The 144,179-nt window shown below is 40.0% G+C and overlaps 2 protein-coding genes across 4 annotated transcripts in view; one reads left to right on the top strand and one right to left on the bottom strand.

Moving 5' to 3' along the window:
- SNAPC3 (small nuclear RNA activating complex polypeptide 3) overlaps positions 1-7,918 on the bottom strand; it is a 17,104-nt gene extending 9,186 nt beyond the window's left edge. The window contains exons 1-3 of the mRNA XM_071581106.1: positions 7,678-7,918; positions 1,511-1,588; positions 203-287 (exon numbers count right to left, since the gene is read on the bottom strand). Of these exons, the coding sequence (XP_071437207.1) occupies positions 203-287; positions 1,511-1,588; positions 7,678-7,898 (384 nt within the window). The 5' untranslated portion in view covers positions 7,899-7,918. The remainder of the gene's footprint in view (positions 1-202; positions 288-1,510; positions 1,589-7,677) is intronic.
- A 21,803-nt stretch (positions 7,919-29,721) lies between these two features.
- On the top strand, positions 29,722-107,433 carry TTC39B (tetratricopeptide repeat domain 39B). 3 transcript variants are annotated; one of them, XM_071579847.1, is made up of 20 exons: positions 29,733-29,867; positions 57,239-57,319; positions 59,377-59,411; positions 80,928-81,032; positions 83,239-83,370; positions 86,817-86,893; positions 88,017-88,084; positions 90,061-90,125; positions 90,292-90,397; positions 91,767-91,832; positions 93,416-93,524; positions 94,384-94,451; positions 94,540-94,599; positions 94,912-95,073; positions 96,140-96,231; positions 96,524-96,644; positions 98,496-98,607; positions 101,820-101,937; positions 102,512-102,628; positions 103,796-107,433. In XM_071579847.1, exons 2-20 carry the CDS (start codon positions 57,299-57,301, stop codon positions 103,890-103,892), a joined length of 1,731 nt encoding a protein of 576 aa, XP_071435948.1. In that variant the 5' UTR covers positions 29,733-29,867; positions 57,239-57,298; the 3' UTR covers positions 103,893-107,433. The 3 variants fall into 3 exon arrangements, with proteins under 3 accessions (XP_071435947.1, XP_071435948.1, XP_071435949.1); XM_071579848.1 differs by lacking the exon at positions 57,239-57,319 and adding an exon at positions 39,356-39,433 and having other exon boundaries at positions 29,817-29,867; XM_071579846.1 differs by lacking the exon at positions 57,239-57,319 and having other exon boundaries at positions 29,722-29,867.
- Positions 107,434-144,179: the final 36,746 nt, after the last annotated feature.

Genomic DNA, 144,179 nt, shown 5'->3' with positions numbered 1-144,179 from the left:
TTCTTAACTACATTCAGTACTAATTGACTCTAAGAGCCGACTTCCTATCTTTCTATAAAATGTCTTTAACCTTAATCATTACCTGCAAACTTGTATCTGCAAACACTTTCAGTGTACAATTCACAACTCATAGCGATGAAAAAAGCAACCAGAAATTGAATTTTGGCTCTCTTGAGAGCTTATGAGATGACAGGAAACTTACCATCTCATAGGCAAGAGTTTCTTGTCTGCAAGCTCGATCCACAATAATTGTTTCTTCTCTCCTCTCTAAGGCCTTCTTTCTAATCCTGAGGGGCAGAAACACAAGACAAAATTTCATTCAACAACTCTCATGCAGAATCTCTATGTATATTTTTAAATGATGCAATTTACTACAGAACAGCTTTCAAAGAGCAGGATTCCTGTCTGTCTTAGTATGACAGACTAACTTCAAATATTCATCTCTTGACTGTCATAAAACCTGACAGTGCATAGTCCAGCTTGCAGATTTCAGCTTTCGTTTTCCTTTCCCCTTAGGGGCAAGTTATAGCTTGTTTGTGGGCAGTTTTACATTTACAAGAAAAAACAGCAAAATGTTGTTTAAAGAGGCTGCCCTAGAAAAGAACACTTTGCTACCTTTGAGGAAGCTGTTTCTGCAATCCCTTCCACTTAAAAAAAGAAATGGATTCATACTCAAGCAAAACACAAGAAGAACAACAATGCACAAATGTTCTCAGCCCTCATATATTTAACAAAAACCCAAAACAACAACCTTAAGTACCATTTATAGAAGAAAGAGTATCATACGTAGAATACTTTTTAGCCACTGCATGAACATCAAACTCTTAACTCCCAGAACAAGTCTACTCACCCTCCAGATCTTCCTAAAGGTTTTCAGTAACAATCAGACTTAACACTGATCACAATCTTACCAAAATCTTAATAGGACTACGTAAAGTACAGCAAAGGCCTAAAGTGGCCACGTGTGAGCACAAAGTTCTCTGACTGATAGAAACTTAACATATATTGCTCAATCTCTGAAACGCACTGATAGTATCAATGAATTCTATACGGAACGGGTTAAGATAAAAAGGTTATCTGGCCACAGCATTAGTACTTAACACTCTGGCTGTTACAATGTGACTTTGGGTTACCAGCAGTAAAACCTACAGAATTCTTTAACAAAGTTTTGGAGGAACGTCAAACACATGATTATGAGAAGTCCCCTGCACACTCCAAACTCAGGTGTTAGTTCAGAATTATTTAGGTCCAGGAATCCTAAGCTTTTCCAGCAAGAAATATGGAACATTCTGTATATCTTCGTAAAAAATTCTTAGGCAACATTCAAGCAGAAGGCTCATACCAATTATCCTATCGTAATCTGATGCTTCTGCCCTTCTAGTGTTTCTGTACACCCACTTCAGAAAATACACCATTGCATGGAAAGAGAACAAGCAGCCAGCCATACTTTTGTCCTTGTTTTCCACCTCACCCCAAATAAGAGTTGTGTGAGTGTACCATAACAACATACCGAAGAGTTAGCAGACTGCTGTCTTCAGAAATAACATCTGGGTCCTTCTCTGTATCAGAAGACATTAACATATCAATGCTAGAACAAAAAAAGAAAATAACTATTACTCATTTTTTCATACTTATGACAAAAATCAGTTATTCTCTTTTAAAAAGGAAAAAAAGACAGCAAAATGTGAATAAACAAGATATAGCTTGTAAAGCCTAAAACAAGGGGTCCTAGTTCAGCAACCCAGACCACTGTGTGGGTGTGACCAAAGCTGTGTATTCTTCACCTTCTAGCACATTTCTCATGAACTGTTAACAATGGACCATTTGCAGCAACTGCCCAGAGCACACCTAACCCCTACAGGAGCTAAGATGAGTGTTAAAAACCCCTGTGAGACAGGAGCTGTGATAACCCCCCTCCACGGAGTGGTTAGCACCTTCGCACCCAGTCTGAGGGGTCATGTCTACTAATGGGCCATCAACGAGTCCAAAAATACCCCCTGACTCACAGAGTCAGATCACCCAGTGTGGAACTCCCCGCCCTGGGGGAGGTACTGGGTGCTCCCAACCTGAACCTGAGCATGGAGTGAAGTGGCAAGACGGATGTTCCCAGATTCCAAGAGAAGTGATTAACAAAATAGGAGTTATGTCCTCACCGACCAGCAAGAAGGAAACTCAGGCTTTCCTAGGGCTGTGGGCTTTTGGAGAATGCATATCCCTGAGTACAGTCAGACTAATCCTCTCTACCTTGTGACACAGAAGAAAAATTATTTCCAGTGCGGCCCTGAACAACAACAAGCCTTTGAGCAGATTAAACAGGAGATTGCCCATGCAGTAGCCCTGGGTCCAGTCAGGACAGGACAGGATGTGAAGAGCATGCTCTACACTGCAGCTGGGGAGAATGGCCCTTCCTGGAGCCTCTGGCAGAAAGTACCTGGGGAGACCCAAGGATGACTGCTGGGATTCTGGAGCTGGGGATACAAAGGATCTGAAGCCACCTATACCCCAACTGAGAAAGAGATCCTGGCAGCTTATGAAGGAGTTTGAGCTGCCTCAGAAGTGATTGGCACTGAGGCACAGCTCATCCTGGCACCCCGACTACCAGTGTTGGGATGGATGTTCAAAGGAAAAGCTCCTTCTACCCATCATGCCACTGATGCCACATGGAGTAAGTGGATCGCTCTGATCACGCAGTGAAGCCGGATAGGGAATCCTAATCACCCTGGGATTTTGGAAACCATCACCAACTGGCCAGAAGGTGAGAGTTTCAGATTGTCCTCTGAAGAAGAGGAGCAGGTGACATGAGCTGAGGAGGCCCCACCATATAACCAGGTAGCAGAAGATGAAAAGCGATATGCTCTCTTCACGGATGGTTCCTGTTGCATTGTAGGGACAAGCCAGGAATGGAAAGCAGCTGTATGGAGTCCCATATGTTGAGTTGCAGAAGCGACCCAAGAACAAGGTGGATCAAGTCAGGTTGCAGAGCTGAAAGCTGTTCAGCTGGCTTTGGATATTGCTGAACGAGAGAAGTGGCCAAGACTCTACCTTTACACTGACTCATGGATGGTGGCCAAAGTTCTGTGGGGATGGCTGGAGCGTTGGAGAAAGGCCGGCTGGCAGTGCAAAGGGAAACCCATCGGGGCGGCTGAGATGTGGCAGGACATCGCTGCCCGGGTAGAGAAGCTGAGTGTGAAGGTCCGTCATGTAGATGCTCATGTACCCAAGAGCCGGGCTAATGAGGAGCATCGTAACAACGAGCAGGTGGATCGAGCTGCCAGGATTGAAGTCTCTCAGGTAGATCTGGATTGGCAGCATAAAGGAGAATTGTTTCTAGCTCGATGGGCCCATGATGCCTCTGGTCATCAGGGCAGAGATGCGACATACAGATGGGCTCGTGACCGAGGGATGGATCTAACCATGGACAGTGTCTCACAGGCTATCCATGACTGTGACACATGTGCTGCCATCAAGCAGGCCAAGGTGAAGCCTCTGTGGTATGGCGGACGGTGGTTGAAATACAGGTATGGGGAGGCCTGGCAAGTTGACTACATCACACTTCCCCAAACACGCCAAGGCAAGCGCTACGTGCTGACCATGGTAGAGGCAACCACTGGATGGCTGGAGACATACCCCGTATCTCACGCCACTGCCCGGAATACCATCCTGGGCCTTGAAAAGCAAGTCCTGTGGCAACACGGCACCCCAGAGAGAACTGAGTCTGACAATAGCACACACTTCAAGAATGGCCTCATAGACACCTGGGCCAGAAAGCACAGCATGGAGTGGGTGTATCATATCCCCTACCGTGCACCAGCTGCCGGGAAAGTTGAGAGGTGTAATGGACTGCTGAAAACCACCTTGAAGGCATTGGGTGGGGGAACTTACGTCTAAAGAAAAAGCCAGTACTAAAGATCACTCTAATAATTCATTAATATGAATTGTAATGACGTGTGCCTACGCCTTCAAAGGCTATGTTCCATTATGACCTTACACACAGGTCACGCTGGAGCTCCTCCTGGGTAACTCCACTGCTGCCAGTGGAATCACGTAAGCAATATTTGGTCCACGGTCCTTAGAAAACCAGGCTTTAAAAACAGAGAGTATATGCTGATCCCTCCTTGAGGCTAAGTAATCAATGTAATATCACTCAGAGTTGAAAGTGCAGGCAATACGAAGTTTGCACTGGGCACACATCACTCCTGACTGCCACACACACGGCATATTACAGTGTCCCCACAGAGACAAGTACACTCAGGGCACTCAGTTACAACAGAGGGGAAAACATTTGTCACACTGTTTAATGGAAACTAAGGTGTAGTACAACAATGAGGAACAACAGCTGGAACTCTCTGTTGAAAAAAGTATGCAAAGCATGCTGTCAATTTATGTCTCCTTGCAAGATACTTTGAGGTAGCTAGGAATAAAAAGGCCAAAAGCAACTCTGTGGAAATGTGGACCTAGAAACAGACTACCAGTGAAGCCTTTAATCACTGTAACTTTTGTTTTCTCAGAATATTCTAGCAGCACAATAAGTTTTTTTAGTTTTAGAAACTCAAAGATATTTTAGTACTTGGCCTGATATTTTTGTAAGGAGTGTTCATCTTACTTTTTGTATTGCACATATTTTAAAGGGAGTGCTTTCATCACCTTTGAGGCACTAATACCACAAGACACTAAAGACTAATATGTTAAGAGGTTAATGCTAGCTTAATGAAGCTTTATAACACGTCCCTGGAGATATTTACAACTACCCCTTCTATTAAGAGAAGAAGGTGAATTAGGGCTGTAGTGGAATAAGGTACCTGCAAGCCTCACCTCACCTAAAATCCTCATTGATGTGAGGCTTAGCCTGCCCTATACATGCACACCAGAAATTACACAGAAGACAAAACTGAGTAACATAACTGAGCATCCTCAACATTCAAGGATGTCAATCATTCAAACACCAATAATGAATATCAAGGTAAACTTCTTTGCTCACAGACTGCTGAGGCATTTGAACAAAACCTAGAACCTTACTCTCCTGACACTTTGGTTATTTAAGAGACTTACTGATGGAATCTCCTAGCTAAGGACACCATTTTACAGCTGTTTATAATCTGGTGAAAATGACACCAATCTCTGTAACAATTATCTGCACACAACTTGAGCAATATGCGAAGCATTTTTACTGAGTCAAATGCGAGTTGAAGAAGGAAATTTTTTTCTGCATTCTGTTTACAGGAAGCAAGTAGAAAAAAATAAAATAAATAAATAAAAAACACCCCCAGCAACAACCACAAAACACTGAGATGCTCAAAGAGCTAAATAGCATTCAAATATTATACCATTTCTCCTCACCAGAAGACTCTGACCTGTCAAGAATACTTAAACGTGCACTATGTCACTATATTCTAAAAAAGATTTAACTATGGATAATGAAAATCTTCATTCTGAGTCCATGAAAGAGTCTCTTAATCTAACACAATTTTAAAAATATAGGACTATCCACATCTTTCTCTCTCCCTTCTACCCAAAAAAACCTCCTTAATTTGTCAAAATTTCCCTTAGAAATAATTTGCAGCCAGAACAATCTGTGTTTATATCCATCGTGTGTTCATTTCAGCACCTATAAAGCTATATTTATGCCACTAATAAATGTGATCCCAGAATACCACAGAATAGACCTTGGTGTAGACCAGTGTTCTCATCTCTCCTCCATGAAAGAATATGAATAGCCCATAGCTGTGGGTGAAGGTGATCAGAGGCAGCAATTTGAGGTTAGCCAATGTTAAGGAGAGACTCAGGAGGAATCAGCTATTTAATTTAAAAGCAAAAGTACATGAAGATTAGGGATTGGGATTTCAAGCCTGCACAAGGGAAAGGTCACACCAAGATGTGCAGGTTTATCTTCATTCTCTTGAAAAACCAACAAACAGCTGCCAGTTCTCTCCCCCTCCTAGACTGCCAGTTCTTTTCCTCTTTCCCATAAGACCGCTCTTCACTCTCAGCATCAGACCGCATTGCTCTGTAACACCAGCAAGGGCAAACAGCAGGGAAATGCAGCAGTTGTAAATTGAAGCAAGCAGAACAAAATTAAAAAGCAAAATGAATGCAGAGAAAATAGAGAAAGCTCAGAAAACACACTTGGAATTCAAATGAAAACAGCAACAGACAGGCTCAGGCAACACAGTCGCTGCAGAAAACACACCACAGCACAGGAGCAATCAGAGACCAACCCATCTACATGTGGAGAGCTTAGACAACAATTCTCAAAGTTCCAGCAGAATATATTCCTTTAAAACAAATATCAAACTCTATTTTTACTAGGCCTAGTAAGGGTAAAAAATTATGCTAGTCAACAGAATTAGCACAGCTGAAGCACAAAGGTGTACAAACAGGAACAGAACCCTAGCATGTCTTCCTTACTGATGACCTGCAGATAAATTAAGTGTGACACTTTCTACAGAACTGCTGCCTGAAATGAAGCCATTTCTGCAAGTGTGAGACGATTCTAACTATCCGTGTGACTTGAAAGCCTTCCAGCTATAGCATGTTAGATGCTGCGGCTTCAACCCACACAAAGCACTTGCAGCGCTGACTTCTCACCAGACCTGAATAAAACAGGTCAGTGGGAGCTGAGGACCCAGAGAAAGTCAACACGCAACTCATGTAAATGATGTTTTTAAGAGATTCAAACTAAAAGAATAGGTTTAGAATAGATATTAGGAGGACGTTCTTTGCTTTGAAGGTGGTCAGGCACTCGAATAGGTTGCTCAGAGACATTGTTGATGCCCCATCCCTGGAAGTGTTCAAGGCCATGCTGGATGGAGCTCTGAGTAACCTGTTCTAGTGAAAGGTGTCCCTGCCCACGCCAGGGAGGTTGGAATGAGAACTTTAAGGTCCTTTCCAACCCAAGCCATCCTGTAACTTTACAATTCCATGTTAATATGAACTATAACTAGCTTATCTCTTCATATAAGGTATTTCTTTCATTTTGCAACTGTGGTCTCCTAAAACCATGTAGATATTCACATACCTTAAGTTTTACCCAACCAGGACTATATTGCTAAGTGTTTATCTATGTAACTTAAGTGCAGAACTGTTTGTTCGTGAATTCAAGGCCCTAACATAAAATTTCCACCAGTGGAGCACCACCCTCCAGAAAAGTCGTTTTCCTTCTCCACTGCATATTTGGCTACAGGAACATCGGTGAGAGCCTCTTTTGTCAGGACCCGTAGTAACAGGACAAAGAATAACGAGTACAAATTGAAGAGGGAAAATTTAGGTATGATATTAGGAAGAAATTCTTTATGGTGAGCGTGGTGAGACACTGCAAGCAGTTGCCCAGAGAGGCTGTGAATGCCGGAACTCTGGCAGAGTTCAAGCCAGGCTGGATGGGCCTCTGAGCAATGTGGTCTAATGGGAAGTGTCTCTGCACATGGCAGAGTGGTTGGGACTATACGCTCTTCAGGGCTCATTCTATGATCTGTGAAGTACCTGACAGAAAAAGACGTGGCACAGGCCCAGAAAAGGCTGCTCTGAAGAGGGTTTGCTCATGAGTGGTGCCCTTGAGGAACCATTCGGGCATCCAAGGGCAGCACGGACCACCTCCACTGCCTCAGCACCCAGAGAGGCCACAGCCCACCCGCTCGGACCGGAGCCGCAAATCCCGGCCTGCAGACAGCCGGGCCCTCCCACCTGCAGACGGCGCGCAGCTCGGCCGCAGTGTCCGGCCCGCAGCCCAGCTCCGCCGCCACGGCCGTGTCCGTGTCCGCCTCCGCCTCCTCCTCCTTCTCCGCCAGCGAGAGGTCGAGCGGCCCGAGCTGCCGGAGCCACCCGCGGCCCACGGCGCCCACGCGGAAGGCCCGCGAGCACAGCTCCGCTGACTCGTACTCGGGCACCGCCGCCGCCTCCGCCATGGCCGCCGAGCGCCCGCGCGTCACGGGCTGCGGGCGGGGCCGCCGGGAGGGCCGAGGGGGAGGGCTGAGAGGGAGCACCGCCCCGGGACCGAGGGGAGGGACGAGGGGGAGAGCTGAGAGGGAGTACCGAGGGGGAGTACCGAGAGAGCACCGAGAGGGAGCACCGAGAGGGAGCACCGAGAGGGAGCACCGAGAGGGAGCACCGAGAGGGAGCACCGCCCCGGGACCGAGGGGAGGGCCGAGGGGGGGGCTGAGCGGGAGCACCGACGGGGAGCACCGCCCCGGGAGGGAGGGCCGAGGAGGAGGGCTGAGAGGGAATCACCGAGAGGGAGCACCGCCACGGGACCGAGGGGAGGGCCGAGGGGAAGTACTGCCCCAGGAGGGCTGAGGGGGAGCACCACTGCGGGACCGCCGGGCAGAGCTGAGGGGAAGTACTGCCCTGGTCCGGGGTGGGAAAGCGGAGGCGTGGATCGCTAAGGACGAAAACAAAAACCAACCAAACAGAAACAACTCCCAACCCCCCGCAAAACAGCCACGGGAAAAAAATTCTCAGGTTGTAAAGGCCGCTCCGTGACCGTAGTTTTACAGCGGTACAAACACTTTCACACAAAATCACACAGAATCACAGAATGAACTCGGTTGTAAAAGACCTCTGAGATCATCAAGTCCAACCTCTGACTGAACATCACCGCTTCAACCAGACCAGGGCACTGAGTGCCACGTTCAGTCTAACCACCTCCAGCGACAGTGGCTCAAGCACCTCTCTGTGCAGCCTTCCAACATCTGATCACCCTTTCTGTGAAGAAATTCTGCCCCATGTCTAACTTAAACCTTCCCTGGTGCAGCTTAATACTATGACCTTTCATCCTACTGCTGGTTGCCTACTGCTGGTTGCCAACTCCCACCTGGCTACAACCCTCTTTCGTTGTACTTTATTGAAAAATCAATTTTTTTCTCCCAAAGTGAAAACTTAATGCCCTGGAAACCCTTTCTTTATAGCACTAGGTTGTTGTATAATATGATAAATAAGGTTGATGAAATACATAACCTTCTACCTTATTAGTACTGCTCATGGCACCACTTAAAAAGGTGTCAAAGCATGTGCCAACCACCTGGGAATGCCCCACTGAAACAGCGTGACACAGCTGCCATGAGCACCACCTGTTAAGAGTGAGACAGAAGCAATTCTCTGTTGAGCTAACCTGATATACCTGTTGCACATACCAGTTGAACCACAGCCTTCGCACTTGCTTCAGGCCAAAATATTCATGGAATCAGAGTGGTTTGGGTTGGAAGGGACCTTAAAAATCAGCTAGTTACAACCCCCCTTGCCATTTTCAGGGCTATCTTCCTTTAGACCAATTTGCTGAAAGCCCTATCCAGACTGGCCTTTAACACCTGTAGGGATTGGGGCTTCTCCATCATCTCACTACCCTCACAGTAAAGAATTTCTTAACATCTAAACCTGCCCTGTTTCAATTTAAAATGATTGCCTCTTGTCCTGTCACTATCTTCCTGTACAAAACCTTCTCTTTCCTTTTTAAAGTCTCCTTCATGTACTGAAAGGCCATAATGAAAGGTCCCTGAAGCCTTCTCTTCTCTACGCTGAACAACCCCAGCTTGTTCAGCTATTCCTATTACTTCTCTAAAAAGGAAAATGATACTCAAAAAGAAGGCCTGTTGCAGGAGGCTTGTTGCAGCAGGGGGTGAAGACAAGACCAAGAAGTTCATTAAAAGTAATTGGGTCTTTGCATGCTGTGTGGAAGACACAGGATGCTGAGAGAGGAGAAGGTCATGACTTTTGCCTGCCAGTTTCACAAAGCAAAGTAATAAAGAGGGAAGTAAGAATGTAATAGTAAAACTAGGTGATATAAGAGCATGTTTTGTTTTGTTTAGCAATAATGATATGGTCTAAAACCTTTATACCTCTCCCAGTTATATTTATACTTGGGCTGCATTTCAATGCTGAATCCTTTTATTAGCTCTCACTCACCTCTGCTTCTTAATTGCAGTTATTATTCCTCATTGTGAAAATTCTGCTAAACTCCAGCTCATTCTTCCTGTAAGTATTGACAGGATCTATTTCCTTCTTCAGCTACACCCTCTGCTTTCTTCATCCATCACCTTTGTGCTTAATGACACTCCCCAGCTTTGGAAGAAGCTCTTGATTAAGGGCTGTTGCCTTCACTTCCTTTTGTATCCTCCCTGAAACCTATTAGTTGTTCCATGAGGAATTCTCATGCCAATTTCCAAGACCAAGCCTGCCTTTATATGTGTTTGTTTTTATCTCCTATGCTTTATTTATATTATGAACATACCTTTCCCCTTTGTGTACTTGAAACATTACCTGAAATTGGAAAACTGTCCATCACTTATCTGATGTAGCCACATCTAGGGTGGAAGTGACAGGGCCGTATTGATCTAAGTGCAGTGTTGACATAACCATGTAGGAGCAATTTTGGCCAAGAGCAGCAGGATTAAACCCTACTCTTCCAGAAAGCTATCAGGGATTTTTAGTGTTCATAGAAAGGAAATAAGATATTGGTTTCAAAAACCTTATTTGAAAAACCAAACACACTGTGTGGAAATCAGTCACCTGGATTTTTTGTAAGATCACTTGAAAACGACATCACAGAATTCCCCAGCAGAAGGGTGGTCACTGCCAACCATGGTGCCATCACAGAGGTGAGTACGCTTTGGAAGAGGCTAGAGGCTGCTGTGCTGTAGTTGTCCATGCTTTTTGGAATCATCCCCTTGGGCTTTTCAGTTAGATTTATGAATTTCTCTCACTGCCTCTCTTTGTCATGGCAGGTTTGATTTTGAAGTTCTTCTGTATTAGTTAAAAAGAAAAAAACTTGTAAAGAACATAAACCTCAGGCATGAAGTCTGGATAAGTAGAAGCTCAACGAGCAGTTAAGTTGAAAATACTAAAGCTGATAATTTTTAAACACGAATGGATAATATGTTTCCTGTTTGCTTTCCAAACTTCAATACTAAGAAATCATATACTTACAAAGCCACTCCACTCAATCCAAATCCTCTTAAGAACAAAGAGTGCTATTTATTTTTATGGCTTGGAATTAATCTGCCCTTTATACAATAGGCATAAGGCACATGGGCATTTCAACATTTCCAAGAGGTACTTACTTTTCTCTGCTGGACTGACTTTAACAATTCAACAATAAAGCAATGAAGGACATATGGAGAACTCAAGCAGTGTAAACTTGGCAGGTATTAAGCTGAATTCTTTTAGAAGTGCTGTAATCCAAAAAGCATTCAAAGAAGGCTGGAATTAGAGGAGAAGTGGAGATAGTACAAAAGACAGCCAGAAGACAAACTCATAAAAACACTGTACATGCAAGAGCAATCCAGAAAAATTGTAACTAACGTTTGACTGAAGTAATCAGGTAGCCTCTATTTTGTAGTACTGTGGTATCCTGCAAGTTTAAAAGACTGATTTCAGAGCTTCCATGTGCACAACTGCAGTCAGTAAATGCTGTGGATATATAACCATTCTGGAAAGGCAGTCCAGTGAGTCCAAGGTAAAGACTAAGCCTCTCAGTCTTTTACCACAAGGAACACCCTTCACTCCTTTCTCAATTCACACAGCCCTGGAAATGCATAAATATTTGTGAAGCTAACCACATTCCCTGGCAGTATTAAATAGTACTTGTTCTAACAGATAGTTTTAATATAATGGCATGGTAATGCTTATCATAGGGTGATTTTATGGCTTAATAGTAAGTCTGATTTTATGCTATTCTCAGTCCTTGCTCACATTACTGAATTTACAAAAGTAATTTGAAGTACCCTGGGCTTCCACTCCAACCCAGAAAAATCACCATGATCATCATTTAAGCTTCAACAAGAGTGTCATGACTAACAAACTTAATGTTTGCAGGTAGTTTGAATAAAGGTTTGTGAAACTGGTGTTCAGCATAATTTTTATTCAATATTTTAGAATTGTCACTGACCTTCTTCATTACACCAGCCTCTATAGTGTGAGGTCTATGGTATCTGTGTACCTTAGCAGACAAGGAACACTGTCACTCTTTAGGCACTGACTGTCTCAGCAGAGCAATTGTAGAGATACAGAAAGGTTCTAGATCTGTAATATTAGAAGATGGATCTTCAACAGCTGTTAGATTTCTCTTTGTCATGCCCTCTCCTTCTGGCCTTTGTTCTGAGGATGACATCTGGACAGCAGCACACAAAACACTGGCCAAACCCAGTTGAAAGCACTACCCCAGCCCTTCTGTGAAAGAATTTTTTAACTTGACCTAAGCTAAGCTGTAGTGTTATAGTATGATCTCACACAGGACTGCATCAGAACAACCAGCCTGGTGTTCTCCAGGAGTGGGAGCAAAAGGGAAGGCCTAGTGAAGTCTGGCCTGCCACTGCTTCCAAAATTCACATGGCAATGAACAGTGGTCTGGATGTGTAACAATATTTGTATTAAAGACTCCCAAAATTAACCACTAGCATCTTTTGCTATTACACTTGCAGAGGAATGATCCATTCCTAAAATGTAGATATTGGTGGGACAAACATAGTTTATGTTACTTTTACAATAAATACAATAAAATATTAATAAACAATAAAGTGTCATAAAGGCTGTGCACAGATCTTTGTTTAAACTGGTCATATGAAAAACCACAAGCAATTTAAAAGTTGTGAAACTAAAACAGAATTCCGTCCAAAGACAAGGTATACTTAGTCTACACAGAAACAATTAAAAAAAAAAAGGAAGAAAACATTTGTGACCGGCAATTTCTGAACTACTCTTTGTCTGAATATTGCTTTTACAAAACCAGTTGAGAGTCAAATGGATGTTGACCAGTCAGAGTGATTTCCCTGAAGGGCTTTAATCTATCTCTAATGCTTGTTCTTGCCTGCCATTAAAACAGATGAAAGTTGAAGAAGGCAAACTTAAGAGAAGGATGATGACAGGGCTGTATACAATCCAAACCACACCAAAGAGAGGACTAGTCTTTAGGCCTTAAATGCCGCTGAATCACATCATTCTGACAGCTGAGTTTGGGCATATAATTCGAATAAGGAACAAAGTCAGATATACAGCAGCAGAAGCAACAGAGGGTAGGCATCACCTATGGTTGTGGAGTATGTTACATGTTATTTCCAGCCATAAAGAAAATTTTGGTCAAAAGCTCAATCTGCTGCAGTTGTATCAAACTTTAATCTCCTGGCATTCTCATTTCAAAGATGGTTTGTGCAGTGAAAACAGTTCATCATTACTAAAATGCAAACCACGTATGCTGCTTTCATTTGCAGCATGATTGGAAACTCATCATAAATATTGTTCTTGGATTTGGGCAGGCACTAGCTCATAATTGGGTTTTGTTACAAGTTGGAAAGGAACGGTTCAGAAAATCACATTTGGACATGAAACTCCATTGGTGAAATTTCCAGTTGGAAAACATGATCCATCTGTGATATATGTAGAAGCAATTTCAGTAATTGAAGATGCTTTTGCATATTAACTATACACCAGAGAACCTCTGTTTTTATTCCCTAGTGCCTGAAAGTTGAACCCTCTTCATATACACTATTCATTTTGTGAACAGTGAGTTTTTGTGAAACTAAATGAGTTTTCAGATTTACTTGTAGAGGAATGTTGTCTGGGCAATGCCTGAAAAGCATTTTAGACAACAGAGTAGGAAGTGACATAAATTGCTTCTTGCATCAGGGGAACAATATGTCTTATGGGGAAAACTAAAATGTAAGAATTGTAAGAAAGTGGTAAGATATATGAAGTTCTTGATCCACCTTGATGGGATCTCTTTTCAAGGTTCACATTAGTCTTTGTCACATACATTCTTCTACCTGGAAATTTTTGCCGAAATTTTTGCCAAAATTTTTCCATTGACAAAATTTTAAGTCTTCTTTCCAGAAAGTCTGATTGAATCTCAATGACAGTCAACAAGACTTCACTTTCTAAAGCCAGACTACAGGTTTCTTATGGCATAGTTACCTTTTGCAAGTCTAGCTATTTCACATATTTAACAAAAGACTATAAAAATGTTTACTGACACAGTTTGGCCATACTAGTTTACCTAAGAAGGTGAAATAGTACAGAAAAGGTTCAGACTTTCACGGGTAGGTTGCATTACAACAGAATTACTTAGGTCTTTGCCAGTGTAAATGGCCAGTATGTTTGTGCTAAGGCATAAAGAACTATAAACTTCTTCCAGGCACTTTTTCTAGTAGACCTATATCCCAGTTAAAAGACACAAAGGTTTTATGAGACACTGTGGTAGTTTCTCTTGGCAAAATGCCAAGTATAAACCACAGCAATGAAGCTCCCTCCCCCTGCTGAGAAAAGGGAGATAAAATCTAAAACTTAAACTTGAAATAGAACTGGTTCATATATTTACATGAAAGAGGGAAAATTAAAAGCAAACTACAATCTAACACACACACACACAAAATTTAGATATAACAAATAATTCCTCTACCTCCCCACCCAACAGAAAGCTGAACCTCTCCAAACACAAATCTCACCATTCCAGCTACAAATTACCCAAGAGAGCTCAGCCTCCCGAGGGACAGGCCCAAGCAGGGAGAAAACTAAGAACAAACATTTTACTTCCCTAAGTTAACATGGTGGCAAGCAGCAGTGGGGCCTGAGCCTTGTAGGACAGCACAGCAGATCCAGTCAGTACCACAGCCACGGTCAGAAGTTCTCTCCTTGCTCTCTTTTTATATTCAAACTGATGTCAGATGATATGGAATATCTCTTTGGTTGCTTAAATCAGGTCATAACTTGTCCCTTCATACCTACGTAGCCCTATCAGGGCCTACTAAACTGAGGCCTATTAAAACTAAGGCTTCACTAAAACTAAGGGCTACTAGGGCAAAACTATCACAGACACCAAGCAGGTCTATAGCTGAGCTTCTCCAAGGCATCTTACCTGATGCATCATCTCCCTTTGCCTGAAGACCCAGTAAAAATGTTTCATTTGCATAATGTGCAACTGTTCCCTCCAATTTTGAACTTTCCTTTACAGATTATGGGGGGAATCTTGCCACACAACTTTATACTTGTGTTTCGCAGGTTTGGAGGTCTGGTCACAGAAACGCTCTGCTTCTCTGGGAAAAAGAAGTTTGTTCTGTTGGGGTTTTTTAACATCCTTCAAAGAAAAGCAAGATACACTTGATATCAGTGTAAATTTCATTGGCTTGAATATACAGAAGGCTGGGTCTATCTAAAAATAACCCTGTTTTGAATTGCTACAATTTAGATGTGAAACTTAAATGAAGGAGCTGGTTTCAACTAACTTGCCTTGAAATATGAAAAGGAAATAGCATCCTTTTATCTTTAACTTATGAAGGTTATTTCAGTGTGCCAGTTAGGTAATTCCTGTTGTTATTTTATTCTATAGTCTCCAGGTATTAATTTGTACAGTTTGGGATGATTAAAAAAACAAAAAAGAAAGAAGGAAGAAAAGGAAAGAAATGGTCCTGAGCTTGAAAACAGACATAAGTGTTTGTTGCCTTTTTAAGTGAGAAAAGGATGAACTGAAGGACACATTCTTGCCACTCTGGAGGGATTGTAACACCATAAATTTTGTTATTCTTTTGTGGTCGATATGTCCTCTCAAAGAGATAGATGTAGCCTATAGACTGTATTGTGGTTATTGTTTTTCTGACTTTCAAATCTACATATTCCTGTTGGTCTTTAAAGTATGTTCTTCACCTGCCAGAAAACAAACTATGATTTCTTCCTTTTTTAAAAGATTTTTTTCTCCCCCAAGAGCCTTAGTCATGAGCAAGGAACCCATTTTGTCCTTTACATAGAACAAATAGAGGAAAGAGGACAGGATTATTATGGATGCAGTTGTTTTATTGAATAGACTACTGTGGCACAATGTTCTGCCCAGGGTGCTAGCAGTCATGTCCTACTGAGGAGTTCCTTCCTATTCCAACCCTACTCAAACCTGATGATGATTGTTCTTGATGGCATCTGAGGGTCTTGTCCCCACCCTACCCTTGGCACCATCTCCGTGGATTACCCCTAGCAACAATTTTTGTGCAATTTAAAGAGATTCCTATTACATCAAGTGATGATACAACCTTCTTGTTGAAAGCAGGCTGTTGCCACTTCTTGAGAAAACAAGTAATAATGTATGTTCAGTTTCGCCAGGATGAGTGCCAGAGATTGACCATGTACATTCATTCTCCTCCCACCAATGGTCAGTGAACATAGTACCTTCTGGACAGCCCTTTGGCCACAAGTGTCTGCATCTGACATAAATGCAGAGTGTGAAAATTTTTCAGTTTGCTTTGCAGAGGACCAATTTTGATTCTTGCTTTGTGCCTGGTGGTCTCTTGCAGCAAACTTGTTTCTGAAGTGGATGAATGCTTTGTTTTCTTCTCTTATGTGCCATTCATTGAGGTGTCCTGAGTGAGGAGACGATGAAGTAACATAGCAGTGTTTAGATAAAGAAACTGACTGAAAGAATTCTGCTACAGGCAGGTTGAGGTAAGAACACCTATTGTATATAGTTAAATTTTAAATTAGTAAACTCCACTAAGGCTGTCAGGCTCTCATGTTGGTGACAGGCTTCCTAGATATCAATATGATAAGACAGTCTGCCTGATACATAGATGTATTGCCCTGAGTCCTGAAGAGACATCCAGTAAAAGGTATTTCAGGTCTCTTAGGCTGTTTTCTGTGCTTCACTATGCATGGTCTTCATCCTTATATCCAGACCAGCAACACTGGTTTGTCTTGAGTGGCTGAATGAATAGTTTGTGAGAGCTGAGTCTGAAGGGCTAAAGCACATGTCCTGCTTTGGAAGAACCTCCTTCGGTTATGCTGCACAAAATGTTGTGGATGCTGAAGGATTACACTGATTAAAGAGAAGACCAGCCAAATCAATAGGAAACTAAACTAGTGAGAATTCTTATATGCATGCTAAAGAAATTCTGTTATTCGGTGTACATGAAAAGATTTGGTAGTGGAAAGGCTGTAGGATAGTTTCTCTAGAACTGGGGAAAGAATTACATACTACCCCTGTTCTTATGTTCTTTGCAAGCCTGTGGTTTTTGTCAGTGACAGAGCCAGGATACAAGGCCCAGATAGACATGTGGGCATTTTTGTGTTCTTTCTGCACTTGCACTCATCTCACCCTCTTCTCCCCAGCAACTAGCAACAACAGGATGAGCGAAAATGGCCTCAGTCTGGGCCTGGGGAGGTTTGGGATGGACATTAGGAGGAATTTCTTCATGGAAAGGGTTGTTAAACATTGTAATGGACAGCCCAGGGATGTGGTGGACTTCACATTCCTGTAAGTGTTCAAGAAATAACTGGGTATGTCACTTATTGCCATGGTTTAATTGACAAGGTCGTGACCAGTCAAAGATTCGACTTGTTCTCAGAGGTGTTTTCCAGCCTAACTGGTTCTATGATTCTGGGTGAATTTATACCTTAATAGATGTGATAGTCTTTCATCCTATATAGCATCCAAATCTCTAGCATAGAAACAAGCTATCTTTAAGCAGTGCTGTCCACAAGCCAACTACTTTCTATCTCACTAGTGAACAGTGGATAAAATCAGAGGGCTTGGGAAAAAATAATTTTTCTAATGAAAACATGGATAGTAATAGGTAAATAACATTCTGCAATGCACTGTCACTTCATCTTGCTTAAGGAGTAACACTAACATTTTCAGGTTTTTGTAAAGATATTTTTGTTAAAGTTGACTGCTGCAAAGAGTGGAATGATGTTGTTGGGGCATCTCCTGTTCTTCTGAGAGTTCTGACCTCTGATCCTGATTATTGATAAATGCCCTGTCAGTGGTGCTTTTCAATATTTGTAGTATCCAGACTATCACAGACAGAAAATTACTCAGATGTCTGTGATGATCTGTATTCCTGTAAGTTTCAGCATTCATTGCATGAAACCAAGAGCATATGTTTTTCCATGATGATTATTCTTTCTTCCCTCCTCCTCCCTCTGCACTGCAATTTTGTTCTGCTTGCAATAGCTTTTGCTTCATCTCTGGCTTTCTCTAATTCTATGTTAATTCCATAATTCTAATCATTGTCTTTGTATCTTGCTGTGGTCCAAGTTACTAGAGAAATTACGTCACTTCACCTCCTTACGGTATGGTATGGTATGAAAGCTACATCCCACTTCATTAGTAAAAATATCAGCTGTGTGAGGCAGATAGACTGCAAATTAATTTGCCTCACCAGAGTTGCATAAATGCAAATCTTTATGCCTTCTGTACAAAAGACGTGGTAACCTCCTTCAGCATAGGCTTCCCATGGCCAAAAAAATAATTTCCCATCTACTAAATGAAGCCCAGCTGCTAATGACATGACTGACAGTAATCACCCACATTTTTTATTGTGTGGGCATAATTCAGGGAGGTACACTGCAATCAGAAACTGGAAGCTATTCCTCTAAACAAATCTATTGAATGCCAGCAATGATAATTATTAGTGATTATTCACTGATTGCTAATGTGTTCTGGATTTAGGTATTCCAAAATAGAGATAGTGTGGCAGTTTTTCACATGGATATGAAAGCTAAATTTTTATTTTAACTTCTAACAATAACTCTTAGTAAGGAAAAAAGCTAGTATTCAGTAGCTAAAATCTGTACTGCCTAAGTTTAATACAGTTTTATACTTATTTTTCAGGTATGTTTTAAGTTGGAAATAAACTGAACTCTAAGAGGTAGAGGAGGAAGTGTTGCCTAAAGCCTGTTAAAACAAAGGATGTCAGATGAAAGATGAAATCATCTTTCTGGTAGAAGAGATGTAGACTAGGTCAAAGGAAAAAAGGATGTTCTTATAATTCATTTACACTGGAAGCAATGCTGCACGAGGTTTTTGGAAAAAAATCAGGTCTTTTGTGAGACCAAGTGGTACAGCTGGAAAAAGATGACAAACTTACAAGCACACAGAGCATCCATTAACTAACACAGAGTAGCAAACTCACAGCTAACCAGAACAATACCACATGTGTGAGTAAATCGATCTCTCAAACCTATTTGTAAAATACTGCTTAATCCTCACCTCTATACCTGTCTTTTCAGGGGGGTTGATCCCTCATCCAAATCTTACAAATTGAGTTTCTAGTACTGAAAGAAATAAGCCTTTACTTGGAACCTGAAATGGCAGTTCATGTGAGCCATCTGAAAACTAGTTTTAATCCCTGTGTGTTTTGTTGCTTTTTTGATGCATTCTTTTCATCTGGAACATGATCTTACTGTGTGACTGGAGCAGCACTAGTGTCAATGAGAGACAGAATGAGAAATGCATGAGAAGAAGCACCACAGTTAGGCACTATTAGGTCTCAAGAGAGGCCTAATTAGGCATACAATTTAAGGATAGCATTGTCTGTGCCCCTTTTTTCATGCAGGTAAACTTTGTAGATGTGAGAGAAAATTTTGAAAGTTTAAGTGGTGTGTTGAAAAATTGTTTAAATTTCTGACAAATGGAAATTTGCAAACTTAGGTGATGCTTCAATTAGTAAGATTTTCAAAACTAATAATATGTAATGAATACATCTTGTTGTGCTACTAAATCTGTATTCTATTAAATGGACAGTTTCAACTGATTAGATTCTTTGAGAGCTACTGTATATAACTGGACACTCTGAGATAAGAAGAACAGTATGAAGAAGAGTATGGTTGCAGATAGTTTGTGCCCTCAGAGAATGACTCTAATTTGGTCCTCAAAATACTGTTCTCCCTGGATGAATTTGTATTGTCACTTCTGTGGCTCATGGGATGTTTGCTGTCCACATTCCCAGTGTCAAAGATGCCACCTGCACAGCAGCTGGCTGAGCCAGGCTCTGTGTTATATGGGACTCCTTAATTGATGATACTATTCAGATCCTCTTCTGAGCCACAGACCAATCCAGCAGTACAAGGGGAAGGATCAAATAAACCCCCACCAGTTGGTCAACTTCTTCCCTGTACTCTCCTGTGTTTTCCATTACGTAAAAGAATAACTTTGCATTGTAGAAACTTCAGATGATGGCATCTTATTTGTGTAGCCATTGCATGGGGTGACTTTTACAAAGTAAGTGAACTGATGCCATTTCAGCTGTTCTGGGAGTTAAGGTATGGGGACACAGGTTTAAGTACTACTGCTGCTCTCTAGAAGACATTTGGTTATTATTGGCTACTAAGGCTGCTGCTGTGTTTTGACTGACTGACCCAGGGAGAGACTGGGGATAAAAGAAGACAGTCTCTGTCGTTATCACCTCATACACCACAGCTGCCAGGGAGAGTAATACGTAGTTATAAACCAAGACTAATCTGGGGATAGGCCCACTGACCTTTGTAGGTTGTGCTACCTGTACACAGACCTATTATAGGCAGGTAGTGCCTAGGTAATTACATGGTGTTGTGTGGTTATGTAAATACCCGTGAGAGTATCAAACCTAATGACACCCTGCCTATGCAAGCTAGACTTGTTATCTCATAATTATAGGATTGTGTCATGGAAAGACTAGGTAGCCAGCACAGTCAGTGTGTACCAGGGCAGGCAGTAGAACTAGTGGCTCAAGCTTCATGCTAGTTTTCTGTGTTCTGCCTTGTCTTTTCTATCATCTATCTATCTATCTATCTATCTATCTATCTATCTATCTATCTATCTATCTATCTATCTATCTACATCCCAGTGCTCTACCTTACTTTCCATGATTGATTACCTTGCATACTGGTTCAAGCAGGCATAAAATCTTGCGATCACATGTGCCAAGGCATTAAATTTCTTATTGCATCTTTATAAGACAATTTTGAAACCTAAATCTGCAGCCTTTATTTGCACTCAGTAAAGAAAGTGTGATCAGACATACCATTCCTAAGCTTCAACTTGCTGCATCTAAAATGTATTTTAATTTAAAACCATCTAATAAAAAAAGATTTTATTTTAAGTACTACAAATATATGCCCTTCTGCTGAATAATCATTGCTTCAGTGGGAAATAGTAAGCCCACAAATATATGCTTGGCTTCTCAGAATGACCTAGTGTGGCTCACAGCCATCTGTGTTTATAGTAAGAGATCGCCCACATGCATTAGACTGTAAACAGTATCAAAGCCCAAAGCTTTTCTTTTTTCTCTTTCACTCTCCATATATTGCAGGGTGCCTACATGTAGGTATATCAGGGTGCCTACATGTAGGTATAAGTGACTGCAAGGATAATTTTTCCCCCCGCAGTCTAGCAGTTCTCTGAGCTAGTACTTTGAAGATGCCTTTGCATTATTGGTAGAACATAGTAATATCTTTTTTTTTTTGTTAAATCAGAACACATCTGTGCCCCACCCCATCTATTTCTCAGAAGAAAGCTTCTCCTCATACCTTTCTGTAAATCAAACTTGGGGTACTCGGCAAACATTTTCTTTATAACTTGTATTCAGCCTTTTAATCCCTGACTATATATTCTGGGACATTTGATATTTTGCTTGTGTATTAACAGAATTTTTCTTTTGGTTATATGTGGCTAGTAAAGGAAATGATCACTCAGGAAATATCTACCCTTTATTTGATGTTTTGAGATGTCCAGGACTTGTCCCACATGGTGCTAACAATATTAATCAAGCCACAATTGCTTGAGAGAATTTATCTTCATTGCAAATAGAAGCATACATATAAATTCCATCCATCCATGAAAATTTGTAATGGTTTTATGGTTTTTCAAATCAGGGCCTGCCTGTGGCCTACAGTAAGCGTATGGGTAAAACAAATACTTTCTCAAAGAGCATAGCTGCAGAACCGCTTGCTACAAGATATACTAGCTCATTTCTTTCCAAGCCCAAAATTAGCTACAAAAAGACTGTAAATTAACCAGATGCTTTTTCTGCATAGTCCTCCATAAATCTACTTATCCTCGTATCTTTTTGTGAAGTATTTATCTCTGTTACTCAGTTCTTTCAGTTGTTCTGCCAAATCATAGGACAAGTGAACTGCCACAAAGTGCTATGCGAGTGTTTTAATACAGAATATGTATTTACACCTCTTCTGGAGGAACACTGGAAAACTGCTGCACACCATTGTGGGATGGAAGCATATTAGTTTAGACATGGTATCATACTACCATGCCTACTGGGCTTTTGATTAGAGCTAGATCAGATATAACCAGCACAAAATGTAGAGATGGCAAGACTGGGTTTATCTGTAACTGTCCATGAAATATGTTTATTAAATTTAACTAATAAAATAAAAAAATATTTTAAATATATTTTTTGTCTGTCTTGCATTTTTAGACCTTCTTAAGTAACAGGTGGCTTGAATGAACTAATTAAATAATGGATGCAGTTAAAATTCAAAGTAAACTCAAGAAACAGAATTTGAAACCTAGAGTTCTTGCACTTCAGTTATTAACCAATACTGCCCACTCTACTAAATATTAGTAGGAGATACAACATCTCACATTATTCGTAACATGTGTCACTCTCTCCACTGGCTAATGTGGAATTTTGAAGACAGAAGTTATATCCAAATTACTAATATACTGGCCAAATACCATGATGTACTGGACAAGCTTTATGTTCTCAGATAAGACACCTTAGACTTTTCTCGGCTAAGTCTATGGATTTAGCTGCAAGGCACAGAGACAGTTCCTAGCCAATTTGCAGCAAAATCTCGTCACTAAACAGAGGGACACACGCCTGCCATTACAGTAGGAGCTTCTGAACATGGCAGCCTGCATGACAAGAAGAAGGAATTGCATGTTTGTTTTGTAGGTCTTTGTTTTTTAGAAAAAGTATCTTCAACATGGATAACACATTAATTAAGATGAGTTGAAAAACAAGTAAGTAAACAAACAAATAAATAAATAATTTTTCCAACAGTGTGAAGGGAAGGCCTTTGGGTACAATTTAGCAATTATAAAATGCTGTCTTGTCTCCGAATGAGGATCTTTTTTCTTTTTGGGAACAAGAACACTGATATGTGACATTTTGGGTTTGCTTTCAGGGATTTTTTTTTTTTTTTGTGGAAAAGAAAGGAGTTGCATTCAGTCAGTTTCATTCCCTGATGACTTGGACACATAGCAACCATCTGTTCAGTTGGTTCAATCTCGAACATATTGTTTTCAGAGCAATGAAAGAATAACAAAATGAATAGACAAAAGATGCAACATATTTTCTGCCAAACATATCTTTGAAAACTTTTGGTATTAAGGCAAAACACATTTCTATAAGGTGAAGTTACAGCTTTTTTTGCCTTTAATTTTCTGGTATAGATAGTACAGTTGGTGATGAAAAAGCACATGGAAAGGATTCAGCTACATAAATAATATCAGAAGTGCATTTGCTCTAGTTGTTACAAGATTTACAGGAAAACGGCTTCATTTCTTGAAGCTAATAGAAGTATAAAATGACAAAACCCAGTTTAGACTGTTAATAGGAGCAAAGGTTTCAAAAAGAAAAAAGAGCCAATTAAAAATTAACCCAGTGCAGCAGTGCAATAAAAACCTTATGTGTTTATTTAACAGGACTGGTTCTGCAGGAAGAGGTATTCAGTCATTTACAATATAACATGCAAACATCAAGCATCCTGTTAGCATCAGGAGTAGTGATGGCACATTAATATATTTTGTTTCTAAATAAATACCATAACTTAGTGTGGGGTTTTATATCTGAAAAAAATTGAGAACTGAATGAGAACAGTTGCAGGAGTCATTTCTGACTTTTATTGCTCTATAATTCTCTGAAATATGCACTCTGACAAGAGGCTGAGAAGAAGAACATCAAAATACTTCCAATGAGATGAAATGTGATGATAAACAGGAAGAAGCTTAGATATAAGACTGGGAGAAGCACAGAGAATATCTTGCTGAAATAGCAGGGAACTCCTTAGCTGTAAAGGTGAGGAGAGAAGGAAAGAAAACTACAAAGAGATGAGACATCATATACCAAGATAAGTAACTGTTCCACCTGCTGTAGGACAGGAAAGGGTTAATCATCTGACTTAATGAAAGAAGTTATAGGAGACACCTCTTAAGCATCTGCTAGGACACTCTTAGTTGGATAAATGAGCAGAGGCAGAGATAAACAGAAAAGAAAACAAACATACAAAAACAAAGGGAACTTTTTCTTGGAGGTGAGAAAAGGGAATGGAATGGAATGGAATGGAATGGAATGGAATGGAATGTCAGAGACTGGGAGTGGGGTGGAAGGGGATATGAATGTTGAAAAGAGAGAATGATGACCAGTAAAGACAGGAGGAGGAGTGTAAGTGATAGGAAGCCTACCTATCAGTATGAATGAAATATCAGTAACACTTTGGCTTAGTTGTCAGAAACTCACAGAAAACAGGGTGACTTTTAAGCCTTCTAAAAGATAATAGATTCTGTGGTGTTTTTGTTTGAGTTGGGTTTTGTTTGTTTGTTTTAGTTTTTGTTTATTGGTTTTCTTTACTCTTATGGCTTACTGATTTCCTCACTTATCACCCTACTGAGTCTGACTCAATACTCTGATGTTTTGTTTGGAGGTCTGTACTTATATAGTGTATTAGGTGTCCTTAAGACGTGTGTGTAAGCAAACTGCTCTAAACTTGAGCCTGGTTCTGTGTTCAGCAGTGGGTGGATCAGGTTCTGTGACCTACACTGTTGTGAAAAGTTGTGCATTGGCTGTGGATAAATCCAGTTTAAACAGTGTGAGCCTAAGAATAGCTTGACTCCACCTGGAGCAGGAAAGATATAGTATGTAAGTATTGGGGGGTATGCTGGTTTCCAGGATTAAAAAAATTTAACTAGTCATTCTGAGGGTTCTTCCTTAAGGAAGTTATAAGGGGATACACAAAATAATTTAAATGTAGCCCATAAGTTAGAGGTGGTACCTGTAGAAGTGTTACCAGGAACTATTATGCAAGTAATGCCTGAGTAGATACATTGGTGAAAGAACTGGAGGCTGCCTGGAAGCTAGGTGAGTTAATTGCATTATGCTTTCATCAAGGATCACTTATACAACCTGGCTTAGGTATTCAGAAACAAGTCACAAGGTAACTGAGGTAAACCTCTGTACAGTGTCCAAAGCTGTCATTTCGCAGGCTTTATGAAAGAGGTAGAGCTTCCCTGAGTAGAGGAGGCTTTCTTATGTATCTTATTCAAGATTCTGTTTATTCTGAAATGTCTAGTAACTGCCTCATCACCCTCTCCTAATCTTGGGCTTTTGTATGTCTTTCCACCACTGCAATATTTGCTTCATGGTATGGTGACTGAAGGGAAATGTGTCTGACTGGAAGAAGTGGCTCTGCTTCAAGATGGTCACCACTTTTAAATATGGCAATGTGATCTAGGAGTTTGAAACTACTGTGGCTCTCTAAAAGAGTGCCTCGCAGAATGTGAGAGTCTAAGTATTTAAATACAATTACTGTATAGATATATTTGTCAAAGAAGTAACACCTATGTTCTTTACTTCCAAATAAAATTCTTGAGAGGTCTAACACACAGGATTTACATGAAGCAGCTTATTAAGAGTAGAAAATTTTCACTCTTAACTGTAACAATCCAGTACTGTAAGCATTACTTGTTGTATATATCTGTAGTCTCTGCAGAACATGAATATTCTAGGCTGTAGTACTACTACCTTCATGCATTCCAAGAGGTATCTTGAAGAGCCTGCTTTCTTTTAGGTCTTTCAAAAAACTGTATGTTGGTGTGCTTGATTCAGTTCCTTGGTTCAGCACTTTTGCTCTTTTTGTTGGGGCCCAAGGCCAGAGCATGTATTTTGAGGACACTGACTTTCCTTATTTTGGTGGCTTTAATTATTGTATTTACTCAATTAGGTGAGCTGCTTTGTGGCTTGCTATAGTGTCCTTTCAGTTGGATGTGGGAAAATGGGCACTGGGACTGAGAGTGAATAGTCCTTCTAGAGTCTAAGGTTGAACCTGAGACTTGTTGCAGGACTGGACAGTGGCAAATGTCCATGTGTCTGTGGTCTGTGTCTGTATCTGTGTCTGTGTGAGCAGGGATTGAAATAATCTTAGAATCTATCTTAGCCTCCTCATGTAACTACATGTATGCAATAATGTAGTCTCATGTTTTTTAAAGGATTACTGCTGTTGCTACAGTAATGTCTGAAATACTGTTTGCAAGCCACAGATTAGCTCAGCTTGTAGGAAGAAACAATTTTTTGATACTGTCAAAAAGAGATGTTGCTTCATGTCAATTGGCAAAGTAAGTGCTGGCTAAAAAACCCAGTTGCCTAGAGGTTATGGCATAGCACATATAATCCAAAAGGAAATACACCCTGAGCAATTTTTCTGTCTTGGCTGAGACATCTTGCTTTTGTTATAGGATTTTTAGGAATTAGTACCTCTGACAAGTTACTGCAAATATGTAATTTTTTTTGTTGTGCTTTACTGGCTTCAAAGTCAGTAAAAAATTTCGTTCTCTTGACCTTGAAAGGTATTCCTCAAATATGGTGATTTTGAGTCTCTCAACAAATATTTCACAGGGTATTTTTGTGGTTAGAGTCACACAGAATTTGTACTGCTCAGAGTACTCATTGTTCTAATAGAAAGTTTATGGAACAGTACTTCTGGATATAGGTGGGACTTGGTTTCTGCCCTGCTCATGTGTTCTACCTCCATCAGGGAATCTGCTAATTGTTTGATGAGTGTTATCTACAGTTCTGTTTTGTGAGTCTGAGACAGAGTAACCCTATTGGAAAGTAGCTGTAGGTCTGCTAAGGCAATTCCTAGGCTTCTCTTACAGAGGGCCTATTCTCAAGGACAATTTTCTAGTTCTCAAGAAAACTGTATCAGTACCAAGTATTTATACTGAGGTTGATCTTATTCTTCTATATTATTTGATCATGAATAGGACTTTTAATTCTTATGTGTGTTGCATTACAGAAGCTAAAAAACATCTTTTTTCTGAATCATCCCATGAATTCTTGTAAGGCAAATTCACAGTGAATAGCTATACTGCAGAAGGATATACTAGAATAGTTATCAAATATCCAAGTAGTGTTAACACAGCAGCAAGCAATGGCTCTGAAGATGGGAGGAAATGTAGGCAGGCTTTTCCTGTGTGCAAATTCTATACAACTATTCCAGACAGAGGAGAACAGACCGTCAAGGTTTTGCTGCCCCTGTCATATCTCAGCAAAATCCTTTCAACACATCCACTGGAATGTTCCCTGAATGCTCTTTGAAAGGTTAGTAATCAGCTCATAATCTTCCTAATTCCTGATGGAAAGACATCTGCAGTCAAATGAATAGAAACTAGAGTTGGCTGAGAACTGCTGCAGGCTTTTCTTCTCAGAGGATTAAGACCTATTAGTTCTTGTTCATATTCCTTCAGACGTGCTCTGTTTGGTTTTGTTTAGTTTTTTACCAATGGAAATCAGTAAGAGGAATTTGCAAGGGTTTTTTCTTTAATGCTTACATTTCAAGAAAGAAGGGAGAGAATGATTCCGCTTGATCAAAGCCAACTGGGGTGTGGCTTTGAGATGTCTTTTTTGACTATTATTACAATTCCTGCAATGGAAGCATGCACTGTGGCAGCTTGTAAAAGACAAAGCAAAACTCCATAATGGCTCTGCCATTCACAGGGCTTGTATTCAGACTTCAGTAGCAATTATCATGCCTTAGCTACCTTCAGCAGTGATTTGATGTAGTTATCTCCTCCATGATTATTTTAGTATGCATCTTTGTACTGACTTGAGAAGGGTCATTGACAGAAGTTGCCTTAAATCTGCCCAAAAGACTGTAAATGAGCCTAAAAGCCTTCCTGGGAAGGAAAGAATACAATAATGAAACCTACCAGGAGCTAATTTTGACAAAGTGTCGATGAACTAGACCTTAATCTTGAACTTGCTGAGTATGTTAACTGAACCTCTGACACATGCATCTGTGTCTCCTACACTTATAATGACTACTCATGGCCACAAACTGCACATTAGTGTGATTTCCCCAACCCAACTCTAAAAGTGCTGGTGCTCCAGTCCATTTTATTTCTACAAGAACATCAGGGATTGTGCTAAGTTTTGATTCTCTGTAGCTGGAACTGGCAGTGCATAACTGCTTAGACGTGTGGCTTCTACAGAGCGGCATAACCCGTTCCCACCTTTAAGGGACATCTTTCTAGAATTTGGAGACCTTAAGTGTTAGCTATCCTACTCATATACTATATATCTCACAGTATTCTGTTAAATAATAATACTGGTTAAAAGCTAGTTTTGAAATGGAGGTAATATGCTGCTCTAAGTTGAAGTGTTTCTCAAAGGGATTGCCTTTGGAGTTGAAAAATAGAAAGGGAATCATGTCTTCAACAGAGAATGATAACTTATGCAAGTTATCAGTTCTTGTGAACAGCATAAAAAGAGGTTTCAGGTGGAGCTGTGTGGGCAGACATGACTGTACCATGAGTCAAATACAAAGCAAGTATGAGCCTGTCTACTGCTTTTGCACTACTGATATATTTCATGTGCTTCAGATCAGTCCTGGAAGAATACTAGTATCACTAGAGTATCTTTTAACAAGTTGCCAATGAAGAAACTTACTCAAGTGCAATAGGAGTATGGGAGAACAGTGTGTCTGTGGTACCTTAACTGAAAAGGCTGAATTTTGCAGGACAGATGAACATATTCATGTTAAGTTCCTCTTTCATTTTTACTTAGCTCAGCTGGGTAAAAATAGCAGATAGAGCAGCACAGGCTATGTAAGATAAATAGGGACATGTCAGTTGTTAGCCTACACTGAAAGCCTGTACTTTGCTTCTTTTTAGACTGAAGGACCTGGTTTATCTCTCTAGACTGTATTCCTAAGTTGCAAAAAGCTCTTAGACAGTATCTACCTCCCAGTTAGCTGAACCTGCTCAATGCTCTTTCTCTCTTAATCTCTCTTGGGTTCTAATGAAAGCCAGTGTATGAAAACTGCATGTATTTCGTAACAGAGGCAGTAACAGGGATGTAATCAGTAGTAAGTGGACATGGGTGTCATGCTACCTGCCTTTTAGTAGACCTTGATCCCAGCAGGCAGAATAGGGAAAAGTGTAAATTGGTAGATTTTCAGCAGAGAGCATTATGATACTATGAACTAACTACAAGACAAGGTGAGGGGTAGTCTAGCAGTCCTCAGAGAGCTGGCTGCTTTGTGGACTTTCTTTGCAAGCACTACCTAGCTCTTCCTCAGAGCCTGGCCACACGGAGCTTAAGGACTGTCCAGGTTTCTCTTGGACATCAGGTGCTGAATACTTGGAGCTGACTGACGACACAGGAGCGGCCGGGTCTGCAGGCAGCAGTGCTATCCGAGGCGCCTGCAGACATGAGCACAGCCTGCGCTGCCCTTGCCCAGAGCAGCGCGCTGGGCGGCGCGGCGGATCCCGGTGGAGGCTGATGGCGCCAGCATAAAACACTAGTCCGCCAGGACTGGAGGGACACCACGGAAACAGCTGGGGGAAGACTGTCGGCACCTCTGCCAGTGCAGCGCTCCAGTGGCGCGGAGCTGCAGCGCGGCTGGAGGTGGAGCGGCAGGACGGAGAAGGAACGGGGCCTCAGCACGAGCTTGAAACGACGCTCCACTTGCCCCGACCCAGCCAGACGCGCCCTCCGGCCGCCCCCAGGCTGCTGCGAGACCGGGACTCCCTCAGTGCCCCGTCCGGGTGACACGGGCGGCGGCGCAGCGGGACGACGACCAGCGGCCGGCGGGGCGGGCCCTGCCATGCTAACGAGGGGGCGCGGCCGGCGGAGCCGCGGGGCGGCCGGGGCGGGAGCAGGCGGCGAGCGCGGCTCTTGCACGGACAGCGCGGGAGCAGCCGGGCTGGGCCGGGCCGAGGCGGGCTGGGTTGGGCTGGGCTGGGCTGGGCCGGCCGAGCGTGGGCGGCCGAGAAGGGGGCGGGGGGCGGCACCGCCGCTGGGCTGTGAGCAGTGGACGGGGCGAGGCGGCCGCAAAGATCCCGGCGAGGCGGACAGAGGAGCGGGAACATGGCGAGCGTAGGAAACGGCACGGAGGAGAGCGGCGGCGGCGAGGAGGTGAGCGGAGGGCAGCGGCGGGAGGGCTCCGGCGGGGAGGCGCGGGCGGGCCCCGCTGCGCCGGCAGCCCCGGGCGCCCACCTGCCCTGCGCCGCGGCCGGCGGGCGGCTGCCGGGCAGGGTCGGGGCAGGCCCGGCCGCCGCCGGGGCGAGTCGCCGCCGGGAGTTGGGGAAAGTTGTCCCGGCAGCGGGGCTGCGGGCAGCCCGTTCCCGCATCCCGCGGCGCCAGCCTTTGCTTTTTCAATTTTTTTTCCTAAGTTTCCCTCTTTTTTAGGAAAAAATTGCTTTAGCCCCAGCTCCTGCGCTGCTCGTGTGATCGTGCCGCGCCATGGCTCTGGTGCGCGGGGCAGGTGTGCGGCCGGGGGCAGGTGTGCGGCGGGCAGCGCCGGTCCGAGAGCGGCCCCGTGTGCGTGGGGTCACGAGCAGTTTCCGTGTCTGCGGGATGCGGTCCCAACTGTACAACTGCAGTTGTACAAAATGTGTTTATAGTTTCGCCCGTAGGTCTTCAAACAACCCAAACACGGGTCCCTCAAAACGATCACTTGAAGATTTTGTGCCCAAACTGAGGCAGTTTTAACTGGAGAGTGCTTTTAAACACAATAAATTGCAGTCCTGGCATGCATATGTGGGAATATTGACTTGTTTTCTGACTGCGCAGTCTAGAATGTATTATTTTAATGTTGTGTACATCCAGCAGCTTCTTCAGAAAGGTTTGTTAGGAATGCTTCTGCCCAAATTCTGCTGAAGACACTTTATGAATCATATGAGTGAGCACTTAATAGGTAGGGTTTCTTTCAGTGCCGCATTTCTGAGTGAGGCAGTGTTTCATACAATCGGAGAACTGACATAGGACTGGGTGTGCTGTGTAGTTCAGTGGAGCTACTTTGTTCTCGTTTGTCGTTATGAGGTGGAAATATATTCTAGCCTGTATTTAAGAGCATACTATAAAAGTTTCTACTTCCTAAGGTTATTTGTGGTGGCATAACATGAAGAGGATATGAAATGCTTGAATCTCATTGTGTACTAGAGTGAATCACTGCAAAATCATAGTGATATCTGTGGAGCCAAGATTTGTTTCCATTATAAGGAGTAGTAGGGAGGAAAAAGTTAACAAACTCTTACTGCTTTTAGTAAGCAAGTAATTGGAATTCCCAATTACTAAAAGAAGTATTCAGCAACTTTGTTGTAGCCCAGCTGTCCTCTGTGAACAGTAGGGAAGAATGTACTCATAGTTTGATGTTAAGTGTCAATGCTTTGTTAGAGGAAAAGCAGCTGCCATGCAAGAGAATGGAAAAGTAGGCATAAAAGCACATGAAAGAGAGGCTATTTGAGCAATACTGTGCATAAAAACTGTAAATCTTTCTCCAGATGAGCTTGAAAGACCTCATGTTTTTTGCAGGTACTTGTGCTTGATTCTCTGGAGTCTGAAACAGACCTGTACGGCCAATGAAAAGAGTACTTCGATTTTTCCTGGTGAGATCCCAGGTTCAGGAGAGGAGGGCAGACAATATCTTGATCTTAGAGAAAGTCACTGCTTTTGTAGCAGGTTATCTAGACCACTGTAGACTGCCTTTGCCTATAGGTTCACCATAGTGTCTTAATAAGCTCAATGTGATTTGAGCATTTTATGCAATGATAATTGTTTTTAAGTCTTAGCTTTTTTTTTTTAGTGTTTGCATTGGTTATGATGCTGAGAAACCAAAGTAGGAGAACATTACTGTTAGCTTTGTTTTTAAGGCCTGCATGCATCTAAATAATGTTGTTACATGAAACATGGTGGATGGAGGCTCTGCTTCCTGATTTAAGTGTTCATGCTTAGTACTTTATGAATGTAGCTTTTAGCATAGAATTTTGCTTTGCTGGGACTTGTGAATACTTCTTCACCCCTGAAGCTTTGAAGAAGGGTATCTTAAGCTAAACCTTGAAGTTGTTTCCTACTTAACCTGAAATAGACAAGCAAAAACCCTGTTTCTAAAGTCCAAGGATAAGATACCAGGTAGCTGTACCCTGCTGTAGTCAGTCCTTGAATAAAATTTGTGGTTTTCCTTATGCTTCTTGCAGCTAAAGGACGTGCCAGATACCATGTTTGTCTGTATTTGATTTTTTTTTTTGCTTATTTATGTCTCATAGTCCTGCAGCTGTGGCTTTCTGGTGGGAATGATGAGTAAGTGGTAGGAAGTGTAAATAAATCTTTGGATTTTTTTTTAACCAAACAAATGCAAGTGTAGTAGTCTGTTGTTTTTTATTTAAAGGAAAGGAAGCCCACTATGAGGAACTGGAGACCTAAGACTAAAGAGACTGTGTTAATGAGATAGTGCTATGAATGTGCCCCCATCAGAAAACGAATGTTGGTTAAACTCTGGATTTTGCTGTGCAATGTTGCTTTCCTAGTATTGGAGTGTGTGTGGTCATTCTCTACTAGGAAGCAGTTTCCTGGTTGCTGTGTGGTCAGTGTCCAGCTGGGGTGTGCCCAATTGTGAACTCAGAACGTGATACGGTATTGATACTTAAATGACTATATGACACTGAATTCACACCCTGAAATAACCCATACTGGTATTCTTTTGGAACGGATTGTAAATCTAGGACAGACATACTTAAGGGTGAAGTAGAACTCCTAGCCACTGCAGTCTTCAAGCAAAACTTTGTATTCTCCCCATCCATCCCCACCCCCACTGCCCCCCCACTGTCTAAAGATTACTTAAAATAGCGGTCCAGATCTGCTTCCCATTAAGTTCACTCTTTGCTGCCCTGGTTTTTCAAAGTCTTAAAGCCAGCTTAATTGGTTACTTGGGGATTCCCTATCAATTAAAAAAATCAAAACCACAAATTCAACCTAGGCCTTTTTCCATGTCAAGGTGGTGGCTAGACAGAAAGGTTTATGATCAAGAAGCATCTAAGATGCTAAAAAAATTCCTTGTTTGGCCAAAGGGGGCCAGACTAAGGAATATACACAGATTTCAAAGTGATCTGGTGCCCTTGGTGTGGTTAACTCTAAGGCTTTGTCCTGTCTTTGGCTGGGATATAGTTAATTTTTTTCATAGCAGTGTTGTGTTTTGGATTCAGTATGAAAATCTTTGGAATAACACATTGATTTCTAAGTAGGGCTATGTAGTGGTTACCCTAAACCAAGGACTTTCTCAGTGACTCAGTGAGACAGGCGCGCAAGAACTCGGGAGGAGGCATGGTCAGAACAAGTATCACAAACTAGCCAAAGGACTATTCAATACTCTAGAACGTATATAAACTGGGGCTAGTTGACCTGGAGGGGCTGATTGCTGCTCAGAGAAAGGCTTGTATCAGTCAGTGGGTGATGAGCAATTTTAATGTGCATCATGTGTTTTTCTTGGATTTTATTCCTCTCCCTTTCCTCCTTTCTATACTCTTGTTATTATTTGTTTTTGTCTCAACCCATAGGTTTTACCTTTTTCCCATCCCACTGGGGACAGGGGAAGTGAGTGAGTGTGTGGTACTTAGTTGCTGGCTGGCATTAAGCCACAACAGTATTTTTTGATGCCCAGTGTGTGGCATGATGAATTGAGGTAATCACAAATCTGACTAGAACATGTTAGAACAAATTCGTTAAAAGCATTCCTTATATTAATGACATGGGAGGAATACACAGATGCTGCTTCCCACTGTAGGGAGAAAACTTGTGCAGTCAAAGCTCAACTAGAGTTGAAGCTGGCCAGAAATGTGGGGCGATAATAAAAGAAAAAGAGTAGGTTTTTTGGTATGTCAATAGCGAAAGGCAGTGCAGAAAAGACTTCAGTCCATTACAGGATGAGGATGGTCACTTCAAAGTCAAGGCAGAGATGTGCAGTGCTTTCTTTGCCTCCATCTTCAACACTGAGGATGGGCAAGGGATGACCCAGTGCCCTGAGCTGGAGGACCATGATAAACTCCCAGCTGGACACTGTAGTCTATGAGGCCTGGTGGGATTCATCCAAGACCACTCAAAAGAGCTGGCTGATATCATTGTGAGGCCTCTCTCAATGATTTTTGAATGGTCTTGGGAATCTGCAGAGGTTCCAGTTGACTGGAATCTGGCTAATGTCCCAGTTTTCAAGACGGGCCACAAGGGTGGCCCTGGAAACTACAGGCCTGTCAGTTTCACTTCAGTGCTGGGTAAAAGTATGGAGAAGATTATTCTGGGAGTTATTGAAAAACACCTGAAAGACAATGCAGGCATTGGTCAGAGCCAACATGAAGCTTCATGAGGGGAAAGTCCTATTCAGTACCTTCAAAGGGAAAAGAAGGTTTCTGGATCTGACAATAAGGTGACAGGCAGTGTAGGTACTCCAACCCCAGTGGCAGGCACTGCAGCTGAACCAACCTCTAGTGGTATCAGTCGCTCCTATACCCCAGAAGGTGTGGACACAGAAGTTAGTTCATAGCAAAAGAAGATGAAGCAGGACCATTCCAAGAGCAGGAGGAAGAGGCAGAACAAAAGATAATAATTTGATCCCTCTCCCTGAGTAAGTTGTGAGGTTGTTACAGGAGAATTTATCTAAGCAAGCAAGGAGATAAAACCAAAACATAAATCTGTAGTAGAACAAAGGGGTTTAGAACAAGTTAAGTCTAACTATAGAATACACAGCTATAAAGTGCAGGTTGTACCTAGGTGTGGTGATAGAAAGCAAGATGTTCTGATAGAAAACTTAAAATAGATTGGCTCAACAGGTTGGAAGATTACATGTACTTGTTATAACTGCATTGTATAGATGAAATAACGGGTTTTCTCTGACAGTACACATGACAGGTGGAACAATCCCCCATGCTTCTGGCACTGTCAATTACGAAAGCTTGCCTTCTGAATAACCACATTGGTATCAGAGAGTTCTCTACATTTTCTGAGATTTTGGTAACAGCATGTGTGAAGAGATTTCAGCTATCACCCAGGTGTGCACTGTGTTAACTACCTGCTCTGATGCTGGGATAACAGGGCTAGTAGCCTGGAATTACAGGGTAGGGAAGCTAAGCAATTTGGATCGCCTTCTGGAAAAAGGGACATTTAACAAGACGATTAGAGAAGGGGCACAAGTCCTCAGCCTCTGGAGATGACTCATGTCAAGTATGAAGTAAACATATCGCTTCAAGAGGGAAGTGGACCACCATGTTCAATACCTAGAGGTGATTTATTATGACCAGAACAATGTGCAGTTACCCAGAGATCCAGATGAAGTCCAGTGCAGTCATAAATTGTGCAGAGTGCACCACTGTTGTATTGGTACTAATGAGATGGGGAGACAAAGAGGCACTGATGGTGGGTGAAGTGGCTTAGCAGCTCTGGCAATGTGGAGTCCCTATGGAGCTGGCTGAAAAACTGCCTGAAAAATGGGAAAAAGTGTTCCCCAGAGTGGAAGGGCTGATTTTACTCCGGCTCCTAAGGGAAGAAATTTTAATCTTTTTTTAAAATATGTAATAGGTAGATAGTCCAATGTTCAGTATTGAAGGGGCCCTGCTGAAGCCTGGGAGGCAACCAGGTTTACTGGTCTCTGGGATCCAGTGGCATGGTATGTCAGACCCAGAGGAATATAAGGCTCTAACAGACACCAGTGCACAGTGTACCCTAATGCCATCAAGATATAAAGAGGCAGAACCTACTTGTATTTTTGTAGTGATAGGGCCATCCCAATAGCTGACTCTGTTGGAGGGTAAGTAAGCCTTACTGGGAATGAGTGGCAAGAGTACCTTGCTGTGATGGTCCCAGAGGCTCCTGTGCCCATCACACAGGCAACCTTGGGAGAAAGTATTTCAAGAGCCCAAAAGGGTACCAGTGGGCTTTTGATTGATCTAGTTGCCTTGGAGGCGGAGAAGACTAAGCATCTGTCTACTTTGCCTAGTTTCTTGGAGGACCCTTCTGTTGTGGAGCTTCTAACGGTCAAAGAGGAATAGATGATGATTGCTGTCTCAAGAGTACACTGGCATCAGTAGCACACTAGCATCATATACTCTGTGATTCTCATCCAGAAGCTGATCTGTTGACTCTAGAGCCAAGGAGGGGTCAGCAGGACCCACTTACCCTCTGATAGCCTGACATGGGCAGTTAAAGAAGTGTAACGGAGAGTGTAGACTAACAGTAGACTAGCATGGCCTGAATGAAGTCATGCCACCACTGAGTGCTGCTGTAGTGAACATGTTGAAACTTCAGTAAGAGCTGGAGTCAAAGGCAGCCAAGTGGTATGCTGCAGTTGATATTGCTAATGCGTTTTCCCCAAGCCCTTTGACAGCACAAAGTAGGCCACAGTTCACTTTCAGTTGGAGAGGTGTCAGGTACACCTGGAACAGACTGCTCCAGGGTGGAAACACAGCCCAGCTGAGGGGATGGGGGTACGGTGTGTGGGGGGTGATGAGCATCTGTGTAGAACTTATTTGCTGGCTTAGTTGTGGGTACAGGCCATGGCAGGCTTGTATTAAGGGCAGCTTGGTCAATTCAGTTAATCTGTGCCTTATCTCTAAACTAAGCTATTAAGGAAAATTTAGGTAATGAAGGTCTTATGATGCGTGTTGTACTCCCTTGAACTGCCCAAGCAGGGATAAACGCTGTGCAGGCTGGCTTTATCAGCCTGGACAGTTTATCTTCAGGGCTAATTTCAAATGAAACCAGCATCGCCTTTAACTCAAAAGCCGGTTAGTACTTGGTTTAAATGCTCAAGCGTTTCATCCACTGCTGTAGCAGCTGCTGCACTTTAGATCAAAGAACTTGTTGGGAGTGTGCTTCTTTACATCAGAAACTTAATAAAATAATGCACTTTAGAATAAATTATACAGCCATGCAGCACTGGCTGTTGTCTCTTATGTGCTTCTGCTGAGAACTCTTCACAAGTTTTGCTTGGTAATTTGAGCCTGGAAGAAGAGTCTCAGTGGTGAGAAACAGTGGTAGCTGCAGTCCCACAGAGACTTTGAGAAGCTGGAAACAAGATACTGTGAAATCTTTACTTTAAAAAGTGAAGAATGTGTTGGAAATACGGAGCTGGGAAGGGATAGTGGGAGTGCTTCCTCTCAAGAAGGCTGTTTTTTGTTTTTTTGAAATCTTAATCTGACTTGTATGGTTTTGTTTCTTTGAGAAGTAGTCCTTGGTCAACGAAAAAAGGCAAAATATGTACTGCTTTTGTCTGCCTTTTCCAAAGTCTTGCTCATCTGTTTTTCCTGATTCTCTGTTGGTCTTGCCTACTGTAAGAGCACACCTATATCTAAGATGAGGGATAAGCTATTTCAGCAGCACAGATGAGACCATGGGAAAACTAAACATGACTAGTAATTTCTTCTTTATTAAATGAAATTAAGTTGCTGTCTCTCCTTCCAAGGTTCTGAGGTTCTTAATTTCAAATGAACTTTGTTTTCCCTGTAGATATACCTGCTAAGAGGTACTATTTTTCCTTGTGACTACCTATTCAAAGTAAGGACTTGTACTCCAATTTTATATTACCTGTGTTGTTCTGAGATGGCTTGTTTTTACTGTTCATGTTTTTCCATTTCATGTTTGGCTTCCTAGAGTCATGCATTTGAGCCCCTTGGTTGACTGTAACCATATCTTGAAAGCTGAGTAGATAAAAAAACAAGTCTCTATTTATTTCCTGGAGGGTAAAAGGAAGACTGTATAGTGTTCCAATTAGATTTTCTTATTTAAAGTTCACTTTGGTTAACCTATGGACTCTTTTTCCTCAGAGTAAAAGATAAAAGGTACAGCAGTTACAGGAAAAGGTGAGGTTACTGTGAAAAGCATTGGGTGCCTCTTAGGGAGGCAGAACTGGCATAAAGTGTAAGAGCTAAGTACCTATGACATGAATTTGAGAAGACAAATTTGCTTCTCTTTTCTGAGGCTTATGTTTTTGGTTTTTTTTTTTTTTGAGAGGGACTTATGTGAGGTGGTATTTATTTGCATATGTATAGAAAATAGCAAAACCTAAAGGAAGAGTCAGCTTTTTTTGGTAAGGTTTTGGGGTTTCTTTGTATATTGAACTTTTGCTATTCTTTTGTGGGAAGTAGCATCTGATATCTTTTAATGTAGCCATGACTTCTAGAAGTGAAAGTTACTACCTTTACAGGTACAATTATCTTGATAGTTCTAGCTAAAATCTTGCTATTCACTGTAGAATCATACAATCAAAGAATGCCAAGGGGTTGGAAGAGACATATAGTCCCAAGGCCACTTGCCAAGGGCAGGGACACCTACCACTAGATGACATTGATCAAGGCCTTATCCAAATTTGCCTTTAATTCTGCCAAGGTTGGGACATTCTCAACCTTGAAAAGACAGTTCTGTTTTAGCCACATCCTATATGGAAAGACAGTTCTGTTTCATACATAAACCTACAGGGGGATGGATTGGTTCTTGTACTTCCAGTCAATCTGTGTGAGAATTAGGATGTTTTGAAAGCATGTTTGGTTCTGCAAATGTTTGTTCTTATGTTGACATGCTGGTGCCAGTATGCTTGGAAAATAATCTAGACCTGGGGCTTGTTGGAACTGCTAGAGGTTGATGCCATGGCTTGGATGAATGTTCTTGTTGGGCCACTCACTTGGCAAAGAGGTTGCGTGTTGAAAGAGAACTGTACTTAGTTACTTCTTGGCAGACCACATGTTACTTAGTAGCACAGAACGGGATGACTCAATATACAAGTAGATGATAAGCATGTCTGATCTTATGCCTCCTGTCCTGTTAAGTAAGTCTCCTATAGCTTACCTAACCATAAGTATGTATTTGAAACTTTTCTTGCTATTACAAGTGGTATGGCTTTCTCTTCCTGTGTTACACCAGCACAGAAGGTGGAGATAACAGTTGCTGGTGGACAGGCTGGCAGAAATACAACCTGGCACACCATGTCCGTGTGGTTGGCAGTAATTTTAATACATGCTGTTTCTTCTGGATTAGTAGAAACAATATTATGTTAGGGGGAGCAGAAATGGTGGATCATTGGACTCATTTTGGAAAGGGAGAAAAATAGTACAGCTAAAGACCTGATAATCATCTTTCAGATATGGATTTGTGCTGCTTTTGATTGTGTGTTCTGATTAGAACCTGGACATGGCCACTCTTGTGCCATAGCTGATCAGGTGTCTGTGTAGTCAGAAATGTGAGAATTTGTGTGTGACTGCTAGAAATGCCTTCTGCTTTTCTAAGCCCTCTGAGGTTCAAAGAGCATTTCAGCTAGGTCCATAGTAAGTAAATATCACAGACCTGTGGACTCACGCCCAAATATGAGGTGCTAAAAGTAAAGTTTTCTTAGCGAGTGAGTAAAGACTTGCCTGTTACCTTATTCCTTCGTGAGGAAGAAATGTTGCTACCACACAGTAAGGAAAGATAATCTAAATAAAATGATATTTTATTGTTCTGAATCAGTAAGTGTATCATGGGGTTTTTTTTCTTCTCTTATGTGCATAAATGGTATATAAACTTTTGCAAGCCAGTGTTTGGGTGCATAGCGCTGCTTTGATTTCTTCTTGTCCCCAGAAGTCAACATCACACACTTTCTTGCTCTCCAGAAATCCTCTTACTGAAGGGTGTATGAGGACAGCTATCATCCATCAGAGAGGAGGTTTGCAGAAAACCTATTTCAGAAGGTAGGAATTTTGTGTCTGGCAACTGTTGGCAGTAGTAGTTGTTCTGAAAACTAGTAGTGTTTGGTAGGTGAATAGGAATACTTGGTTGTAACTAGTAGTAGGTGGGCAGAGAAAAGAACAAATATTCCTATTAGTTTTAGTTGAGGGAAGTGTGATTATAGTGATTCTAGAGGTACAATATGTCACTCTGGCTTTTATTTTCACCAAGAAATAAGGGACTAGGAAGAAAATATTTTATATGGATTCTCTTCCTTAGGACTGTTGTTACCAATTCCGATGAAGCAGCTAGCTGAACTTCTTGTCTGTGTCAGGTTGGGTTTTTTGTTCCCTTAGGCAAATTTAGGAAGTTTCCAGGGCTGGAAAAAATTTTTTTTTGTTTAGTAGTATGAATACTAATTCACTGTTAAATGGCTACTCTCAGATACTGTGGCAAAACCAGAGCTTTCCACTGGAAGTACTATGGACATGTAGAATTAGCAGTTGTGGGTTTGGTAAAGGGTCTTGTCTTTTTAGGTGAGTGTTGTGGTTTAACTCCAGCCAGCAATGAAGCACCGCCCAGCTGCTCACTTGCTCCTCCAGCGTGGGAGTCAGAATTGGAAGGGTAAAAGGCAGAGAAGTGGTAGGTTGAGATAAAGACAGTTTAACAGTGAAAGCATGAGCCATGTATACAAGCAAAGCAAAACAAGGAATTAGTTCACTGCTTCCCGTGGACAAGTAGATATTCAGCCATCTCCATGAGAGCAGGGCCCCATTACACATAATAGTGAGTTGGAAAGACAAACACGATCACTCCAAATGTTCCCCCTCTTCCTTCTTCTTCTCACTTCACACAATGTCATATAATATGGAATATCCCTTTGGTCAGTTTGGGTCACCTATCCTGGCTGTGTCTCCTCCCAGCCTCCCATTCACCCCCAACCCCCTTGCCAGTGTGGCAGTATGGAAAGAGAAGAAGCCTTGGCTCTGTGCAAGCCCTGCTCAGCAATAGCAAAAACATCTCTATGTTGTCATCCTTGTTTTCAGCGTAAGTCCAGAACATAGTCCCTAACCAGCCACCATGAAGAAAATTAGCTCTACCCCTGCCAAAACCAGCACAGTGAAGCATTTTACACAGATCTTTAGAGTTTTTCTAACTCACTTAGCTAGAAGCTGCTGAAGAAACTGAAGTAACATTCTCTACAAAACTTTCCAATATCGCTTTGGGGAGACAGTAATTTATCACAAAATTTATCACAAAAACATTTGCAAATAATGACTGAAAAGAGTCATAGGTAATATGGGATGTGAAGCACTTGCTTTTTGACTTTTTTAATAAACTGTAGCACAATTGAATACTTGATGAAGTACAAGTTTTTAGGCTCTTCCCATGAAGAAAAATATTTTGAAACATAATTCTCTGTCCTAGTTGAGCAGGAGGGACCAGCTGACACTGTGTGGGGGTGATCAAAGCTGTGTATTCTACCCCCTCTATTCATTCCCCAAGGACAATGGGCCATTAGCAGCAGCTGCCCAGGGAGTCATTATCACCTTTACACTCAGCCTGAGGGTGCGGAGCTGCTAATGGGCCATCAACAGTTCAATACCCCCTGGCTCCCAGAGTTAATCACCCATTGTGTGAGTCCCCGCCCAGGAGGAGGGACTGGGGGCTCCCTGAGGGTACATAAGTGGTGGGTAAGAAGACTTTGGTAACTTCTCGTCAGATTCAGAGGCGCAGCAGGACCTTGACAGGAGGAGATCCCCGCTCTTGCCCAGACCACAGCCCTCGCCTGCACCAACAGGTTTTTCATTTCCTTTTGCTCTGGACTTGGGGGAGCCACAAGGGTCTCAGCACAAGGGCAAACAAACCCCCTTGGGTTTGCACCCCAGGACACTGGGTTATACTGCTGGGGTTTTGTGAGTTGAAAGCAATTTCCCTTTTGTGTCAGTGTTTTTATTTTAATATTATTAAATTTTAGGTCTGACTTATAATCCCTCTCTTGTGGTGAGTTCATTTCCCCTGCTGGTTCACCTTTAAACCAGCACATTCTCTTAACTGCACTAGAGCAGAATGGGGGTGTTTGAGCCATTTTAATCTAAATTTTGTATTAATAGATGATAAACTTATAATGTTAACTACTGTGTTCTTTGTCAAGGGAAATGTGAAAAGCTGAGGAACTAAACTTTGGAGACAAAGCAGTGCACCTAAATTTGAGTGTGTTATTTGAACCAGTGGGAAGAACTTTAAGCTAAGACTTCATGACTTAAATGTAGTACTAAAGAATATTTAAATCTGTGCAGTGTCCAGGTGGAGAATCTTGGCAGCAAAACCATGCAACTCTGGAAAATCCAGTTAAACGTATCTGCCTATGTACTGCTGCTTGACACCACTGTAGTAACTGGCTCTGTTAAGGTGTGTGTTCTACTAAGCTTAAGCAAAGTCTCCTTAAAACCTTGGGAAAGAGACATTGAGCAGCAGCTAGGTGTCTGTGTCTTTTAATGCAATTTGGATTAAAGGGCTGTATACATTTACAGCTCTGGAAAATACAGGGTGGCTTATGGGCATTCAGTTCTAGAAGGTGGCATGCTTGGTTTGATGCTTTGTCAAAATGCCATGTCTTCTGCTAAATGTGAACCATAAAAATTCAGGTCGTGCTGAGTTGAAGGGATGGCCAAAGTTGTATAGTTGCGCTTCACACTGAGGATATTTCTCAGCAAGTGACATTAAGTAAGTCTTAAGTTCTAATTAAAAAAAAAAAGATATCATAAGCTGCTTAAAAGTCCATTTCACTTATTTGGGATTTTTAGTTGCTGTTTGAGTAGATCAAGTTATATGCTTGGAGTGGAAGTGCAACCCAAATGAAGGTTTCCCAACTTTGTTCTTTTTTTGTGAACTAGAAACAGAAGTATAGAGTCATGCTAATGTCACAAGTCAGGTCTCAGGTAGGAAGGTCTTCCTAAAAATCATGCTGTCTTTATTCTCTTCTGCAGTTCAGAGTTCCACTATGGAAGACTCTTGCTTTCTGAGTAACTGCTTGTTGTGAGTTTGTACACTGGAGCAGTCAAAAAGTGAGCTTTTAGCGTTAAATAGTAATGGGCATCAGTGAAGGGGAGTTTGTTCCTGTCTCTACGGAAAAGTAGGCAAGTAATTACTGAATTGACTGTGCAGCTCTATGCCCATGGTGCCTTGCTTTGGGGATTTTGTGCTGAATCAGCCAAGATACTCAGCTTACATGTATGTCATCACAGAGACCTGTGTATGGGCACAATTGAAGAAGAAGTGAAAAAAAAAAAGGTCGTGGGGAGAAGGACTAGGGGTTGGGTACTAGGAAAGGGCTTTTGTGCTTTCGCTGAATAGTTTTAAGAGTTGCCGCTCCTCAATGTTTCTGTATATGTGTTACTCCAGTGGCCCAGAGAAGGGAACTCACCTGACATCCCTGAAAGAACTGATGAGTATTTTGTCTTAGTTTTGATTTTCTTCTTGTTGTTGTTGCTGCTGCTAAATCCATGTAACTTTCAGGTGTGTGTTGCTTTACATTTGTGAAAGTTGTCTAGTGTTAAAAGGAGAGGTGGAGTGCAAGAAGGGGAAACTGAGGTTATGTCTCTTGATAGCAACACAGGATACAGAGCTTGCTTCTGCAATCATCTCTGAAACACGCTTCTCTTATCCTTGGCTGAAACTTTTGTCTCTGGTCTTTGGTGTTTGTTTTAGCTCTGGTCTGTGTTGTATTGAAAATAAAGCAGCTTTATGCTAGAAAGGTTATCTCTGTGTGAGTTTTGTGGTTTGTATCTGTACTGATCATACCTTAGTGTAGCACTTAGTCTTTTTATGTGTAGTGAGATCTGGAAGCTACCTAACTGATCATTAGGCCAATTTCTTCAACTATTAAAATGTATCTTTCTTACATTGAAAAATACTCAGCCTTTGATAAATGTTTGCATTGTCTGAAGAATTAGTAAAAAGGTCTGTGTGAGATTTCAGAACATTTTACAACAGCTTCCACAAATTGATAAAAACTTTCTAATATATAATGACTGCAAGCTATAGTGAAAATAGATAAGGATGCCAACAACAGGCAAAGATGAGTTATGACATAGTTTCCCGGTAGCCTGGAATAATTGCCTGACTGATACTTCTCTTTGTGTAATTAGAAGAAGTTCTCTATGCCTCATGCAACATCTTTGGCTTTTCTTCTGTTTTGTGTCTCTGGGTGCTTGTGGAAGGAAGAGACACGTAGAGGGAGGTTCAATGCTTTAGATTGGACCATTGTGTGTGATGTGGGATTTCCATTACTGTAAAAGAACCAGTGGTGTGATTGTCCATGAGTACGTAATGCCAAGTGTCAGAGGCTGAGAAGGAGAGAGTGTGTGTCTACAAGCAGTTGCCTCCAGGCACTGACATACTGTATCCTTAGGTTTGTGGTACCCTTTGGGCAGAAGAAGTGACAAATCAGGTAACAACTGTGTGTTTACTCTGTCCTTGTTACTACATTTCATCTAGAACTTTCAAAGGCTATAAATTCCCCATGACATCAGTAAGCTATATGGGGAGTGTGCATGTTGAAGGGTGGAACTGCATCTTTCTGACAAGGTTCAATGTGTAAGTAAATGTTACGACGTCTATATGCTGCTTTCAGTGCACCTGTGTAGGCTATTTGGTGTGTCTCTTCTGGATCCTGCAGCTGTCCTTCAATGCCTGAATAGGTACCATGCTCTGCTTGGGGATAGACTGGATGAAGAATTGAAGATGCAGAGTCTTGACTGAAGAAGAAAAGCCATAGACTCCTATGGACACTTGACACATTAGCAAAATTTAAGGAGGATGTTAAGACGTTAATTCTTACTGTAATGAAACTTTTGTGTCACCTGGGGGGAGGGTTTCTGTCTTGGTAAGAGTTATCCTCATAGCCTCAAATGAGGATGTTTGCCTGTAAGTAGCCTAGGAAGAACTAACGCTTTAGCTTACTGGCTGGTTAAGTCAAGATTGGATTCTGCTTAGTGTAATTTAATGTGACACTTAGTCTGAATGTGATACTGTATTTCTGTGTTAGGTCTTCATCTCTGTGGCTGACTTTTTTCTGGTGGAAAGAACAAACTCTTCAGAACACATTTATAAATAAGTTAAGAATTAATTAATTTTATACTAGTAATGAAGTTGAGTTGCTATGCCCGTAAGACAATGCTTTTCTGTTAACAAGAAAAGAAATTGTTTCTAGAAGAGTTGGAACTGAGTGAACATGCTATAGTTTGGACAAAAGTCATGGCTTTAACCCTATGTTGCAGACACACTTAACTCTTGCTAATGTTGACTTTTAATGGTCTCTTCTGTTACTGTAGTTAGTACTGCTGATAGATCAGAAGATATCTGTAGACTTTGAGTTCCAAAGTGACAACCACGTTACCACAAATAGGGTTGTTAGAATTACTGTTACTGCAGCAAGACCTTCTTATAGAGGAAATGAACTAGTTAAGAAAAATCACTTAAATTGCCTTTCACTCTAAATAGAATTTTGTGGTACTAACTATGCGGCAGCTGCCATTGCATTCTGTATGAATGAGTAACCAGCTGTGTAGTCAAGAGATTTTTTAACTTCAGGAAGACAGGGTAAGGTTAAAACCCAAGATGCTCATATTAATGCCCCTTTCATCTTTTTTTTTTTTTATTTATTAGTTATAGTCAAAACTGGCACTGAATAATTTTTAGTATGAGGTAAACATGTTCTGTTCCCCCGTTTGAGGTCATCTCTGGGAAGTATTGATATCAGCAGTTGCACAGTGGTGTGTCTGTAATGAGACTTACTGAGGATTGTTGATTACACTGTAATAGGTAAGCATTGTGGTAGCTGCTGGACAGAGAGAGTGAGCTGAATAGCCCTCCTGTATTCCAGAAGGATATAGTTAGTGACTTACTGAGTCAACTGGATCCTCACAAGTCTATGGGACCAGACAGGATCCATCCCAGGGTGATGAGGGAGCTGGCAGAAGAGCTTGCCAAACCGCTCTCCATCATCTTCCAACAGTCCTGGCTTTCTGGGGAGGTCCCAGATGATTGGAGGTTGGCCAATGTCACCCCAGTCCACAAAAAGGGCTGCAAGCAGGACCCTGGCAACTACAGGCCTGTCAGCCTGACCTTGGTGCCTGGCAGAGTTATGGAGCAGATCATCCTGAGTGCAATCACACAGCACCTTCAGGGTGGACAAGGGATTAGACCCAGCCAGCATGGGTTTAGGAGGGGCAGGTCCTGTCTGACCAACCTGATCTCCTTTTATGATCAGGTGACCCACCTGGTGGATGAGGGGAAGGCTGTGAATGTGGTCTATCTGGACTTCAGCAAGTCCTTTGATACTGTCTCCCATAATAAACTCCTGGAAAAGCTGGTAGCCCATGGCCTGGACAAGTGTACCCTCTCCTGGATTAAGAGCTGGCTGGAGGGTCGGGCCCAGAGAGTGCTGGTGAACGGAGCTGCATCCAGCTGGCGACCGGTCACCAGTGGTGTTCCCCAGGGGTCTGTCTTGGGTCCAGTCCAGTTTAACATCTTTCTTGATGATTTAGATGAGGGGATTGAGTCCATCATCAGCAAATTTGCTGATGACACCAAGTTGGGAGGGAGTGTTGACCTGCTGGAAGGCAAGAGGGCTCTGCAGAGGGATCTGGATAGACTGGAGAGATGGGCTGATTCCAATGGGATGAAGTTCAATAAGGCCAAGTGCCGGGTCCTGCACTTTGGCCACAACAACCCCCTGCAGCGCTACAGGCTGGACACAGAGTGGCTGGAGAGCAGCCAGGCAGAAAGGGACGTGGGGGTACTAATTGACAGGAAGCTCAACATGAGCCAAGAGTGTGCCCAGGTGGCCAAGAAGGCCAATGGGATCCTGTCCTGTATCAAAACTAGCGTGGCCAGCAGGACCAGGGAAGTGATCCTTCCCCTGTACTCTGCATTGGTGAGGCCACACCTTGAGTATTGTGTTCAATTCTGGGCCCCTCAGTTCAGAAAGGATATTGAGGTGCTGGAGCGAGTCCAGAGAAGAACAACAAGGCTGGTGAAGGGACTGGAGCACAAGCCCTATGGGGAGAGGCTGAGGGAGCTGGGGTTGTTTAGCCTGGAGAAGAGGAGGCTCAGAGGTGACCTCATCGCTGTCTGTAACTACCTGAAGGAAGTTATAGCCAGGTGGGGGTTGGTCCCTTCTGCCAGGCACTCAGCAGTAGGACAAGGGGGCACAGGCTTAAGCTCTGCCAGGGGAAATTTAAGTTGGATATCAGAAAAAAATTCTTTGCAGAGAGAGTAGTCAGGCATTGGAATGGGCTGCCCAGAGAGGTGGTGGATTCCCCATCCCTGGAGATTTTTAAACTGAGATTGGACGTGGCAGTGAGTGCCATGATCTAGTAAATGGACTGGAGTTGGACCAAGGGTTGGAGTGGATGATCTTGGAGGTCTTTTCCAACCCAATGGATTGTATGATTCTGTGATTGTGGAACACTGTCAAAGTATCTCTCTAGAGGGAGCTGTAATTTGCTTTTTTCTGGATATCTCTAGTTAGCATATCGTGAACCATAATTGCAGTTTTTCACTGGTAGCTTTAGATATCTATGGAAGCAGTATGAAGTATTTTTATATGAAATTGCCTAGTAAAGTTCAGGACAACACAATATGGTCTTCTCCTCTTAGCTATCTGTATTTTACCCTTTTTCCTTTACTGGGAAGTGGACTCCACTGTATCTGTTTCTTATGTTGAGTCAAGACTGTCTCTTAACTTGTAATTGCAGCTTGATTCACCATGTCTTTCTGTTTGATCATCCTGATATATGTGAGATATGTGTAAATAAAAACTGTCAGGTTCTCCCTTATCAGTCACATCAGGAGCACTGAAATGCGGGAATGGAGGTGAGAAGGTTACATGAAACTGTTAAATAGAGCTACTCTCGTGAGACAGGAAGAATCATGATTCTTCAGCTCCAAAAAGGTCTGTGTTGTCTGGTGTTTTGTCAAATGGATCTTTTAACCATGTTTTTCTTTGCCCTCCACAGTAACTTTTATTTCATTTGTTAGGTTGTGTTGACTCAAGTGAATGCAAACAAGGATCTTGGCTTCTTATGCAGTAATATACTCTCTCTTGAAGTGATACTATTTGGTTACCAGCAAACTGTCTAGACATCCTTTGATTAGACTGAACTGAAGTTTCTGTGAAGGTTATCCAGTCATGGAAAGTTAATCTTGATGAGAGATGACCAGTTCTGAACTAGAATGGGTGATAAGCTACTGGCTCTGAAATATTAACCTTGCCAGAATTGGTAAGACCAAGCTTTTTGATTTGAGTTGCAGGGAGGCTAATGGCTTTTTGGAAGTCTGGTTATGTATTTTCTCTACCTTCTAAGGTTCCTTAGTTGCCTTCACATTCTTCTCAGATCTCTCACAGTCTAAAAGGAAGGTGTATCTAGACAAGGTGTTATCTGTTTGTATTTGCTGTTCAGTTTAGATTTGCTCTGTGATCAGTTTTGTCTAATGAATTTGACCAGGAATAGTGACATATGCAATCCCTGTAGAGATTTTCAGTGAGAAGCATTCTTTGGTGCAACTGTAGTGAATGTTGAACTTATGATTGTGTATGTGGTTTATTTGTTTTGCTGCATTTTGCATTTTGGTGTTTCTTTAGGGTTTTTGTGTGTGTGTGTGTGTGTATGTGTGTTCTGGTACACTTGCAAACAGATAGGAACTTACATGACACTCCTTTGACTTCAGGGATGTTCAAGGAGATGTGTGTGAGACAGACAGGAGGTGGTCAGCTAAGAAAACAAAGCTTTATTGCAGCAGTGAAGTTCTATTCTACTACTCTATTCCTCTGCCTCTTAGCAGTGCTTTTTGTACAAAAGCAGCTGCAAGTCCACTAGCAGGAAGAGGAAGATACCAGTGTAAACGGTAAAGAAAGCTGGCTCAGTGTTTTAGTCAACTTTAACTAAAACTGTACCCTTGCTTTTGTTTGCAGCATGTTGGATATGAACATGAAAATTTATTGACAACATCCATTTGCATGTCTGTTAAAGTATAACAGTGTGTAATTGAACCTGTATAAGTGTGTAATTGAACCTGTTTATTTCTACTTTTTCAGTTGTTAGGGAGAGGAGGTGTTTAAAACAGTAGAAGCTCATACAGTTACTTGGTGTGCGACTGATGTCAGTTTATTGAAGTGTGACTGCCTTGTGCCCCATCTTTACAGGCAGGTTCAGAAAAACCTTCATTCATCTTGTTGGCTACCTCTGATATGCCAGCCTGACTGACAATGTCTGAATTGCCGACTGCAATTTCTTCAGTTGAGGTTTGTTCTCAGTGCTGCCCCAGTTTATACAGAGTGGTTGTGTAAGAATTGTCTGCCTTGCATGCGGCTGAAGGCAGAGTAGGAATTGTCCACTTTTTAAAAACATGTTGATTAGCTGCACTTGATTATAGCAATTGCTTTAATTTCAAATATCTCTTCTCTGTAAAAAATGGAGGGTAGATTTTTTAAGACTCAGTTTTTTTGTAATGTCTGGGAATCTTTGGGTGACCAGCTGCATTGAAATGCCACTGCTTAACAGACTGTAATGAAGCAACCTTTTTTCTTGTGGTTACTGACATTTAATTTTTGAGCTAAATGACACTGAAGTTTGTTGTCTTTCTAATAGTTCATCAGCTCTTTAGTTAACCAAACTTTTAGCAAAGCTGGGTTCTACCTTATCGACTCCTGTTTTCTTCTTGGTATGTGGGTGTGATTTGGGGATTGTCATTTTTTGGTGTCTTTTTTTCTTTTTGATTTGTCTTGTTTTTGTTTTCATTTTTTTGGTTAAAGCGTGACCCCAGACAAGTTACCTGTATAAGTAAATATCTCAAATGTGGCATGTTCTATGTAGATGAGATTGAATAAGTAAGTCTGAATTACCAAGCCTGATCTTTGGCTTCTGACTGAAGAAGTTTTTCATTTGCAGTGGAAAGCATCTAGCAAAGCACATTTCCTCCAAAACAGTTACCACTGTCTGTCCACTCAGGTCTCTGAAGAAGCACTGATATTTTAAGCAAATAATCTTGAAACAATTTTTATAAAGCAGATGAGTTATGCTTGTAGTTCAAACCTATAAGTTTGAAATAATATTAAGTGCAAAAATATGTGTAATTTTTCCTGTAGAGAAATGGTTTTAACTTTTTGCTTTTCATGTGAAAATTGGTTCTACTGTGTAGAACAGAATTTGTGCATTTCCATTCCGTTCTTGCTGCTTCAGAGCTACTTCTGTCTCTGGAAAGGGGAAATAATTTTCCTATTTTGTAAGAGCTTCATCATCTCCTTCCCCTTTGAACCTAGTGTTTTTCATGTTTCTGTTCCTAGGCTATTAATTGTTAATACCAGGATCTGGTGTCAAAGTGTCAAATAAAGCACATGTACGTGACAGAGATGAAGATTTAGGGATATCTTTTCTTTCATCTTCTGTCCCGTCTCTTGTTTCTTTGTTGCTTTGTTTCAGTCTTTAGTATCATCACTCTCTGAACAGGGGACTCTGTCGTACCTTCTGGCATTTTAACAACTTGCATGCCTTGGACCACACTGGTTATAAGATGAATGAAACAAGGTATTAAACAGGGAAGGAATATAAAGCAAGCGCACGAGCATAATGCACAAAGTCCCACTTTCTTCCACCAAGACCCTCTGAACACACTGAACCACCAATCTGAGTTGACAAAAGACCTCCATTCCAGTAGGGGTATGTGTGCTATTTTCCTGATACTGTTTGCAATATTAAGGATGGCTTCCCCATAATCATCAGTTTGCAGACAACAGTTGGTTGAATTAAATTTCCTGCACATGCTGCCTTCTTCAGCCAATAGATAGTCTAGTGCCAACTGGTTCTGGTAAATTGCAGTTCTGCAGTGCTTGTGCTGCTTCGCATAATATTCCCACCCCTGAGCTGTTGATTAGTTGTAATTTCTACAACTGCCTGTAGCCTGATATTCCAATTTAACTTATAAGTAGGAATTTGATAGCCCCAACTACTGTCCTGTGCCCAGGTTGCTCGTCCATGTGTTTTGATAATCCTTTGTGGGGTCCAAATTTCGTTTCCCCATTTTTGAGTTCCTCCCACCATTCGTTTTTCTCATTTTAGGCCCTCATACAGAGGCACTCCCAGTTTAGTTCCCTTTGCTAATGGCAATAAAAAGAAACCTGGTTGAATTTTTCCCAATGTATAACTCCCTGACCATTTACCTGGTAACTCAGTATAAGCCCTTTTCCCACAAATCCAAAATAACCCTTTTGGTGCTCTCCAAAATCCCTCAGATGTATCTAAGAATCTCTCCCAATATTTTGAAACTTCTCTGATTCCTGGAAAAGGAGTTATATGTCTCCCCTTGCATTTGAACAATTCTTGTTTTCAACCCACTCACAATTGATTTTTGTTTACTTTGGACCAGTATGTTCTGGAACTATTGGGACTATATCCCCATCATCCCTTTTCACTTTTTCTCAAGACCCTCTTACAAGAGGTCTCTCCTACTTCTTGATCAAATGCATACCCTCTCCATTCCAAGCAGTCCCTGCCAATCGTAACCAAACTTAGAATCTATCCCTCTGGCCTGCTGTTTAGATGCTGTGCTTTGGTAATCCGTCCCCTCCACTTAAAGCTGTTCCCCTCTAAGGCCACTCTTCAGTGGTGCTTGGACCTCCACAAAGCCAGCAACCTGTGACATTTAGGGTTAAAGCTATCCTCCCTGCCAGGTGTACGAACAGATTTTTCCCACTTTTTATTATTGCCAAGATGTCATCAAACGACTGTCTTTTGGTGTTACTGGGCTCTGCCTCTTTTGCTTCTTCCAGTTTCACCATGGCTACTACTTCCTTTATCAGGTCTGTTGTTTCACCCTTGTGGACCTCACAGATGATGTCCCAGCATAGCCATTCTTCTCCCTGTGGACACTCAAGACCAGACTCCCCTCCATTGTTAGACTTAAGATTTTTTTGCTAGCGAATGTAGTTTGTAACCTACACAGGTTGTCGGCTCACTTCTGTCACCCTGATTAATATGGGTATGAGATTTAAAGGTATGCACTATTCATTCTTTGTAATATACATTTCGATAGCACTTGTAACAATTTCCTTCAACCAATCCTATTATTCCAGTTAGTAATAACAATTTTGGTATTGGTCTGGTATGACTTACTCCGCTGCTTGCTGTGCCTGTTTGGTTGGAACCAACAGCAGGCCTGTGGATCTTCCTGTGGCCAGGACAGTGTTCTACCCAGTCTTGTCCTCCATGACTGAATTTTGATTTTACCTTAGGTTAGAATAGTGGATACTCTTTATCTTCTGTCTGTCGTTGTCTTTTTACTGCCTAAGTGACGTTAGGTGCTATCTGTTTGTCATCTTTCCTGCAGATTAGTCTTGAAAATATACAATGATTAAACATCAAAGCATATCCTAAACTTAAGATAATCTTGATCTATTACACATTTTGCAACAAGTGGGTTGGTTTGGAGGGTGAGGGAGAGCAATGTCTGGTGTAGTAGCTGTTGCACTATTTGCATGGGATTTTTTTCTGTTTTCTTACATATTTATCAATAGTCAAGAAAACTGAACTCCAGGAAAGGACAGAATTTTACAGTTTTCGTCATCTTGGTATTGGATGTTAAAAATTAATTGCAAAAATAGAAAATAGCAAGTTAAGGATTGCCCTAACAATATGAATTTGCATTTAATTTCTTGTGAAAACGATCTTTTCATCTTAGTGTGGTTACTTTCCATACAACCTTGATCTGTGTGTATGATTTTTTTGAGTTTACCTGCACATCTCCTTGTTTGAGATTGATTTACTCCATTGTCCCAGTCACTTAAAGGGAGTGTATTCTGATTTGTATTTCACAAATTCTTTATGGCTGAACATTTTGTTAACATTGTGTATGTTTTGAGAGAAATTCTTTTGAAAGGAAAGAAGCCTTGGAGAAATTCTATTAGAAACAATTTAATTATGGACTTCCACTGACAACTGATTTTCTTTTTGTTCACTCAGCTTCTTTTTAGCTTAGTGTATGTTTTATCAGGTACCTCTTAATAATTAAATGGGTTTAGCAAGTAAAAATGGCTTGTCAAGTCTGAAGGGTTAGTCTTTATGTTGCCTTCAACCAAGACAGGTTTTCAGTACTTTCAGATCACCATTTTTTTCAATAGTGTCAACTGTACTCTAATTTGTAATTAAATCAAGTTTTCATAGATTTATTTTGTTTGGTGTTAAGGTTTTTTTTTGTTTCTCTTTGTTTTACCTGAGATTGGTGCCACTTTGACCAGTTTATGGTAACTGAGGTCTTTGTTTCCTGTTGCTTGCTGTGACAGTAGCTCTGAGCTATTCTAGCAATTCCTTGGTTAAAGTTTCAGTGTCTACTTGACTGAGAGAATCTCAGTTTTTCTATGATACAAATGCAAAGTACTTGAGTAGAGAACTGACAATGGATTTCTAGACAGCTATGCTTCCATGTAGCTGCATATTTAAGAGTTTTACTAATTTTGTTGCTTTGTTTTCATATTTTCCAGCCTCTGGTGGCAGTTCTCAGTTCAGTCAAATCAATTAAGGGCAGAGAGAGCATGTTGTTGTTTGATACCCTTGAATAATATTCTTGGAAGTATTCATATGGCTGTAATGACTAGAAAATTTTAAATGCACAGTGATTTTAAATTGTCACTCCTCTGGGCCTGGAATTTGAAATTAGCCACCATTTTCTTTGAATCATTTTTAATGTTGTCTTGGTTTGTTTACCCACAAGTGGGGGAAGGGGCCTTCTCCACAATAATCATGCCACTCTTTAGCAAATTTAAGAAAAGGAATTTTAATACAAGAAGGATAGCTGTCCCTAACTGATATATATACATATATATATATAGGGGTGTGTATATATATATATAGGTATAACTATATATATATATATCTCTATATATAGGTATAGGTATAACTATAAGCAGACCAGGGCAAACCGCTTCCCCAGTGCCACAGAGAAAAAAACAAAACAACAACCCCCACAACAACAAACCCCCACAACAAGAAGTTTCCTTCGGGAGAAGAGTTATACTGTATGGCAGTATCAGTGTCACAGCCCGGCTGGCACCAGGGTGAGTTCCCAGATGAACTCTGTGTCTCTTGTCCCAAATGAAGAAAAGGAAGCTGAAAGTGGGGAACCGCCACGTGTCCTGGAAAGCAGATGCAAACTTCTCTCTCCCGGGTCGCTGCCCCAGCCAGGGCAGGCAGGCCGTGACGGTGCAGGTGGTGGTGAGACTGGAGTAGAGGTCGGGACCCCAGATGCAGGAACCAGGAGAACAGGCATGGTGAGGAGAAAAAGCAGCGGCTCAGCAAGAAGCCCCAGCAGTAGCCAGCAGCAGGAGCAGGAGAAAAAAGAACAGCTTCCCTCCTCGGCAGCACACACACCGCTCCCACTTCAGCCAGCTAAGAATGGAAAAATGTCCCCAAAACCAAAAGAGACAACCTGCCCCCATCTAAGTGATCAGTAGTTAACTACTTCTTTTTGTTAACTGCTGGCATGGGCAGTTAGTGGCAGGGGAGAGAATTTACATAATAATCCCAAACTATAACAAATGCAGTCCTGGCTAAGGCTAAAGAGAAGTGAATATTCACATAGTTGCATAATGGAAAACAAAAATAAAGTAAGTTTACAGAGGACACAAAGCTGAGAGGAGCTGTTGTCTCCCTGGAAGGCAGGGAGGCCCTGCAGGGAGACCTCGATATTTCAGAGCAATCACCAACCATATGAAGGTCAACAGGGGAAAGTGCTGGGTTCTGCACCTGGGATGGGGCAACCTGGGAGGTGTGTACAGACTGGGGAAGGAGATGTTCATACAGATGGGGAAGGAGAGTGCTGCAGAAAGGGACCTGTGGGTCCTGGTGGATGGCAAGTTGAATATGAGTCAGCAGTGCCCTGGCAGCCAGGAGGGCCAACCGTGTCCTGAGGGGCATCAGGGAAAGTATCACCAATCAGTTGATGGAGGAGTTTGTCTCGCTCTGCTCTGCACTGGGGTGGCCTCACCTTGAGTATTGTGTTCAGTTTTGGGTGCCACAATATAAGATAGTTATTGAGCTATTAGGGAGTGTCTAAGGGAGGCCAGTGAAGATGGTGAAGGGCCTAGAGAGGAAGCCATATGAGGAGTGACTGAGGACACTTGATGTGTTTAGCCTGGAGAAGAGAAGGCTGAGGGGTGACCTCATTGCAGTTACAACTTCCTTGTGAGGCAAAGAGGAGGGACAGGCACTGATCTCTTTTGTGGGGTGGCCAGTGACAGCACCCAAGGAAATGGCCTGAAGTTGTGTCAGGGGAAGTTTAGGTTGGATATTAGGAAAAGATTCTTCCCCCAGAGGGTGATTGGGCACTGGAACAGGCTCCCCAGGGAAGTGGTCACAGCACCAAGCCTGACAGAGTTCAAGAAGCATTTGGATGATACTGTCAGGCACACGGTGCGACTCTTGGATGGTCCTGTGCAGGGCCAGAAATTGGACTCAATGATCCTTTTGATTCCCTTCCAACTCAGCAGATTTCTGTGATTCTGTGGTTCAGTACGGACTTGAAATTTTGGCTGGTGGTCCTAGATACTATTGGACTTAGTTTTCTGAAGTTATGTTATCAGTGGGGAGAATCTAGATAGTTAATACTTTACCTGGTAGTCATATCTTGTCATAAATGTGGATTTTAAGGGAATAGTTTAGACTGATCAAATTGCTTCCTTCACATGGAAAAGGGCAGTATTTATACACTTAGCTTGAGAAAACAATCAGCAAACATAAGACAACAACTTAGCAGTCACAGGGTATAGTCTAAAATATTTTCAGAATTAAATGATTTCTTCTGAGTGTGGAGAAAGTAGTGTTCACATTATTGGGTTTTCTGTAATAATCAAGGCAAGCTATTGTTTCTACTTTCTATGAGTGCATTAAAACAAAAGTGTAGACACTGATAAAGGCCCTATATTAGTTGAAGGGTCTCCCTTATGTGTAGTTCTTCATGAGACTTGAGGGATGAATTGTGTTCTGCTGCAAATGGTTTCTGGTGTCATTGCTAGAGTTCAGGAGCTCTTCAGTTTTTGTGCATTAACACACTGTGTTCCTTTATTTCTCTGCTGGCTTTGGCTTTCTTGGCTTTGCAAAACGTTAGTTATCTCTAAATTGTGTAAACTTAATTGTTTTCAAGCCGGCCTGAGTTGTGAAAAGGATTCATCATAAAGATGTGAAATAGTACAATTATCAATCAGAAAAAAATAGAAGCATGTGATTCAAGAACAAAGTTACATTATTGTAAAGTGTAAAGAAAAAGACTGTAACTGAGGTACCTAGAACAGCTCCTCCCAGATTATGTTCTAGGATTCAGGATATTCCTACCAAGATACATTTTGAGGCTGCTTTATTTCATTAAGTCTTGTGCCAGTGATTTTCTGGTCTGTGAAAATGCCTGAGTCAGTTTTGTCATGCCATCTAGTGGCAGGTTTACTTATATTCGTGTGTTTTAAATGGTTGGATTGACATGTACTCTGGAAAGGGTGTAATAAAAATCTCAGCTTGCAGCACTACCTATCATTGTGCTGAGGCTTATAGTTGTTAAACTGTTTCTCTTAGTATTGAATTACATGATAATATATTTATTTTTCTGAACAGAAAGTCTGAGAAAATGCTTTTTTGTCCATTTTGTGGATTTAAGTGCAGTTTGCATTTCCTGAAGATTTCTGTTCTATGTGTGTGGCTGTTATAGCATGGACATACTGTAAGCAGGACCTTTGGCACTTGCAGCAGGACAGACCTGGGTTAGGTGAAGGAAATAAACAGAGAACTGTGTCGACCTCAGTCTCTTCTGCCATGTAAATAATGGAAGGGGTGTTCTATGATAACTGCTAAAGCGTGCAGGACAAATATTGTTGAGGTAGCTGAAGGAACTTGTGTGCAGTCCATCATTGGTGCTAAATAAAACTGTTTTGCTTGAGTGAAGTAGTCTGCTTTGCTGTAGACCGAAATGGGCAATCACCTCTGTAAACTGGCTGTGATGTTTCAGTTGTGTCAGCTGGAATTTGCACCGTTGGAACGAGCACTTGAAAATGGAAGGCTTAACTGAATGTGAAAAAATGGGGCCATGTTTTTGGTCTGCTTTTGTACTCTGAGGAATGGATAAACTTTATCAATCACTTGATTTTACTTTTTATATTGACATGTGTTATGTGTATACCTATACATATTTGTATATTAAATACAGGTTGAGGTCTTTAGGATGCTGTGTATTTTATGTAACACTTCACTCATTTTTTTTTTGTCAAACAGACTTAATTTACAGGTAGATTTTAACAGACTACTGGGAAAAAAGTGAATATGTTCTGAGTATTTTGCAAACCTTTTGTATCTTGGTAGGAATATCCTGAATCCTAGAACTTAATCTGGGAGGAGCTGTTCTAGGTACCTCAGTTAGTCTTTTTCTTTACACTTTATGATGATGTAACTTTTTTGTTGTTATGAGCATGGAATGGAGTAGAAGATGGCTATGCTTCTCTTCTAGTGCTTCTACCTTTCCCCTGTTATATAAGAAATCTCAGCGTCTATAGAGCTAACTGGATGCTTGTGTGAGTCAGTGGAAGTAGGACCTACATATCAATTCCAACGCATTGTAGTACCCAATTTACATGCAGTGGGAGTGGGAAAGCATGGGAAACTTCAGAAAAACAACTGACCAATTGGTTTATTGTGATTTTTTTTGGTTATGGTTTTGGGTTTGTTTTTTTCTGTTTGGTGGTTTTTTGGTTTTATGTTTTTTTTTTAAAATTTTTTTTTTTTATTTTTTAGCATAGCGGTCACCTTCATTGATGATGTTTTTAGCTCCCCTGAGGAATCTCATGAGAGGCCATGACTATTCCCTATGCTTTGGTATGTGGTGAAAAATACCAAGGCTGTACTTTGTTCTTCTAAATGTTTAGACATGCATTTGACCAGTGTGAAAACCAGGTATTCAAATTCAGAGAAAGCAAAGCAGAGGAGGCACTTTTTTAGCCAGAATGTGAGTTCTCTCTCCATTTCTTCTTGTATTCTAGGTGTGGCTTTTGTACAAAGGTTGGAAAAAGCCAGCAAGAGGTTCAAGTTACAGATACTTTTGCATCTCTCTGTCAACTTCTGCTTGTTACTGTTCTTATATTAAGTACCTGAGAGTTAAAAGTACCTTGACTTTTGCTTGTCAAGTTTGTTCTCTTAAGAGAAGTGTGCTCAAAAAGCTGTGTTTTGTTTGTTTATTTTACTGAATTCCCCCTCTCATCTCTAGAAGTGGTTCAAGAAGACAACAAGCCTTTAGAGAAGGACTTCATTAGAAGACTGGTGTGACTTCTACCAGTATCTGGCGTGAGACATAGATAAAAGGGTTTCTTTTCAGGATGTTCCTGTTTGGTTTTGTTCAGCTTTTTGAACCTCAGTTCAGTTCTTCTCAGATCAGGAGGATCATTTTATTGGCTTCTTCCAAGTTTTTTTAAGCTCCTCCTGTACTTGGCATTGGTGAGGCTACACCTGAAATACTGTATTCTAGTTTAGTCCCCTCATTTCAAGACATTGGGGTGCTGGGATGTATCCAAAGAAGAGCAATGGAACTGGTGAAGGGTCTGGAGCACAAATCCCATGAGGCGGAACTGAGGGAGCTGGTGTTGATTAGGCTGGAGAAAAGAAGGCTCAGGAGAGACCTTCTGACTCTGTACAACTAACTGAAAAGAGGTTGTAGTGGGGTGAGGATCAGTCTTCTCCAGGTATCTTTCTGAGGTATGCTGAAAATCTGTTCCATCCTGCTTCCAGTATTTCTTATAGAAAGAGCAGAAAGCACAGTTGTAAGTAGGAAATAGTTCTGTTTGAAGAGAGACTAAGTAAGGTAGACGTCTTTGGCTTGGAAAAGGGATGAGTTGAATGATATAACAAAGGCTCTCAAAATAATGAGTGTCAAGGAAAGAGCAAGTATGAATTGATTCTTCACTGCTTTTTAATAGAAAATGCTAGGGATTTTTATTCAAAGGCAGTAGGAATCAGGTTCAAGTAGAAATAATTTTGTGCAATTATTTTGCACAAAATGGATGGCAGACTTGTGAAATTCCTTACTAATTCTATGAACTCATGAATTAAACAAAGTCTACATGGGATTGAGGAGACTGGATTGGTACTTGAAACAGAGATCTACTGAAAACCACCAGATGGCCAAACTATCTCTGGAATTCCCAGAGTTGCCAAAGGCTGAAAAGTACAGTGTGGAGAGGGATGTGTGAAGGAAGGCTGTTTACCCACTTATCTTTGCTACACACTTCTACAGACCAGTTTTTGAAACTGAATACAGTAATAGGTGACCTTTGAGCTAAGCCATTTTGCTCATTTTTATATTTGTGTATCTTCCTTTAATTTGAAACTTGAACTTAGGTTGAAAGAGCTTTGCATCTAGCTGAAAAGAACCATCTTCTAGATGTCTGGACCAAGCTGTTGACACAACTGCCATTAATGTGTGAGCTAACTGTATATGCATGCAATTTGTAATGCATCGTGGAGCTATTATGTATACTCTGGCCAACCTGCATATCAGGTATATGCATAGAATACCTTTTCATTCATGTGTAGGTAAACTGTTCAGCCAGTGTATCCTGAATACAACAGATATGCTGCACAAACTCCTGCGGCGTGAATTTGTATTGCCTTCTGTGATGTACATGGTGGAAGTTGTGGAGTCTGAAAAGAAAAAGGTCTGTGGTTTAATTTAACTGACAGTAGATTGAGGTAGTAGACCCACAGGAAATCTATCTTTGTAATGATTTGCACTGGAAACTTAACAAACAGTCAGTAGATCGTGAATATTCTGATTATTACTGTATGATGCAAAATTAAGAGCTGGCTGGTAATGTTAACTTTCTGCTGTGTTACAAAACACGTGCACATTAGATTGAAGCATCTTTTTTTTTCTTTTGCAGGAGAACTTTGAAGATGCCTTTGAAAACATCCCTGTGTAAGTAGAGGTTTTGTAAATCTGTATGTGTTAATAAAAACTACTTATAGACATGGAATACTGCATGCACACCATTCCAGGGAAGTAACCTTTGTTATGCACTGACTACATTCACATTTTTCAGAAAGTTAAGGTCCCCAAGAATTAAGAAATGGATGGTTAATTAAGTTGATATATGGGATGAAGTATTTGTCATCAAATGTGAAAGTTCTAAAGAATTAAAAAAAGGAAATATAGTAACTTAGTTACATGTTGACAGCTCTAGACATTTTTGCATATGGAAGAAATAGTTGCTTAATGTTGATGGGAAAACTTTGGATCACACATTATGCAAGATCATCCAAGGAAAATTTTCAAATGGAAATTGCTATACCTCCTAATGTACTGCTGCAAGGATGTTTTTTCCTAATGAAATGAGAGGCAGTCACTTCTTGGCCATTAAATTTCATGATGAAGCAACACGTTACTTACCCCGCAATGACAACACTTGATGCTGTTCAAAAATGGTTTAAGTTTTTCTGTAGAATTTGCTGCATTTTTGTGCCACGAAGCACATGAGAAGGGGAATTCTAGTGATATCCTCAGATTTCTAAAACAATTCTAGATCCAACAGTACCTTTGGACTGAACTTTATTGCTAAAACTTCCATGGTCTTAGCAAATTATATTGTACAGATTTGCCATAGCCTCTGCTTGCATCTTACCTAGAGTAGTAGTAAGGTCTGCTCTCTGGTAAAACTGAGAAAAAAATGAATTGTTTCCTGACACTCGAAAGGAAATGAGAATCTGATATGTTCATGTTGAGAACTTTTCATGTTAATGATTACTTCCTTTGACTGCCTTAGGTGTTTGTTCAGGTAACTTTTCTCTGGCCCTTGTTTCCCTTGGGAGAGGGAAGAGTGTGTGCTGGTTTAAAGGTAAACCTGCTAGAGAAATAAACCCAACATGAGAGACATTACAAGTCAGAGTTACAGTTTACTATAAAGATTACAATAAATACAATGAACTCACAAACCCTAGGTATATAACCCAGCAGCCTGGGACATGAACAGAATGGTGTTCGCTAGCCCCTATGCTGAGCGCCACATGGTCCCCCAAATACAAAATAAAAGAAAAGGAAAACCTGTTGGCCAGGGTAATGGTTGTAGCCTTGTTGAGAGTGGCAAGCACAGTCCTGTTGAGGTTCTCATCCTCCTCTGGATCCAATGAGTAGTACCCCAAGTCCAAACCCCAAAGATTATATATGCTCAAGTTCAGGTGGGAGTGCCCAGTACCTCCCCCAGCGCGGGGAGTTCCGCAATGGGTGATCTAAGTCTGTGAGTCATGGGGTGTTTTTGGAATTGTTGATGGCCCTTTAGCAGATATGACCCCTCAGGCTGGATGTGAAGGTGCTATTGCCTCCTCAGAGGGGAGTTATCACAGCTGAGTCATTGGTGTGAAGACCCCCAGCTTGCAGCCTGAGGTGTCAGGTGTGCCCTGGGAAGCTGCTGTAAATGGTCCATTATTAGCAGTTCTTGAGAAATGACAGAGGGGGTGTAGAATACACAGTTTCGGTTACACCTGCACAGAGACAAGCTGATCCCAGCTGCTATAACTAGGACAGAATGACTTTAAAATACTTATTTTATGAGAATATTATCCCACACTCGTTCCTTGTATGAGAAAGTAGTTGTATTTTTTTATGGATGTCTGAGCTGGACATGATTGTTTATTATTGGCATGCAGAGCTTTGATTTCTTCCTAGATAGCTCTCCCGCGTTCATAGCTATTATACAGAGACACTTTTTATAGTGGTGTAGAAGTTAGGTTGATGTTAGTTTATTTTGGATTGTGTTGCTTCCATCTGTAATAACCGTTATGTACAGGAGTCCGCGCAGGATAGTGGAGAGAACACTAATGGGATAGAAATTGTGTTGTTACTTAATATCACTAGTTGAAAATAGTGAATGAGCATATTTTGTATCTTGACAGGATTCTTCACTGGGTTAGACTCTCATTTCTCAAAATGATTAGAAGGTACAGCTGTTTAAAAAATGTGCCTAAGGAACTGAAGAAAACCCTTGAGTTGTTTTGTGGAAGTTTTCAATCTTATAGAATCATAGAATTAAGCAGGTTGGAAAAGTCCTCTGTGGTCATCAAGTCCAACCTTTGATCCAACCATCGTGCTTACTAGACCATGGCCCTAAGTGCCAAATCCAGTCTCTCCTTAAAAAACTCCAGGGATGATGAATTAAACCCCTCCCTGGGAGCCTATTCCAATTCCTGATTACTCTCACCATAAAAAGTTTCTTCCCAATATCTAACCTAAACCTATTTCTGGTCACTTGCAAGAAGAGACCCACCCCTGCTTGGCCACAGCCTCCTTTCAGGTAATTGTACAGAGCATCTTCCTTGAAACACTTCAACTGTAGTTTTTGAATGATACTGGTGTGTGTATATACATATAAATATATATGCCTGAGGGGAAGCCTCTTCTAAATCTTGTGCCACACTGGTTATTATCTAGAATTAGTGGTACTTTTTCCTATTAAGAATACAGTAGTAAAAGTTTGGGAACATGGCTACTTAGAAACAATGGCCATAGGTTTACGCTTCTGGAAATCTGTATCTAGTTGTTTGATTTTGCTGTTAATAACATTCACTTAAACATTTTTCTCTGTGTTGATTTTTCAGTCTCTTTTATTTTGGATAGAAAAGTGGCATTGTTACAGCTCTGTGAGGATATGCCTGGCATTGATTTGAGTGGTTTGTTGCAGTTTGGTATACCTAGTTGAATTTAACTAAAGTGGATCTTTTTTCATAGGGAGTTGTGTACAAAGACTGGTATTTACTTGTGAGATCAGTTCTGGTTCAGATTCTATCAAATCATTTTGATGGTTTTAGAGACTTGGGAAAGAAAATGTGAGAACCAGATCTTCATAGATCTATATTTTGTATTCTACTCTGCAATTCTTCTTGTAAAATATATAGAGTAATGCAGCTTTGTATTTTGCATCAGTAGATGCTAGCAAATGGTTTTGCTAATCTAACTTGTCTCTGACTGGCTTTATTCCTTAAATATTGTTTACCTATGGCAGTTAAATGCCACCCTGACACCTGATCCCATCAGATCTCGAAGCTCAGCAGGGTCAGCCCCAGTTAGTACTTGGATGGGAGACCTCCTGTCAATACCGGGTGCTGTAGGTTCTAGTCCTGAGGACTTCACTGTAACTGTCCAAGCTCGTTCGACTGTGGCAGATGAACCTGAGGAGCAAAGAGTGGGGCCAGTTCTGCTCATGCTGTGCCTCACCTAAAAAATCCACTTCACAGGCTTGAACACACCCACGTGGGGAGAGCCCTTCCCAAATCTGTGTTCGCGAAGCTCAGCCATACATTGCTTACCTATAGATACCAGGTTGTGTGAGTTAGATGTTAAAGGCAATGAGTTATCTTAATAGGGTAAAATGATTCCCTAAATCTCTAATGTTGACTGTCGTATCTGAGGACAAGCCCAGGAGGAAATCAATCTTTGCTCCAGTGGTCTAAAAATATTAGATTTTCTGTCTGGACTTTCCTGTGAATTTCTTCTTGTGGTAGCTACTGTAGATATGCACAGCAACTCCAAAGCAGTTTTTATAAGGAGCCCAAAATGCTTGTTTTGTAGAAAAGTGAAGGAACTTTTAAATAGAGTTCTTTAATGTACATGCAGTTTTTTTGTTCCTGCTGCTAAAGCCAAAGAAAGGCTATTACAGTAGATCAATCTGCCATTTAACTTAAGGCAAGCAATAGCATTTAGTTTCCTGTCGTCTCTGCCAATGAGAGTAAGTAAGTATTGGCTTGATAATAACTCTTGATACAGCGTCTTCAACCTTCCAAAGAGAATAGATGGGATATATGTGAAAGTAGATTTGCCATTACCTGGTTGTGTTAACTCAGAACTAGTTCCAAATTGGTATATTCTGTTGTAAAAGGACCCAAGTAACTAGAGTTGAACTGTTGTTTCTATTGTGGAAATTCATGCCTCTGCTAAGAAGGTAGTAAGTTGCTTTTTACCAGATGATTACCCATGTTTCCACTTGAGTGTCTGCTTGCTTTAAGTTTTGGGCAAATGTGTTTCACAAGGTTACCTAATGCCTGTTAAGCATCTACAGGTTCAAAACCATACATAGATGGAACAGAGTTATGTGTGGTTTATTCTTTTATTTTATTCTTACTAAGAATGCCTCTTCAGTACCTGAATCTTACTATGGAAAAAACTGTGAACTGTAATTTTAGTCTTACTGAACAAGGTAATCCTCAACTTCTGTGCATTTTTCCAATATATTTCTGCTATCTTAATTTTCCCTGAAATTATTCAGAAAATCTCTTTGTAGAAAAGATCATGAGAATCATATTTTATTCAGAGAATCATGTTTTATGTTGCCAGAGTGTAATTTTGTAAATTATCTTGTCTTTGGTTTTACAAGTAGATTAAAAGTTGTTTGAGTTCTCAACAGTTTTTAACTATCATTGTATTACACTTAGTATGTACTGACCTTGTCATTGCTGTTTTGATTTCTGTGTGATGCCTTGAGAGACTGCAGAAGACTGGACTCTGAGCCAAGTTATTGCGGGATAAGATAAAAAGGTAGATTCTTTAATGTCTAGGCTTAGGGCCTTCAGGAATACATGATGACGTGCACCTTCAAACTTTGATTTCCATGGTTTTTATAATACTGTTCACCCAATCTCTTTTTTATGCATCTCTTCGGTCCAGCATCATCCCACCTCTGGCACACCCTGTCAGGATTTGAAGCTGGGGGAGAGTGGGACCCTCCCTTCCTTGTAGAGTGCAGGGATACCTGGAGGTCTTCCAGTGTTCTGGCTTCGAGGTTGTTGGCTTATGTTTATGTCTCACAGCACAGGCTTCAAAATACTCAGCTTTTTACCTTGAAAAGAAGTCTACGTAACTAATGAATTTTAGGCATTGATATGGGATAGGGGTTAGAATACATAAATATTGAACTTAAGTTGTTAGAACTATTAACACACTAAATCTGAATTTTACTACAGTTACAAGTACTTGTAAAATCTATAAAAATGTAAAAATTGAAAATCAAAAAACCCTGAAGCATCAGCATGTATTTAATGCTCTAAAGTTCTTAATTTGTTTAAAACTTGTATGAAATATTAATTCTTTTTGGATTTCTTCCCATATAATTTTACTTACTCTTCCTTAAAAAGTCCTCTCTCTGTGATGGGAATAAGTAGCCATTAAGTTGTCTTTTTGCATGCAATCTTCCTCAGCTTGCCATACAGTCTTTCTCTTTGAGGCAAAGACAAAATGGTGCTTTTATTTACCACCCCAATATCTGAGGCTTAAGCAAATGATAGCAGCATTTAGAGTGACTCTATTCTGGTAGCTGTGTGGTTATATTTATAAATGATGCTTTATAGTTGTCTGAGAAGAAACACAGTAGTCTGCCTGACTGCTGCAAGCAGTTAATATGCAAAGGAAGTCTTTGTGTTGTGCTACTTATATAGAAATTTCTGACACCAGACCCTCAGTTACAGCATCAGTGGAAAGATAGTGAGATCTCATTTAAACAGAATTAAAATATGAAATATTGAAAAAGTGGAAGCTGGCATTCTGTAGCAAAGCAGACAGATGATTTTTGATCCATAATAGTTCTTGGGATTTTCCATCTCTATCAGTTTCAGCAAAAAGAGCAATGCTTCATTGGTTCTCTTTTGAATTTTCTTTCCTTGCCCAAAGCTGGATACTGTTAATCCTTGATCCAACCAAAGCAGCTCTGTGTCGTATTACTGGGGTGACAGATTAAGGGCCAGAAGTGTTTAAGGAAGTTAGAGGAGGTTATCCTTATAATCTCAGAAGTGTAGTTAAGATTCTGGTTATACCTGCACATATGAGTGTTTTGTCATTGAATTGAACAGCTGAGGAAATGGCTCTAAATTCAAATTTACATGGAATTGCACAGAATCAGAGAATCTGCTGAGTTAGAAGGGAACCACAAGGATTGAGTCCAGCCCTTAGCCCTGCACAGGACCATCTCCAAGGATCACAGCATGTGCCTGAGAATATCATCCAAATGCTTCTTAAACTCTACCGGGCTTGGTACTGTGACCACTTCCTTCCAGTGCCCAGCCACCCTCTGGGTGAAGAATCTTTTCCTAATATCCAGCCTGAACCTCGCTGACACAACTTCAGGCCATTCGCTCAGGTCCTGTCACTGGTCACCACAGAGAAATCAGTGCCTGCCCCTCCTCTTCCCTCACAAGGAAGTTGTAACTGCAATGAGGTCTCCCCTCAGTCTCCTCCTCTCCAGGCTGAACAAACCAAGACACCTCAGCCAGTCCTCATACGGCTTCCCCTCAAGGCCCTTCATCATCTTTACTGCTCTCCTTTGGACACTCGCTAAAAGCTTAATATCTTTCTAATACTGAGGTGCTCAAAACTGCACAATATTCAAGGTGAGGCCACCCCAGTGCAGAGCAGAGTGGGACAATCCCCTCCCTCAGCTGGCTGGTGATGCTGTGCCTGATGCCCCTGCCAGGACACATGTGTGAGCCCAGGCTCAAGCTACGGTTTATCAAAGGTGTTTTACTTTAAAAAAATTAAAAGGCTCCAAAAAGTCAACAATCAAATTTATTACAAGGGTCTTCAGTTCTTTAATACCTTGAGAGAGCATACAGAAGAAAACACTGCACATATTTCTCAGAAGGTCAAAGAACACACTTCTACTGGCAAACTTTAGAAAATAAGGGCACTTGGTAAAAGCTTAAAGGGAAACATTCAGGCAAAATAAAGCACTTGGCAATGGGCCCCAGGTATCAGAGTTGAGCCCAGTCCTGTTTAATATCTTCACTGATGATTTGGATGAGGTGGTCGAGTCTACCATTAGCATATTTGAAGATGATATCAAGTTGTGAGGGAGTGTTGGTCTGCTAGAAGGTAGAAGGACTCTGCAGAGACACTTGGACAGGCTGGATAGATGGACTAAATCCAACAGGATGAGGTTTAACAAGACCAAGTGCTGGGTCCTGCACTTTGGCCACAACAACCCCATGGAGCACCATAGATTTGTGACAGAGGGGCTGGAGAGTGGTCAGGCAGAAGGGGACCTGGAGGTACTGATTGACAGCAGCTGAACGTCAGCCAGCAGTGTGACCAGGTGGCCAAGAAGGCCAGTGGCGTCTTGGCCTATCAGGAATAATGTGGCCAGCAGGACTAGGGAAGTGATTCTTCATCTGTGCCTGGCACTGGTGAGGCCACACCTTGAGTACTGTGTCCAGTTCTGGGCCCTTCAGTTCAGGAAGGATGTTGAGGTGCTGAATCATGTCTGAAAAAAGGCAATGAGGCTGACGAAGGGTCTGGGGCATAAGTCCTGTAAGGAGGGACTGAGAGAGCTGGGGTTGTTTAGCCTGGAGAAGAGGAGGCTCAGTGGAAACCTCATACTCTCTACAACTACCTGAAAGGAGGTTGTGGTCAGGTGGGTGTCAGTCTCTTCTCCCAAGCAACCAGCAGTAGGACAAAAGGGCATAGTCTTAAACTGCACCAGGGGAGATTTAGGTTATATATTAGGAAGAAGTTCTACTAAGAAAGTGTGATTGGGCATTGGAATGGGCTACCCATGGAGGTGGTGAATTCACCGTCCCTGGAGGTGTTTAAGAAAAGACTGGACCTGCCACTTCGTTGATAAGGTGGTGTTAGGTCATATGTTGGACTTGATGATCTCAGAGGTCTTTTCCAACCTAATTGGTTCTGTGACAAAGCACTGGCTTAGCACATGCTAACCCATGCAACTGAGCAAAGTCCAACCCATCCAGCTTTAAGTTACCCAAATATCAAGAAAGGAGATAAGGAGAAGAATAAGAAGTGAAGAAAGAGAGTGCAAAAGAGAGAATTATAGCTGCCACCTGAAGTTCTGTGCAATTCCGTCTTCCATGTGTCCGGATGTGTAGTGGATCTGGCTGAGCTGGAATTTATTTTTCCATAGTAACCCTTGCATTGGTAGAGGAGTGTTGATAATGGGTCTATGTTTTTGTTACTACTGGGCACAGTATTCCTTCTTCAGACGGGAGCTGAAATCCCAGAAGGGGACACAAGTTAGGCCAGCTGACCCACACTGACAAGGGGATATTCCATACCATATGATGCCAACACGGATATAAAAGGAGTGGGGAGGGAGGCATTCTCTCTCTCGTAATGGCTGCTTGCTGGTGACCATTGCTCTGCTGTAGCTCTGCTTCTCGGAGGGGTGGCTAACCATCACTGCTTGTGGGAGGTAGAGGTTGACTGCCAGCTTCTGCTTTGTGCATGCACACACTGTTTTAGTTTTCCTTCTTTTCGCATAAACTGCCTATATCGTAACCCATGGTTTGTGTTATTTTTCTTTTCCTTCTGCCCCACCTTTACTCTCTCCCCTGTCCAGCTGGGAAGGACAGGGGTGGAGCGGCTCTGTGGGCACCTGGTGTTCAGCCAAGGTGAACCCACAATAAGATGGTAGGGTTGTGACCATGCCATGGCTGCATGGTTTTAAGTGCTCTCTGGCCCCTTGTGGCTACCCCCACCAGGCAGGATATCCAATGTGCCAGCCACTTTGGGTCTGTATTAGGGTCTTCAGGGGCTGTGGTGGGGGGCAAGTAATTTATGAAGATGGTGAAGAGCACAGGACCCAAGATGGAGCCCTGGGGAACCCCACTAGTTACAGGTCACCAGTCTGATGTCACCCTATTTACTATTGCCCTCTGTGCTTGACCCATGAGCCAGTTGCTCACTCACTGCGTGATGTATTTATCCAGCTTTGTGCTGGACATTTTGTCCAGAAGGGTTCTGTCAGAGACTTTACTGAAATCCAAAAATTGTACAAACTGTATTAGTTTGATCACTTGGATAGGTTACCTTGTAATAAAAGAAAATCAGGTTGGATAAGTAGGGCCTTCCTCTCCTGAAGCCATTCTGGCTGTGATCATAACTTCACCATGCACTAAAGCAAGACTGACAGGCCTGTAGTTTCCAGGTTCTCCTTCTTGAAAACTGGGACAATGTTCACCAGCTTGCAATCAACTGGGACCTTTCTGGTTTCCCCAGACTGCTCAAACATCATTGAGAGAGGTTTTTGTGATGACATCAATCAGCATTTGGAGTATTCTGGGATGAATCCCATCAGACCCCAACAGACCCATAGGGATCCAGCTGTAGCAGCAGATCTTGCATGATTTCAGGGTTGACTGAGAGCTGATCATTCTCACAGTCATGGTCCTCCAGCTCAAGGCACTGAGACTGCCTTGGTCTGTCATTCGTGTTGAAGACAGAGGCAAAGAAATTAAACACCTCTACCTTGTCTCTATTCCTGTTTGTGAGGTGACCATCCTCATCCTGTAATGGGCATTTGCCTTTTGACATTAATATATTTGAAAAAGTGCTGTTTATTGTCCCCCACATTTCTGGCCGGCTGCAACTCCAGTTGAGGGAGTCAAAAATTTTTAAGGAACGGTTCTTGTCTTCCTAAAATTAAAACTCAAATTCTGACATGGTCTTAAAATGGTGAGAAGCAGTTGTGACAACTTAAATGAGCGAAGTCTTATTTTCTCATTTTTGGCCCTCAAGATCAGTGGAAAAAAATATCCAGTAAAGATAATTTTTGTATCTAGAAGATAATATTTTTGTAGTTAAACAAGTACAAAAATATGACACAGCCAGTTAATATTGTTAGTCTCAAAATTTGGAACAGCAGTAGACATACAGTATCCTTATCTCTCTGATATTTTCCTACTCCAAACAGTTCTAGGATTATAAATTTTTTAAGTTTGAGAGATTTTGATTGGGTGGTAATTAGATCATTCCTATCACTTCCATATTTATTGCAAATACACCTCTTGCCTGTGGTGTAAGTTTTCTCTGTGTTTGTATCTGAGTAGAATACTTCAGGCCACATTGTGTTAGTTTTTATATTGGTATGTTCTGTGGACTTTGAAACACGCAGTTCACCTGTGTCCGTAGCTCCACAGAAAGCAAGGAGAGGACAAAACAGGAGAGAAGGTAGAAAGAAAATGAAAGCCAAGCAAACCATCTCAGGGACATTTAATACAGAACTGACTGAAACTCTACATCTCTTCCACACCCTGCTACTCTCTTGCGAGCCTTTGCTGAAAGGCTGGTGCGGAGAAAGATACCACAGCCTATTTTTCTGTTATCCCATGTTCACCAAAAGAAATGTGTCTTAACTGAGCCTAAGTATTTGTTTTGCTGCCCTGTGGCTTGCTCTTTAATTAACACCATAGCATTAAACTCCTAATATTTTTGGAAATGGGGGCTTTTGAAGACTTCTGAATTCTGTTTATCATGCTGGAATCTTCATATTTTGCTGGAATGTATGATCACATCTGTGTTTTCTTTCTTTAAATGTCTTTCAGGAAAGTAATGTTTATCCTGTGTTTTAATAAGGACTTGGATAACACTGTTTATTGTCATGTAGCTCAAGAATTGCCTTCTCTGAGCAAACGTTGAGACTTTGAAAGTGATGTAGACTCTCAGTGTTTTGGATTGATTATACAATCATTAAGTCATAAATGCTTTAAATAAGAAAATGGAAAGATGAACTTTAATTCATTGAGGAAGAAAAAGAATAAATTGCTGCCTATGACTTGTTCAGATGTTGAGAACTAGAACTGTTTTGGGGGAAAAAGGACTGAAAGCAGATTTGCCTTGTTCTTTATTTTAAACTATCAAGCAAACAAAATTTCTGTGGTCTTTAATAATGACATGTTGCTTTGTTAGTTTGGTTGTGTCATGTCCTCCCCCCTCCCTTTCCCCCTCTCTTAATGATTAAAAGTTGTCTCAGAGCATTTGGGGAGACAATGTGAGTGGAAGTAGTCTAGAGTGTGAACTGGTCCATTTTTCTTTGAGAAAATCCAGGGAAGATCTTTTGAGCATGTGTTGATATTTGCAGACAGGAAACTTGCTTTTGCCAGTTTTGCGGAACTGTGCTCCTGACTCACTCAGCTTTTTCTGGAATATACTTTCTGAGCCATCAAGTGTGGACTGTCTGCAACTTACGCTGTGTTAAAAACAGAACACTATGTTTTGTAGAGGAATTGGGTTGACTTTTTGTGTGACTAATCAATCTTGATTTAAACTCAACTACCTTACAGGTACAATCAAGATGACAGAAATCCTGGCACTTTGACTTTGCCTGCCCATAATATTGTTAATATATGAACTGATAATACACATAAGCACTGCTTCCAAGTCACATGGTGGAGAACTTGGATATCTCTGAACTCCTTGGTCTTCAACACTACTATGCACAGTTTTATGGAGAACATAGAAATGTCCTGATTTTAAAGATGCTGTTGTCCATAAATTCCAGCTGTCCATCTCATCTCTTTGAAAGGTTTACAAGGTTTACAAAACTTTTTTACCTCATCATAGCCCTTCGTTTCCTCAGGTGTTTTAGGAAATACTGTGCAACCCTTTCCCAGTGTGCTACAAGCAAGAATGTGTTTTCAAAACTAAGTTGTTTAAATAGTCTGAAGTATTACTGCTGCTGCTACTTAGCACACATCAGAAATGAGTAAATAAGTTTCCTGCATTGTGCTTTATAGGATTTATTTGGGACATTTTTCTGAGTAAATCTCATTTCGTAACAGGAAACACAGATAGAAATAGATATTTTTAGTCCATGTGGTACAGCTTTAAAGAATAATTTTTGAAGGTAATGGTGGAGCACAGAGTTTAACTTTCTGCTGCATAGCTCCTGTGTGCTGAGCTTTCATCATATCTTGTCTGGACAGATTATACCAAGGCGATGAAACTGTCTCTGTTGTAGCTGTTTTGCTTCTGACTACAGCTATTTCCTATTGCTGCTGGTATTCATGAAGAGAACTGTTTAGCTGCCTCTCTCCTGGTGATTTGTTTTGGTCATGGAACTCTAGCTGAAAATTCAGTTTCTTGGGAAAAACTGTCAAAGGGTTAATTAAAAAAAGTGTTGATATGTTTAAGTATTTTAAAATACATGTGAGCGCTGTCAAATAATGCAAATCACACATGAGCTAGTTATTTTTCTTCTGTGCTGCTTGCTAGCACTTCTCATGTATTTGATCTAATTTTACTGCAGTTGCTTTAGTAGACTTTTTCTGTCTGACTTCAATTGTGGCTTCTTTAATATTCAGGAAGTATTAAGCTAACTCTCTTTTTTTTTAAAAATATAAATCACTTTGCATTCCTCATGACTCCGTTTTCTCCTTGCAGTTAGGAGTGATGGATTAGAATTAGGCTGCAGCACAGATTGGGAGAATCTCCCAGCATCCTCTTCCCGCAGAGGCATCAGCTTCCAGCATTGACTGTAGCTGCTGCCACTCACTGACATTTCTTTTAAATTCGGCTATGGAGAGCGCCTATGTTGCCAGCTGCTGGCATGTGAACTTTTATTGGTTTTGCTTGATAACTCACTAACAAAACCTCATGGATATTGAGAAATAAAACAATCATTTTTTTCTTTATTGCTTTTCTTTTTTTTTTCCTGTGTGTGTGCACAGTGGCAAAAGACAGAGTGAAAGAAGAGCACTTATTTTTGCAAAAGGACTGTATTTATATATCTGAAGTTAACTGAATTAATCCTGTAAGTATATTTTATCTGCCTAATAGCCCTTGAAATCATGATGCCATAATAAGGTTTATGGGATTTTATCAGTGAAAATTTACTTTGGCAGGTATGTTAAACTACTGTTTTTTTTAGATGGATTTCCTTGAAGATAAAGGAAAAACAATATATTCACAATGGGATTATGAAATAATTGTTTCTCTGCTGGACTTTGCAGTGGTGAACAATGCTTTTAGAAAGCAGAAGCTTCTCTGCAGATGTCAGTGCTTAATCAGCTCAGACACTGTAGGTTGTAGAACACCACAAGGTGTGTATTTTGGGATGCTATTCTTTAAAATGTGGTAATTTAAAGACAGTGTCAGACTTACAGCTATTCTCTCCATTTATAGACTGTCTTCTGCTCTTGGTATCTGTGCTGATTTAACCATTTGAGGTTATATAATTTTTTACTTAAACATTAATAATTTATTTCATGGGACGCAGTGCTGTGTTTTCTAAGTACTAAATGTTAAGTATAATGCAGTGTGTTTTTAGAGACTTTAGTAATTTCAGAATGTCTCCAGCGTGGCCTGCAAGTTAGCTAGGTAATAAATTTCAATAAATTGGTTTAAAGTTTAGAAAAAGTCCTGCTGGGATGACACTGCCCTAATTGTTTCTTTGGATCTTAGCCAGTATTTGTGTGACGCAGTGTTAGTCCCATAAACATCTGGCCTGATCTGATGTCCTACTTGCCGCATGATTTATTCTTTTTTGCCATGGCAGGATAAGTGAAATTTTTATTCATTTCATGTAAAACTGCCAGTAAGCTTTCATTATTATTTATATATGCTAGCTCTTTGAGGGAGATTTTTCTCAACCTATTTTCTTGGCAGCATGTCTTATTTAGACCTACTCTCTATGCAAAATGTTGAACAGATCAAAATTATATTTTTTGTTAATAGTGAACATCTATTTATCTATATCTGCATGCTGTGTATTAAGCTTTGGTACTATTGCTTTCTGCCATATTCAGATGATCATTTTTGTACACAATATTGCTTGTGTTGACCTCAGCTGCATTATTTGATATAAACTGTTAGTCTGATAAGGAGTATTTAAACATAATAGATTCTCCATTTACCTGCAAAGATCTTGTGTTAAAACTTACATCTAAAAATAGTTGAACCACTGAGTTCTATTAATAAATCTGATAACCTTTTATACTGCTGTATATTTCCATTAGTGTCGAACAGAATAGTATAAAGCAGATTTTTCTCCTACCTGCAAACTGGCACTGATAACTTCTTTGATTCTTTTTCTGCATCCTCTATCAAATGGGTCAGTTCTAAATACCTGTGATCTGATTGTTTTGCTGACAGTTTTTGTGCTTTCATATCTTGGCATGCTGTGTCAAATTCATGCTGGAGTAGCTTGATATGCTTGAATAGGATTATTTTGTAAGCACGTTAGTGATCAGTTGAACTCTGTGTGTGTATTCGGGTGGGTAAATGGTAACCCAGGTAGTTGTCATGTCTCACAATATGGCTGAGTCCATACAGAAATTTGCCTCTCCCTTTCTATTCAGGTGCAGTGCACTTTGCTGTTGAACTTAAGAACTTGGTGCCAGATAAAGCTGCTGATGTTTCCTTTCCCCTCAGATAATAAAAACACCTGATTTGCAATAAATTGATTATTGGCTTACTTAATCTGGTTAATAATCAATCCAAAACTGAAACATTTGGGAATATTCAAGTTTTTTTCTATTTAAAAATAAGACAGTAAAGTAGCTACAAATGTAGCCTGTGGGGTTTTTGTCCAGAGGAGTTGCCTCGTGGTAGTGTTGACCAGCAAGTTGAGCTGTGGCATCTCAAGGTCAGGCAGATGATCAACTCTGCCTAGATTTTCTTCCTTTGTGCTCATTCAATTGCTTTGTGGCATCTGTAAATAGTAATAATATGTGAGGATGCAGCAATCAGTATTTTCTTGTGGTGTTCAATTGTTGCATTGATAATAAATATGTAGATAAGCAAATTCCATGTTTTTTTCAGTAAGAAAGACTGCTAAGAAAGTTTCCTTATCTCATCATGCTTCCCTTCCCCATAGTCATCGAAATGTTTGGAAGCTCTTGATCACTTTCTTGTATCCCATTATGAGGTTCCCATGAAGCAGCACAGTTGGGTGCTGGGCTGCTTTCTGGCTACAATAAACAGAATTCTGCACATGCCTTCAACGTCTGAGACCACAAGTAAGATTTATGTGCAGATGGTAAAGAAAAGAAACATTATTGGTCTCCTGACAGTTGATGATCTTGGCTTTTAAAGTTTAGGATCAGATAAGACTTCTAAGAACGATTTTTTGTTTCTATATAGTTTTTGCTAGTTTTGAGGCTCTTTTAATGCATTTTAGTCGCAAGACAGTATTATAAATATTTTTGCTGCTGTAAGCAGTAAAAACTTCTAAAATAAAACTGTTGACACCTCTAGGTTAATCTGTTTCCTTTAGAAGAGCTGAAAGTGGAACTTCATCTCTAAAAAGGAAAGGAGGGCAGATACTTTTCCTAAAACACCAGGTGTTCCCCCCTACCCCCAGACTTCTGGTCTGTAAGTAACAGAGCTTTATCTGCCATCCCTCTGCCTTGCCTTGTTGTTACATTACATGTAACATTATACCTGCTAGGATGTAACGATTGATCAATTAAAATGCTCTCTTAGTGAAATTCCAGTAGTCTTAGGAAAAGCTGTGCTCTTGACCTTTTTGACAATGCTAAGGTAGAGATAAAAACCTGTAAAGTCATTCTGAGCTATGTAATTCTGAGTATGTAATTTTAATAATGGTTGATTTTTCAAGAGGGGCAACTGCCTCAGTTTTTCTCACTCAGTTACCTCTTCCTTTCTCACTGCCTCTGTTTTTCTGAGAGCTCCAACTCCGTATCCAAAGTGGTTTCTTTTGAAAAATAGTTTTCGATAGTTTGTCTTTATGTTTACAAATGTGTAGTATCGTCTACTTGTTTCTTCTTTTTCCTCTGCATTAACTTCGCCACAGCTGTAAAATGAGGGAGAAGAAATTATTTAGTTAAAAAAATCCCAAACAGCTAAACCAAAGCCAACAATAAACAAAACCTCCAAAATAATGGAACAAACCCCCTGGCAATACTAAAGAAAAGGAAAATGCCCTACTGGTGAAATGGCTTGATCGTTCGAAGGATAGGATAGACAGATCCCTTGGTATTGTGACAACAGTCCAGGGGATTCACTGATACAGATTTACAAATAGCTGGCTGTCTTAGTTTAGAAGACAACTAAGATATTTATATGGACCTAAAAAGAAGGGCTTCCTCCAAAAAATCACCACAGTGTTGAAATTTAGGAGTTTTAATCAGAAAAATGTATTTGAATGAAGGGTAACAGTTCTTAACTACAGAAAAAAAACCCCAAATCCAAACAAACAAACAAACCCCCCAAAACCAAAACTAGGACAAAAAAAAGCCCCAACTACCCTGTAACCCCAAAGGAGAAGAAAAAGGAACAAAACCCTTTAAATGGAATTTTTTGTCTGTTCCCTTTTGGTGCAATTATATTTACGGACAGCAGGGGTCACTGCCGTGCCTCGGCTGGCAGCGAAGTGACTCAGTTTCTCCGGTAAGACAAAAGGCGGTCCGTGAACCACTGACTTCTCTGAATGACTCACGTGGAGGGATGGTGGCGACAGAAGAGGACACGGGGTGGAACCCTCCAGCAGGCAATGCAGAGTCTTCTCTTTTATCCTCTGCTCAGGGATGCGAGGCTAGGGACAGGGACTGGTGGTGGTGGTGCTCGCTCCTCCGCAGACGGAAAGCTGGCTCAGGAAAGGGATCTGTAGCAAGGATCCAGGACTATGGCCCCAGCTCTCCTCTCTCTCCCTCTGATGAGCAGCACAGAGCACCAGAGATGAGCTGGAGTCGTGGGTGGCCAAAACCAGGGCAACCTCCAAACACCTTCATGTGTCCCACGAACGGTGTTGATACTGTAGTTCACACACAGGATGGTTTTTGTGTTTATGGAAACAAATGCCTCTACAAGATTTTTTCTCATCAAGCCTCTGTAAATGTTAAGGGTCCCATGTTTGCTAAAGTATTTATATCCTGGGAAAATGTTGTCTTAATTGTAATGCAGCTTGTTATCTTGGTGCTTATAATCAAAATAGCATCCCCTCTGTATAGCCTGAATTTTTTAGAAGACCTTATTTCCACATGTTTGTTTGTGCCAGATTTCCATCTTAACAAGCCTATCATATAAGTAAATTGTTATTGCTAGTTTCACATTTTTGTAGTCTTCATTCCTTGATGTTTTGCTTTGGTTCCACTAATAACTACAAATACTTTCCATATCCGTAGCCCAATGAAACTTATGTTAATAAGACCAGTAACTGAACAAGACCAATGTGCTTGTACTTAAATGTTGTTTATCAGATAAGGCTGATTATTTTGACTGTGCTAACAGAAGGTTTTAGAAGTTTAAAAACTAAATTCTGCAATTCCTATTCATGCAGAGTCTTGCTTGAACATATGAGTCCAGCTCATGTTAATAAAATGATGTGAAACTCAATATGCGATTTAAAATATGGAAAGTATTGTTGGATTAAAGGTAATTTTTTCTGTAATTCTTCCATTTCTCGCTTCTGAAGCCCCTCTAAAGAGAAGAGTTGGTAAATCATTGCTAAAAGCTGAGCAAATCTTCTGCAGATACAAATACATCAACATACACCAAGTTAATGTTTAGCTATATAATGGCTTTTCAGGACTGCTCTTCCACTGAGGCTTGATGCAGAGATGTAGGGTTTATTGTATAACTCATTACATGTTTAAATAACTTTTAAATACTAATGTAGTGACTTTTCATTTAATTTAGTTTAGTAGTTATGCTCCCTTTCTAATGAATATGTGGTGGGAGGGAAAGTGGCTTAAGCTATGATTGCATTAACATTTTAGGTTACTAATATTTTTGCTCTCTGTACATCCTGAGGATTGTCATCCTAATAGTGAATATTGTGGTACATCTCAGGGTTTTAGAGTCAGCATTCTTACGCTGTGTTTCTGTTGCAGCTCCAAGTAGTTTATTAGAACTTACTTAAAGTTGCTAAGAGCTTGCTTATGGACAGTATATCACCCACAGTTTCATGAGTAGCTCAGCACCAAGCTCAAGATATAAAAACTATTGCTGGAATTCAAAACACTGACTCTTTTTTCCAAAAACATATTTGAAATAGAAGTGAGAAGACAACTTAAAAAATACTGTGTGGGAAAAGTGTTCTTTAAAGTACCTAGACAGTAACTCCTTGTAATGTGACATTATTGTCTTTGTGTAACACCGAATATAGCACATTTTTCGTTCCTTTTTTTTCATTTAGAAGTGACCAGTATTGTGCTGGTGGCTGGGCTAGAGTCAAATTTCTTCATGGTGGCTGGTATGGGGCTGTGCTTGAATTTGTGCTGAACACAGGATTGATGGTTTTTGATATTACTGAGCAGGCCTTGCACAGAGCCAAGGCCTTTTCTGCTTTTTGTGCTGCCATGCTGGCAAGAAAGCTGGGGGTGCATGGGAGGCTGGGTCGAGACAGCCATGGCAGGTGACCCAAACTGACCAAAGGAATATTTCATGCTATATGACATCATGCTCAATATATAAAGCTGGGAGGAAGAAGGAGGAAGAGGGGGACATTTGGAGTGATGGTGTTTGTCTTCCCAAGTAACCATTTCACGTGATGGGACTCTGCTCTCCTGGGGATGGCTGAGTACCTGCCTGCCCATGGGAAGCAGTGAACTAATTCCTTGTTTTAATTTGCTTGTGCGCATGGCTTTTACTTTCCCTATTAAACTGTCTTTATCTCAACCGAGGAGTTTTCCAGCTTTTATCCTTCTGATTCTCTCCGTGATCCTGCTGGTGGGGGAGTGGGAGTGTGTCTGCATGGGGCTTGGTTGATGGCTGGTGTTAGACCATGTCAGTAGCTGTAAAATCAGTAGTAGTATCACTGAAGTAATGTTAATTTAATCTGCTGCAAGGTAAATTAAAAAATATGCTTATATGATGTGATAAAATGCATAGTTTCTGTTGGTTGTAGGACATAACACAAAAAATAAGATTGGCAATGTAATATACTGAGTTAGAAGAACAATAACGTGAATCAGAAAGAGTATGTGAGTCAGCATTACTTTCTGAGCTGTCAGTCTGGTAACTTGCTGTAGAATTTGGTTTTTGATGTTTTGGGAATAGAGAAAATGTGGTTTTTCTGAGCCTCTATGTGGAAGTGCCAGCAAAGATAGCCAAGTTGCTTTTGAGTCAGAGTGCTCCTTTCTGACTGTTCTGGTATCAACTTATGGCTCTGAGTTGGAATGAATCCTTCTGGATATGTTCCTCTGCTGCAGGATGTAGGAAAACAGTAGAAAATACATATAAAGAGTAGTGAAACAGAATGAGACACTCTAGTAGAGAATATGATCCACTTACCAGAAATAACAGTTTGGGAAAACTAACTACCCAATTTTTATAGCTGAAGTGGCAGAAGAACTTCATAAGTTTGCTTAATGTAACGAACAGGACATATATTGACATAAGGAATACTGTTTTCATTGTATGCAGACTTTGGTCCTACATAACATCAGCATCAGGGGAACTAATCTGTAAGACATTAAAAAACGATGACTGCTAAGTGCTGAAGAGATCAGCTGCTTACCCATTTAACTAGGAAAACAGTTCTGACACAGTGCCAGGTTGTTTAAGGAGCATTGTTTATGGAATCATTTTATGAATATTGGTATGTAGTGTGGTGATGGTGGAGCTGGTGGTACAGTGGCATTTGGGACCCTCTTGGCAAACAGTCCTCACAGCTAAAAAGCCAGCACATGAATGGCTGTGTTATATGAAATAAACATTAGATTCTCCTTCCAGAGAAGTTCCATCAGTTTCTGATTGCAGGGTAGGGAGCATGAAGGTTTACAGCACAGAAATACAAAAAGTGTATTTCTGTTCACTAAGATGAGACCTAGTCAAGCAGTTGGAAACAAGACATTGCCCTTAGGCCTTCATCCTTGCATTCAGAAAAATACCATAGTGGTGGAGTACTGTCATTGGTTATCTGCTATTACTTTTTGCATGAACTAGCAGGAAATTTTTTTACTCTTTTTAGGCAAAACACAAATATTTTGTAATTAAGTGTATAAAGCAGTCATCAATTGTTAATTGACCTGTGGTAATGAATGACTCACCTTCCCTCACAGTGTTTTATGGTTATACATGTCTCACTTGCCATTCTCTTCCCTCTCTTACTTCAAATGACTGTTCTTAGTTCTCCATACTCTGTGTAGCAGATTATTGCCTTGCATTGGGTTTTTCTGTTCCCATAGCTAACAAGAATTCTTGTCCCACCACAAAGTCAGTAATCATGCTGTGAGGGGGAGAGGACCAGAAGGTCCAGCTGTCCTCTGTAATTCTGAAGATTCCACCTACCTTAATATGGCCCCTGCCATTTGTATGGGAAGACACTTGAAACAGGGTACTGCCTTGTTTCTAGGCACAAAGTAGTTGCAGTATGGAAGTATGAAAGAATAAAAATTCACTCTTGCTGTCTAGTAGATATCAATCTCCCTCTCTGCCCTTCTTTTCCCCACACTGAGAAACTGAAAACAACTGTCCCATTCTTCCTGGCAGGAAAGGCAGAGCAAATGGAATGTGTAATCTAGCTAAGCACAGACAGAGTAAAGCAGTTGTATCTGGACATTTCAGAAAGACCGTTAATTTGTATTTTAGTTCCCTAAAATGCAAATCTGAAAAGAGATTACAGAACTGTGGGAACACACAGTGGTAATGGTGATATGTTATAGAGGGACTAACTCAGGTCCTTGCTTGTGTACTAGAAAAAAACAATCAGACTTTAAATCTAGCTAAAATTTCTTACATGAAAATAGCAGATGGTATTCATAGAATTAGCTAATAAAACTGATTGTTTTGTAAAACTTTTGGTGATTATAAGTGAGTCTGTTTTTTATTTCTTAATACTGTTCTTTAGAGGGAAAACCACCTCTCCCCGCCATCCCCCTTCCAGTCATATTGTCATGTCCACTGTTTTCTTTCTTTGTTTTGTATGTGTGTGTGTTACTGTTAGATTTAGATTAGCTGCACTCCTTGGTTATTTCTCAAATTCCTCCTTCAGAGTTCTTCTCTTTAGTCAGTTCTTAAATATTTATCTCATTGACAAGATCTGTTGCTTACCACTGCTTAACCTTGCTTGGATAAAGCCCATTATCCAGTTTATATCTGTTTTACAGCAGTGGAGTGATTATCTTTTCCAGATCCAGCTGTGCATGTTGACGGCTCTGTAGCTTCTAGCTGTTAGTCACTACCATGACTGTCTAGCTTGTCACTTGTTCTACCCATTGAACAATTTGTGAGTACTCCTGAGTCTTTCAGGCAAAACTGACCAAAGAAGTGGTTTTGTTAGATGACTTCCACTTAAGCAAGTGCAAGTGATTGTACTTCTAGTGAATTGGGAAGAGCGAAGGCTTTTGGCATACCTGCAGGCTTCTGACAGGACTATTTTTAGCATAGCTGTTTGAAGAGTAAGCATCTGTTTAATACTTTTTTGAATGGCAATTTTGTCACCTCTCTTTGAGATTCAGATATAAATACAAAATCTGAAACAGCGTTTGTATTCATGGGGAGAATGAGAGCTTGGACACAGTGATAAGTTTTGAGAATTGGTCTGGTAAGGAAAGGAGAGCCAAGCCATAAAACATCACTTAAATAAACAAAGAGGGCACACTTGTGTAGCATGGATAATAAAGTGTTAAGCATGTAACCTGTTTTTTAAAAACTAGATTCTAAAAATGAATAATGAAAGACCTTCAGTGTTATATAAGGAAAAGCTAAGTTTTCATTTTGTGTTTATATTTACAGTTTGAGTAAACTAAGAATCTTTTTTAGGGCATCAAAGATGGATCTCAAGTGTGCTCTGGAAGAATGTTCAATGGCACTGAACTTATTTCTAAACAATAAGTTCTCTGAAGCACTGGAACTACTTCGCCCATGGTGAGGTCCTGTTATTTGCTTAAGTTACTGTAAACATATAATGTAAAGCATTCTATCTAGTACCTGAAGATTAATTTAAGGCCTCTGAAGGTAGTAGTTTTCATTTCTTCCCTTTTGTCCAAAAGCATTTCTCCATATTTTGGGGCTTTAGTATTGCACTTGTGCCTCAGTAAAACCATCTCAAAACCTGTTCATGACGCACTAAATTGTTCTGTTGGAGTTTATCATTCAAACTTTCTTTTCTCATGCAGAGGGAAAGAGCAGTGGAGCAAGGCCTTATCCCTCGTAACTTTGATTATGAATTTGTACAGTCGAACTGCTCTTGACAAGGCAGAAAAGCTGTAACAAAACTTCAGAATACTCTTTTTGTTGTTTCTTATGTTGTGTTTGTGGCACACTGATGTTTAACTTTAAAGCCCATCTTTTGATTTTCTGACAATTCTACTTGTTTCCCGGTTGCCTTTGCTCCACTGAGAAGAAAAGCATGGGAGTGCAGATGTAGGGAGTTAAAGAATACCAAGAGCTTCATAGGTATTCTAGCTTATCTGTGACTTTGTGGGGAGGCAGTCTGAGTGGTTGATCTTTAGGACTGGGGTCTGAATCCCTTTCACCGTTCTTCTGTCTCAAAGATGCGTATGATACTGAGGGGTGTTTTGGCAAGAGGAGTCTGTAGCTTGTGTTAGTAGAGAAAGGTAAAGTTCTTACTTGGCAGTTTAGTGCTAGTAAGAATGGTTTAAGAGTCATAGGTTAATGTTATATGGGCAAGTTCAAGAACACCATTAAAAGACAGTTCAGAAAAATGACACAGCTTCAAGTGTTTACTTTTAGTGGAGTGGAGGACTCAAGTGTGGAGGAGGTAGGCAGGAATAGCATTTTTAAAATTAGCTATACTTACTCTCAAACTTTTCTCTGAGCATTGTGTAGTGTTATTTTTAATAGAGCAATGCCTAGAGAAGGCCCACCTGCACTTGTGTGTATGCTAAAATTATTTTTGGATAGTACAGCAAAATAGTAAGTTCTACATGCAAGGATTGAGTGTGAGTGTATTAGTAAATACACAGATGTATTGCCCAAATGTTTTTTGTGTATTTCATATATATTTCATTTTGTATAGTAAAATAAGAAAACCACTTGTTTTGTAATAGAGTGTTTTTTTGTACAGCAAATTTTTTGGTTTTAGCTGATGTTTGCTAGCAAACTTTGAGCTTTTTATAAAGTGTATTGAAAAGGCTGACCCATCCTAGTAAACAAACAAAAGCTTCCCTTAAAAAAACCCCAAACACTAATTGTTTCACTGAAAAAATGTTAAGGAAACTGGAGATCATCGAATAGACAGCTAGCAGAATGTCTAGAAGACTAGAACATATGACTCATTCAGATATATTTGTTCTAGTTGAACAGAAAGGAGAATGGGGCATTAACCTAGTAGCAGTCTGAATCTATAAAGGGGAAGTTGCAAAGACAGAGACACCTTTCTTCATATTGGTAGATGGTAAAACGAGAGTCAGTCACCACAAGTTGAGTCTTAAGAGGTTCAAACTGGACACTTGATAGTGCAGTACCAGACAGGCTGCCAAAGGAGTATGCAGTCTTCATTTACTTGGGCTTCTTGATACTTGGTTGGACGAGACCTGAGTTTACCTGACATAGCGTTATCAATAGTGCTTTTTGTTGCAGTCAGTAAGTTTTAGAATGTGACCTCTGTAGGCACTTTGCAATAATTCTTTTTTTGTAATGATATCATTATGTTGTGAAAGCCAGACTAGTTCAGTGTAGTCTTTTATGTCAAACTGAGCATGTGTGTACTGACATTTCTATGACACAAATGCAGATTTTTGTCTTTGGATCAAACAGTAATGTTAGAAGGTGGTCCTTATGATAAGTGAAAGTATGTGAGTGAGTATTTATGTCAAGGCTTAATTGACTAAATTAAGAAGATATACCAGCCACCTATAAGTTGTATTTAATTAACTGCAAATGCTCGTGTACCCCATGTGAGATATTTTCTGGAACTTGCTGCTACAGTCTGGCAGTAGTCTTGTAGCACCCAATGAAAGACAGTATGTGCTAGTTCATGTTCTCATGTCCAACACTTTCCTGCTTTGTTCTTCTGTCTTTTCACGAATTAATGGAAGTGTCTCTGCATTTAATTTTGTATTGTAATGTAATGTGTTGCATAAAGGCACAAGATTTATGTTTTCCCTAGGTCCAAAGATAGCATGTACCATGCACTTGGATACAGCACTATTTTAGTTATGCAAGCTGCTATGACCTTTGAACACCAGGATATACAAATGGGAATTTCTACAATGAAAGAAGCTTTGCAAACCTGCCAAAGGTAATCCCAAGTATTGAACATTTATGTGAGACTGAATCCACTAAGTGTTCTTTGTAAGATATCCTAGCTCTATGTGCTTTTAAAGCAGATTCTTGTCAGTACAATGGTGGGATAAATTTGTAAAGGTGGAGTAAGTCCCACTACACAATTATTACTGGTGAGGTTGTTTTTCCATAGATATCGTGGAAACAACAGACTTGTTGTGGCTGGGTATTTATAGCTGCTCAAATTAAATTGGTTGACTATGTAGACCTACACATAAACAGACATTACATGAACGAACTCTCAGAGCTATTGCCAACCGTGACTTTTTGTTTCCCAGCAATTTAAAAGCTCTACATTGAAATTCCAGCATGAAAAGAGTATTTTAAAAAAAGTTGTTTTCAAAGGTAGAAGCAGTAATCTAATACGATTAAGCTTGTACTAAGGTTTCTTCTAAAACCAAATAAATTTTTTTATTGTTGTTACAAATATGTTCAGTTTATCTTAAAGGATTATTATTCCCATCAGAAATGATCTGAACATTTTCCTTTTGGTCTTTCTTTGAACAACCATGAAGCAGAACAGAAAATGAAAGTTATTAGTGACCTTTATTTTTTAATTGAAAAAAAAACCAACAACCTTGGAAAGTGGGTTGTAAAAACTAAAGTGTTAAACAAGGCTTTGACAAGAATAAAAATGAATTCTACTGTACTTGTTCTTCATCATACTGATTAGGTCATAATTTATCAGAAATAGCGTCCAAGGAAATGACTGCCAAATCCAGTTTAGGCATTTTAACATCATACTCTTAGCAATGACAAACCAAAGAAAAGGAAATGGGAAAAAAAATTTCAGATATTAGCTGAAGAAAATAAAGGGTCATCAGTTGCAGCATTTTTTTCAGGTATGCTATCAATTTGCAGTTTCACTTGAATTGTGTTGTTTAGTATGTCTGAAGGTTAGGTGCCCCTGTAGTTCAGACAGCTTCAGTATAAACTTCATCTTTGCAGGATGCAAACTCTAGTGCGTAAGTGCTCTGGTCTGGTCTGTCACAAAACTCATGAAAATGCAAGTCAAAGGCAATCAACCATTCAGATGTGAAGAGTCGCTAGAACTACATTAATTGGCTATTCTTTTATGTATTGTGTTAACCTGTAGTGTCATAATCTTTTTGTCAGGATCTTGCACTTGTCAATATGCAGAGTCATGTAAACAAATGATAAGCTAATGGTTGGTGTTTATAATCAGTGACTCCCTGGCTTACAAAGTGCATTCCATTTTTTGAATGTACAATTGTTTCTTTGGCTTCTTCATAAAGCTGAGGTGTTTGTAAATAGTTAAAAATTATTTTTTGGCATTATGACATGTACGGTTGAGTTGAGATCTGTCAGAAGTAAAATATGTGACTGTATTGGTATTTTATCTGACATAAACCACCATAATATCCTGAAGCATTTATAGAATCATAGAATTGATTGGGTTGGAAAAGACCTCCGAGATCATCCACTCCAACCCTTGGTCCAACTCTAGTCCATTTACTAGATCATGGCACTCAGTGCCACGTCCAATCTGCGTTTAAAAATCTCTAGGAATGGTGAATCCACCACCTCTCTGGGCAGCCCATTCCAATGCCTGACTACTCTCTCTGGAAAGAATTTTTTTCTGATATCCAACTTAAATTTCCCTAGACAGAGCTTAAGCCTATGCCCCCGTGTCCTATTGCTGAGTGCCTGGGAGAAGAGACCAGCCCCCACCTGGCTAGAACTTCCCTTCAGGTAGTTATAGACAGTGATGAGGTCACCTCTGAGCCTCCTCTTCTCCAGGCTAAACACCCCCAACTCCCTCAGCCTCTCCCCATAGGGCTTGTGTTCCAGTCCCTTCACCAGCCTTGTTGCTCATCTCTGGACTCACTCCAGCACCTCAATATCCTTTCTGAACTGAGGGGCCCAGAACTGAACACAATACTCAAGGTGTGGCCTCACCAACGCAGAGTACAGGGGAAGGATCACTTCCCTGGTCCTGCTGGCCACGCTAGTTTTGATACAGGACAGGATCCCATTGGCCTTCTTGGCCACCTGGGCACACTGTTGGCTCATTTGCTGATGATGGACTCAATCCCCTCATCTAAATCGTGAATAAAGATGTTAAACAGGACTGGACCCAACACAAACCCCTGGGGAACACCACTGGTGACTGGCCACCAGCTGGATGCAGCTCCGTTCACCAGCACTCTCTGGACCCGGCCCTCCAGCCAGCTCCTAATCCAGGAGAGGGTACACTTGTCCAGGCCATGGGCTACCAGTTTTTCCAGGAGTATATTATGGGAGACAGTGTCAAAGGCCTTGCTGAAGTCCAGATAGACCACACCCACAGCCTTCCCCTCATCCACCAGGTGGGTCACCTGATCGTAAAAAGAGATCAGGTTGGTCAGACAGGACCCGCCCCTCCTAAACCCATGCTGGCTGGGTCTAATCCCTTGTCCACCCTGAAGGTGCTGTGTGATTGCACTCAGGATGATCTGCTCCATAACCCTGCGAGGCACCAAGGTCAGGCTGACAGGCCTGTAGTTGCCAGGGTCCTGCTTGCAGCCCTTTTTGTGGATTGGGGTGACATTTTGCCAACCTCCAATCATCTGGGACCTCCCCAGAGAGCCAGGACTGTTGGAAGATGATGGAGAGCAGTTTGGCAAGCTCTTCTGCCAGCTCCCTCATCACCCTGGGACCCATAGACTTGTTAGGATCCAGCTGGCTCAGTAAGTCAGTAACTATTTCCTCCTGGAATACAGGAGGGCTATTCATCTCCCTCTCCCTGTCTACCAGCTCCAGAGGCCAGTTGTCTTGAGGGCCACCTGTCCTACTGGTAAAAACTGAGGCAAAGAAGGTGTCAGCCTTCTCCTCATCTTCCTTAACTATATTTCCCTCCAAGTCCAACAGAGAATGGAGGTTTTCCTTGTCCCTCCTTTTGTTATTAATGTATTTATAAAAAGACTTTTTGTTATCCCTAACTGAAATAGCCAAATTTACTTCAAATTCCACTTTTCTTTCCCTAATTTTGTTGAAATTATGTTGAAAACAAGAGTGCCTTTTGATTTTTTCATTTTAATTCTGAGTGCACGTTTAAGAAACAGAATAGAAACAATTGATAAAACTTGGAAATCCTGTTCAAGTGTCTTGCCCAGCATCAGAGTTACTTCTTCAGCTGGTAGGTAGAAGAGGGGTTGAAGCTATCATACACTTAAAATAGAGGAGTTGATGTTGCAAACATACATTTAAGATTGGGCAGCCTTATCAGCCTAGAAGCATACAAGTGTTTAGACTACTCAAAGAATGAAACTGTTGTCAAATTATCACTTTGATAAGAATCTCTATAAATTTTATTTGGAAATGGTTAACAATTCCAGTAATTAAGTTCAAGTTTGTGTTGTAATGTGTGGTTTTCTTTTCTTCCATGCCCAACTGATTTAGATTCAGGAAAAGAAGCTCAGTGGTGGAGTCGTTGTCCAATCTAGTTTCTAAACAGGCAGTGGATCAGTTGAGTGAAGGTAAGTAGTTTATAATACAGTTAAAAAGTGAAAAAAACTCAAAACTACCTTACCAATGTGATGAAGATGCATAACTCTGTAATTTGATTAGTGTCTTACGGTAACAAACATGCAAACTACCCATGTGGTCTTTTTAAAATAAATTGAATGTAAAGCTTCCCAGATTGGGGAAATCAGCCTAATTATTTTTTTTTTGTCTCTGAGCATGCATGAATTAAGAAAGGAATGACTTTCACAACACATTATAGGACTGAAGAGAGATCTTTTTTTTTGTCTTAAGACAACTCCCAAAAGTTTAAGAATCATTGATGCAGTGGAATACGTCCTTATCATTAGTTGCATTGGAATCTGAATATATTAACAAGTTTTATGCTTGTCTGTTTTGCCTTAAGGTGTTTTGCGAAATGGTATCAGTACATTGTTCATGGCTCTGAAAATGCTGATCTCCTATTTCTGATTCAGGCAGAATCAAGTATGCATTTTTTTCTAACCTGGCACAAGAATCCTCTTTAAAATACTTGGACACATCAAACTCACCACGTATGCACTGTACATACAGCAGCCTTGTGCATGTGGCTGGTCTTGCAGCATGGGGCAGAGTAACTTGTGTCATGTGCATTAAATCAAATGTTCTTTAGTGCTGCATGAAGACAGAAAGTCTGCCTGGAGCTTTTGGTTTGTTGAGCATGACTTGGTGAAAACCGGTTCATAATGTCTTACTGGATGCAGGAAAATTCTGAACCTTAGTGAGGGTTACCATTTATCTACTGAAGTTTCTTCTAAGACATGGAAGGAGGGTTGGAAGGCTTAGTTGCTGTTGGCTGTTCAGCTTAGGATCAATGAAAAAGTACAGGAGGCCATCCACCAGAATGACAGCTAGCTTTTGCCGTAGACCAAAGTAACTCTGGCAGGATCAAAGTTTTTGTCTGAGGAGAAGGGAAATAGAAGACTTATGTTGGGTTTTGTGTGTTATAGCTACTGTTCAGCAGTTATCGAAATGGCAACAGCAGAATCTTGCTTTTTTTTTTCTTGTCTTGGCAGCATTTTATTTATTCCATTGACCCCAAGAAGAGAATATTGACAATGACTTTATGATACTAAATAACTTTTCTTTCTTATATAGAGGAAATGCATGCTGAAATCTGCTATGCTGAATGCTTATTACAGAAAGCAGCTCTCACTTTCGTACAGGTAAAGTTTTTATTTTGGGTCTCTGTGCAGCAGTGTAATGGAGAGAGACAAATACTTGTAAAACATCATTGCAATAGATACAGTGTTTAAAAAACTTTTGCTAGTGAATGCTACTTCATGGCAGTGATTGAAATTACGGTAAATGCTGTGCTACTCAGCAAAGTCCTCTATTTGTTTATGTGAATAACCAAAGATAAAATTAATATCCAGGTATGAAGGTATCATCAAGGCTTCTTGTAGTTTTCTACAGGTGTTATGTTTAAATGCCTTGCATCGCATTGTATTTGCATAAAAATACGTTCCAGTATGAGGAAATGTCTTGTTTGAAAGTGCAAGTCTTTTCTTGCATGAAAGGATAGAATGTTTCCCAGGTCACAAAACTTCAGCTTGTCATTTCCAATTCAATCTTGCTCTCTATGCCCTTTGACATGGTCTCAGGAATAATATAGTAATGAATGATTATAAAATGATTACAAAATGCCTTAGCATTGCTGAATTAACTATTCAGTCCACAGAAAGATCTGGTATTTAATAATGTCTGGTGCTACTGGTTTAGTTTGTGGTTCAGAGACTTCATGCTGTAGTGTTTTCAAATTTCAAATGAAATTTAATTCCTGAAAACAGGAGTTGTTAGTCAGACTTTTAACATATGTGAGTGTTTTACAAATGTTTACTGAATGTATTTTAGATAATATCTTCTGATATAAATTATGAGAAAGAAGTGAGGTACATAGATACTAAGATCAGATAAGTTCATTTGGCAGACATTTATAAACCACTTAATACAGTACTTTGCTCGGAAGTGTCAGGAAATACTGTTAAGAGAATGTTGGTAACTGGCTTTCTCTGGCTTCCTGGCTTTCTCCCTGACTAACCAAGTGGAACCAACTCTTTTTATTTTTGTTGGGTGGGTGGAGTTTTCTTTAAGCATGAAAAGAATTTTCAAACAGTTGTTGATGTAGGTAAGTTTAGGAATGTATAAAATAAATAAAAAACCCTTAGATACCTATTTTTTCTCTGAAGCAGAAACTCTCTGCTGCTGCTAGCTATAATACCCCACTCTGCTGATTGCTGTCCTGCCCCATATTTTTCATCCTTGGCTACCTTGATTCATCTGAGAATGGTGATGATGGCAAAACTGTAACCACTCAGAATGAGGGAACTAGAATGCTTGTTCTAAAACACTTGCATTTGAATGTTCCGACTTGCAGACAAAATGGAAGAGGTCTTTTGAAATGGAAGCCAGAATTTCCTTTGGTTGATTGTTCTCCAAAGCTTTTATCTTTTTTCGTGCTTTTCATTTTTCACATCATATATGCTGTCCCAGAGTATTTAAATGTGCGTTTCTGAAATGCCTGCGCATCTTCCCCTTCTCTGTGAATTCTAAGAGAAAAAATTCCATCTTGTAGAATTGTTAGCTGTCTTGCTTTTCAGGATTTTAGTTTTGATGGCTATTACATTATGGCTTTGTTTTGGTTTTTCTAGAGATTAGTACATAGTAGTACATGTGGTACATAGTGGTACATAGTATTGCATGTGGTTTATGTTGGTGAGCAATGGGATTTCATCTCTTCAGGGGATTCTTTGGTTTGTCTTCTTCCAGGTTCTGTGTGGTGTTGGGTGTGTGAGAATTGCCATTTCGAAATTTTATAAAAAGTTCATACAGCACCATCTGGTGGAGAGGTTTCTTAGTTCATTTATATGCATTGGAAATTCTATTAAAAGTAACTCCTTAACTCTCTTCTTCACCTCCCTCTTAAATTTTAAAATTTGTAACATGCACTAGAGAAATGTTTCCCTGACAACTTAAAGCAAGTGTTAATTTCCATCTTGGAAATGAGTCTAGTATCTAAAAAGTTTTTTTAACGTTTCTAATGACTATTAAGTTACAAATAAATGTAAATATAGTTGAAGATTATTATGTATATGTGATAGCTGAATACACTATTTTCTACAATAAATTTTTTTTCTTCCAGGATGAAAATATGATCAACTTTATCAAAGGTGGCCTCAAAATTAGGACAAGTTACCAAATATACAAGTAAGCCATTAGGAAACACTTACTTTCAACATTGGTATAAGCAGTTGGAATGTCATGAATGGCTCCAAAATAAAAAGAAATATTTTTATAGCAATCATAGTGATTATAATTTATATAATTTCTAAACCATGTTTCCACTTCCCTCCTTTTTTTCTTGCATCTAAAGAGAATGTCATCAGGTGCTACAGATGACTCAGGGGAACAAAAGCAAAAATGAAACTTATTACCAGTTTGAAGGAGGAGTAAAACTTGGAATTGGAGCATTCAACTTGGTATGACTTCTTCACACTACAGAAAGGTCATTGGGATAATGCTGTAGGATTGTCTTTCTTTGCATATGTAGTACTTTACCTCTGCTTTAACATTTGCACATTTGTGAAATGGAGATGCAGGCTTTGGAGGTTTTCTGCCATAGGAAAACAGCAGTGGCTTTTGGCATGAATGCTTTCTAGGATGTTTCTACTAGTTTATTCTGAATTGTGTTTCATTCTCTTGGAGTAACTAACATATGTATTTCTGAAGTGGAAAGCAGCTACATACATTTACCTGTGTATAGCGGTAATTTTTAAAATACTTATGCAGTTGCTTAGAGGATGCCTGGAGTAACTGTTTAATTCTAACTCCCTGATCTATACCATTCTTTTGCTTCAGTGGTAGTGTAGATTTGCATGCATAATTACTGTTAGAAGAATGAACAGTAGTACATTGAATTTATGCAAAAGAAGACTGTGTTTTCTTCACAGTTTATTATGTTTACCTTTTTACATCCGTCATGGCAATGGTGAGAGTTGATTTCTGCTGGTATGTTCATCTCTATGATTTAAAACTGGAGCTAGCTAATTTTGAGTATGGTCACAGAAGAACTCAGCTCTACCTGCACCAATCTTTAAAACTCAAGCAACTAGTAGATGTCTGTTCATAAGTGTTCTGACCTTTCCTATTCTTCATGTAGTCTCCTCAGTAGGAAGCCTAACAGAAAAAGTCTCTGCTGGCTAGATTATCTTAACGTGAATGGAGCTTTGAAAGTAGTACCTTCATGGAGACCTTCCTGTAATGCTTGTTGAAAAGGTTGTTATATCCTTCCTAAGTTTTCTGTTGTGTAGGATGTAGAGAATGCAGGGGAATTCTCTACATTGAAATATGCATTTTTTGCATATATACATATATGCATATAACAGAGGGTTAAGAATGATAACACTGGCTAGTATTTCTAAAACAGTGATACCTACTGCTCCGCCAATTTGGCGATCCCACAGTAGGAACAAGTAGAGCTTTTGTGATACCATTCTGTCATTTTATTGCAAGTAAAGGAAGATGACAATCATAGGTTGTAAGTACTACCAAAATAGGTAATACTTTCATTCTAAATGACCCACAATTTTCAAACAATTGTGATCAGCTGAAGACAGAAAAATCTATCATTATCTGAACAAACACAGCTGGACTCTTTCTTGCTTTTCTTGTGTTGGATGTTCATCAGAATTCTGAGCATGTGTGTCTACTTTCAAGTTTTTTTCTAATGAGTAATAGCATGAAGCATAGTAGCTGGCCTTCTTGGTTCAAGTTTATAACAATTTTACATTTTTATTGAAATGTGTATGGTTTTATTTATATCTTTTATTTTTTTTCAATGTATTTCAGATGCTGTCACTTTTACCAGGAAGGATCCTCCGACTTCTAGAATTTATTGGATTTTCTGGCAATAGGGTATTTGATCTGATACTTGCTTTTGTAAATTAATCTTTTGTCAGATACAGACTGGGTGGGTTTATTGTCATGTATTTCACAATAAAAGTATAATGATCTCTAGTCTTTCTCAGTATTTTAATGTTGTTAAAAAGATAAATGGACTAGATGATAACAGGCATAAAAGCACATATGGTGACACCTGGCTCTTTAACAACTGTGGGAAAAGGCCAGTCTATGTCAGAGGGAATTATCCAAATTGCAATTTTCCTTCCTTTTGCTGATCCTTAAGTAGAAGATATTAGCTTTCTTTTCTAGTTGATGCAATCAGAAATTAATGTTCCTTATACCAGTAACGGAGGAATCACAGTTCTGCATTTTTTCATCTGAATCCCAGCCCATTTCTTTGGAAGACAGAATTTCTTAATATCATGGGTCACCCTGAAATCTAGGTACATCGTTTTCTTATGGATGAGCAAAGTATTTTTAATTGTAGCTTTGTTTTCTAAACTTAGCCTTGTTTTGTAAATATCTTACAGCTCTTAAAAACTCTTTTGGTGCCCATAAGAAAATGTAAAAAAAAAAGTAAAAGAACCCTAACAAAGCAAGCCACAGAAACAGACATAACTAAACTTCAAGTTATTAATGCTATGGAGTCACTGTATGGTCTAATTGATGTTTGCTTGTCCAAAATATGGTTCTCCTTTTGTAAAACTAGACTTTCATAGAGACCTGTTCATTCTGTTTCTTCCTCTGGTTTGTGCTGTACCTCTTCCATAATACATATTTTTGGCCTGACCGAAAAGGTAGTAAAAGCTGAAAGGAAAAGAACAAGCAGTTTTGGAGTATCACCACATTTTTTTGTGTGGTACTTGAATTCTCCGATAACTCATCAAGTTGCCATGCAATAAAACTGCTATGTTCATATTTGTTTTGAGGAAAAATTATTAAATTCTGATAAGTTTTTGAAGAGTTGCTGCTCCTGAGCAGGGGAGCTCTGAGCTTATCTTTACGCGCCCCAAGCAGTCAACCTTTTATGTAATGGACCACAACTGGACAGCAAAAGTCTCATGTGTTAACGCTGAGTAAGTCTCCATGAATCTGGGTCTGTTTTTAGACAGTGATGTTTGAACAGAGCCAGTATTTTGATCATAACCTGAAAACAACACTTGATGGAAGAAAATGGAGGATAACACGTGTTTTCTGTGAAGGAAAACTGACTCCAAAAAACAGCATTGGAACAGTTGGGAGAGGTACTCAGCTAACATAGACTTAAAGATGTTCTGACAGAATCATAGCCAGAAAGAAGTGGGGAAGGGATGTAGACCTGTGTATCTGCATGGATCATATGATGTTCTCATTTCACCAGAGTATTGAAATGCATGGGTAATTTTATTCAGAGTTAGATTAATCTTCCCCTTCCTGAATGCAATTAGCTGTGACAGAACTGTTTTGATAGTGGGTTGTGTGGGATGTGTGATAAAGTGCTGAATTATGAAATACTTACATCTGAAAGGAAAATGGAATTTTGGTTAGCCAGAAACAATTAATAGTAAATCTGTGTACTAATAGTTAATTCTGCATGTGTTTGTGATATTTCTTAGGAATTGGGCCTCTGCCAACTACGGGAAGGCGCGTCTGGCAGCAGTTTGAGGGCCATTCTGTGTACTTTCACCCTGTTGGTCTATCATACTTACGTCTCCTTAATTCTTGGTGAGACTCACTGTGTAGCTTTTGAGTCGTGCTACACCTTATGATAGATATTGTGATTTATTTTTATAACTGAATTTCAAAATTCTGGCCAAATCAGAGATTAATTATGGTCTGAGATTAATGTCCTTGACAAAGCTATGTCTGCAGAAACAATGCAGGTAGATAGCATTATGCCAAAGTCTTACTCCACTTGCAGGGCTGTTTCAACATGTGACAGCAAAATATTGCAAAACAGTTTTAGAGTTCAGAAAAATCATTATCTGTAAATTAACATCAGATATTGTGAATACTATCTCCAGAAAAAAAGCTTCTACACCCAAGCAATTTGTTTGGAAGTTCATACATGCAGAGTATTAATTGCTTTTGCTACAGAGCTAAAAGTCATGATTAATTCTGTATGGTTTTTTCCATATATTTTCATGTTCTTTAAGTATTTTAGTCCTTGTCCCTCATGCTCCTCAGGAAGCTAAGGAGAACTTAATTTCTTTCAGTGTCACTTGTATGTCATTCCTGACCTCAAAATTAGGGAAAAAGGCAGCTGAGGAATGTTTTCCTAGCTTGCTAAAGCAATTACAGAGATTTAAAAATATAACTAGACTCTGTAATTGATCAGTTTAAAGAATATTCCTGTAATTCTAGTCTGTTTCTAGTTACAGACATTTAGTATCTTAAAAATACTTAGTACCTTTGGGACAAGAATTTATTTTTATAGAAACACAATATGATGAAATAATTTATTTTTTCATAAAAGCACTCATCTATTGATTTATTGAAGTCATATGATTTGGAAACCAAATCTTAATCTATGAAACTTGAGGTTTTTTTAAGAACATTGAAGTTGGTTTGTTATGTTCTCTAGGTACAGGGGAAGCCAACCTTCAGGAAGCAGAAAGTCTCCTTGAACCCTACCTCCAGAAATTTCCAAATGTATGTATTTTCAATAAATCTTTATAACAGCTATGTGCTTCCCTAAACTTAAAATTCTAATTGATTATTTTTTTCATCTTCTTTCAAGGGTTCCATTATTCTCTTTTATGCTGCCAGAATAGATATACTGAAAGGAAATTTTGAAAAGGTAAATACACTTTTTACTTTTAAGATTATATTTGTTTAGTGTTCAACCTGAGGCGGAAATTAACTAATTCATTGAAGTAACTTGTTCTGGTTGGACTGATAACTATGCTCATGTCCCTGTTCGTGTTCACTGTCAGTGTTGATTCCAACTATCTCTCTGTAAGTAAGTCGGAAAGGGAAGTTTATCTTATTTTCCTAGTCAGGTATCCTCCACTTGGCTGCTAAGTAAGAATTTGCTCTGTGATTAGACATGGCTCTTATGTGGAGCTGTAATTTAATCAGTTTTCCTCATTTCTACCTAACTACATTGTAGGCACAATTGAGGTTCCAGGACTGCATAGCAGCCCAGCAAGAGTGGAAACAGATTCATCATCTCTGTTACTGGGAACTGATGTGGTGCTTCACCTTTCAGCAGGACTGGCTTCAAGCATATCGGTATGCAGACCTGCTCAGCAGAGAGAGCAGGTGGTCTAAGGTAAATGGGCATGTAGACTGTGTTGTGATATACCAGTGGTCTCTCTACAATTAAATTTACTTTTCAGTTTGTACTATAAGTGTAATTTTTGTCTTCTTGTGAAACTCATAAGTAAAGGTACAGTGGCATCAAAATAGTAGATTTAACTGTTGATTAAGGAAGAATTTTTATTTCATATTTTGAAGCACCACAGCCATAGACAGCAATGCTTTGGCTCCTCCAAAATTGAGGTACTCACCATAGCTGTGAAAAAAAAGGTGTTATAGGAAAACTGTAGTCTGAAGGCAAGTCCTGGCACTCACTAGTAAAACCTGACTGAAGAAACTGTGTTAGTTAAATATAAACAGACAAGAGCATGCCTATTCAAGAGATGCTTTGTGATATGAGGAGGCTGCTGGAGACAGGGTCCACAACAAAGTTGAGGTTTCAGCCTTTTACTTGTGAAAATGTTTTGGAAAGTATGAACCAAGTACAATGTATCAATAATTCTCGACGCATTATTCTTGTCTGTTCCTATTTAGACTACTGTTTTATTACACTTAATGAAAAAGGGCTTACATCCAATTCCTGACAAAAGAGGAAGAGAATAGTATATTGAACATGAAGTGCAAATGTCTTGAATAGAATTATGGATGTTTCTCTTTTTTCTCTGCAAAACCCAGTTATTAAACTTCCCTTGAATCAGTACTTGGATATTTTATTATTTTTTCCAAGCATGTCTACATGTAATAGATCAGATAATAACAGTAATGGACGGAAGAATAGTTATGTCATTTAACATCATCTCTTTAGCAGTGGTTTGCTTAATAAATTCTCCTGTTCTTTGCAGGAGACACCTTTAACTTTCTGACTAACTAACTTAAAATATTAATGAATACATTGAAAATAAAATTATAGCATAAATCATGTGACAAAGGGAATGCTAGACTTTTATAGCTCCACCTGCCTGGGAATTACTGGAAACACTTTGCTTCAGTAATTGGAGTGAGAAATTTGAGTCCTTAGTGTATTGACTGAACACAGCCCATTAAATGTGGTAATATGTTGCCATTTCTTTTTGAAATAGGCAATATATGTATTCCAGAAGGCAGCAATTCTGTGTATGCTTTCTGAGGATGATTTGAAGAGGACTGGTGAGGACATTGTGTCTTTATTCAGGTAAAAATTTATAAAGCAACTAGATGTGCAGTCTTTTTCTCCCCATGTCTTTGTCTTGTGTGACTTATTTCCTGTTTATAACCATAAACTTTTCACTTCTTCTCTTTACCTTTAGAATCAGAATATTTAAAATTCTGGTTTTATCAAGCAAACATACATCCTTCAGCTGTGGTCTGAGCGGCGTGAAACAATTTCAGATGTTGTACTTAAGAGGCAAACAGTAAATCTTACTAAATGAAATGAGATGTGATAAAAATTACATAAACCAACTTTGGTTCTTCCTTTCTTGTAGACAAGTGGATGGTCTAAAACAGAGAATTGCAGGAAAATCTATCCCAACTGAGAAGTTTGCAGTGAGGAAAGCTCGACGCTATGCAAGTTCTCAACCAGTGAAGCTGATATTACCTGCCTTGGTATTTGTTCTTGATTTCTTTTCATACTTTTCAAACCGAAATCAATACACTTCATTATACGGGTTATTATGTGCCTGCATTTTAAAATTCTTCTTTAAAGAAGTACTGCATTCATGAAACAGGTTTTAGTGCAATGCACCCGGGGCCAGATCATGCTGCCAACTAATAGTAGTACAAAACTAGAGTCAGATTTTTCACATGGAAGTTCAGTCATACAAACAATTGTTTGCTGTAGCCTCATGAGGCTAAAGGTCACCCTTCACCCAGAAACCTGTGTTCATGTTCTTTAGGTTGGCATGATTTCAGTCCTTGTCTTCTAGTCTCAATAGAAAGTACTTCAGTACTTTTTTCTGATGAAAATGAAGAGTGGTGTTGATTTTTCTTTTGTGTAATTTTTTTCCTTATATTGAATCTGAGTCAAATATGCAGAAGTTAGACACTTTACTAATGCCCTTCTAATTTCCCATATTTTCACTTCAGAGGCAGTAGTATTTTGTTTATATGTGCACAGCAGTGATACTTTCATATATATGCTAAAATCTTTGTACAGGCTTAATTTACCAACAACTGTTGATAGAATACATGATTTGAGAAGGAATTTCTTATGTGAAGGCTCATTGATGTGGAAAGAGGAGCCCAAAGAAAATTAATCCAGCAGTTCTAAAATATATTCTACACTAAATTGCATGTAAAGGACTAAATAATAAAGTTGTCTTGGACTTGTAGAGCACAGTTCTTGAGAACTGTGACTGTATATGGTCTGGCTGTCAAATCCAGTATCTCTTATTTTTGTTGTCATGAGTTAGGCAAAACCAAACATAGTGTATGGTTTATTGCAGTAAGCATAATTTAGACAGGACTGTGGAGCTGGAACAAATCTACCGTGATGTAGTTGATGGTGTCAGTAACACCGTTTCAGACTTTAATAGAGCCAGCTTTTTTTCTCCCTCTGAAAATGCACATATTTACAGAACAAATACAAGTGTAAATATTTCAGTAATGTATTGTATCAGCTTCAGAATGACATTAGGCTTCATATTTCAGAGATGTAATTACAATTCAAATACAGTAGAACAAATTACACTCTTTTTTGTGAAGACAGAATAAAGATCTTGACAAAGCTTCATGTTAGTTAGCATTAACTCTGTGTATTGTCTCATTTTCTTTAAGTTTTACAATTTGATATTGTATTGAAACGAGCATATTACTTGCTATTGTACTGAAGCATCAGAGAAGCTTTGTGCCCAGGATTTACCTTGGGGTTTTTAATAAGATTTTGTAGAAATTGTATTAAAAACGTGTTGGATGTGCATACTGGAACCACATTTTTATCCAGAAAGTTGTACCTGCTTCTAGTTTTGCTCAATATGGAAGGTAACGGTCTATAGATTATAGCATCTGTATATACAAACATATGAGTATGTTTTTTGGTACACACATACATGTGTATAACGTATATATAAGCATACACTCCAAATGCACACCAAACTTACCCATAACTACTTTCAGCTCTTTCTTTACTTCATCTGGTAGAGTCCAGAAGTTGAACCTAAAATACCCAGTTTTGCTGATGTGTTATGTGACTGACAGTAATTTTTAAAGATCTGTGATAGTAGAATCCATTCAAAAGGTGTCAAAACATTCAAAACTTAGAAACCTAGGTTAACTTTGTCAACACATGTTAAATGTCATTTTTCCTCACATATTCATAGACCTTTTTTATTGTTTAAACCAATTTTTTATATACTCAATATGTCCCAGAACAATTTTTTCAGAGGTACTCTGTAGTTAAATATTTATGCAATTCCACAAGTTTATCTTAAGGGGTTTTTGTTTGTTTGTTTTGGTCAGGAAATGATGTATGTCTGGAATGGATTTGCAGTTGTGGGCAAAAGAGCAGACCTCACTGAAAACTTACTGGTAACAATTGAAAAAGAAGAAACTGCACTCCAAAATGAAACTAGTAAGTGATCAGTTAAGGTGGAATTAATAATCTGGTATGAAATGCTTGCATTTTTCTGTGCTTCTATCTACTAATATTCTGCAAGGTAGGTGTTGAGGCAATGTGCTATTAAAATATGAAAATTTTGGGGCCGTGTGAAAGTTAGGATTGGTTCTACAATATGTTCTTTATTTGGCTTGATTGATGCTGCAGAAGAATACAAAAAATTCAAGGATGTGAGGTTATTAGTAACAGAACATGGCTGTTTCTTGCTAAATTATTTCAGTCTCTGAGCATTCTTGAAGCATAAGCCACTAACATCTTAAATGTCTGAAAAATACTTTTTCTAAACCCATTTACACTGCACTGAACTTTACTACAGAGGGCACATACTGAGCAGAATATGAAAAAGTATAGAAGATAAAATTAAGTGCTCTGCATGAATGGGTCTGGGTTTCTTGGTTGTTTTTTTACTTTCTGGCAAAATAAAATGTGTTTGCTAGTTGTAAAATAAAACATACTTAAATAAACTTTGACCATAGTTTTTTGCATATTGATGTATTTGAAGCGTAGATGTTCAGGTTAGTGTTTAGAGAATCAGCCCACAGCTTACTCTTAAAAGAATTTAAATTCCATTATTGCAACAGCTTTACTGCATAAGTACCTGGTTTTATCAGGTGGGTTCTGTCATCTGAACTTCTGGATAGAATTCTCTTTTGAGTTTTTCTAGAATTAATAAATGTTATCTTTTTTCATAATAAACTTTTAAAATGATAAATAACTAATAATAATTTCTATTGAATCCAGATTTTAGTCACACTTATCAACAATTTAGCAAGTTAGTTTTACCATCTGGTTAAAACATCAATTATGAGTTGTAAAATAGTCTAAGTATGATTTACTGTATAAACTGAGGCAATGCATAAGAAGGAATACAAAGATATACAAGAATTACATAGTCTGGATGGTATAAAAACCAAAGGCGAGTAACTTGCAAGGCCATTATCAAATTGCGTCCCTTAATTTTTGTATAGTCTTCAATTACCTTCAGAATCAGTCATGTGCCTCTTAAGTCTCAAGTATTTTCCCTTTTTATTTGTTGTTGTCATATTGAAACAAGTGTAGTGATGTGCAAGATATTTGCAAATAATGTTTCCATGACTTCTGTGTGGAGGGTTCTGACAGAACCTCTTGGGAATCCAGTGTTGTATCATGCAGAGGCTTGTTCTATAAATGCTAATTATTTGTAATAGTGAAGTAAATGTCCTTTCAAATCCCTAAGTAGACATGTAAAAGGTACCAAAATAAAAGGAACAGAAATAAAACCAATATGTTTTCCTTAGGGAAATATGCACATAGGATGTAATCTGGAAGCATGCATGCTTTCTGTGTCTTTTTTTATAATAACTTCAGCCAAATATAGTTCTGTTCTGCACTTTGCCTATGCGACCCTGATTTGCTTTTAAGATATGGACTCACACAAGATAAAGACTGATTACCAGAATGGCTGCTGAACTAAGACCCCCCCAAAAAGTGATTAAGACTATTAGCAGAGTATGACAAGGTTACGATATTATTTTAAGAGACAGTTTTAAGTACTAGATAGCGCTAAAGAATTGCTAAGGTGTTGTAAAAAATTGTGTTGATTATACACAAGGGTCATTTAGGGATTGAGACTTCTTAGAGCTGTTTTGACTTCATTTGCTTCCTGTGAACAGGCACAGCAAGGAATCTCTCAAAAACTGCATGTGATTTTATGTTGTATAGAGCTGAAAATAGAGACCGCAGAAGGAACAGATGAAAGACATTAGAGATGTTGGTTTGGTTTTTTTTTCCCCTGTTGAGATTTCCAGAAATCTGATTTTTCCACTTTTGTAATTTTCAATATATTAAAAAAGGGAATGTGTAACTTCAAGAAAAAATAATTGGTTTCATGTTTTATAATTTGGATAGTGATACTTCCTCAGGTGTAGAGGACTGTTAGAAGGTGGTTCTCCCACACTGATTGCAAGGTGGTATTGAGTTGTCCTTTGCATTTGTTAAAATTTACTGTTAGTGTTTTGCCATATAGCTTTCATTCTTTTGGGAAATGCCAGGGAGATACTAGCTGTAGTTGTTATAGATTGATGAGACTTTACTGACATCAGTGCGTGCCCCCAGTAATTTCAATTACTGAGTCCTTCAGGAGACAGTCACATAAATCCAGTAGCTTAGCCTAGCAAAACAGGCTACAGAGAATGCTAAGTGCTCACCCACTGTGCTTCTATTTGTCACTAGAAGTGCAGTCTGTCAGTTACTGTCTATTGAGATTTTCTGGGTTTAAACACAGACAGAAATAAGCCTGACTATAGTGGCAAAGCAATCCTAAAATGTGTTAGTCTTGCATGTTTCAGAACTGTTTATGTAGGATTTCTTTGGCAGACTATTAAGAAAAAAATTATTGTGACCTTAGAGAGCTGGTAATTAGTTGTAAACAACATGATTTGAAGGGAGAGTGTTTTGCTTCCTGAATTGTTAATGTATGTGCTGCCATCTGTCTATCCATATGTGTTTTCTTTCCTTTCTTTTCCCTCCTTGCACCCAACAAATTGTATAAACTAATGGAACAAAAAAGGACTACACTTGCTAAGTAAATTTTGAATTGATTAAAACTTTCTTTCATCTCGTATTTTCAGTTCTATTGAACCTAAACCTTTATGGAATTTTTCAAATTTTATACACTATTACTGAGGCTTTTTAATCATTAGAGATGATGGAATTTCTAATAAAAATGGTTTCTTGAATTTGTAATGAAAAATAATGCTTCTGGTAATTCTGTAGGACAGAGTTGTAGTGTGATTTTTTGCTTTTTCCCGTTACTGGTTCTACTGGAGGTCTGCCAGTGCTCTCTAACAGGGGAAGCTATTAAGATAATGTGGTTTCTATCTCACTGCAGGTTTAAATGTTACAAGTACAGAAATCTTTAATACCAGTCTTATGCCTGTTTGTTCAATGTTTCAATTTCTTCTTACTCTTTTATTCTGTGCCCCTCTTTAAAGAGAAAGATGCACATGTTATGGACACATCTTCTTTAGTAGACAGTATTTTAATTTATGCATGAAGGTTATGTATGTTTTGAGGTAGAAAACATGAGAAACAGTGTGCTAAGTCTGAATATGTTTTCCCTACTGAAAATTTAATTTTCCTTTGCATGATGTCTTAAAGTTGTTGATATATCTTGCTTGTCCTGTTAGATCACAATGAGTACTACATGGATGATGTGTGCATGTTGCAGCTACTGAAAGGCCTCTGCCTGAAACATTTGGGAAGACTCATGCAGGCTGAACTATGTTTCAGTAAAGTAATTCAAAGGTAAAAAAGTGACAAAAATATATTTTAAACCTTTATATTTTATAGCTTTTGGTGAAAATTCTGGTACTCTAGAAACTGTCATGTTCAAATTTTGAATAATTAAATTTCAACGTCATTTAAAGGACCTGGAATTAAAATACCTCTGAAAGTAGTCAGAGAACCACAAAATTTTGCTAGTATTTTTCTGTAGCAATTTAGCTTTTATATAGCTTTATATATATGGTCTTTGAGAGCACATAAACTGTTCAGTAACACATCCAGGTGTGTTTGGAGTTTGTCTTGGGTTGAGCTGGCAGAATGCCAGCTGCCCGATACAGAGTGTCAGAGCCTGCCTTCCTCCCTCGGTGAGAAAAGGGAGGAAAAAACCTCTGGAAACTCAAACTAGGTTTATACTTTAACTGACTAAGTATATTTATACAGAAAAGAGAAAATTAAAATAAAACTACAATATAATGCACAATTAAAGAGGGTTTTCTCTGGCTACATGCACTTACAGAGTGATTGCATTTGGAAGTTAGCTGGTGCTTGAGACAGGGTTGTAGGTAACAGTTTCTGTCTTTTTGTGTTTTTCTAGTGAGAAGCAGATAAAATATGATAGTTATTTGGTGCCATTCACGCTGTATGAATTGGGTCTTCTGTACAAACACCAGGGCGAGAGAGAAAAAGCAATAAGATACATAGAAACTGCAAAGTAAGTGGATTTATTTTTTTATCACTCTGTAAAATAAGAATAGCTGAGTATTTGTAGCAATGAAGGCATGTGTTTTTTCTTGCTTACAGCTTCCTTTCAAAATACAAATGATTAAAAATCTGTGTTTCTTGGTTTGGAGAATTTGTCCAATATAGTGAATTCTGCATTTTCATGAAACTCTTTCCTTCAGACACAGTGGAGTAGATTGAATCAAACAAGACACAGTGTGAAGGGAAAATCTTTCCTCTTCATCTGGGCTTCAGAGATGCTGAAGCACCTGCATGCATGGTGTGGAGCTGGAGTCCAGAGAAAGGATCTGTACCACTCTGTCCCAGAGAGCAGCTGTGGGGCTTAAATCTGCTGCACTAAAGGTGTTAGTAGTAGATTAAAAGCCAGAACACATCTGGTCACACCCCTTTGCCCTTTCACATACTATTGCAGAAAACCATCTGAGTGCAAAATTTACTGTAAAGCAGCATATTTGCATCATCTGTAGATTGTAGTATGGGGCAGAATGTCCCTTGTGTGTACAGAGAAGTGTGCCAATGATGAAATAGTGTAGTAAATGGGAGTCAGAAACAATATCCTAAAAGCTTTTTTAGAAACATAGTTTTTTTTGTCACCCACATGGGTTTTTTTTGTTTGTTTGGAGTTTTGTTGGTTTGTTTGGTTTGGTTTAGTTTTGCTGTTTGTTTGTTTTGTGTTTGTTTCTGTTTTCACTTTTTGGTTTGAAGTTTTTTTGGTTTTGGGGGAAGACTGGGGATGTAGATTTACATAATGTGATTACTCTGTCTTGTTACTCTGAGTTGTGTTTTGAGGCGGAACAAACCATTTCAGCTAACAGCCTTCTTTCCTGTAGTATTTTGCCTTGTCTCTTCACAGCAAACTTAAGTAACTGAGAGGACTGTTCTAAAGATCAAAAAAATTGAAGGAGATTCTAATACATGGGTTCAGTTTATCAAGACATTTAAGTTTTTGTACTGGTATAAGTCTTCTCTGCTTGGTTTGTAGATGTAGCTTTAAATGTCTCAAAACTGATCTGTGTGTCAACCTCTGTTTTCTCTTGAAGGAATGAAGGCTGTTAACTTTGGTACTTCCCTGCACGTATGAAGTAGAAACAATCCTGTCTAAACATCTTTTTCTTAAAATAACTTTTATGTTTTGCAGAAACAACTACAAAGAATACTCTATGGAGTCCAGGTTGCACTTCAGAATTCATGCAGCACTTGACAGCTTGAAGGTGTCACCTGCTTCAACACCTTGAATGAGGAGCGATGCTTTTCATGCAGACAATAAATAGCCTACACAATCTTTTTGCAATCTTTTTTTAATCATTGAAGAGAATATAATGATTGTTTTCTGTCATTTCTGATTTGATGTATGTCATTGCTTAGACTGTTCTTTTTCTGTAAAGCGCCTATACTATATCTACTTGCTATTTTAAAGAAGACCTTATATTTTTGTTTGATAAAAATAATTTAATATTTGACTTGAATGGGGGATATTTAAAAAAAAAGTTGGTGGTGCAATAAGGTTTAATGCAAACACTTTATTTTCTTTTTATATGAGAACAGATGCTGGTTATGCAGTGGAACTGGTGATAATTTCCGCATTTTTTGGACGTTTGGGTTTCTGCAGTACCCTTGAGAGGTTTTTGCCTCTGGAACAAAAATGCAATGTCTGCAGACAACCTTACCCACATTTGGCATACGCTATTCTGAAATTTGTGTTCCAGAGGAAAAAGTTGGTCATCATTGACTTACTTTCATTTTGGGAACAAAATGAACCTGTCTATAGTGCAATATTTTTACATTTTCAGATGGAGCTAAGTGAAGCTACAGTTATGATGTCTTTAGGTCTGTTTCACTTGAAATAAGTGCTTACAGGGGATATATTCCAGTCATAGAAAAGCATGTCTACAAGGTACATTAAGAGTTTGTTCTGTGTCCTTGTTCTAAAGCAGAATCAGTAGTCTTAAGTCATTCATGACAGACTTGTTTAACTTGTTTAACAATTTAAAAAAAAAAAAAAGCTTGCACTGAGAGTGTTCCTTTTGCAGCTTACAAAGGATGGCTTTCCCAGGGGGAAAAAACTGGGAAATTTTGCCTGTTGTCTACCCCAAATAATTCTCAGCACAATGGAAACTAATTTCTTCCCTTCTTCCCATCTTCCCAGTCATGGATCTGGAGAAAGGATTGTTCTTTTCCTTTTTGAAGCAAAATTTAATATATGAAGATTAGCACCCTTTTTGGTATTCTTTGTTCTTGAATACCAAAAAAAGTAAATAAGAAATTGCAGAATTTATTTGCTAATATTGGGAATATCTCATGTTGATTGTGCATCAAAAAGGGAATCCATTTTTGAAATTGCAGTTAAGAAAATGCACATATTCTAATCGGAAATTACCAAAAATACACATTTTTCATGTTATGCAAACAGCAGTATCAAATTGAATTTCCCATGTCTTTAGATATGCAGATTCTGGCTGTCTATTCTTAAAAATAATAAATTTGATTTTTATTTAAGTATACACCCAAGAACTATTCTTTCAGTAGTTACTGCATAACCTGCCCATTTCCATATTTTATCAGTGCCAGTGTATTTACATCTACATGTAAATTTATAGTAGCTGTGCTCATTTATGTGCTTCACTGCCCTTGACTCCCATCTAACTGAAAACAGGACAAAAGAAATAGGTGAAAAACGTATCTTCAGTGAACAAGTAGCTGAATTAAACAGTCAATATAATGTAAATGCAATTGTTACTCTTATCAGGAGACTAAGAGCACAGCGTTCCTTTATGACTTTGCAACTAAGTGGGTCATTTAACTGATTATTCTGTAATGTAATGGCATACTTACAGGTCAAGTGAGGGTTTAAAAATATTAGCTAAATAAACATAATGGGTCTTTTTTAAGTGGAAACCTGATCCAAGTATTTTCTTAACTGGTTTGGATTTGTGCCTCTTGTAATTGTGTAACTAAGTTATTGTGTAAAATTATATACATATGTGTTTGGAGCTTAGATACCCAAGACACTGAATCACTGATAAAATAAGCACATGTATTTTAAAATATATTCTACTGACTGTAGCTAAAGTACAAAACAGAGATTATCATATGCTACTAATTGACTTCTCTGATTATTTTCCCGTTTATACATGTCTGATTTTAAGCTGTACCCAGCATAAACAGAGAATACTTTTAATGCAACTATGGGCATTTATGTGTGTAGTTTAGGATTACTTTGGCTTGTTCTGATTATTTGATATTGGCAATCAAAGGAGACTGGTTCATTTTGCTGTGGAAGGTGGTGGAAACAATAGCCGGTAAACCTTCTGTAATTTGTGTTTCAAGTAGTAATTCACTCTACAGAAGAGTTAGATACAGACTCTCAGGTGGACAATAATGTAGTCTCTGATCTCTTGTTTTTGTGGGGAGTATTTTACAGTTAGTATTTTAAGGGTGATTTGGAATATAAATAAAAATTAACAAGAAGTAAACAATAAGCTTCCTTAGAAGCTTATATTTTGAAAGTTTAATACCAAGCATCATGTCACAGTGTACTTTTTCTGTGGGTAATGTCACTGACTGAAGAGAGACTAAAAAAGAACTTTGTTTTCTTCAGTTCAGCTTTCCAAAGTTAATATTAATGCCCTGTGTATGTTACACTTAGTTTGTTAAGTGCCAGTTAGAGCTTGTCTCCTTTTCTGTGGTGCAGTTCCAAACTTCGTTAGAAAACCTGATAGATCAGGTTTAGTCTGGACATTTTTTTTTCAACTTACTAACAGTGGAAATATAAATGTGTGAGAGTGATTTTTAACCCTTCACTTAAGGTAGGTCTCCATAGAGCTGTAAGCGATGCTTGGTTTTCCAAACACTGCAGAAGAAGTATGTGTCCCCGCAACACAATGTGTCATTGGTGCAGTGTTATGTAGGACATTTTATCTTAGTTAAGTGATCGGTGGCTCAGAGTTCAGACAAAAAAAAATCTATGGCTTTTTCAGGTTGGTTGGTTTTGTTTTGTTTCTTAAATCTGCTGAGTACTGTACTGGGCCTTAAATACAGCTCTGAATTAGTCTTAACTGCTCCTTATAATCTTCACCTCACTTGCTCTTCTTTTGTGGAAATTTTGAGTATTGTGCTAAGACCTTAAAACTGAGCAAAGCATTTACCTATGATGCTATAGCCTCTCTCATTAATACTAGGAATTATAATGCATACAAGAGCAAATGTAATTTGTTAGTTTGAGCAAGCATGGGTAAACCTACATAGTTAAGTTATAACAAAAGCTTATTTAGCTTTTTCTGATAATTGATGTATTTTTTTAAGGTAAGCAATAATAAATTAGCTTGGTTTCAGGATAAAGCTTCTTTGTTTAAGAATTGTCTACGAAGAAACTATTACAAAAAACTTTTGTCTGTGCATATCATTCAAATGTTTAGTCTCTTGGTGAAAGATTATTGTATAATGATTTTTATGTTCTTGCTCATCAGTTTTTAACAAAAATTGAAAGAAAATACATGTCAAAAGAAAGCTGATGCAAGATTGTTATATATGCGTTCTAATATACATGGGTAGCAGCTCTATGTAGCACCTTGTGGCCAGAAAAATGTACAATAATCAGATCTTGTTATGCTTCTAAAACACCTTGCAAAGTAATGTATAAAAGAAGTATTTTCTTGTAACAAATTCAATTTAGATTTTGCAATTATTTTATTACTAATCTTAATGTTTCATGTTGTTTTGTTTCTGTATATTCTTACACTGCATAGTTCAACAAAGAATGTTTATATTTGCTCTGTTGCTGCAGTTGTTTTGCTTCTGATCTACTGGGGTTGCACATGTTCATATCTGGTATTTGAGTCAATAATTAGGTCAGATTAACAGGATGAGGAATGAAGTATGTTCTGGTTTAAAGAGCATGTAGAAATGTTCATTGTGTTGCATTTGAATGGATTCTGACTTCAGAGGAATAGGTCACATATTATGCTTGTGCTACTGAGTGCTGAATTGGGCACTGTATTCTAGTTGTACATAAAGAACCTTCAGCTGAGATTTATCAAAGCAGTATCAACAAAAAAGGCCTGATCTCAAGTTTAAACATGCTATCTTGGGCATAGAGGTCTCTTTATACAATGTCTAGGTTGAGAGGTTGTACAAAGCTATCAAGGTTTATGAAAAAAATAAAGGGTCCTTTGAAATGTTGATAGCAAATATAAAATGAGCTACTTTAATCTTAATTTTTCACCAATGATAAAATAATAGCTTTAGATGATATAAAATACATGAGTGACTAATAATTGACTCATTCTGTTATCAGTTATGTAATTAAATTCTCTAGGGACCATATAATATACTCCTAGCATTCTTTTAAAATCCCAACATTAAAAAAAGAAAGCAAACCTTTTAAATGTGTGTAGGGCTTGATTCAGCAATTAAAAGAAGTCAGTGTTCAAAGTTATTTTTTCATATGGCATGGTTAAATGTTTCCATAGTGCCCAGAGTTTTACCTGATGCTTTCCAACAAATAGGTCAACTTAATTACCATGGTTTGAATTTTAAGTGTGGTAGTTATGGTTATCATAAAAGCAGTAGAGTGATAGTAGGTATCTTAGCTCACAGAAAAGCTAAAGCATGCCTGTAGGATGCTAATTTACTCTCAGTTACTAGGCATGTTGTAGTCTGGAATAAAACCTTTATAGCTGATTAAAGTGCTCACAGAGTATTGAATAAAGGAAGCACATTGAATAGAAAAAGAAGACACACTGAGGAAAGTTTCAAATACAAAAAGAAAAACTACATTTGTGCAACTGCTTGGCAGACACTGTTACATATGTAACTCTAAACTATAATCATCTGCTCAGGTCAGCACTTGGGCTTCCTGTATTCCAGCCATTGGAAAGGTATCAAGTGTTGTTGGAATCTCACCTTGTTTTGGCTTGTAGGGCTTTTCCATTGTGTTGAGTTTTCAGCCTTTTTTTAATCTTCTTTTTTCATTGGTTGGTTGGTTTTGTTTTGCTTTTGTTGTGGTGCTAGTGTTTTGAGGTTTTTGGGGGTTCTGGGTTTGTTTTCATAATCTTGTAATTTACTCAGTTTTAAGTAAGTCCTGTAGGACAGCTTTATGAATTTAAACACGGTGGCTCTGAACTTTGCACTTGGTAGAAGAGTAGCCACTGGAAAAAAAAATCAGAGTCTATGGTAAGCATAGCAAATTCAATATTTAATGAATGCAAAATTAAATATTCTTTTTGTAGAAGTGTAAGCATGCACTTCCAGTCTGTAGAAGTACATGTCAACTCATAATTGTAGCTAGGAATACCTTCCAAGATTTAGTCATTCATTTAAAGAGAGAACTTCTTCAAACACACTAGGTGATAGGAGATGTCTTTTGTCTGTGTCAAGTCTTTTGTAGCATGAAAACCATTGTTAGTGCAGACAAGCTGAGTGGGTCAGATGCAATACCTACCTCACTGAGGCCATACCAAGAAAAATACTTAGTGTTGATATCATGTGGCTGTGTGGGGAAACCTAAGGTTTTACTAAAATCCCACTTGAGAGGTTAACGGTCTCACATACTTAAGCATGTAAATGTGGATCTCAAAACTCAATTTTCTTACTATAAAGTGGATATAAAATTATACCAGGGGAACTGTTTTGAGGTGCTTAAATGACCTCTTCAGTATTTACAATCAGAGTGGAGGAATAGGTAAAATTTAGGTTAGTGCTACTTACATAGCTTGTGTTAGGCTTAACTTGTTCCAGAGCATTAGGAGATTTTCAGAATTAAGCCTGGTTGTAGAAGAGAGGGCAGTATGAATTTAAGTATGGTTATATTTTCAATACTGTTTTTCTCAAGGTGATAGAACTTATGTCTAGGCAAAACACAATGTCTAAATAGGATGAGGTACAGATACAAAGTTTTCATTCATAAAATCCAACCCACTGTAATTAGATTCTTTATGTCTCTTTCAAGGGAGGTTCTATATTGCATGCATTCATGAACTTACTGAAGAAGTATTCTACAAAGGAATCCAGCTGTAATTTAAAATTCCATATGATTTAGAATACGCATTGGCAAGCCTTAGTTGGAAAAGATGCTTGGCTTAAATCTCTGTCCAAATTCTAGTCACATCAATAAAATTGCTTCAAATCCATCTGTATTAGTTTTTACATAGGGACACTGAAAAATTCTCGTTGGCAATTAGAAAATGTTAGATATTCTGTCCGCTATTATTGATTGGTTTTACACTTTTTACAAAGTTTAAATTTGTTTCTTGTATAACACAAAATTCAAGATCAGTTTCTTTTCACAGCCCAAATGGGAAGTACTGCAGTACTCCTCCTGTATTTTACATTAATTGCATTAAATTGACCATATGCTGCAGAGGCAACATATTTAGTTTATTCTAATAAATAACACTAATAATACTATAATAATTTTGTCTATTACATAATGAACTTTGAAGTGAAGTTGCTTTAAATCAAATTCTTGTGAGCTGAGTAAAAAGGGCAGAAAGTGGAACATGTTATGGGGGAGATCATGGTATCTCTGGAAGATCAACAGTTAAAACAGCACCTTTTGTTTAAGTCAGTATTTGGTCTTCAAATTCACATGATGACATGGAAAAATTGAACTAGAAAAACTAAACCACCACAGCTAATGATAATCCAAGTGTTCTAGCTCGTAGTGAATACCAAACAACTTAGAGGCTTGTTCTTCTACAAACTAAGATTGTAATAGTTTAAGCAGAAGAAAATAAACAAGTCTTGCCTGAAAAGTAAAATATGCAACCCCAAATACTCTTTGCTGTTGTGTTATGGCAGTCACTGTCTTTTAAGAAAATCTGATGAAGAGACAGATAAGCTAACTTCACATTCTGGATGCGTATTGTAAGTGAAAAGTTATTTATCATACAATGTTAAGTGTTTAAAGGGACCTTAAAAGATCATCTAGTCCCAACCACCCCTGCCATGGGCAGGGACACCTTTCACTATGCCACGTTGCTCAAGGCTTTATCCAACCTGACCTTGAACATTGCCAGGGTTGAGGCATCCACAGCCTCCCTGGGCAACTTGTTCCAGTGTCTCACCACTCTCACAGCAAAGAATTTCTTCCTAATACCTAACCTAAATTTCCCTTCTTTCAGTTTTTACCTGTTATTGCTTATCCTGTGACTACAGTTCCTGAGGAGGAGTCTGTCTCCAGCTTCCCTATAGGCCCTGTTCAGATACTAGAAGGCTATGAGGTTTCCATGGAACCTTCTCCAGGCTGAACAGCCCCAACTCACTCAGCTTGTGTTCGTAGGAGAGGTGCTCCAGTCCTCTCATCACATTTGTGGTTCTTCTTCCTCTAGACATGCTCCAACAGTTCCATGTCCTCCTTATGTTGGGAGCATCAGAGCTGGATGCAGCACTCCAGGTGGGGTCTCACCAGAGCAGAGGGAGAGAATCACCTTTGACCTGCTGGCCACACTGCTTTTGCTGGGCATAAAGTACACATTGCCTGCTCATGTTGAGTTTTTCATCGACGATCCCCCACCAAGTCTCTCAACAGGAGATTTCTTCATTGGTATCTCTAAGTCAAGAGAGTCAAGAAATCAAGAGACAAGTCTGAGTCTTGGAGTCAAGAAATCCAATTAAAATTAAATTATGTATTTCTTATCTATGCATTTCTAGTCTTCAGAACTACTTGGTAAACTGGTAGACCTTACATGATGAATGTTCCATTTTCTATTTTTTTTTGTTAACTTATATTAAAACTGCTGTGTTTTTTATTTGATAAGCTACCCAAATAGTATGCTGCAATAGAGATACCCATTAGTTTTGGGTTCACTGCAAAACTGAATTTAAAGTTACTGATTGGCATAGGCAAGAAAAACAATGGAATTCTGTTTTCTGAACCAAGCAAGTCTCCCTAATTTCAGAACACCTAAATGAGGTCTACCAATCCTGATAGACCTGGTGTGTCACCTGGAAATTTTGTTCTGGTGGACTTTGGAGAGTCTTACATGCCTGGTGTTTCTAGTGTATGAAACCTTGTTGCAACAGTGAGACATTGTCAAAATCTGTTTTCCTTCTGGAGACTTCTGAAGCTAGAAAAGGAGAAACAGATCCGTCACTTTGCCTTTTTTTTTTTTAATGTGATTTTTTTCATTACTTAGGACAGCTTAATAGAATCCTATTCTCACCTCTCTGCTTGACTATCTCAGATTGGTAGGACAACCTTCAAGAAAAATCTTCTGTCTTTCATTAGTGTCTGTGCTCTGTCCTTCCTGTTTTTGCTATTGTGGGAGTTGCTGCCATCCCAAGAGGAAAGAGGGTCACCACTAGAAAAGGGAGAAAATGCAGGAGAAATTCATGTGTGAAGCATAAGAAGTAAGAATACTTTGGAGAGGGGTTTTTGTAGGACCTGAGCAGTTGATGTCACATTAGATTGTAGGATCAAACAGAATAATAGGAAAGGGTAAAGCATGGATTTCTAACTCAAGGATTGTAACGAAAGGGTGTCAAGAAAGAGAAATTATAGTGCAGAGTAATCACTTCCTGGCTAAATGGAGATATTATGATCCAGAGGCAGTGCATAACAGAACACTTTTTTTCTGCTTAAGGAAAGAGCTGGTCAGGATACCCCCCCGCCCCCCCCCCCCATTCCCCCCACCCCAGAAAAAGGAAGGAGCTATTGTCTATGACAGTCCCTCCCTTACCTGGATTCAAGTAAAAGAAACCATGTACAAATTGTAAACCAAAATTGATACAAAGTAGTTATTTTGATGTCCTTAAATCCTTAGCTCTCCTGAAATCCAGACTGTTGTGGTTTTCATGTGGCTGGAGTTCACTGTTGACAATTGCAGATAATGGATGGCCTGAGCTCCTGTATGAAGGCTTTCTCTGTGTCATCAGTACAGCCTGGACATGATTCTGCAACTCTCTGAAAACTTTGCAGAACGATGACTATTGCCCTTTTCTTTTACAATGACAGATGTCTAAAAAAAGCATACCAAATAGTGGATAAAAAAAACCCAAAACAAAACAACTCATGGAAGTTTTACAATGCCAGATCTTGAACATTTAATTATTTTAGTTTCAAAGTTAAATTTAGAAAATGTGCTTTCACCTTCATGAATTGCTGACTGACTTGGCAAGGCTTTATTTAAAATTCATGGTATTCATTCTGGGTTAGAACTAGACACCTATTTACATAGATATTTGAGTTGAGATTCATGTATCCATTTGAACTTTGAGCATCTGTTGCAGGTTTCCTTGGAGGTCTGGAGAGAAAAGTTTTAGGGCAGGTGTCTCAAATGAGAATCAATACTGATCAGACCTAATGGCTAAATTAGTTAAAATTAAATTAACTAATATTAAAATAGCTGGTCTTAAAATGTTACTTGAGTTGTCCTCAGGGTAAAATTGGGGAGGGGAAGGGGAGCATCTATCCACACTCTTTCAAGAGGCTTTAGCTTCACTGATACTAACTGTGGTAAGGATCTTAGTGTGAGTTTCTGGTAGATACAGATATTCTTAATGGCCAGAAACACTGCTCAGGCAAACCTGCAGCTTTCCCAAGAGGACTGTTCTCAAAACAGGGCTTATATAGGCTACATAGCAGCTGTCCCCTATTGTATAGTACAGTTTAATACACTGTACTCATTTTGAGGTCATAAATAAATAAATATCTAAGTGAATTAATAGCAGCCATTTAAGTCCAGGAATGTAGAAGATGGAGTCTGTTATTCTAGTAGAAAAAGATAGAACACTGTCAGAGTATAACTTTTTTTAGAATGCCCCCAAAATAGTATTTTCCAAATTTTTAAACAGTTGTTTTGTCAGTGATCCCGTAAGTTCTTGCTGTTGAATTTCCTGTGAAACATGTAATATTTTTGGACCTTCACACTTAATTTTTGAAGCTGTTCTTTTGTGGATTTTAGGGGGTGTGTGGTTTGACACAGGGCCTAATACAACTAGAGCAGCTGTATTTTCTTAATAATACATTGTTTTGTCAAAAAAAATGTGCTCTAATCTATTTGTAGATGGTTGTCTGGCACTTTATGGGGAATCTTTTACCAATCCAGTCAATTGAAAGGGACTATCTATTTTATATTCTAAGAAGGAGTTTTAATCTGGTGTTGTTTCCTGGCCAGGGTAGGTAGTCAAAGTTTTGAGAGACCAGGATGTCTTCCATAAGCCACTAAGAAAGACCCAAAACTCTTTATAGAAAGGTGTTTATATTTTACTGCTTGAATTCATGAGAGCCAGTTATGCTACCACTCTTAGACCTGAATGATCAGTGAAATACTGTAGGGAGGAACAACATCTCTAAGCATTTTGACAACCAAATCATGCAAATACAAAAGGCTTCATAGTTATATGTCCAGTTACAACATAAAGAGAACTAAATTCTTCACCATTCAAATTCCCCAAATAACTTGTGCTGTTGTGCAAAAACAGCACCTGGCAAGGATGAATATATCCACAGAGAACCTGCTTGGGTTAGCCTAATCTATGTTTGAGCAGTATATCTCTGCTTGGGAGAGTGTGGAGGCAGGGGCCTTCCTTTTCACTTCTATCTGTTCATTCAGATTTTGCTCTTTGGAGGATCTGTGTGTGTTACACAGTTTGTTGAGTGGAAAGGTATCATCTGTTCTATCTGTTTTAGATGTAAATTAAACAACCAACAACCAAACCAGAACAATTCCAAAATAAACAAAACCCGAAGCAAGACCAAATAAAAAAACTGCAGAGTGGTCACTTTGCAACAGAGAGCCTAGAATGTTCAGGGATATTATACAATTTCAGAAACAGTTGAGGAAGTTTGATTTTTTTATTGCTATTCATTTAATGGAAGCTCCTATATCTTTTGCCAATTTGTTTTATGGAGGAATGCAAATGATATTAAACTTCTAAAATATATTTTCCAGTCCAGTGAATAGTTTGCTACATAGTAAAGTATATACTTTCAAGGAAGAGAGTCTCTTGCATCAATTCATTGAATTGACTCATGTAACAACAAGTCAGTATAAAAATGAGGTGGAATAGTGGTATGGCCATGTGAAAGTCTTCTATTGCAAGATCTCTTCATAAAGAACACAGCGATGAGGAGCAAAATAAAAAATGCTAATGGAAGTTATTGCCACTTGATAAGCAACATGAAAAATGACATTTTTTTTTCTCTACAGTTCTTTGAGTTTGGAGCATAATGCCTGCATCATCCTGAGAAGTATTTTAAAATGCAATGCATTGGTAAGCAAAGATCCCTGAAGAGAGCCATGGTATTTAGTAGTCATGGCAAGGGTAAATCTGGGTGTGCAGTAACGTGCTGCCGTGGAAATTTTAAGGTTTTTGTAAGGACATGCTGTATACAAACTCATCATGTTCTAAATTTTAATTGTAGTTTGTGTTATTTTTTGAAAGAACTCCAGCTCTTTTATCTGAAACTTCTTAAATTACAAGATTGATTTGTAGAATGAATCTGACAGCTCTGCCAATAGATGAAAATTTTTAGCAATGAAATTTTTTTCCTCTCTTCCTAGCACCATGGTAGCAATTTTGAGGGACCTTGTGTTGACTGCCACCAATCTGAGGCACTAGGAAACAATATGCCATCAGCAAAATCTTGCATAGATCAGATTAGCTCAAACAGTGTTTTTGAAAACAGCTGCTTCTTAACAATCACAGTGCTGTGTCTGAGCCTATTAAGGGCCAAATTAGGGCATTTTAAAGGGCCAGATTCCAGTCTCAGCTATATGTGTTTGGGTTTCCTCCAAAACCCCCCAATAAAATCGGTTTTCCTAGATGCAGGAAAGAGCTTAGTTCTAAAGAAGTAAAATAAAACAGCCAAGAGTGGGAATAAGTGTTCATTGCTTCTTACTTAGTTACAAAATAAAAGACACCTTAGTGACAGCTGACCCTGAACACATGCCACATAAAATCTTCTCTTTTGAGGCTTGAGTATGGGTTTGAGCATTTAATCCAAGCAGAATACACAGGGAACAGGAGTACCAGTCAGGAGAATAATAGTTACAGAACAAAATTTTGTTTGCTCAATCTTGTTCTCTAGGCATCTTGTTCAACATCTCAAGCAGACCACAGGCCCTTCATCACTAGTAGATTTTGCCCTCCTTTTTTGACTGATGTCTCCTATGAGCTTGGGCTGTCCAAAGCTTCACATATGGAAAAGAGAAACTGGGAGGGGTAGTGGTCATGCTCAGAGAAAATTTCCTGCTCCCCTCATCCACAGTCTTTGCCAGAACCAGAGGCCAGCACAGAAACCCAGCTTTTCTGCTGAATGTGGGGGCAAGCCACCACCAGTGAGAATAACCTAGTCATGTTGCTCCACCTCTGCCCTGGGCAGTGAGGCACAGCAGCAGAGCCTGTGGGTGTCTCAGTCCCAGGGAGTCATCAATGACACAGTGCACCTCCCTGATCCCTGCTGGTTGTGATCAAGACATTTACTGAAATTCATGTCAAAGTAATAAGCCTGCTCATGTCCAAAACCAGAACCTTGAGCCTCTTTCATAAAGTTCCAGAACTCTTAGTACGCTGCAGACATTCTTCATATAGATGGTATGGATGCCACCCTACACTTAATGAACAGTGAAATTAAACGTAGCAGGTAATGTAAAGAAAATTACAACTTTAAACTTACTTAACTGTACAGCCAGTACTAGTTTTATCATGTGAGACAGCATTCATGGTAGAGCCTATAGGTGGTGTGGCACTTTTTCAGTGACAGGTGTAGGTGTTGAAATTGTACTCATTAGTAACTAACTTGATCTTAGTCTTGAAACTGCTCTGTCTTCCAATTAGTCACCAGAAAGAAATCTGGGGTGACGGAGTTTGATTTGCCTCCGGCCGTGGGGTGTGGATAGTTGCATCTTTACCAAAGTTTAGGTCTTGCCTGGAAAGACAACTTCAGAAAACAGTTAAATAATTTTTTTTAATGTTTGTAAAAGTGCATCACTACACAATGAACAACATATAACTGTTGCGCAATATCTTTCTAAAAGGAAGAAAGCATTTTGAGCTTTAGGACAGTTTTATGACTGGTCAGACAAAATCTAAACAAGGTCCTGAAAGAGCTGCAAGCAATGCTTCTGGTGCAGGCTGCTGGGGTAGTCATGCTGACAGGTGACTCCCACCAGCTGGTCCCCAAGTCAGGGAGAGTGCTGCTTGGACTCCCTCACTAATATAAAAAAATATCCCATTCTGCCTGACCAAGGTGGAGTCGAGATTGACATGAGTACAGCAGACACTACAGTTTTGCCCCAGGCTGCAGTGGCTGGGCAGTAGCTCCTGGAGAGGGACTCTGGAACAACACCAAAAGAAATGTAGGGTTGTCTTGGGTTGAGCTGGCAGAATGTCAACTGCCCAATACAGAGTCAAAGCCTCCCTATTCCTCCTGCTGAGAAAAAGGGAGAAAGGAATAAAACTGGAAACTCAGAAAAGGTTTAAACTCAAACTAATTATATATATTTATACAGAAAAAAGGAATTTAAAAGAAAACTACAATATAACACACACTTACACAAGTTAGAAATAACAAAAAATAACTCCCCACTCCCCATCAAACACAAATCCCACCATTCTAACTACAAATCGCTCTGGAGAACTCAATTCCTCAGAGACAGACCCAAGCAGAGAGAAAGACTTAAGAACAAACATTTCACTTCCCTAAGATAACATGGTGGTGAGCCGGTGCTCTGGGCCTGGGCCTCCCGCTCCTCCGGGGGCAACACAGTGTGTCCTCCTGGGACCACAGCTTGAAGGAACTGCCTAAGCCACTCCTACTCCAGCTTTTATATTCGAGATGATGTCAGAATATGGTATGGTACCATAGGCCAGTAGTGTCAGCTGGCCCAGCCCAGCTCAAGTCAGCTGATAGTCCCAGGCCTACTCTGAAATCTAAAGCCTAAACTTAGGCCTGCACCTAGCTAAACCCATAAAAAGGGTGTACAAATCTATTTAATTTTCTTGCATTGACTACAATAATTTTAAAAGTAATTGCTATTATATTGGGCCCAATGTTACAAGATTTCCTCCAGGCAAGTTTGCTAGAAGCCACCTCTCTCTTCATCACAGTGTGAATTGAGTACATCAGATTTGCTGTAGCATTGCAATTTGATTGACCAGGATCATCTCAGCAGGGGCTTCAGTTTGCCTCCTGGAAAAGGAAGCAACTTGCTCAGTCACGTTCTCAACCTATATACTGGAAGAACAACAATTACCCTTTTCCACTGCTGCTCTGGCAAGCAGAGTGCTGATGCCTTGCATGTGTCAGAGCCCCATGGTCTCTGTGCAGCCCTGATGGGTACCCGTGTGGGGCTCTGAAAGTGCTGACACAGAAGTTCACAGCAGTAGACACCAGCTTAGTGCTTGGTGAATTAAGGCGTTGTGCGGAGCTGAAAGTAACACTGTGTGTGCAGTAATTGGGGTAGAATAGTGTATGCTATTCTTGGAGCCTTGCAACAATAATCAGGGTTTATTGTCAAGAAGAGTTTCTGTTTTTTAAGTTATGACAGTCAAACACAGATTTTCTATCTGTGTAGGATGAAATATATCTGTATATATATCCATGTGGGTGTTAGACTGCAGAGGCATTTCTGTCAGAGGTGATGATTTTGAACGATGTTACCCAGTTACCAGAATTTGGGACCTTGTTTAGCATCTTTGTTGTACATGTATTTCATGTATGTCTCTTATTAATGTGCATTTATTTGGTATTAGTTGCTATGGTGAATATATATACATATTTGTGCAGATGCCTACATACATAAAAGTATGTATTTTTATATATATGGTATTTAAACATCTGTTTAAAATAAATGAATTATTTTTTCACTTAGGCATAATTTCACATAACAATGTCAGCCTTAGAACTACAAATTTCTGTGTGCTTGGAGAAGAATTCTTGTTCTGCATTAGTGCTTGCTCTGTAGCTGCAGCGCAGACACTAACACAGAGAGGTTTATCACAGGACGTACATACAGCAGACTCCCTCCCCTCAGACGGCCGTGGGTCATTGTCACATGCTCAGGCAGAGGTACTGCTTTGCTGTAGATGTGATATGATTGCTTTTGGTGCAAGATGACCCTGGTAGGCCAGATTTCCAAATCTGAACAGGAGCCTGTCTGGGAGAAGCCAGGGATGATGATTTCTTCTCCAACAGAAGGGGGACGAACTCTGCTGTGGAGCTGTTCTCTGCTCTGCCAGGCAGCAAACTCATCTCCAGATGGTGAGTATTATTTTGATGAGGCTTTATTTATATTCTCATGACCAGATGTTAAGAAACACCAGGCTGAGCCCTAAGTCTTCCAAGCTTATACATTCTGGTGGTTTTTTGTTTGTTTCCCTCACACACACCCCACACCCCCCCATGTGTCTGTTAAAGGTATCAATATAATTTTTGTGCTTATACATATTTTGCCTATGTGAATTGGGAATGAAAGCAACCCTGTAATGGTCACTTTTGTTTCCATATCCTCTGTGAGGAAACTGTGCCTTGCTTTCAGGTAGATGCTGTGCTTTTCACTCTAAAGCATGCTGAGAGGTTTTTCCAAACCACAACAGATATTTCTGGACTCTAAGGTAGTATTTCTCATATGCCTCTTGAGTAAAGACAGACTGTTAGTTTCTTAACAATACTTCTTATAGGCTTCTGAGATAAGTAAAAATTACCAATATAGTTCTAGACTTGGTTACAAAGTGACCTTTTATTACCTAGAAGTTTGTGACTTAGGACATTTCAACACCTCAGATCTCTAGGGAACTAGGTTCCCTGCAGAAGCTGGGATTTGTTTTTTCCAGTAATTTCTAGCTTTTTAGACAATCTAGGGCTGATTCAGGATAAAACACTGTTTTTAAAGCTTTATATATCAAAGAGTAGAAGGAGGAGAAGGAAGAAGAGGAGAGGTATTTCTGTTGTTTATTTGATCCATTGGCAGCTACCTAGAGAGGACCAGGAGCCTTTATGAGCAGTCTCCAAGATCAAATATGGCCATAACATATAATAGCTGTGGCACAGTTTTTTCCTGGAATTGCTGTTCTGTGTTTTCCTCAGTAGGTGGCAAACTTCACAAGCTGTAGCGGGCTGGATTTTTTTTGCAGGCCTTTAACCTCAAATAAAATAGCATATGCTGGAAAAGCTTTGTTTGGACCTCATCCAAATAATATTTGCTTTCTTTCATGTGAAAAAGGAGCCAATATTGCTCCTAATTCAATAATTTTCTTTTCTGGGCTCTTTTCTGGACTGATCTGTGAAAAGCCTGTAGCTGCTGCAATGGAGTATTTACTTTCTGTCTGTAGTGCTCTTTGAGATTATTGAGTAAGCAACAGGAAAAATACCCCCTTTTAGCTATTTAAAAAAGGAACACCTCACATCAACTGCATTCATGAAACATGGGCCTGGTTTGTTGATACATAGATCAATCATTAGTTAAAATAAGAAAAAAGCACTGCCAATTCTTTCTGAGTAATAAATATCCTCCGGTGCTACCATTTGTTCAGTATCACTGTAAAGTGTAAGGAGAGCACATGGCATTTTTCATACTACAGAAACAAGGATCATCTTCAAGAACTTAGAGAGGTCCCTGTAGCATATAACTAAAATGATTCTGTTTTTTCAGCAACTGTGTAATCTAATTCAAGTAATGATATTGAATAAGTAGCTGGGTGGGACAGAGAGCAGTTTCTGCCTTGGGACGCCATGGACCTGTGACATTTGTACAAAGCATCAGTGGGTCTTTCAGAGGAACTTAAGTCTCAGGAGCATTTAGAAGGAAATAAAATGGATTCTGATGCACTAAAAAAAGAGTTAAAATCATAAAGCGGCTGTGACAGGTTGTCCTGACTCTTATCAGAAACTCTAGAAGTACTTGTTATCACATTTACAGTATAAGATATTGTTCATTAAATATACATATGTTTTGTTGCTTGTTTCGTGAAGTTTCTCACACTAGCGAATGAGAGTGAAGAAAGCTGGAGAAATAAATGAGAAGCAACAAAGGGATTGAAACCAAGAAACCTCAGAATAAGGAACTGCTTATAGACAATTTAACTTGGAGCAGCAAAGGTATTTATTGCAGTGCCAGGAGCTAGCCAGCTCTTGCTGGACACACTAGCCTGACTTGAGGATACAAAGCCTCATTCTAGAGGCATGGTTACATTCAATTATACATATCAATGAATTCTTTACTTTTCTGTGTTTGCTGGTCTAGCTGCTTCAAGCGTACAAAGCCCTGGCTCTAAGCCCCCTATATCGAGTTTAAACACTTAAGTTATGTGATTCATAGCCCAGTGGTCTCTTGTATATACTACATAATATTTTCTATAATGAGAAGACTTTGGTCCAGTAACCAAAACAGAACAACTTATTAACTAGTGTTTCTACAATGTATTTCTAGCAAAACAGGCAGAACAAATATTAGGCTTATTATCTCCTTCCAACTCAGCAGGGCAAGGTACATCAACTAAGCCATTGTTAGCTCTTTTTGTACCTTGCTTGTTATCAGGATTGTAACACAAGATTTGATAAGAACCAGAGAGGTTCAGTCTCTGGGATGACAGTTTGTTTGAAACTGTTGTTGCAGCTGTTAGGCTTACTTGAGAATGACATTAAATTTAGACAAAGAACAAAGCCCCTCTATTCTACAGCAAGTAAGTCCTCTGTGGGAATTTTTTGAGGTCTGTGAAGGAGGGATTGCTTTCCCATTAGAAAGAATGAAATGTGTTCAGGGAAAGATTGAAACCAGTTGGATTAATGAAGTACTATGGTTTGAACTGGAATTCACCATTCTGAGTGGTCATGATGACAAGCTGTGCAGATGACAAGTGGCAGATTATTTTATTGTTCTGTGCCTGATCCTGAAACAATAATGAGGGTTGTTTTAAAATCTTAATGTCTGTTTCTTGAACTGGAGGAGTTAAACCTGCAGTGTTCATTTAAACCAAGGAAAGCATATTGGCTTTCTGTGGGAGAACTCTGTTAACTCTCTTCTCATCCTTGGATCAAGCGTTTCTTCTTCTTTTCAGACCTCACCTCCCTCCACCACCCTGTATATTTCTTCATCCTTTGACTTGCATACTCAGCAAGTCTTTTAACATAATCACCTGGTGTGATCCTTTTCACATTGCAATACCATGGTTTTTATCTCCTCATTTCTGCTCTCTCTATACTCTGCATATTTGCTACATAACCTATTGATTCTGTCTGAATTTGTCTTCATTTCAATCATGTTATCTCCCAAGCTTTACAGTGAGATTTCCTCTCCATAAGCTGGTCCTTTTGTTTCCTCCTGTTTTCCCCCATGTGCATGCACTTAACTCCATTTTTTCATCTATGCCCCCAGTTTGTGATATGGCAACTGTATTTCCTGAGAGACAACTGGCCCCTAAAAAAACAAAGCAAAGCAAAACAGTAGGAGCATATAGTCTTCCTGAATAGGCATAGGGATCTTTATACAAGTCTTACTGGGGCTAAAATGGGAGACTAAGGCACATTTCAGTAAGGAATAAGCAGTAATGTATGTTGGAGTACAAGCGCAGTGTATCACTGGGAGGAAAATATTCCTCTCCTAGTTGGTAAGAGGGGTTCAAAGCACAGAAGTGGGGAAAGGTTTTGAAATGGTGGGCCTCAAGGTCTTCTTCTGGCTGTCCTTATAAGGAGAACAAGAATTTTTGTACTTTATTAACTCACCACCTGAGACAAAAATGGAGAGCAAAGGTGGTGCCTGGTTATAGTGGTCTGACATATCTCCAAGTATCTGGGACACTAAGCCAGAAGGGAGACTGCATCTTTTCAGAGCAATCCTTTGCAGCCAGCTCTGGAAGAAGAAAGAAGGAGGATCATCTGGCTCCAGCTTGGCTCATGCCATCGTTTGTCAGGCAAAGATACTGCTGACTCAACTGTGACACAGGATTTGAGCTGCTTTTTTCTGTAGGGGCATAGCTTGAAAGCTTTGGCCCATGGCATTTTAGCAGAAGCTTGTATGCACAACCCACTGTTCATTGCTAACAGGCTGGCCAAGGACACAGCACCCTTGGGGGAGTTTGACAGTAGGTAAACAACCACGAAGCTGGGGCAAACCGGTCCACAACAGCTTCAGCTCCTTGTGGCTGCTTGCGTGGGTGTCCCTCTTTGCCCAATCAGCATAGCCGCACGGGCGCATGGACAGTTTTAGCTGGCCAATTGCCAGTTGTTATTGTGTGCACGATCTGTCCGAGAAGTTATATTAGCCCTGTTCACTCCTTAATAAAGTTGAAGCATTGACCATATCTCTCTGAGAATTCATCAGTGACTTCCATGCCGGAACCTGGGTCTGTGGCTGGGAGCATCCTGCTGGGTAGGAGAGAGCCTCCTAGTTGAGGACCCTCTCTCCCACCTCGTTCTTGTCCAACATTTTACTGCTGACCTCAGCAGTGTGGTTCCTCCACCCCCACAGCCTCTGACTGTCCATGGAACAAATTGAAGCAATCCTCACTGCCCTCACAGCCAGGATCTCCTTCCTTTGGATCCCATCCTGGTGAAGCCAGTATGTTTATCAAAGGCAAGAAAGCTTAAGAAAAACAGATGGTTGTTTACTGATGTCCTGTGTAATCTGACAGGCTCCCTGCTGGAGAAACGGAATTCTTAGCCTGGGTTCCATGGGAGGTTGTAGACAGAAATTGCAAGTAGCAGGACAGTGTAGACTTTTTCTGCCTTTTTTTGGCCATGAGATTTGCAGTAGGTAATGTCACACACAGTTGAAAAATACCCTAATAAACACCAGTCTGTGTGATCCTTCTGGATTTTGGCAGACTCATTTTTTTTCAGAATAAGTGATCAGGCCACAAGTACATGTGTCTGACACATATGGTTCAGCCTGTGTGTGGAAAATGCAAAGACCACCAAAACCCATTCTGCTCTGTGCCTTTCCTGAAGGAGCACACTGAATTGTCATTTGAGATTTCCATTACCTCTAGCTCTTTACTGTCCTGCTGTGACCAGCTTTTCGGCTGGTATGCTTGAAAATGTTAGAAACAAAACCTACTGAAGGCAATGGCTGTCTTTTTCAGTGGAATTATGAAGAACCAAATTATTTCAAAATTCATGTTTTGCCACAGAAAGTGAAAGTGTTTGTAAACCTTATTACACTTGTTCTGTCACTTCACTACTACCCACTTGGCCTAGTGCTTGCATCTGCTACACTCTTTTATCAGTATAGCTTTGCAGAAGCAAACGGACCTAGAGTAAATATAATATGAAATCAGGCTTTGTCTTTTCTTTTAGCTTGTATACAATGACAACGTCCCTTCTCACTCGACTCTTCTCAACGTTAAACAGGCTGGCTCTTGGCCTTCCCTCATAGGAGAGACGCACTTTCCCCTAATCATCTTTGATCTCCACTGGACCTGCTGCAGGAGCTCCTTGTCTCTCTTGTACTAGGATCCCAGAACTGGACACACTCCAGATGCAGCCTCAATAGGGCTGAGTAGAGGGGCAAGATCACCTCCCTTGACCTGCTGATAATGCTGTTCCTAATGTACCTCAGGATCCCATTCGCCTTCTTGGTCCCCAGGACACACTGCTGGCTTGTGGACAGCTTGTTGTCCACCAGAACCCTCTGGTCCTTCTCTGCAGACCTGGTTTCCAGCAGGTCAGCCCCCAGCCTGGGCTGGTGCCTGAGGTTATTGTTCCCCAGAAGCCTTTGTTGAATTTCAAATGGTTCTTTGAAGCCCAACCTGTCAGGGTACTTCTGAAGAGCTGCAGAGCCCTCTGGAGTATCTGCCACTAATGGGAACTGACTGGAGGAAAACGGCTCCTCAGGAAACACACACAGGCACACACACGCAGACACAGGCACACACACACAGACACGCAGACACAGGCACACACACACAGACACACAGACACAGACACAGGCACACACACACAGACACACACAGACACACACAGACACAGACACACACACCCACACACACCCACCCCCACCCCCACCCCCACCCCCACACACCCACCCCCAAGGTAGTGGTAACTCAAAAAGCCTTTAAGGGCTAGTTAAGGGAGGGGCTTGGAAGGGTGTAAATTTAGGAGGGATAGGGTAAAACATCTGTTGGTATCCAATGAGGGGATCTGAGAGGAGGGTTCAAGAACTCAGTCGTGATAGGCTCAAGGGATGGAGATGGGCAGCCCAGCGACCAATAGAGGCTTAGGGACTGGGGCTGGCTGGGCAGAAGATAAAGGCTTAGGGATTGGGAGGAACCACAGGGGGACACCTAGTGGGGGAAAGGAACATGGGGGATGCAGAAACTGCACACAGGGGGCAGGAGGGGATATGAGTCCTTGTGGAGTTGCATACTGCCAGTCCTGGTGGGGCTTTGGGAATGGCTGCTGCCTTGTGCCACCCCAGGACTGGTGTGGTCTGCCTTGGCAGGATGGGGGAGGGGCGCAGGGCCACCGAAGCCCTGGGGGAACTGTCGTGGCACCTCCATGGTGCAGATCCCCAGGAAAAACTGCAGGGAAAAACACATGGAGAGGGGGGAAGGAATGCGGGGGTTATGGGAGACTTCAAGTTCTTGGGGGTTGGTTGCATCTGAGCATACTCTGACAATTACCCTTTTTCTGTTTTCTATGTTTGGGTTGACCTGCAAACTCAAACACAGCTCATTAAACATGGAAAGGTGTTGGCCACAAACACTACTATAAGCAAAATAATAAAATAACCCCCAAAAACTTTTTTTGAGGGAGGGGAAAAACTTTTCAACAAAAAACCAAACATTTCATTCCAGGAGCAGGTGCAGGAGAAGGCTGACTGGCACTGACAATGCGGAGCAGGATGATGAGGCTGTCAAGGAGTCCAAGCTGAAAGACATATACTTAAGACAAAGAGTGATTAAAATGAATGATAATGCAAACACAACTAACATAACACCAGGGAAACAAATCCATAATTCAAAACAAAACTTGTTCAATCCTGTAAAAGAGTCACAGTCAATCCTGGAATACGAACAGCAATTAATGAGGCATTGGTGGTAGCTGCCAGTGTCTTTTTGCTCTTGTGCAGGTGCTGACTATTGTTTTTAATTTCTTGGTTGGTGGGCTGTACTTGAGGACTCTCGGGATCCCTTGCTGAAATCCATGAGTCCAGAATGCTTTCTTGTTGCTCTCATGAGTGGTGCTTTGGGTGAATCCAGAGGCTAAAGTCAGCTTGGTAGCTGCTTTAGGTCATAAAGGCTTTCCCTCTTTATCAAATAAAGACCAGCAATTACATGCCCAATGCACCCCTTCTCGGCATTTGGGACATAGGCTAGTGATACTGGAGGTGTTTTCCTTTGTAGATCCAGGCAATCCTTAAAATGGCCATTTTCTTACAGTGATGACATGCAGTCTTTTTTTGCTGTAGAGCCACTAAGGCTTTAAGCATTAGGAAGGTGTTGTGGTGGCAAGCCTCTACCCAGTTCTCAACTTGCTTTTTCCAGTTGCTTAAGAATATTTTAATCTTGGTAAAATCCAGCAGACTGGGTCCATGGGCTCCGCGGACCGGATGTTTACAACTGGCACTACAGCCCTTCCAGGGGGGAAAAGCTGCCATTGCCCAAACTGTAAGTAGCTTGGTCGCCATCTTGGTTGTAGTCCTGGGGGCTGTCTAATACTCTATGCTTCCGGGGATGGGGTGGCAGGAAGCAGCAGAAGCCCAGACACTATCATGTTTGTAGTCTTGGGGGCTTTCTAGTACTCCGAGCTTCTGGAGGAGGGAGGAGGAAGCGGGGAGAGGGGGTGTGCACGGGGCTCGGACCAGCCCCAGCTTGGCTCTGCCGGGGCTCTGGGGGGGGTAGGGGGGGTGGGGGGGTAGGGCATGAACACCTCGGAGAATGGGGCCACCCCGCCTTCTCAGGGTTGGGGTTTGCCAGCCTGGGGCATGGATAGCTGCATGGTGCCCTCAACTGAGCAGGCAGGTGGGGCTTGGAACAGTCCTGGCTCGGCTCCAGCACAGTGCAGGGGGCTGGAAGTGCCTCTCGGAGCGGGGGCGCCCTGGGAAGTGGGGCTGCTGTGCCTTCCCAGGGCCGGGGGCTGCTGGGCTGCCACATGGATAGTCATGTGGCACTCTCTTGAATGTAGCCCCTGAGCGCCATGTGGAACAAGGTCTCTGGTGCTTAAGGGAATTAGCTGTACTGGTGATAATTTTTTCAGAGGATCAGAGATTCCCTAAAAGCCCAGATAGTATACAGTGCACATCTCAGATGTGGTTAAAATTTGCATGGCTTGGGCCAAAAAAGTATTCCCTCTACCTAGCAACGTTGCAGTGGAGAGAGGGAGAGGAGAAGGTGGGTGCGCTGGTCAGCAAACTCAGGATTTATGAACACACTGTCACCACCCCATTACGAGCCCACATCTCATCAGTGGAAACAAAGCTGGTCGAACTGGAAGAGAAGATTGAAGAGGACCATCAGAAGCTAAGAGAGAAAATTAAGGAAGGAGTCTTCCATATCTTGCCAGGACAAATGGGAGTCTGCCTGTAGGGGTCGCTGGGGTTGACAGAGGATCTGCTGAGCCCCTGAGTCCTGAAGTAATCAATCTTGATCATTTTAAAGCGTACCCTTGAAAAAGAGAAAGACATGCAGACAAAGTAACAGATAAGCAAGTTAGAAGATGTGTCTACATAGGAAGTGTAGCACTAGCAGTATGTGCAGACCTTGTAGCCTTCTGTTATATCTATACTTGAGAGAACTGAATAAACAATTGTGGCTAGGCTTAATGTTGCATTAAAGATATAAAGAGAAAGCTGTAACCCAGAAGGGGTGCTCTTTTTCTCCCAGAATAACAGTTTACTGCTGGCTGTAAATACTGTTGTATCTTGGATCTGCTTTTGCTTTCTTGACCATCACAACTCCTGATATCTACCCTCAGGAGCAGGCGTGCCCCAGCTAAGGAGAAAGGGTACACTCCACATGGCAATCTATGGTTTTACCTCCATGAGTATGGAGAAGATATGAGGAAGTGGAATGGAAAACCCACCTCTTCCTTAGCAGCACAGGTATGTGAATTGAAAAGAGGAACAACTACCACAAGAAATTCTTCGAGGTTAAATACTGCTATGGTCTCTCATGGGTAAGAATCCAGGTGGTATAGGAGGAATGATGTCATGTCCGATCCTCCAGGTCATATTCACAAGGAGAACACAGTGAGTACCGTGACCAGAATTAGAGGGGCCCTGCCTGTAGCCAGGTAGAGGAGAGGGACAATCAGGTTTATTGGACTCTGTGGATCCTGTGGCCTGGCACATCAGACCCACAGAGATACAAGGCTTTAGTTGACACTGGCATGCAATGTACTTTGATGCCATTGAGACACACAGAGGCTGAATCTATCTCTATTTCTGGGGTGACAGGGGGATCCCAACAGCTGACAGTACTGGAAGCTGAAGTCAACCTGACTGGGAAGGAATGGCATAGACAACCCATCGTAACTGGTCCAGAGGCCCTGTGTGTCCTTGGCATAGACTACCTGAGGAATGGGTATTTCAAAGACCCAAAAGGACTTTGTTAGACCTTCGGCATAGCCTTCTGTGGAGACAGAGGAAATCAGACAGTTGAACACCTTGCCTGGCCTCTCAGAGGACCCTTCTGCTGTGGGACTGCTGAAGGTTGAAGAACAATTGGTACCGATGGCCACAGCAACAGTGCATCATCAGCAATACTGCACTGACCGAGACTCTGTGACCTCCATACACAAGATGATTCATGAGCTGGAGAGCCAAGGGGTGGTCAGCAAGACTCGCTCACCCTTTAGCAGCCTCATATGGCCAGTGTCTGAATCCAGTGGAGATTGGAGGCTGATGGTTGATTACCATGGCCTCAATGAAGTCACACCCCTCTGAGTGCTGCTGTACTGGACATGCTGGAGCTTCAGTATGAGCTGGAGTCCAAGGCAGTCAAGTGGTATGCCATCATCGACATTGCCAATGCCTTTTTCTCCGTTCTGTTGGCAGCAAAGTGCAGGCCACAGTTTGCTTTCACCTGAAGGGGGTGCAGTACACCTGGAATTGACTGTCCCACCATTTGCACTGGACTGATCCAGACTGCACTGGAAAAGGGTGAGGCTCCAGAACATCTACAGTACATCAATGTACATCATTGTATGAGGGAACACAGCAGGGGAAGTTTTTGAGAAAGGAGAGAAGATAATCCAGATCTTCCTAAGAGCTGGTTTTGCCACTAAACGAAGTAAGGTCAAAGGACCTGCTCAAGAAATTCAGTTCCTAAGAGTGAAGTGGTAAGATGGACGTCCCCAGATTCCAAGAGAAGTGATTAACAAAATAGGAGCTATGTCCCCACCAACCAGCAAGAAAGAACCTAAGGCTTTCCTAGGACTGTGGGCTTTTGGAGGATGCATATCCCTGAGTACAGTCAGATTGTAAGTCCTCTCTACCTTGTGACACAGAAGAAAAATGATTTCCAGTGGGGCCCTGAACAACAACAAGCCTTTGAACAGATTAAACAGGAGATTGCCCATGCAGTAGCCCTTGGGCCAGTCAGGACAGGACAGGATATGAAGAGCATGCTCTACACTGCAGCCGGGGAGAATGGCCCATCCTGGAGCCTCTGGCAGAAAGTACCTGGGGAGACCTGAGGATGACCGCTGAGATTCTGGAGCTGGGGATACAAAGGATCTGAAGCTACCTATACCCCAACTGAGAAAGAGATCCTGGCAGCTTATGAAGGAGTTCAAGCTGCCTCAGAAGTGATTGGCACTGAGGCACAGCTCATCCTGGCACCCCGACTACCAGTGTTGGGATGGATGTTCAAAGGAAAAGCTCTTTCTACCCATCACGCCACTGATGCCACATGGAGTAAGTGGATCGCTCTGATCACGCAGCGAAGCCGGATAGGTAATCCTAATCACCCTGGGATTTTGGAAACCATCACCAACTGGCCAGAAGGTGAGAGTTTCGAACTATCATCTGAAGAAGAGGAGCAGGTAGCATGAGCTGAGGAGGCCCCACCATATAACCAGGTAGCAGAAGATGAAAAGCGATATGCTCTCTTCACAGATGGTTCCTGTTGCATTGTAGGGACAAGCCAGGAATGGAAAGCAGCTGTATGGAGTCCCATATGTTGAGTTGCAGAAGCGACCCAAGAACAAGGTGGATCAAGTCAGATTGCAGAGCTGAAAGCTGTTCCGCTGGCTTTGGATATTGCTGAACGAGAGAAATGGCCAAGACTCTACCTCTACACTGACTCGTGGATGGTGGCCAATGCTCTGTGTTAATGGCTGGAGCGTTGGAGAAAGGCCGACTGGCAGTGCAAAGGGAAACTCATCTGGGCGGCTGAGATGTGGCAGGACATCGCTGCCCGGGTAGAGAAGCTGAGTGTGAAGGTCCGTCACGTAGATGCTCATGGACCCAAGAGCCAGGCTTGTAACAATGAGCAGGTGGATTGAGCCACCAGGATTAAAGTCTCTCAGGTAGGTCTGGATTAGCACAACAAGGGAGAATTGTTTCTAGCTTGATGGGCCCATGATGCTTCAGGTCATCAGGGCAGAGATGCAACATACAAATGGGCTCGTGACCGAGGGGTGGATCTAACCATCGACAGTGTCTCACAGGTTATCCATCACTGTGACACATGTGCTGCCATCAAGCAGGCCAAGCAGGTGAAGCCTCTATGGTATGGTGGACGGTGGTTGAAATACAGGTATGGGGAAGCCTGGCAAGTTGACTACATCACACTTCCCCAAACACGCCAAGGCAAGCGCTACGTGCTGACCATGGTAGAGGCAACCACTGGATGGCTGGAGACATACCCCGTACCTCACGCCACTGCCCGGAATACCATCCTGGGCCTTGAAAAGCAAGTCCTGTGGCAACACGGCACCCCAGAGAGAACTGAGTCTGATAATGGCACCCACTTCAAGAATGGCCTCATAGACACCTGGGCCAGAGAGCACAGCATAGACTGGGTGTATCATATCCCCTACCGTGCACCAGCTGCCCGGAAAGTTGAGTGGTGCAATGGACTACTGAAAACCACCTTGAAGGCACTGAGTGGGGTAACTTACAGACACTAGGAGCTGCATTTAGCAAAGGCCCCCTGGTTGGTCAATAACTGAGAGACTCCAGCAACTGAACTGGCCCTGCCCAACCAGAACTCTTAAATACCACAGATGGAGATAAAGTCCCTGTGGTGCATATAAGAGGTATGTTAGGAAAGACTGGGTTAGTCCCACCTTAAGTCAAGGCAAACCCATCCAAGGGATTGTTTTTGCTTAAGGACCTGGTTGCACTTGGTGGGTAATGCAAAAAGATGGAGAAACTCATTGTGTACCACAAGGGGATGTATTTTGAGTGAGAAGAGTTTGTAATGTTTCATCATATTTATGTATATATATAGATATATCAGTACAGTTACAAAAGGGTATTAATTTGGGCATGACATAGATGGTATAGAATATGGGGTGGATAATGTCCTAGTTCAGCAGCCAGGACCAGTTTCTCACTGTGTGGGTGTGACAAAAGCTGCGTATTCTCCACTCGCTATGTCATTTCTCATGAACTGTTAACAATGGACCATTTGCAGCAGCTGCCCAGGGCACACCTGACCCCTCAGTCTGTAAGCTGGGTGTTAAAAAAGCCTGTGAGATAGGAGCTGTGATAACTCCCCTCTGGTGAGTCATTAGCACCTCCACACCCAGCCTGAGTGGTCATGTCTGCTAATGGACCATCAATGATTCCAAAAATACCGCATGGCTCACAGAGTTAGATCACCCATTGTGGAACTCCCTGCCCTGAGGGAGGTATTGGATGTTCCCACCTGAACCTGAGCATATATAAATCTTGGGGTTTTGGGACTTTGGGTACCACTCCCCAGATCCTGAGGAGGACCAGAACCTTGACAGGACTGTGACCACCACTTTTGACCAGACTGCGACCATCACCTGCACCAATGGGTTTTTTCCCCTTCCTTTTACTTTGGACTCAGGGGACCACAGCAGGGTCTCAGCACAGGTGCTAATGAACACCATTCTGTTTGTGCCCCAGGGTGCTTGGGTTCTACTTCTGGATTTTGTGGGGCATAACCAATTTCTCTTTGTATCATTGCATTTATTGTAGTATTGTTATTAAATTATAACTCTGATTTCTAATCTCTTTTGTGTTGGATTCATTTCTCCTGCCGGTTTACCTTTAAACCAGCACAAGGCCAAGCATATGAACATCTACAGAGCTACTTCTGTACTGAACTTCCATCACTAAAATCAGGATGAACTACTGTGTTATTCAAATCCAGTGTTTCCTCTTAAAGAAATGTAGCCTGCTCCTTTTTTTCATACTGTAAGCCCTTTAGAAAAAGGAGCCCAAGACAGAAGACAAAAAACCCCATTGTAATTGCCTCAGGATGGAACTGTTTCTAATTTGCTCTGTGGTAATGGAGTAATAAGAATTAACTCCTTAAGAATATCCTTCTGGTATCTCACCCTTTAACTCATTGCCTTTCCCCCTGTTCTACCTAGAAAATAAATACTTTTTTTTTAAAAGATGTCTTTCTTGATTGATTGCTCTAGAATCTGGAATCTCTAGAAAAGGACCTGGGTTGTTTATGTACTTGTATGCCTCCTCAGGTTCCTGAAATTATTCATGGGTATAGAATCAGTAATTTCTCCACCTAAGTAATCTGCCCTTGCGGTTAACAATGAGTGTGTGTTTTTACCCCTTCTGATCACATCTTTAATTCTTGCTGTCAGTAACGTGGAAAGAAAAAGCTCACTCTGCTTTGCTGAGAACTGCCCCATCTATACTTCTGAATTGTACTGCAGAAAAACTGACGCCTCTTTCCATCTATTTACTCCTTTGGAGAACTTACTCTGGAGCCATTGTCTGCTCTGTTTTATCTGCTGGGATCTATTTCTGACCCTAAACTTAAACTAGTGTGTACAAACCATAACTCTGTCTTGCTCCCCATGAAGCTGTAACTGAGTAATAGGGGTGCTGGCTCCAAGGGAGGAAGAGCAGCCACTGTTCTCTTGTTTCCAGTGCCGTGCTCCATGGCACACTCTTGAGTTGTTGGTCAGTGAAGTGAGACATGTTCATATGCTACTGTACTTAGGGTGCAACTTGCTCTGTCAGATCAGGTTTGCTGCCAGAAATGTAACACCTACTATCTTTAGTCTTGCTAGACTAGAAAGAGTTTCTTACTTCATTGCCTCTTGTCCTTTGCAGTCTTTTTTCACTCCACAGCATATTGCAGTACTGACTGGACCTCAACCATCCTTCAGGACTCCTTCATCACAACCATGATCATGCTAGGTTTGTCTTTGGCTATGCTGGCATCTGCAAATATTGCCTTATCCCATCTCCTATCCCTAACCACATTGCTGTATGTTTTATCTTTCATCTTCACCAGATTTTCTTTTCACTGCATCAAATTTAACTGTATCCTTCAGTTTTAAGGCTTTCCATTTGTGCTTTCAGCTTTGTCTCAATACCATCAGCTCCTGAGCAGAGCAACGGGTTTACCTCAGTAGCTCCTTTGTATAATTGTGTCTGGATTAACAATGTCAATGTTATGATAAAAAACCCTTTCACTTTAACCTCTTTTTAGAGATACTCATGGGCATAGAGCATCTTTCAGATTGCTGCCCCAGTCAGTGTGTTCATTTCACATGCTTTTACCCTCAGTTTTAAATATGCACCACTTACTCTCAGATCTGAATTCTCAGACCTCTTTGATTTAGGAAATCTCTCAAAAACCTTCTCATCTCCACACCTTTCAAGGAAATATGTAAGGATCTCCAAAACTGAACCCAAATGCTGCTATATTGAAACACACTTTCATTCACTTCTTTTATGGAACTGACTGCTACCATTCCTAAAAGCTAAATACTTGGAAAATTTCTCATTGGTGTTTCTGAGGTGCAGTAACACAGAGCTCAGAACTTTGGAGGCTACTTTTGCCTTTTTATTTCCACAATAATTATTTTAGATGAAAAAGGAAGACAATAGGGACAGGAACCTGTTTTAATGAAAAGATAGATGCAATAACCTACAATCTAATTTTCTAAAAAATGAGCTCCTTCAGATTCACTATTTCTCACTAACTTGTAGAGGTTATTTGCAAGGGAATTCACTAGTCATTTGTAAGCTGAATGTGCATGTCTTTAATTGTAACAAATATTTCCATCTAGTTTGGAATGAAAATACACAACTAGTGACTAAGGGAACCACTGAGCTTTACAAGAACCTGTGTTCATAGAAAGGTCCTATTTTTCAGGGCTTGCTGTCTCCTCTGAAGATGGCAAAGCACTCCTTTGAAAAAATTAAACTTCCCATTTCAGAGACTGGACAAAGTGATGTATAAGAAAGAAGAGATGCTGGACTGATCAGCCAGCTTGACATTATTACTTTCTAGGCATGTCTGCACTACATGGTAGAGTACAGGGCAGTCACAGTGAAAAGAATAATGGTTCAGGAGCCTACATTGAGCACAGTCAGCTTAGGAAAGATAGGCTGCCCTCAGGGTTTTATCATCTTTATGCAATGTAGTATTTACTGTAAACTTTTGGATTCATGCTCAAGAAACAACATACTTTTCAGCTTCAGTCAGAGCTCAACCACTGCTGTAATCTCTCACAGCTGCAATGAGGGGAATGGAGTACCCACCATAAACCAGAGAGCTAACCTATATATTTTGCTAAAGTTCTCAGTAAAGCTTTGCCGCTGCCTGTGGCATGGGGTTTTTTTCAGCACAATGCAAGCACAAATTCATTTATAAATATGGCAAAACCTGGCCTTTATAACTTAAATCTCACAGAAAAAGTTGCAAACTCTTGTGTGTTACTCTGTGTGTTCCACAGCTTTTATGTACCAAAAACTGCTTTAAAAAGACATGTTCCTTAGCAGTTAATTCTGGTCACATTTCTTAAATTAAGCATCTAGCAGAAGTTCACACAGTGAACTGAGCAATGCAATTTAAAGGGTAAACCCTTAGTGATCAGGGTCACCTAAAAGCCAGCAAGAAATCAGAAATGAAAGCTGTATAGAAAAGGGTCTTGATAGACCCTTAATTGTCACGGACCCCAGCACAGGCCTAATTCCCCATTTGCTTGCACATGTAGACTTATAAGCTAGATGAGATCATCTCGTTACTTTGCTGTGGTCTTTTTGAAGCAGCAATCCAAGTTTGTCACCAAATATACCTCAGTAATGAGGATAGGCTTTGGCAGCAGCAGGACCAGAAACCCACAATCTTGTTGCACAGTGGTCAGTTGCAATGACCTGCTCTGCTGTGGCTCCATCTGTTACATGGGTCTTGACTGTCATGCAAATACTGAATCTTTTCATGTATGTCTCATGGTATCTCAGGTATGTATGTCTCCTCTTCCACTGTATGTGTTATGATCTGACAGAAACTGTTCAAGTTGATACTTTTATATGCCTGTGACTGCCTTTCACCATCTGTGCTGTTCATTTGTATGTATGTCAAAGTAATAGTCTCAATTTAGATGACCTTCAGAAGCTCTGATATGTTTTGTTTGGCATATTATGTTTGGTGCTGTTTAGTTTTTTGGTTTTAAGGGATAATCCTCATCCTCCATGTTTGTCTATTAGCTGTGCAGCCTCTACAAATTCAGAAGAGCAATCAACTGATGCTAATTTTCTGTGTGAAAATTAAGTGTGCCTCCTGTCCTTTGCTGTGGCATTTCTGGGATTTCACAATCCTGTTTCCTTTCTGACTTGGATATCTGATCTTCCTATGTTGTTGAAGTTAAAGCATGAAAGAACAATCGCAAACGATTTATTGCTAGTCTGGTTGTAATTTCTCTGTGATTTGTAGTTATTATTCATGGCTCAATTGGCTGCTCTTCATCCGTTAGTAATAGACATGCATTGTTCAGGTAATGAAACTATTCACAAGGCACCTGGCTGATCATTTATAAGCTGGAAGGCTGGCAAGCAAAATTTTAGCTGCCTGTGGGGTTTCATTATTGAATTCTTTCCTCCAAGGATCAGAAACAGTTACTTTGTAGAAAATCTATAACAGAATCAGGAATCAAATATAGATTTAGAAAGAATGTATTAAAATAGGTTTATATTCACATGAATACCAGTAATTTCTCCACTGGGAGGAGGTCTTCTAGCAACTGTTTTTAATTTGTCTGGAATGGCTTTGTTCAACACACATTATGTGAAAAGGCTCAGTTTTCCACTGCTGAGTTACATTCTTTGGTGTTCAGCTTTGCACAATTTCTCTGCATCAGTTCTTGGGTACTTTCCTATGATTATTGAGACCATTTAAAACAATTATTTTAGAACTAACAATTATTCAAAATATTTGCAGTTATTCAGTGAAATACCTGAGGAATAGAGTTAATTTTACATTTCTAACAAGCGGTATATTAGGGGTAAAGTATAATAGGGGTCACTACTTAAAAGGCAGACTTGTACAGATGCTTTTTTTGGGAGAAAATGCAAAACTTATGTTGGTGCATTATGGTACTTCATTGACCTTGTTTCAGTTTTGAGAAATTATTGCAACAAACAACCTCACAACTGCTGTTTCAGAAATTAACACTTAAGATATGAAATCTTTGTTGGAGCTTTTAAGCTGTGCACCTTGGTGAAATAAAATGTTTCAGTATTATTAATCTTTCTAAATTTTGACTAGTGTACTCTGCTCTAAATTTGCTGTGAAGACAAAACATGCACGCAGTTGCCACAGTTAGAATGCAGGATAATGACTGTAAGGTTTGACTGCTTATGGTGTTCAGACCTCCTGCTACAGTGCTGCCTTAATACTTTCTTAGATCTGATATGAAAGACAAAATTTACAGTCTACAAGGCCTGTATTTAGCCAGGGTTTGTCCTGTTCACCCATCAGGCTTTGTTTTCTTGTGAGAATTCTGATTTCTATTAAGCAGTCAAGCTCAGTCATCCAGGAAGACTGGCAACATAATTTTGGTTTTTACTCCCTCAGTTACCAGTGTCTGGAGATCTTGTTGATTAGCTAATGAAATACTTTCTGGTCTGCAGGGTAGTGGAGGAGGAAGCCTTGCTGGTATTGGTCTTTCATTACTGCATGGAGATGTTATTCTCTCACACATTTTTCCAATTCCAGTGTGAGATGGGAATCACTGCCCTCCCTGTGGGAGTTCTTGCTTTGGTCCCTGCATGCCTCTAGCAAGCGCTGCAACTGCACTGTTATCTTGTTTGGATTTGTTCGTCAGTTGATGAAATCCATGCCATATAGTGTGGCTTAGACTTCTAACAAGATACTTTTACAGAAGTTGTTCTTGGGACTACCAAAATTCACAGTATCAAATAAAACATTAATTTCAAGGTCTGTCACAAATGGTTGCTGTTTTTATGGCAGAAATTTCACCATGCACTAATGACTTCAGAAGATAATGTGACAACCAAAGTTTTCATACAGAAATTTTCAGTAGTATAAGATTTTCAGTGGCAATCTCTTCATTTTCTCTGATGAAGCCTGAGATTAGACTTTTCTAATTATACTTAGAGGTATTTGCACAAGTACCTGTTATTCACAGGTTGGCCTATGATACTCACCTGGAAAAGTTCAGAAAAACTTATGGCAATACAATTTCAAGCTACTATATAAATTGGGACTGGTTGAGTCTATTATAGGAAAAGCATCACCCTTAGCTAGTACTGAAATCCATTTACATCTGAGTCTGGACCTGTCCAAAAAATAGGGTGGGGTTGACATTTCAGGAATCTTCTCTTGCAGTTGCTTCCTTCATCCTTCTTGTTTAGAAGTTTTAGTCAAATGCCCATGGCTCTGGCAGATGTACATGTCCTCACAAAAGTCAGAGAATGGGGAGAGAAAAGACATAGTACGCTGATTGGCATGCAAAAGTGTTACTTCCTATAGTTCTATTTTAGCTGTGATTTTCTATCAGTTTGTTGTTGCGTATGGTTCCCTTCAGTGGATATTTTTTGAAACTAAATAAGACATGGAAAATGAAGGTAAGCAAAAAGATGGAGAAATTGTTGTTTCTAAAAGCGACTTGAAAATGGGAGTAATCAGATATACAGTGCCAAGATCAGCTATATTTCTGTTTTAGGTAATCCAGCTACAATTTTTTTTTAAAATTTTTTAATGTTTTCATATCAGAATGTAGAGAAGGTTCCTCAGTTCTTTGTTGGAAATTTACTGCAACTGGACAGCATGATTATGTGACTTTGTTGCTACACCTCCAGATGTAAAATATCCACATAAAAATGAAAGGACTTATTCAAAAAAAGCACTGACTAAAGTTCCTCTTTCTACAGAAGAGCAAACACTGACACTAATAAAAATGAACTAAACCCCTGTTATTAATGTCATTATTGAGAGCTAGTTTTTATTTTTATTCTCATCTTAAAAATATATTTTTCAAGAGACTGCAAAAATATAATAAATATGCAGTGAATCTGCAAAGGGTTTCCACTCCCAGGTCCACCTCCCACAGTGCAAAAAGTGCATGCTGAGGAAAGAAGGTAGAAACAGAGATGACTACAGATTTAAAACTTTTTGTTCCTCTTTCTTCCCTCTGTTCTGTCCAAGCATTTGATCTTTCCCATTCATGTCTCATTGAACCAGAAGTGTTTCCCATGTACATTTTAGCTCAGTGGATTTCTTCATTAACCTGCACAGACTCCTCTTCAATGGACATATTGCCCTGTGATGAGGAGTTTCACAGCATAACTAGCTGGACTTTGCTGCAACCTCCCCTACCTGATAGTTTGCTTGCTGACTCCTGGTTCTTTCTGAAGGTGATCAGGACTGACCTTTCTTCTCTGATGTATGTCTGGAACAAACTTGTTTTATTAGGATTTTTATTGGTTTGTGAGTTGTTAATTTCCATGTACAACATCATTGATCAAACTGGATTTTGTATTTGTGTGAGGGAATGTGTGTATATGGGAGGCAGACCAGCTGGCAATATTTACTGAATGGAAAGCCCAACAGAGGAACTTGTTATTTTTGCTGAAATCTTTTACAGGTTTTTGCCACTGAATTGGATTAAATTTTTGCTAGGGTGAAGAGGTCCATCCACTACGTCTTAAGCCATTTCTGGTTATGAGTTTGGGTCAAGTGCCTTGTTTTAGCAATGCTATTTCCTTTCAGAACTGTGGGTTGATCTGTTTCTTTGAGGAAAAACACCAAAAAGGGCTATTTTCAGTATGTTCAAGCACTGGTTGTGGAGCTGTATTGCAGTGGTGTGTTTTCTTCAGACTGAGTGTGAACTAAAACTCTCTTACTGTCTATTCTACTCTCTAACATCAGATAGTAAGTAGAGACCAATTCTTACCTGAGTGTCTTTTTTTCCATGGATAATTGTCAAATGTAAATTCAGTCTTGTATCTAGCAGCTCCCAAAGGTAATGTGGCAATACACTTTTTATAACCAGACAACCATTTATGTCTGGGCAGTCCTTTTTTTTCCTCCAGATTCAATTGGTTGGGAAGGTGTGGAAACCCACAAAGGGTAGGGTTTTCTCTTTCCATCAACTATGACTCTTGGAACAGTTTCTCCCCAGATGGGAGCATATGGCCCACTACAATAACATTTTGTTTCCATTAGCTGTAATTTTCAGTTTCCAGATCCAGCAAGAATTTTTGGAGTTGTTTTAGCTCTTGTCAGGTAAGATATTGCCTTTTCCTCCCTTTGCCCTTCACCAAATTAAGCTGCTTGAGGTTTAATATTCCCTTGTCCAAGATGTTTTTTTTGAATGTTTTTAACCGTGAAAGCCATATGTTCCTTGTCACACAGAAGACCATTAGCCAAGCCAAACCTTTTGCCAAGTGCCCTGGGGCCTGTGAGGTGCTGTGTCTCTGGATATACTTTCCTTTTTCATGTTTTCAGCATCTCCTTGCCTTTTTCAGGGATCTGGCTGTAATTTACAGCTAGTTTAACTAAGAGAATGTAACACAGCTTGAATTTCATTTTCAGCTGTTTAGAAATAAATAACATCCTAGGCTCCCTTATCTGCACAATGCCATGAATGTGTTACTGACACAGAACAAATTGCTTTACCAGCGATCCAGACAAGATAGGGGCAGAGATGTGAACCTGATATGTCCTTGTACAGTCCATGCTTGAAATACCTTGTGTCTGTATGTATATTCATCTAACAGGGGATGAAAAGACAACACTTAAGACAATTTACTACTATTAGGTTTGGTTCCATCTGTAGTGTACGTAGGGTGTTTTTAATTATAAATTTGAGCAAAAGAGCAATTGAATGCATCAGTACACAGGATTTATTTAATGGCATTCAGAGTCATTAAATGTAAAATGCAGTAGGATGCTTACTCAGGATTTTTTGTTATTAATGAGAAGCCTGTGTCATTTTTTTTAACAGTGATGAATTTTAGTATTAGAGTGGATAGTATTTGTTACTGTCCGTTTTAGAAGAAAGAAATTTTGGGTCAGAATGGAGTAGACTACTGAAAGTCTCTGGCAATATTCCAGCTATTTTGTTTCAAGGAAAGTTGAAATTCTCTACAAGCATAAACTCCATCAAAAATTTTATATAGTACTACATAAAACTCTTGAATGGGAGATCCACTTTTTTTGAACATTGAGACCCCACATGAGCAAAGTAGCTTAGCAGTTTCGATGGCACAGTATGGCTTTTGTGCTTGCCTCTATTTGGATATATGATCACACCACCTATTGAATAGCATTTGTATTGGCAGCTTCCAGCAACTTTAAGGTTGTAGTCTTGTCTCTGTGTTACCTATGGATTACTTTTAATAGATAATTGTTTACACAGGTCAGTGTTCTATAATAACATACATATGTCCCTAATTGTATGGTGTAAGTTAAAGTTCAAACTAATGCTGCCTGCCTAATGTCTAGATGATAACACAGAATGCTGTTTCTTCTTATACCTGTTGCACAGTATTTTAACTTTCTTTCCTTATGCACAAAGCTCAGATTAAATATTAAGTCTTACAGAATGTAATTTTTTTTTTTAGCACTTAAATATTTTTCCAGGGCAAACCTTTTATTAATAAAGTGCAATGCACTGAAAATGAATAATGGAGCCTTTACTGGTTATGTTTCTGGCTATCTCAGGGGCTTTAGTGCTTGTCAGAAGAAACATGGGATGTGAACTTCTTTTCCTCTTAAGACCTAGTATGCTGAGTTGCACCAGAGGTGCTAACACTGTTTCTTTGCCACTCTTACAAAACACATGCCTTTGCTTCTAGCTTTGGAAAAATGGTGAATAAGCATCCTCGTAAAAATGATGAAGTCATATGTGTTCAGTCACACTGAGAAAACTGCTAGTTTTCACTAAAACAATTAAATTACATTAAGACCTTGCCTAAGGAAAATGTGCCTGATGTTTCATGGTTATCTTTCTTTCATGGAATAGTCTGGGACAGATTAAAATTATCCTTGACTGGCTGCTTGTGGTAGGAGGAGGTCTCAGAGCTGTTTGATCAAATCTAGCTGTCTCTGGCTATGGTAATTACAGAGTGGTTTTATTAGCTCAGGCTAGATCATGTGACTTTTCAGTTTGATGTTTGGGAAAGGTAAGTCAAGTAACACGCAACTTTTGACTACTAAGACTTTCTAAGACATCTCATGCAGCACACAGCTGGATAAACACATCATGCAGTGGGTGAGCAATTTGCTTCCAGGTCTAGCACAGAGGGTAGTAGTGAATGGGGTGACATCTCTCTTGTACATTTACATTTTTGCAGAATTCTTTAAAAGAATTTCAAAAATTTGAACTTCCTATTTTTTTCCACATCCCCCTAAAGGAAATTGGAGTGAAAGAATGAGAACAAAGAGAAAAGGAAAATAAGGTTGTAAGTTAACAGACAAAATATTACTTGGCCTTTACTACAAAAAATATTCTGGACTGGCCCTGGCCCCTGAGATCCCTCTGCTCATAGCAAAATTATAGGAAACACTTTTCTCAAGGATAAGGGTCAAATTTTTTCCAATGTAAGCAAATGCTTCAGGACTGCCACCAGCAAGAAGTTATAAAGCAGCATTACCAAATAAATGTGTTTATTTGCAGTAAGTAGTGTTAAGTCTAATTTCCCAAACAGTTTCTTTTGCTGTTAAACTGTAAGTGGTGCAATAGGTGTCAACTAGGTTGACTCTTGCCATTATTTGTAGTTTGGGGTTTTTTTATGCAACATTCCTGTCCTTTTCCTTCCATCACCCATCTTTCAGAAATATGCTTTTCAGTATCCTAGTATCTTGTTTTAGCAAGCCTGAGAATGGCATGCTCATTAGTCATATGGATGTAACACAGGCCTCCTAATCTTAAAAATATCTTCTACAGGGAGTGAAAGAGATTGTTCTCCTTATAGAATCAAATTATATTGTGCAAAGCCAGTATGAATATCTACTCTGAATAGTACTCTGGTAATTACGTTGTTTATGAAGGGTGATATACTTGCTCCATATCCTATCATCCCCAGATTTTGGCAGTGCTCTTAGCAAGAGTTGGTTTGGTTAACAGAGCAAGATGCAAACTTGAGGCCCCTTGAACCTTTATATTTAAGAAGTCATGCTCTTGGTTTCAGAGAGTAATGCTGAAATAGAGGTGGTCCCTTAAAATACATTTTAAAGCATTTCTTATATGCAACTTACTTCTGTTTACATGAGATGTTATCTGGAGGATGCTAAGAATTTAAACATCATTCTTCATTTGTGCTTACTGGTAAAAGTTGATTGTAACCATCTGTTGTAAAAGAGACTCAGAGAAGGATAGTGGAGAGAGAGAGAGAGCAGTGGAAATGCTGCTGTGTTCTGAGTTCTATTTCAATGGGGCTTCTTCAACACACTGTGAAAATGAAATTATTATTTCATTTGCGTTTGTGGCTCTGGCAGGATTTCTGCTTTGCTTGTTAATATTTCTATTGTCTTGTTAAACGATAAGGCTTTGATCCCCTGATAAACTGGAATGGAGAGATCAAGATTTGATTCAGTGAGGCTCTCTGAGTATGCGGAGATCCACCAAGACAATGATAATTCATTGCAGGACTACAGGCTGGACACTTGGCATCCAGGATAAGCAGTGTTTAAAATGAAAGCAATTGAAGTTTTCTAGTTTGAAGCACATTGAAAGTAAATTGTTTTAAATATATAGACTCTTAAAAATACTGACTCTGATCTAGTTGTCACGTCTCTGTTGGTATGATGTTGTCACTTGAAGTCCTTAACACCCGGCCCCAGATGCTCAACACCTCCACAAATCAGAATATTGTAGGATGACATCCAATGCAGGACTGCAAATTGCCATTTACATGGGAATTATATGGCCCGGTCTGTTACTGACAAGACTGAGAGGAATTCACTGTGAGAGACTCCTGTGTAGAGGAAGGTGCTAAAAATTATCAGGAGATGGGTTCAGAACTGAGAGGAATGAGGCTTCAGAGGATTACATCTATAACTTGAATGAAGGTTGGGAATGAGAAAATGTGGGCTAAATATGGTAATACAGAAGAGACAGGACATCAGTTTGGGTTAACAATTTTTTATTTTTAAATTATAACCTCAGTAAGACCTTCCCTCTCTCCTTTTGGTTTGAAACACAATAACTTCCTGTTATTGGTACAACCCATTTGGGCTACTCAAAATAAATATTTTAGAAATAGAAGTCTAAAATGTGTTTTGGCTGAGAAAGTTTATTTATATATTTTTAAAAAACCCCAATGGTTATGTTAAAGAGATTTTCATCTATTTGTATTATGACTGTTTCCTCTGTCTTCAACAAAAATCTATGAATCTTAAGGGATAAAGTCTGGTCCTGAAGGGTGAAAATTACTAATATAATTATCATAGCTGTTACTGATTTTAGTGGAGATGGTCTTCCATCTCAAACTTGAACAGAACTCTGGTGTTTTAGCTTTCCTGTAGCCCTGTTTATACCATTCCTGTTAAGGTCAGCTTTGGAAATAAAGGTACAGTATTAGAGACAAAAAAATATAATGTTTTTGCTCAGACAGACAATTTTTTGTCAGGTATTTTGTTGGCCAGTATCCTACATAATGCTGGAGAAAAAAGGAAAAGGCAGGTGGGAGAAGTGAGGGCCAGTTGTTGTCCGAGACTAGTTTGGATTGAATACCTAAGCTGACATCTAGTTTACATTAAACACTGAGATCTGGTTAATAACTTGCCCTTAAGCTTTAGATAATGCTTATAAATGTAATTGTCTATAATTCCCTGAATGCTACAAAAGCTTTACTAAGCAACTCCATTCTTTTGCAAGCCCCTTTTCTGGGAGGAAATAAACTATATTAGGAAGATGCAGTAGAGAGAGATCAAGGGTGTATAGGGTGAATTTTTGCTAAAAATACTGGAACCCTCCAAAATTCGCTAATGTTAAGTAATTATGAGGCTAGTATTGCTTCCATCATGTGTACTAGTGACCTTCCTCTCCATCTAGTAGTTTTGGGTTTCTGGTTTTAAATATTATGCTGTTTTACATTATTTTATTTCAGACCAGATGCACAAGCAAGCTAACAGCATGTGTAAGTCTTTGCCTTCTTCAGCCACAAGCAAACTATTGTATGATTGCTAAGTGTTCGAAGGATGAGGTTTTGCTGACA

This window comes from Pithys albifrons, chromosome Z (genome assembly GCF_047495875.1).
Source record: "Pithys albifrons albifrons isolate INPA30051 chromosome Z, PitAlb_v1, whole genome shotgun sequence".
In the NCBI taxonomy this organism is placed as follows: Eukaryota; Metazoa; Chordata; class Aves; order Passeriformes; family Thamnophilidae; genus Pithys; species Pithys albifrons.
Note: the sequence above shows the minus strand (reverse complement) of the source record. Positions and strands in the feature narration are given on the sequence as shown.

What these genes read in the sequence shown, in the direction of transcription:
- TTC39B (XM_071579846.1), top strand. Translation starts at nt 29,820, where the DNA reads ATGGCGAGCGTAGGAAACGGCACGGAGGAGAGCGGCGGCGGCGAGGAG. An exon ending in GACATTGTGTCTTTATTCAG is followed by an intron (nt 96,232 to 96,523) that starts GTAAAAATTTAT and finishes CCTTTCTTGTAG; the next exon opens with ACAAGTGGATGGTCTAAAAC. An exon ending in TTCAGTAAAGTAATTCAAAG is followed by an intron (nt 101,938 to 102,511) that starts GTAAAAAAGTGA and finishes GTGTTTTTCTAG; the next exon opens with TGAGAAGCAGATAAAATATG.